The sequence below is a fragment of the Siphateles boraxobius genome, unplaced genomic scaffold (assembly GCF_051911475.1).
Source record: "Siphateles boraxobius isolate OS27281-9 unplaced genomic scaffold, OSU_SipBor_1 15, whole genome shotgun sequence".
NCBI lineage: Eukaryota > Metazoa > Chordata > Actinopteri > Cypriniformes > Leuciscidae > Siphateles > Siphateles boraxobius.
In genome coordinates, this window is record NW_027508755.1 from 512,617 (window position 1) to 654,769 (window position 142,153).

At 38.7% G+C, this 142,153-nt stretch overlaps 1 long non-coding RNA gene, 37 other non-coding genes and 2 pseudogenes across 39 annotated transcripts; 1 reads left to right on the top strand and 39 right to left on the bottom strand.

The window, feature by feature from the left end:
• Nucleotides 1-6,067: 6,067 nt before the first annotated feature.
• On the top strand, nucleotides 6,068-8,053 carry LOC143738556 (uncharacterized). The gene is made up of 2 exons (XR_013203902.1): nucleotides 6,068-7,339; nucleotides 7,411-8,053. It is a non-coding gene; the product is annotated as an uncharacterized LOC143738556 (long non-coding RNA).
• A 7,889-nt stretch (nucleotides 8,054-15,942) lies between these two features.
• On the bottom strand, nucleotides 15,943-16,061 carry LOC143738711 (5S ribosomal RNA). Its single transcript, XR_013203961.1, has one exon. It is a non-coding gene; the product is annotated as a 5S ribosomal RNA (ribosomal RNA).
• A 774-nt stretch (nucleotides 16,062-16,835) lies between these two features.
• Nucleotides 16,836-16,954, bottom strand: LOC143738722 (5S ribosomal RNA). Its single transcript, XR_013203972.1, has one exon. It is a non-coding gene; the product is annotated as a 5S ribosomal RNA (ribosomal RNA).
• A 12,451-nt stretch (nucleotides 16,955-29,405) lies between these two features.
• Nucleotides 29,406-29,524, bottom strand: LOC143738733 (5S ribosomal RNA). Its single transcript, XR_013203984.1, has one exon. It is a non-coding gene; the product is annotated as a 5S ribosomal RNA (ribosomal RNA).
• Nucleotides 29,525-29,887: 363 nt separating this feature from the next.
• LOC143738737 (5S ribosomal RNA) lies at nucleotides 29,888-30,006 on the bottom strand. The gene has a single exon (XR_013203987.1). It is a non-coding gene; the product is annotated as a 5S ribosomal RNA (ribosomal RNA).
• A 7,654-nt stretch (nucleotides 30,007-37,660) lies between these two features.
• LOC143738698 (5S ribosomal RNA) lies at nucleotides 37,661-37,779 on the bottom strand. Its single transcript, XR_013203948.1, has one exon. It is a non-coding gene; the product is annotated as a 5S ribosomal RNA (ribosomal RNA).
• A 770-nt stretch (nucleotides 37,780-38,549) lies between these two features.
• LOC143738727 (5S ribosomal RNA) lies at nucleotides 38,550-38,668 on the bottom strand. The gene has a single exon (XR_013203977.1). It is a non-coding gene; the product is annotated as a 5S ribosomal RNA (ribosomal RNA).
• A 771-nt stretch (nucleotides 38,669-39,439) lies between these two features.
• On the bottom strand, nucleotides 39,440-39,558 carry LOC143738699 (5S ribosomal RNA). The gene has a single exon (XR_013203949.1). It is a non-coding gene; the product is annotated as a 5S ribosomal RNA (ribosomal RNA).
• A 573-nt stretch (nucleotides 39,559-40,131) lies between these two features.
• Nucleotides 40,132-40,250, bottom strand: LOC143738728 (5S ribosomal RNA). Its single transcript, XR_013203978.1, has one exon. It is a non-coding gene; the product is annotated as a 5S ribosomal RNA (ribosomal RNA).
• A 770-nt stretch (nucleotides 40,251-41,020) lies between these two features.
• LOC143738729 (5S ribosomal RNA) lies at nucleotides 41,021-41,139 on the bottom strand. Its single transcript, XR_013203979.1, has one exon. It is a non-coding gene; the product is annotated as a 5S ribosomal RNA (ribosomal RNA).
• Nucleotides 41,140-41,510: 371 nt separating this feature from the next.
• LOC143738700 (5S ribosomal RNA) lies at nucleotides 41,511-41,629 on the bottom strand. Its single transcript, XR_013203950.1, has one exon. It is a non-coding gene; the product is annotated as a 5S ribosomal RNA (ribosomal RNA).
• A 371-nt stretch (nucleotides 41,630-42,000) lies between these two features.
• On the bottom strand, nucleotides 42,001-42,119 carry LOC143738701 (5S ribosomal RNA). The gene has a single exon (XR_013203951.1). It is a non-coding gene; the product is annotated as a 5S ribosomal RNA (ribosomal RNA).
• A 19,068-nt stretch (nucleotides 42,120-61,187) lies between these two features.
• On the bottom strand, nucleotides 61,188-61,306 carry LOC143738726 (5S ribosomal RNA). The gene has a single exon (XR_013203976.1). It is a non-coding gene; the product is annotated as a 5S ribosomal RNA (ribosomal RNA).
• Nucleotides 61,307-61,679: 373 nt separating this feature from the next.
• On the bottom strand, nucleotides 61,680-61,798 carry LOC143738705 (5S ribosomal RNA). The gene has a single exon (XR_013203955.1). It is a non-coding gene; the product is annotated as a 5S ribosomal RNA (ribosomal RNA).
• A 772-nt stretch (nucleotides 61,799-62,570) lies between these two features.
• On the bottom strand, nucleotides 62,571-62,689 carry LOC143738730 (5S ribosomal RNA). The gene has a single exon (XR_013203980.1). It is a non-coding gene; the product is annotated as a 5S ribosomal RNA (ribosomal RNA).
• Nucleotides 62,690-63,465: 776 nt separating this feature from the next.
• On the bottom strand, nucleotides 63,466-63,584 carry LOC143738706 (5S ribosomal RNA). Its single transcript, XR_013203956.1, has one exon. It is a non-coding gene; the product is annotated as a 5S ribosomal RNA (ribosomal RNA).
• Nucleotides 63,585-63,957: 373 nt separating this feature from the next.
• LOC143738731 (5S ribosomal RNA) lies at nucleotides 63,958-64,076 on the bottom strand. Its single transcript, XR_013203981.1, has one exon. It is a non-coding gene; the product is annotated as a 5S ribosomal RNA (ribosomal RNA).
• A 567-nt stretch (nucleotides 64,077-64,643) lies between these two features.
• On the bottom strand, nucleotides 64,644-64,762 carry LOC143738707 (5S ribosomal RNA). Its single transcript, XR_013203957.1, has one exon. It is a non-coding gene; the product is annotated as a 5S ribosomal RNA (ribosomal RNA).
• Nucleotides 64,763-66,585: 1,823 nt separating this feature from the next.
• Nucleotides 66,586-66,704, bottom strand: LOC143738708 (5S ribosomal RNA). Its single transcript, XR_013203958.1, has one exon. It is a non-coding gene; the product is annotated as a 5S ribosomal RNA (ribosomal RNA).
• Nucleotides 66,705-67,069: 365 nt separating this feature from the next.
• On the bottom strand, nucleotides 67,070-67,188 carry LOC143738709 (5S ribosomal RNA). The gene has a single exon (XR_013203959.1). It is a non-coding gene; the product is annotated as a 5S ribosomal RNA (ribosomal RNA).
• A 1,818-nt stretch (nucleotides 67,189-69,006) lies between these two features.
• Nucleotides 69,007-69,125, bottom strand: LOC143738710 (5S ribosomal RNA). The gene has a single exon (XR_013203960.1). It is a non-coding gene; the product is annotated as a 5S ribosomal RNA (ribosomal RNA).
• Nucleotides 69,126-69,490: 365 nt separating this feature from the next.
• LOC143738712 (5S ribosomal RNA) lies at nucleotides 69,491-69,609 on the bottom strand. Its single transcript, XR_013203962.1, has one exon. It is a non-coding gene; the product is annotated as a 5S ribosomal RNA (ribosomal RNA).
• A 1,822-nt stretch (nucleotides 69,610-71,431) lies between these two features.
• Nucleotides 71,432-71,550, bottom strand: LOC143738713 (5S ribosomal RNA). Its single transcript, XR_013203963.1, has one exon. It is a non-coding gene; the product is annotated as a 5S ribosomal RNA (ribosomal RNA).
• Nucleotides 71,551-71,915: 365 nt separating this feature from the next.
• Nucleotides 71,916-72,034, bottom strand: LOC143738714 (5S ribosomal RNA). The gene has a single exon (XR_013203964.1). It is a non-coding gene; the product is annotated as a 5S ribosomal RNA (ribosomal RNA).
• A 1,819-nt stretch (nucleotides 72,035-73,853) lies between these two features.
• On the bottom strand, nucleotides 73,854-73,972 carry LOC143738715 (5S ribosomal RNA). The gene has a single exon (XR_013203965.1). It is a non-coding gene; the product is annotated as a 5S ribosomal RNA (ribosomal RNA).
• Nucleotides 73,973-74,738: 766 nt separating this feature from the next.
• On the bottom strand, nucleotides 74,739-74,857 carry LOC143738716 (5S ribosomal RNA). The gene has a single exon (XR_013203966.1). It is a non-coding gene; the product is annotated as a 5S ribosomal RNA (ribosomal RNA).
• Nucleotides 74,858-76,675: 1,818 nt separating this feature from the next.
• On the bottom strand, nucleotides 76,676-76,794 carry LOC143738717 (5S ribosomal RNA). The gene has a single exon (XR_013203967.1). It is a non-coding gene; the product is annotated as a 5S ribosomal RNA (ribosomal RNA).
• Nucleotides 76,795-77,159: 365 nt separating this feature from the next.
• LOC143738718 (5S ribosomal RNA) lies at nucleotides 77,160-77,278 on the bottom strand. Its single transcript, XR_013203968.1, has one exon. It is a non-coding gene; the product is annotated as a 5S ribosomal RNA (ribosomal RNA).
• Nucleotides 77,279-79,097: 1,819 nt separating this feature from the next.
• Nucleotides 79,098-79,216, bottom strand: LOC143738719 (5S ribosomal RNA). Its single transcript, XR_013203969.1, has one exon. It is a non-coding gene; the product is annotated as a 5S ribosomal RNA (ribosomal RNA).
• A 1,174-nt stretch (nucleotides 79,217-80,390) lies between these two features.
• LOC143738720 (5S ribosomal RNA) lies at nucleotides 80,391-80,509 on the bottom strand. The gene has a single exon (XR_013203970.1). It is a non-coding gene; the product is annotated as a 5S ribosomal RNA (ribosomal RNA).
• A 371-nt stretch (nucleotides 80,510-80,880) lies between these two features.
• LOC143738721 (5S ribosomal RNA) lies at nucleotides 80,881-80,999 on the bottom strand. Its single transcript, XR_013203971.1, has one exon. It is a non-coding gene; the product is annotated as a 5S ribosomal RNA (ribosomal RNA).
• A 372-nt stretch (nucleotides 81,000-81,371) lies between these two features.
• LOC143738735 (5S ribosomal RNA) lies at nucleotides 81,372-81,490 on the bottom strand. Its single transcript, XR_013203986.1, has one exon. It is a non-coding gene; the product is annotated as a 5S ribosomal RNA (ribosomal RNA).
• A 573-nt stretch (nucleotides 81,491-82,063) lies between these two features.
• On the bottom strand, nucleotides 82,064-82,182 carry LOC143738723 (5S ribosomal RNA). Its single transcript, XR_013203973.1, has one exon. It is a non-coding gene; the product is annotated as a 5S ribosomal RNA (ribosomal RNA).
• Nucleotides 82,183-82,547: 365 nt separating this feature from the next.
• LOC143738724 (5S ribosomal RNA) lies at nucleotides 82,548-82,666 on the bottom strand. The gene has a single exon (XR_013203974.1). It is a non-coding gene; the product is annotated as a 5S ribosomal RNA (ribosomal RNA).
• A 1,812-nt stretch (nucleotides 82,667-84,478) lies between these two features.
• Nucleotides 84,479-84,597, bottom strand: LOC143738725 (5S ribosomal RNA). Its single transcript, XR_013203975.1, has one exon. It is a non-coding gene; the product is annotated as a 5S ribosomal RNA (ribosomal RNA).
• A 568-nt stretch (nucleotides 84,598-85,165) lies between these two features.
• Nucleotides 85,166-85,284, bottom strand: LOC143738734 (5S ribosomal RNA). The gene has a single exon (XR_013203985.1). It is a non-coding gene; the product is annotated as a 5S ribosomal RNA (ribosomal RNA).
• Nucleotides 85,285-85,453: 169 nt separating this feature from the next.
• LOC143738736 (5S ribosomal RNA) lies at nucleotides 85,454-85,572 on the bottom strand (annotated as a pseudogene).
• A 166-nt stretch (nucleotides 85,573-85,738) lies between these two features.
• LOC143738697 (5S ribosomal RNA) lies at nucleotides 85,739-85,857 on the bottom strand. The gene has a single exon (XR_013203947.1). It is a non-coding gene; the product is annotated as a 5S ribosomal RNA (ribosomal RNA).
• Nucleotides 85,858-86,026: 169 nt separating this feature from the next.
• On the bottom strand, nucleotides 86,027-86,145 carry LOC143738732 (5S ribosomal RNA). Its single transcript, XR_013203982.1, has one exon. It is a non-coding gene; the product is annotated as a 5S ribosomal RNA (ribosomal RNA).
• Nucleotides 86,146-113,858: 27,713 nt separating this feature from the next.
• Nucleotides 113,859-119,416, bottom strand: LOC143738557 (uncharacterized; annotated as a pseudogene). The gene is made up of 6 exons (XR_013203903.1): nucleotides 118,882-119,416; nucleotides 118,593-118,717; nucleotides 117,014-117,207; nucleotides 116,193-116,340; nucleotides 114,387-114,591; nucleotides 113,859-114,240 (listed from the first exon to the last, which is right to left on the bottom strand). The product of XR_013203903.1 is annotated as an uncharacterized LOC143738557 (transcript).
• Nucleotides 119,417-142,153: the final 22,737 nt, after the last annotated feature.

Genomic DNA, 142,153 nt, shown 5'->3' on the forward strand with positions numbered 1-142,153 from the left:
GCCGTGGAACACATTCTTTTAGTGAGCCTCCATGTCGCATCCTCCACATAGAAACTCCATGTCCATTGGCACACAATCCAGGCACCTAATTACTGCCTCTCTAGCGCCGCACCTGTGGCATTTTTGGTTGACGTCTCTTTCAGTGGACAGTTTAGCATCGAGCAGCACTGGCCTTGTTGCTTTTGCCCTTGTATCAGAGTGTAGCTGCCGCTGTGCCCATGCTGTTTTTTCTGCCGCCACATTAACCTCAAATTAACCTCGAGTCAAGAGTGTCCCTCAACTGTTGAAGACTTGTTTCTGAAAATAAATAACTGTTCATTTCATTTTTTTCCATTTACTTTATTTATAAAGCACAATTAAAACAACGTGATGTTGACCAATGTGCTGTACAAACACATAACAAACATTTGTGAAGAGTCTCTTACCAATTAACCTACTGATCCAAACGCTAATTCTAGCAAATGCAATTTTAAATTTTGCTTAAAATAACTTAAAGAGGGAGCAAGTCGAAGGTGTAAAGGTAAATTATTCCAGCGCTTTGGAGCTGCCACTGCAAAAGCCCGATCACCACTCAATTTTAATCTAGTTCTTGGAATGTCTAGGATCATCTGATTTGCCGATCTAAGAGACCTAGAAGGTTTATGTATATGAAGGAGATGCACTAGATATGGTGGGGCCAAATTATGCAACGCTTTGTATACAAAAATCAATAGTTTAAAATCAGTTCTGAACTGCACAGGCAACCAATTTAGTGAGGCTAAAATCGGTTACATGCTGCTTTTTGCGTGTCCCCGTTAAAAGTCTTGCAGACACATTCATAACTGTTAAACTAAGGCTGATGGATGGAGTGGTGGGGAGTTTGATTGATCAAGCCTGCCTCTAGTGATCCGGTTATCCGTGTGTGGACCATGGAATTAATCTGTGGTGCCATCACAGAATTTCACAATAATCAAAATGCTATACAAACTGATCAGGGGAGATACGAGGTTCACAATTTAATAAGGCTACATTGCATCACAAACACAGACAACTTGAATAGCCTACTTAAAGAGTCAAAATCAGAAATAGGCAATATCGTCCAGTGAAGGTGAAACAATCTGTGTCGCCACTGAATATTCCGTGGTTCCGTCACGGAACAGGGTGACCAGAAGTTATCCTGGCGATCAAACGACGACAGAACAATGCAATATCATGTTGAAATCACTTTAAAACTAAATATTTAAAGTGAAGTACTTTAAGGAAAGTCAGAATATTTAAAGCATTTAAAGCATTTCCAAATTATAAAACGACATCAATTGGGGGAGCGCAGGTGTATGAAAAGGGAATCCGTGTGTGGACCACGGATGCTGCCTCTCATTGACTTACATAACCAACCCTGCTTAGCTTCCAAGATCAGACGAGATTGGGCGTGCCCAAGGTGGTATGGCCGTAAGCGAAAACTGCTGCCAAAATTGGGCTATTTAAAAGGTGAAGAAAACTAAGAAGAACTTTTGAAAAAACTCAAACTCTTTCATGCTTTCTGAAGAATCTCAGAGACTGTTTAAGGCTTTTTGAAGAAGCTCAGGGACTCTTTTTTTTTAAATAAAAAAGCTTACAGCACCTGGTATTCCCATGCGGTCTCCCATCCAAGTACTAACCAGGCCTTATTTAAAAGGTTAGACCATTAGTGAAGAAAACTAAGAAGAACTTTTGAAAAAACTCAAACTCTTTCATGCTTTCTGAAGAATCTCAGAGACTTTTTAAGGCTTTTTGAAGAAGCTCAGGGACTCTTTTTTTTTCTTTTTTTTTTTTTTAAAGCTTACAGCACCTGGTATTCCCAAGCGGTCTCCCATCCAAGTACTATTTTTTTTTAATTTAACCTTTATTTAACCAGAAAAGCTCTCTGAGATTAAAAATCTCTTTCACAGGAGTGTCCTGGCCAAAATTTGCAGCAGTACAATCAGTTCCAACACAGATAAACATCACACAGACATATTAAAAACACTTAAAAGCAATTGCATGATGTTAGATCAGCTTCTATTCGCCGGATCACTGATTTAAAACGGTCTAGAGTCAGCAGATTTTCTAATTTTAATTTAGATTGGAGGAGATTCCAGTCAAACGGCGCTGCGTACATAAAAGACTTCTTACCTAACTCAGTTCGAGTAAAAGGAACAGAAGAGTATAGAAGTTTTGCGAACGAAGAGAATAATTCTTGATAATTTTCTGCTGCATAAAACAACAGAGATAAGAAGGCAACAACCCCAAGATAGCTTTGTAAATAATTAAGTACCAGTGCATTTTTCTTCTGGTAGACAGAGAAGGCCAACCTACTCTATGGTACAAGGTGCAGTGATGGGTTGAAGATTTACAATTTGATATAAACCTTAAAGCACCATGATAAACAGCATCTAAGGAAGAAAGAAGATAAGAAGGTGCAAACTGATATACAACATCACCATAATCAAGGACAGGGAGAAAAGTAGCAGAGACTAATTTCTTTTTTACATTAAAAGAGAAGCAAAACTTGTTCCTTTAACTCTTCGGGGTCGCCGATCACGCCGGCGTGATCAAGTTACATGACCAGTTTAAGACGTCGAAGCATAAAAACAAAGTCACGGTGAGCGCTGCCGTCCACTTCTGTCGAAAGTGCTGGCTTGAAATTCTATTTTACTTTTTGTTTTGTGTTGATAGACCAAGTAAAAACGGAGATATGATCATTTAAACTTTATATAAAAAAATACTGACGCGTTCGTAAAAGAACGCCAGATGGGATGCGACAGCCGTTGCATTTATTCTAATAAATTCGTCGGTTTTTGTCATAAAACAAAACGGAGAAAAATGTGTGAATCTGCTGACTCTGCTATTCAGGCTGCACATTTTAGGGAATGGAGGAGGAGCCAACTGAGCTAAGACGCAAAATTGAAAGGCAGAGGATTTACGGAGTTGATAAAGAGAGACATATATACGTTATTTATAGAGAGAGAGATTATTGCTAGTTTTTGGAAGAGTTTGAGTAGATTTTGAGAGTAGTTTAGGAGTAGTGTAGATAGTTTAGGTAGTTTAGGAGTAGTTTAGGAGTAGATTTAGATAAACTGTTTTGAGGAGAGGCACAGATAAAAAATAAAAATACACCTGATATTTGTTGTAAATAGTTGTATGTATAATTTGATTTTGTGTTCATTTTACCTTTTGTATGGTACATTTGCACTATTGAGGAACCCCTCTTACTCAAGGAATGAAATCCCTGTGATGTAGCTATCTGTGTAATTGTACATGAAGTGTTTTGAAGAGTTTCTAAGCAAAAAAGAAAAGAAAAAACGCCTATTGCCACACCTGCTTTTTGCTGCATATAGTTTAATTTTATCTCAATTATATTTTTTATGGTGTATTTGCACTATTTGGGAACTCTCTTACTCTGGGAATGCAAGGCCTTAAATATAGCTCTCTGAATAATTGTGTGCACAACATTTTTTAAAAAGTGGCTGAGCTAAAAAGAAAGAAAAAAAGCCTATGCTACACCCGCTTTTTTTTGTAAATCATATTTTTTTATATATATAGCTTGATTATATCTGAATTGTACCTGTATATGTTGACATTTACAACTTGTGTTTACATTTTAAACCTTTTGAAATGCTTCATTGAGCATGTTTGTGTTTTTTGTAGTAGAAAAGCTATAATTTTTCTATTCGGATTTTGTGTTTTTTGTGTGATTTTGGGTCCAGTATGTTGATAGAGTACATCAAAGTGAAAAACTAATTGTCTGATCATATAGGTGATGTTGTGCTGAAAAAAATTATACCAAACATTGGTATGGTTTATGTTGCAAAATTTAAAAAAAAATAAAAGTACTCAAAAACGGCCAAAATAGCCCAAGACTCCGAAGGGTTAATAAAACCCAAGCTTGATTTTCAGTTTATTCTTCAGTTGAGTGATATGAGAACTAAAAGATAAGGCATCATCAACTATGATGCTACCCCCTACCTTGTACTCCGAGGTCCGCACCCTCCTGCGGGGGATGCTGGATAAGGAAATCATCCGGGAGAGCAGTAGTCCCTGGGCCGCGCCCATTGTCTTAGTACGGAAGAAGACCGGCTCCTGGCGGTTCTGTGTGGACTATCGGAAGTTAAATCTGGTGACTAAAAGAGATGCTTTCCCGTTGCCCCGAGTGGAGGACTCCCTCACGAGCTTGACACAAGCGGCCTGGTATTCTACTCTTGATTTGGCCAGTGGGTATTGGCAGGTGGAGGTGGATGAGCGGGACAGGGAAAAGACGGCGTTCACTACCCCCTTTGGGCTCTATGAGTGGGACCGGATGCCGTTCGGCCTGTGCAACGCTCCAGCCACATTCCAACGGTTGATGCAGCGTTGCTTGGGCGGCCAGCTGATGGAGTCCACCCTAGTATACCTGGACGACGTGATTGTTTACTCCCCAGATTTCGAGTCCCACCTTCAGCATCTCGAACAAGTCTTTCACTCCTTGGAGAAATATGGGCTGAAGCTCCAGCCGGAAAAATGCCAGCTCTTCCGGAAGAGGGTGAAGTTCTTGGGTAATATCGTGAGTGCTGCAGGGATTGCGGTTGACCCAGAAAAGGTATCAGTCGTCCAGGGGTGGACAGCGCCCAGGACCGTACGCCAGGTCAGATCCTTCTACTACAGGCGGTTCATAAAAGGCTTCTCCCACATCGCCAAGCCCATAAACCAGCTGTTAGGGGGCACTGGACGGCCCCGGGGCCGGGGATCCCCTTCAATCCAGTTGGATTCAGCCTGCGAAGTTGCCTTCCAGCAGCTCAAGCAGGATTTACTGCAAGCCCCGATTCTAGCCTATGCCAACTTCACTCAACCCTTCATCTTATACACCGATGCCAGCAATCTGGGTCTGGGAGCTGTACTGGCTCAGAAGCAGCAGGGCAAAGAGAGAGTCATCGCGTATGCCAGTCGAAGCTTACATCCGGCTGAGAAAAACGATGCAAACTACAGTTCCTTTAAGCTCGAATTGCTGGCAATGAAATGGGCGATGAGTGAGAAGTTTAAGGATTATCTGTGGGGAGCAAAGGTACTCAATGTGACTGATAACAATCCCCTGGTGCATCTGCAGACCGCCAAGCTGGGGGCGGTTGAGCAGAGGTGGGTGGCACAGTTGACCAACTATGACTACCAGCTTCAGTATCGGCCGGGGAAAGAGCATACCAACGCCGATGTACTGTCCAGACTTCCTGAAGCGCGATCCATGGGGCAAACATCAGCATTGAGTGAGGGGCGTGAGGAAGGACTGATGGTGGGCATTGTGGAGGCACCGGGCCAACCACCGGTCGAACCCCCTGCAACTTGGGGATGGGACCCACAGCGTTGGAGAATGTGGCAGGAGGAGGACGAAGATTTGAAGCTGGTACAAACTTGGCTGAGTGGAGGAGCTTGGCCCGAAGGCGAGGAATGCCGGGCCCAGACACGGGTGGTGCGGGGGCTGCTGGGACAGAAAGAGAGGCTCTTCCTGAAGGAAGGGGTGATTTGTAGGTCCCTCCAGGATCCGACTCGGGGCGATGAGGTCTTCCAGGCAGTAGTCCCCGAAGGGCAATGTCATTCCCTGTTACAGGCATATCATTGCAAACTGGCACATCAAGGGCAAGAAAGGACGTTGTCTCTGCTACGGCGGTACTTCTACTGGCCTGGGATGGAGGGAACCACGAGGACTTACCTTCAAGGGTGCCCACGCTCTATGCTCTTTAAGGCAAGGAAGGAGGTACGGGCCCCATTGGTGCCGATTCGGGCTAAGGCCCCACTGCACATCGTAGCCATGGACTATTTGACGCTGGGACGACCGATGGATCGGATACAGAACATCCTTGTAGTAACTGACCTGTTCACGAAGTACGCCTGGGCCATTCCAACCCTGGATCAGACTGCCACTACCACCGCCAATGCCTTATGGAAGTATGTCGTTCAGCCATTCGGGTGTCCCGAAATACTCGAGTCTGCAGCCCCCAGTGCGGTATGGAGACTGGGTTGCCGAGCAACTAGGGACTAGAACGGTTTGGCAGGGGGGTATGTCACAAGTGACGAAGGAAGCGGAACAAATGTCCGCTGGAAGTGTGTTCCCCCCGGAACAATATCAGTGAAACACCGAGCCGGTTCCGCTTGTTGTTGATTTCCATGACAGCGGCGGCTGATGAGGCAAACGGTATCAGGTGCGGGCGATTGGTGTGAGGATCGGCGATAGGGCTACGGGGTCGAATGAAGCAGTTAAAAGGAAAAGCAAGAGGAAATTGAGGTTGGTACTCCCCCGGGAGAAATCGTTCTTTGGCAGTAGCTTGAATTCGCTGGGATCTTTGGAGAGGGCTGTGAGGATTTGGCTGGATTACGGGTGCAACGGTGATTTGTGTGAATACAAGCTGGAAGCGTGAACTGGATGGGAAGTAGGAGAATTGTGGAGACACAGTCAAGACTGGAGAGCGCCATCATTCCTGAGAGGAAGCTAAGTAATGAAACATCGGATCTGTGTGAATGCATGCCTTGCACTGAGCCGAATAAGGAATTGTGAAGTGTATTGATTACGAGTGTAACTGTCACTTAAGGGTGTGAACTGAGTCATCATTAAAATCCTGATATCTTCGTCTGAGTGTGAGAGAGTATTAAAGACGCTGTTTTCCATGCTGTGAGAAGTCATCTGCATCTCTTCATCTCCTGAGTGCTGATTCAGCGTAACAGTGGAGGGATTGATTATTGGGTGAGTGCTGGCCTTATTGCACTGAGAGTGAGAGTGGATATGCAGTGCCCGAACTGAAGTGTCACACAGTATTGGATTTGACGTGAAGTTGCAGTGTGTGGATGTATACGTATATTTAACTGCCAGTATTCTTCAGTTCATATTCTTGCCCAGTGTTTGCTGAACAAGGCCTCAGTGTTGAATGTGCATGTCCCGCTCGGGCTACAAGCCCCCGCTTCGATACTGAAGAGAAGTGTGCTTGCCCCGTATAACTTGTCCTGTCTATTTAAATAGATGATTCTTCTGCTACTGTCTTCTTGTGTGATGCCCGTCTGAAGGGGGGGATCCACCCTAGCCCCAGCACTGTCCGCTTAGAGCCACACAATCCAGCTGTAAGCTCGATTCTCCATCTTATAGAGGAGTGTGCCTGCACCTGTGTAAATTGCTCTGTCTGTTTAAATAGCTGATTCTTCTGCTACTGTCTTCTTGTGTGATGCCTGTCTGAAGGAGGGATCCACCCTAGCCTCAGCACTGTCCACTTAGAGCCACACAATCCAGCCATGATTCTTCTGCTATTGTCTTCTTGTGTGATGCCTGTCTGAAGGAGGGACACACCCTGGCCTCAGCGCTGTCTGCTTGGAGTCACAGCGTCTAGCCGTAAGCCCGATTCTCCATCTTACAGAGGCGTGTGCTTGTACCTGTATAAATTGCTCTGTCTGTTTAAATAGATGATTCCTCTGTTACTGCCTTCTCGTGTGATGCCTGTCTGAAGCAGAGGCCTGCCCTGGCCACATTGTGTCAGTATAGCCATCAGCTCCAGCCGTAAGTCCTTGCCCCATTGTAACGGGAAGTGAGTTTGTACAAAAACTGTCTCTGTCTTTGGAATAGAGGATACCTCTGCTAACGACTGAACCCCACCAAAGGAGAAAGAGACACGAGGGACCCCGCACCTGCTGCCCAGCGACGACACGGGAGTGCGCCCTGCCCTGAGGAGATATACGTACCCATCTACCCACCTGTCCTCCAGTGAGGCTCCTCCGCCCTGCTTGTCCTTTGGAGAGGTATACGTACCTGCCACTCACCTGTCCGGTGGAAGAGTCCCCTCCTAGTCTTCAGTCCTGGTCCAGGCTTGTTCGGACATCTGTCCGCCTGTATCACGCCCAAGAAGGTTTATTGCCAAGATACTTACCTGCTTGCTGGAACGGCGGTCGAATCCCTCCTCCTCGGTGGTTGCCGGTGGCACGGATCGGTGGGGCGAACCCCTCGCTTCCCAGGGTCCAAAAGCGGGCTCCCTTTCCTGGGAAGAGACACAAAATCCACATCAAGACTTTTTAATTCCCTTTTTTAGACAATAAAGATTGTTCATTTTAATTCTACTTGTCTGCCTGGTCTCTGGTACGCTCCTCGAGGTGGTCCTGGGTTTGAGGGGTGGGTGCAGTCTGGCTTGGCTTCCCTCCGACCTGTGACAGATTCATGCTTTGTGAAGAATCTCAGAGGCCGTTTACTTATGGCCCTAAGCGAAAACTGCTGCCAAAATTGGGCTATTTAAAAGGTTAGACCATTAGTGAAGAAAACTAAGAAGAACTTTTGAAAAAACTCAAACTCTTTCATGCTTTCTGAAGAATCTCAGAGACTTTTTAAGGCTTTTTGAAGAACCTCAGGGACTCTTTTTTTTCATAAAAAAAGCTTACAACACCTGGTATTCCCAGGCGGTCTCCCATCCAAGTACTAACCAGGCCTTATTTAAAAGGTTAGACCATTAGTGAAGAAAACTAAGAAGAACTTTTGAAAAAACTCAAACTCTTTCATGCTTTCTGAAGAATCTCAGAGACTTTTTAAGGCTTTTTGAAGAAGCTCAGGGACTCAGGGACTTTTTTTTAAAGCTTACAGCACCTGGTATTCCCAGGCGGTCTCCCATCCAAGTACTTACCAGGGCCGGGTTTCCCGATAACGATGTATCTTAGCTCTTAAGAGCGCTCTCTACGTGGAAGGTTACGAACCCTCGCCGCAATTCCACGTGCGTTTCCCAAAACTGCACTTAACATGAACGCGCGAGAACGCGTTCTACGTGCTACTTAACCGTCGCTGTCCATTCGCGAAGTGCTGAAATATAACCTTATATGGAATCGTATTTTGAACGTTTAACCTAATAATCGTCATTTGTTGTGGATTCGAAATCAAGACAAGTCTATATGGATATAAAATACCTATACAGGCTGACAAAATGGCTGAACAAAAACAAAAAAACAAGAGAAGAGACCTTTCAAAAAGATAAAATTAATGTCCTTTTAGAGGAGATAGAGGGAAACAAAGATTTTATTTTTAACAGATTTAAAGGACACCATACAAATAAGGAAAAACAAAACATCTGGAAGGACATTGTCACATTGCAAACTAACTGCAACCGTGTTCAAAGATCAGGGAAGGAGGTCCGCAAGAAATGCCCAATACATGGCTGGTTTTCGTGCACGTCAGCAAGTCATTGACAGATTTTTTTGAATTCATCCCTATTTTGCCCGGTCTTTAAAGCATATTTCCCAGATTACTTATTTTATGATTTTTTGTTTTTTGTTCATTCGTTTAATTTAGATGTGTATTTCTATTTTTTTCTTCCCTTTTTAATTATTTCATTTATTCATTTAAACAAAACACGAGTACAACAAAGTGTACAATAAAGTACAATCAAAACCTGTATATTATACTTACGTTGCAGTGTAATCTGTTAAATCTAGATAAAAGTGTAATCTGCCGGTTGTCCTGCAGGTGACCTCATAAATCTGTCTTCTTACGATGCACTTGGGGATGTACGATTACTCCAGAGCACTCGTAGTTCTACGAAGATTTTCAAGTGCTACTTAAGTTACGATGCTTTTGGGAAACAGACCATAATATTAAGATCAGTCGTACGATCGTTTTTACGATCAATTTAGGCTTACGATGCTTTTGGGAAACGCAGCCCAGGCCCGACCCTGCTTAGCTTCCGAGATCAGACGAGATTTTTTTTATTTATTTTTTTTATTTTTTTTTTTTTTAATTAAAAAAATACATTTATATATTTTTACGTGAATACATTCCTACTTCCTAATACACACATACAAACCAATAAACACATTAAAAACACAACATACAACACAACAAAAGACTAAAAACAACTAGGCAGCTTCAGATCAAAACCTATATATATTTTTATAATAAAAGGATTACCATCAACTATGTTCTTATTAAAAATTCTCAGTTGTCCATTCACATTAAAATACTCATACAGGATCTTTATAGTATTATTTAACTTATGCCTATACAATACACATACCGACAAATCTTTTTTCTCTTTTTTCATTATATTTCGTCTAGACCATATTACATGTCTTGCAACAGACAACCATAAATTAAGAGCATATTTATTACTTGCTTTTCCATTAAAACCAAATAAAAATAAAGTTTCCCATCCATCTTGTATTATACTTTGATCAACTATAAACTTCCCAACCATCTTTTTTAACTTCCTCATGAAACATTCTAACTTCTTACATTTAAAAAACATATGCCGCATTCCTTCATTTTCTTCAAAGCATACTTTACATATCGCATCTTTTGCTATCCCAATTTTAAACAATCTCATTTCATTTAAAATACAGTTGTGTCTTAAAAGAAAGTCAAACTTTTCTAAAACAGGGCTTCTAAAATTCATCCGTACATTTTTCCACACTTCTCTTACATCCAAAGTATTAAACAATTTTCCCCAATATTCATTTGCTCTGGGCTCAACAAATACATCACTACATAAAATCAAATAAAAAGTTTTTAAAACACATGCATCAAAGTTGACATTCTCTTCATTTACTCTTAAAACCACCTTAATTGCATCATTTTCACTTTCATTTCTCTCAATTTTCTCTATCCATTCTACTGAAATTGCTTTTTTAATTTTCTCATAATTAATTTTGATTTCTTTCCTATCCTTTATCTCTTCTTTTTCCTCAAGTGTGTCTATTATAGCTTGTAGAGGCAAAAAAACAGGTTTCACTTCATATAAAATATCTTTTACTTGCCTTAACCCAGCTTCAAACCAATTTTTATAAAATATCGTTTTACCATTACAAATAACCTTCTCATTTAAAAACAGCGGTTGATTTAACATCTGTTGTCTGTCCTTTGGCTCAAAATAAATATACCTTCTAAAATCATTCCATGCCTTTAAAACTTCTTTATAAAATTCAGTCATATTTACAATTATATTAACTTTCAATTTCATCCATAGTATATCACTACCTATTTGTCCACACTTATTCATAAAAAACACCATTATTTTTCCCCAAGCAGATCCAGAATTGTTTAAAAACCTTTTCATTATTTTTATTCTCATACGTTTCATTCTTAAAAGAGGATCAATAATTCCCAATCCTCCTTCTTCCACTTTTCCTATTATGGTATTATATGCAATTTTCGCAGGTTTACCATCCCATAAAAAACTAAGTATATTCGCTTTTAATTTCTTGTATGCCCATACCGGAAGACTTACTACAGTCAGAGTGTACCACATCTTTGATAAAAATAATGAATTCAATACTAATACTTTGCCTTTTAAAAAAAATACCTCGTTGTTTCCAAAAATTAAGTCTTTTAATCATACCACTAAGAACCTCCTCCCATATTATATCTCTTATTTTTATTTCATCCGCACCAATCCTAATTCCTAAAATCTTCATATTATTTAACTGTTCTTTAAATTGAAATATTCCTGTTAAATCTTGTACTTGCCCCATCCTCATATACTCAGTTTTTCCTTCATTAACTTTTGCTCCTGCTCCTCTACAATATTTATCAATTATACTCATTGCCTTTTTAACACTATTAAAAGCTTTTAAAAATAAAGTAGTATCATCGGAATACTGAAAGACCTTTTGCTCTACATTATAATTTTCTATAAAAAATCCCCTTATTTCTTTTTCTGCATTTATTGCTAAACCTAAAGGCTCAGCCACAATTGTGTATAATAATGCTGATAATGGACATCCCTGCCTGATTGATCTAGTTATACTAATAAAATCTGTTAAAAACCCATTCACTTTAACACAACTAAAAATCCCATTATAAATACATTTCATCCATCTAATAAAATTCTTTCCAAACCCAAATCTTTCTATTAATTCAAATAAATAACTGTGCTCCACTCTGTCAAATGCTTTTTCTAAATCCACACTAATTAAATATCTCTATGGGATTCTCTGTTTTTTCTTTTATACCAAACAATATCTCTTATATTACGTACTGTGTCCGAAATATCTCTATTTAAAACACCATAAGCTTGATTTGTAGTAATAATGTTAGGGATAACCTTTTTCATCCTATTAGCCAAAACCTTCGCTAAAATTTTATAATCCGTGTTTAACATACTCAGTGGCCTATAATTCTTTAACTCTTCTTTATTTCCTTTATTTTTATAGATAATTTTAATCATTCCTCTTTTCATACTTTCACACAACTGTTCTTTATTAAAAATAACACTGTAAATTTCATATAAAATTGGGGTTAAAATAATTCTAAAAGCCTTATAAAATTCACTTGATAATCCATCTAATCCAGGAGTTTTGCCATTACTTAACTGAGTAATAGCTTAATCTATTTCCTATTCTGTTATTTTACTATCACACATTTTTCTATCATCATCCTCCAATTTTACTTTTATTTGATTCAAAAGAAATTCTTTGTCTTCTTCTACCACTCCCTTTTCCTGAAACAAATCTGCATAAAAATCTTTGACCTCCTTTAGAATTCCATTCGTTTCTTTAACACTCTTTCCATTTTTTATCACACTTCTAATTAGTTCTGCTCTTTGCCTTGTTTTTTCTAATTCATAAAAGAACTTTGTACTTCTCTCACCCTCTACTACATTTTTAGCTCTACTTCTTATTATGGCACCCATACATTTTTCTTCTTCTATTTTTTTTTAATTTTTCTTCTAATATTACATTTTCCTCCACTTCTGCCTTTCCTTCCTCTGCCTTTTTCATCTCTTTATCCCATTCTCTTTTGACTTCTCTTTCCTTTGCTGTTTTTGCTCTTTGCACATTTCTCGCATATTTTATTGTAAACAACTTTATTTGTATTTTCAGATTATCCCACCACACACATATTTCTTCTTCATACAATAGATTATCTATACTATTTATGATTAGATTTTCCACTTCCATTTTATAACACTCATTTTTCAATATCTCTGTATTAAATAACCATATTCCATTTCCCCTCTCAACTCCACTCCAATCCATTATTACATATAAAAAGTCATGATCACTACCACTATATAATTTATAATATATTTTTGTTATATATTGTTCAAGTTCCCTCTTACTTAATAAAAAATCTAATCTACTTTGCTTTAAAACTGAGTTCACAACTTGTCTTCGTGAGTATTCCCTTTTAGACTTGTTTCTATTTCTCCATACTTCAATCAGATTATGTTGAGCCATCATTCTTTCCAACTCATTTCTCCCACTATCAGCTTTATATATCATTTTATCATCAACATCAATTCTCTCCAAAACCGTATTAAAATCACCAATCAGAAACACATTTTGCCATATACTCATTAAATCACTAAATTTCTTAAAAAATTCTACTCTTTCTCGTCCTTCATTTGGAGCATGAATGTTACAAATTATTATTTCTTTTTCTTTACTTTTAAATTTTATAACTAAAACCCTACCCTTATTGTCCTTATATATTACATTTGTGTTATTACTCACTTCTCTTTTTATTAAAACAGCTACTCCTCTTTTTTGTTGTGGGTCATTATTAAACATTATTTCCCCATCCCACATTTTTTCCAAATCATTAATTTTTTCATCATTCCAACCACGTTTCTTGTAAACATAATATGTTGCACATCTTAGTCAAATGAATCAAATTTTCAAACTTATTGACATTTGATAGTCCTCTTACATTCACTGATACAATACTAAATTCACTCATTATCTCACAAAAAAAGAAGAAATAACCAACCAACAAAAACAGAAACACCCAAAAAACTTTCCCATCAGTCCAATTCATTTTACTGTCTTTTTGCCTTTTTTCAATTCTCTTCTTATTCTTTGTTTTTCCATCACCTTCCCAATATTCACTTTTGCTGTTGTTTTCATCCTACTTCCCCCACCAAAAATGTTTCTCTCCCCACTTTCTATTTCCAAAGTTTTTTCCTCTGTGTCCTTTACCTCCTTTTGTCTTATAATGTCTTTTACTCCACCACCATCTTCTTCTTTGTTTTCCATCTCATTCTGTTCATCTTTTCCTCGCTCTTCACCGTTCTGTATGTCCTTTATTATGGCACATGCTTGTTGCAGTACCTCTCCTTCCCCAGCCACTTCCACATTCTCCTTGTCATCATGTAAGTCCATCTCCATTTCCTCATGTACTTCTTTATCACCTTCACATGTACACCATTGTGCTGCCTTTCCACAACTTTGGCACCGCGGGACTTCGCAATCCTGCGTCAAATGCCCCTGTTCAAGGCTTCCCAGTTCCTCTTTTCTTGCTCTTTCTTCAGTGCTCTTTATTATATCACACGCTTGATGTAGTACACCTCCTTCACCATCCTCTTCCTCATTGTTGTGTAGGTCCATCTCCATTTCCTCATGTCCTTCTTCATCATCTTCACATGTACACCTTTGTGACGCCTTCCCACAGCTTTGGCACCGCTGAGCTTTATACTCTCGCGCATAATGCCCCTGCTCCAGGCATTCTCGACATGTGAATTGCGGACAATCTTTTTTTTCATGTTCAGCACTTGAACAAATTTTACATGTTTTGACTTGGTGATCATGAATCACTCTAAAAAATGTATCTCCTTCCTCCGTTTCAAACTTTGTATTATATGGTAGGGAAACCACGTCCTTTGTAAATTTTACTTTGATGAATCTGGTCCCATCCGCCACCGTATTTCCTGGGTAAAATCTCCTTCTCAGAGGTAATATTGCTGTAACACCCCAGCTCGTTAATTTTTGCAACACTTCTTCATCATTTATGTAATTTGGCAGATTAAGAAATGAAACCATCCTTTCCATTGCACATAGTTTCCTCATTTCACACATTTGCCCATTAATTAACAGTCCATCCACTAGATTTTCACAGTCCGTTTCTTTCTCCATAGTCAGTTCATATTCACACTCAGATTTTTTCCTTAGTCAATATAACTTTCCAACTCCAGTTTTGTCCTCTACAGCCTTTATTATCATCATAACAGTAAGTTCTCCTGGATTTTTCACATTCATTGTCAGTGTCGTTTCTTTTTTATACTCCCTCTGGTATCTCGTTTTCCCTCTCAGCTTATTTATCATTTCATCTTTTCGACTTTCTTCTTGTCTCTTTTTACCATTTACATCATCCTTTTCTTTACCTTGTATCTTCTGTTGTTCAGTCCTTCTCTTCGCCATTTCAGCTCCATTTCTCTTCTTTCTCGCAACCACAGTTGCCCATGTTTCTTCTTCTTGATTTTCGTTTTCCAGTTCCGTTCCGTTTTCCATTATATTCTTCCTTGTTTGTAACCTCCACATCAAAATCCAAACGTAAAAATCTCAACCCCAAACAGTTATAAAACTGCTTGGGGTTAAATCGTGAAAAATAAAAAAAAAGTAAGCTATATAGTACAAAACTAAATAAAAACAAACAAACTATAAAAACAACAAAAAATAGGAGAGCCAAGTACTAACCAGGCCTTATTTAAAAGGTTAGACCATTATTGAAGAAAACTAAGTAGAACTTTTGAAAAAACTCAAACTCTTTCATGCTTTCTGAAGAATCTCAGAGACTTTTTAAGGCTTTTTGAAGAAGCTCAGGGACTCTTTTTTTTTTTCATAAAAAAGCTTACAACACCTAGTATTCCCATGCGGCCTCCCATCCAAGTACTAACCAGGCCTTATTTTAAGGGTTAGACCATTAGTGAAGAAAACTAAGAAGAACTTTTGAAAAAACTCAAACTCTTTCATGCTTTCTGAAGAATCTCAGAGACTTTTTAAGGCTTTTTGAAGAAGCTCAGGGACTCTTTTTTTTTTTTCTTAAAAAAGCTTACAACACCTAGTATTCCCATGCGGCCTCCCATCCAAGTACTAACCAGGCCTTATTTAAAAGGTTAGACCATTAGTGAAGAAAACTAAGAAGAACTTTTGAAAAAACTCATACTCTTTCATGCTTTCTGAAGAATCTCAGAGACTTTTTAAGGCTTTTTGAAGCTCAGGCACTCTTTTTTTTTATTTTATTTTTTTAAAAGCTTACAGCACCTGGTATTCCCAGGCGGTCTCCCATCCAAGTACTAACCAGGCCCGACCCTGCTTAGCTTCCGAGATCAGACGAGATCGGGCGTGCCCAAGGTGGTATGGCCGTAAGCGAAAACTGCTGCCAAAATTGGGCTATTTAAAAGGTTAGACCATTAGTGAAGAAAACTAAGAAGAACTTGTGAAAAAACTCAAACTCTTTCATGCTTTCTGAAGAATCTCAGAGACTTTTTAAGGCTTTTTGAAGAAGCTCAGGGACTCTTTTTTTTTTTCTTAAAAAAGCTTACAACACCTAGTATTCCCATGCGGCCTCCCATCCAAGTACTAGCCAGGCCTTATTTAAAAGGTTAGACCATTAGTGAAGAAAACTAAGAAGAACTTTTGAAAAAACTCAAACTCTTTCATGCTTTCTGAAGAATCTCAGAGACTTTTTAAGGCTTTTTGAAGAAGCTCAGGGACTCTTTTTTTTTTTTTTCTTAAAAAAGCTTACAACAACTAGTATTCCCATGCGGCCTCCCATCCAAGTACTAACCAGGCCTTATTTTAAGGGTTAGACCATTAGTGAAGAAAACTAAGAAGAACTTTTGAAAAAACTCAAACTCTTTCATGCTTTCTGAAGAATCTCAGAGACGTTTTAAGGCTTTTTGAAGAAGCTCAGGCACTCTTTTTTTTTTTTCTTAAAAAAGCTTACAACACCTAGTATTCCCATGCGGCCTCCCATCCAAGTACTAACCAGGCCTTATTTAAAAGGTTAGACCATTAGTGAAGAAGACTAAGAAGAACTTTTGAAAAAACTCAAACTCTTTCATGCTTTCTGAAGAATCTCAGAGACTTTTTAAGGCTTTTTGAAGCTCAGGCACTCTTTTTTTATATTTAATTTTTTTTACAGCTTACAGCACCTGGTATTCCCAGGCGGTCTCCCATCCAAGTACTAACCAGGCCCGACCCTGCTTAGCTTCCGAGATCAGACGAGATCGGGCGTGCCCAAGGTGGTATGGCCGTAAGCGAAAACTGCTGCCAAAATTGGGCTATTTAAAAGGTTAGACCATTAGTGAAGAAAACTAAGAAGAACTTTTGAAAAAACTCAAACTCTTTCATGCTTTCTGAAGAATCTCAGAGACTTTTTAAGGCTTTTTGAAGAAGCTCAGGGACTCTTTTTTTTTTCTTAAAAAAGCTTACAACACCTAGTATTCCCATGCGGCCTCCCATCCAAGTACTAACCAGGCCTTATTTAAAAGGTTAGACCATTAGTGAAGAAGACTAAGAAGAACTTTTGAAAAAACTCAAACTCTTTCATGCTTTCTGAAGAATCTCAGAGACGTTTTAAGGCTTTTTGAAGAAGCTCAGGCACTCTTTTTTTTTATTTTATTTTTTTAAATGCTTACAGCACCTGGTATTCCCAGGCGGTCTCCCATCCAAGTACTAAACAGGCCCGACCCTGCTTAGCTTCCGAGATCAGACGAGATCGGGCGTGCCTTTTTTTATTTTTTTTTTTTTATTATCAAAAATATCAAAATAATTTTACATTTTACAATCAAAATACATTATTACAACAATTAGCACGTTACATTAAATACATTGGTAATTGCTCAGAAGTTGATATTCATTTTATTTCCATCATCCACATTTATCAGGTCACAATCCGTTAAAAAATATTCTTCAAAAACATCCTTCTCCAAATAATTCCACATGAGGTAAGCATTTTTCCTCAGCACCTGTTTGAACAATGTACATATTTCCACACTTTTCCCTTCATAAAAAGCTAAGTTCCTCCTTGCCCATACTGCGTATCTTGCATGACTCAATATATAGTTACAAAGATTCACTTTCTTATCTTTATTACCCACAGAATACCCAAATAAAAACAGTGTTTTCCACTCATCTTGCCCAACATTTTTCCCCCAGTTCTCCTTTAATATTTCTTTTAACTTTCCATGGAAGTCCTCAAGTTCCCTGCACTCTAAAAAGATATGCATCAGTGTCTCTGGAGCAGATTTACACACATCACAATCCCTATTTATGTTCCTATTTATCTGGTGAAGTACCACTTTCGTGTAAATTCTGTTGTGTCTTAACTTAAAGTCCAAGTTTTCACACTCAAGTCCATTGTATTTCACACACAGATTTTTCCAAATTTCTATGACATTTAAACCAGGGAACACTTTCTGCCACACAATTTCTGATGCTGGTACTTTTATCTCTTTTTTCAACATGAACTTATATATCATATCAGTGGACACCCCTCCCAGTAATTTTTCCCCATCACCTCCTTCAAAAAACAAAACTGGCAATCCCCACTCCCCAGGTTTAACAGTTTCGTTTTCAATTCTCTTTGTCCAGGCTCCGGGCAAGCTCATTTTGATGTTTTCACACATCGAGTCCACTTTTGACATTTCAATATCATCATTCCATCCCACAACACAATCATATATAGCTCTATTAGGTAAAAACCCTCTTACGTACTCGTATGCTAGATCTTTTACTTGTCTCACTCCTGCTTTTATATACAACTTATCATAAAACATTTTCTCTTTCATTTTAATTCTTGGATTTAAAAAAATTGGCTGATTTAAAACTTGATTTATATTCTCACATTCAAATTTTATATTTCCCAAAACGTCTGCCCATGCACTAAGCACTTCCTGGTAAAACAGCGGCACTTTGTCATACATTGGCTTTTTTAGTTCCATAAAAAGGCCTTCTTCCCCACACCCACTACATTTGTCCAACACCTCCTTCATATAACCCTTCCATCCATACTCCTCTTTCCCACATAAATACTTTTTCACCACTTTCACCCTTATTGCCTTCTTTTTAACTTCTAAATCAATCAATTCTAATCCTCCTTCTTTTTTGCTCGCGATTAATGTTTTCCTTGCTATTTTCACTCCCTTCCCTCCCCACATAAAATTATTTGTTATTTCAGTCACCTCGTTCATTACCCATTTTGGCAAATCAACAGCACCTAAAATATAGTTACATTTGGAAAGCAACAAAGAGTTCACCAGCATGACTTTCCCTCTTAACATAACTTCCCTTAATTTCCAAAATTGGAGTACTTGTTTAATTTTATTTAAAACCCCTGTCCATGTGGCATCCCTTGCATTCTTAGCATTTTCACCAATCTGCACACCTAAAATATTAACATAACCCAATGTAGTTTTAAAAGGTATATCACACCCTCTCAAGTCTACCCCTCCTATGCTCATTATTTCAGACTTTTCTACATTTATTTTTGCTCCTGACGCTTTCCCATTCATTTCTATGTTCCCCATTATCTTTTTTATACTCTCTACATCCCTAATCGTAAATGTCGTGTCATCCGGATACTGGTGTATCACACTCTCACAACTGTTTGGAATTTTAATGCCCCTTATCTTTTTATCAGCTCGTACCATTATCGCTAATGGTTCAACCGAGATTGAGTATAGCAATGCAGACATCGGACATCCTTGTCTCACTGATCTCTCGAGCGGAATAGGGTCTGTTAAAACTCCATTTACTTTCACACAACTTTGCGCTTTACTGTATAACAGACTTATCCATCCCAGCATTTTATTCCCGAACCCAAATCTCCTCATTGTTTGTTCTAAAAAGTCGTGTTCCACTCTATCGAATGCCTTGTTTAGATCTACAGATAAAATTATTCCGCCTTCCCCATCCTCCCCCATCCTGCACACAACATCCCTTACTGTGCAAACGGTGTCGGTTATATCTCTCCCTGGGATACTATAGGCCTGATTTGGAGCTATTATGGTCCCTATTACTTTCCCTTTCAGTCGATAACGTCGGACGTAGTCGACGCCGACTGAAATGGGATCTCGCTAGAGAGGCTGTCTTCTTCGAGTACTATTGAACGAGCCAATGTAATTGGCGTGTGTGATTCGCATCACACACTCCGCCCCCGCGGCGCGGGTATAAATACGGAAGTGGATGCACGCACTAGTTGCCTTTCGCTTCGGAGCCGATCGTTTGATGTCTCTGAGAGTGCTGTTGTCTACAACGAGCGAGTGTGTCGGTGTTCTTCAGGAAGACTCTCCCAGTGCTGGTGTTCTACAGCGCGAGTGCAGCGGTGATCGCGAGCTTTGAGCTCTCAACTGCTGTTTTAACAGCAACAAATTTCTAAATGTTTGTGTGTGTTGATGGCTGGTTAGAGGGCGGAAAAGTGAGTGCTTCACTGTTTCAGTTCTCTGTTCAGTGTTGCCGCGGTCATTCCCCTGTGTGCTCCGGCACTGGTGACGGTCCTATTTTCTGAAAGAGCAACACGGGTGGGTTTGCGTCTTTTTCAAGATGTCATTCCGCCCGTGCGTTTCTGGGTGCGGTCGTTCCCTGTCTCTCTCTGATGGTCACAACTGTTGTGTCACGTGTTTGGCTTACAGCACGCTGAGACAGCTTTTGTGGACAGCTCATGTTTTCACTGTGGGAACATGACTGTCGCAGTGTTGAGGGCGAGACTCGCCTTCGTTCGCGGAGAGCGAGTCCCCATTACCATGCCCCACCCTCGGGTGCTGTGTGGGATGGGTGACCGGAGGATAGTGTTGGATGTCCCGCCCGGTAACCATTCCCTGTGGGCTCCTCACTCCTCCCTTCCACTGCAACCACTGGAGCCTCCTGTGTTGTCTGCTGGTCCATCTGTAATGGGTGGGCCAGCGGTTTCACTCGGGGCTCCCCTGGAGGACAGGACGCCGATTGCAGCATCGGAGGGTGAGCTGACTTCTAGAGATGATGACTCGGCTGCATTGTCTCCCTCCGGGAGTTCAATGTTGCCCGAGCCGGATCCAGAATTATCAGCTATGCTGAAACGGGCCGCCGAGGCTGCCGGGCTCGAGTGGAACCTCCACCGTGTCCCGTTCAGTCTCGGTTGGAATCTGGAGTTTGGTATCTTGGGGCGGGCCGCGCTGGTTCTCAGCTTGCCGCCCCAGTGCCTTTCTTTCAAGAAATGCATGGAGAGCTTATCAGGTGGTGAACAGCATCTTTCTCTGCCAGAAACTGCCTGAATAGCTTTTCCCCCTCATTACCCTTGATGGAGGAACGGTGAAGGGTTGCGAGGTGTCCCTCCATTGGAGCGGTCTGTCGACACAGGTGCACCTGTGTCCGGCGGCCGCTGCCTTTTCGGGGGATCCTCGTCTCCCCCCTAAGGCCTGTGAGTTTCGTCTGTTCCGACGGGCAGGGCTTACAAAGCCTGTGGGCAAGCCCCTTCCTCTTGCGTGCCATGGCGTTGCTGCAGGCTAGGGCACCCATGGCATGCACGAGGGTAATCCGGACCGTGCGCTCATAGGTGAGCACCGCACTGCATCCGACCTCACCCTCCGGGGTACGGGTGTCGTAGCGTGCGTGATCGGTCTGGCGATGTCCACCTTGGTGGTCCAGTAGCGCCTTCGTTGGCTCAGCCTGGTTGGTATGGCGGATGCGGACAAGGTTCGGTTCCTGGTCTCCCCAATTTCCCAGGTTGGGCTGGTCGGCGACGCGGTGGAGAACTGCATCAAACAGTTCTCTGCCGCTCAAGCGCAGACGGAGGTCATCCGGCACATCCTGCCCCGGTGGCCAGCTGCTGCCTCCACCCGCCGCCGGTGGCAGCTCCTCCGCCTGCTCGTCGCCGTGGGCGTTCTCCGGCCGCCGCTCCTGCTGGCCCTCCACAGCAGCCTCCACCCAGGCCTCAGCATGGAGCCGGCCGCAGTAGAGACGCCCAGCCCGCTCCAGGCGCTGCCAAGCCAGGTGGCAAGCGACAGCGAAAGCATTCCGGAGCGGGCCGCCCAGGAATGGATGAGATGCTCTTGGAGTGGCACGATCACTCCCTCCCCCCGGGTGAGGGCCGGGTGGAGCCTTTGTTTGTGTGTGTGTCTGTTCCGCCGCTGGCTCCCTAAAAAAAAAAAAAAAAATCTTATCTTATCCTGCTTATCTTATCCTGCTGGCGAAGGATTTGATACAGCCGCTCCTCCAGCCGGTACGAAGGCCAGTTGTAAACTCGTTCTTCGTGCTACTAGGTGGTGGGTCGTGACCATCTGGGCCCAAGATTGGTCTGCAGCTTTGACCTGAAAGACACGTAGTGTCCTTCCCCTCGAGTGCTCCAGAGCTCATTGGGTCTTCAGGTCAACTGGAAGAGAGTAATCTCGCCCACGGGCTGAGTATCTCTTTTTTCAGTTTTGGAGAGGTACTCGGTCCAACACGTCTCTCCAGTGAGAATGTGTCCAGCTGGTGTTGAAGTGAGAAAGGGTCCCACTGAAAAGATTCAGAGCCTGGGGTATACGATAGCCACAGCCTTTGGCTTCCTCCGTATGTGACCGCTTCAGCGCTAGCTTTACGATCGAGTCCTGAGGTGACCGTGGCAGAGCAGCTCACCCTGTGTGACTATAGTTCATCCCGGTCTGCTGCCAAACCCTCCTCAGCAGAGGGGCCATGTACAAAGGGCGTGTTTTAACGGGGGCCTGGGTGACCCCCGACTACACGGGCATTCGTGCCTCGAGTTGTTAGACATTGCGGGTGTCACAAACTCTCCCGTCACCTCCTCCTTGGAGTCAGACGCTTCTGAGGGCGCCTTGTTCCACTCCTCCCGCTTACTCAATCGTGCCGCCATCGAGCCTCACGACAGTTATAGCCAGGGCAAGTGGAGACTCCATCCCCTGGGTCCGCTGGGTCTTGACCATTCCGGGGCCGCTCAATTGCCCCCCGGTTTTATTTTTCCGCCAGTGTTTGGGTAAACCGAGCGGACTACCCTTGGACAAACACTGGGTCTCAGCTGCCCCGGGGGCCCGCAGAATACGTTTAACCCCAGTGAGCCTTCTAAGAAGTGACTGCGACTCAGGGTCGCCTTGCGCCTGCTCAAGTCAGTGAGATCATCACACTTCATGTTGAGCAGAGTTGCTCCTGAAACTCAGTGAAGTTCATCGCACTCAGGTGTTGAGCAGCAATGCTCCTGTAGCTCAGTGAGTCCATCACAGGTAGCTCAGTGAATTCATCACACGCAGTGCTGAGCAGAAATGCTCCTGGTGCTCAGTGAAGTTCCTCGCACTCAAGTGTTGAGCAGAAATGCTCCTGAAGCTCAGTGAGTTTATCACACTCAGGTGTTGAGCAGTAATGCTCCTGAAGCTCAGTGAACTTGTCACACTCAAGTGCTGAGCAGAAATGCTCCTGTCGTTCAGTGAAATTCTTCGCACTCAAGTGTTGAGCAGAAATGCTCCTGAAGCTCAGTGAGTTTATCACACTCAGGTGTTGAGCAGGAATGCTCCTGAAGTTCAGTGAACTTGTCACACTCAAGTGCTGAGCAGAAATGCTCCTGTCGCTCAGTGAGGTTCTTCGTACTCAAGTGTTGAGCAGAAATGCTCCTGAAGCTCGGTGAGTTTATCACACTCAGGTGTTGAGCAGGAATGCTCCTGAAGCTCAGTGAACTTGTCACACCCAAGTGCTGAGCAGAAAATGCTCCTGAAGCCCAGTGATCTTCACATGTTGTGTTGAGCAATGCTCCTGTCTTTTGCGCCCGTCACTTGCACCTACGTGCCAAGTCAGGAGAGGAACAGGTCTTCATAGTTGCCCCTTATTGGCCCAACTAGACCTGGCTCCCATCAACAGCCTTCCTGACTTCCCCGGAAAACTCTTCGGGGGCGGGGCACGATGGCACACGCGTTCTTCCCCCGGGGATTCCGGGCGGTCTTACATCTGAACGCGGAGGTTCAGGTGGCTATCACAAGAATGTGTGATAGTTACCATCACTTCTGCGAGCACCCCCTAGAATGGGGTAGCGTGCTTACGCCTTTAGAAGTGGAACCTAGTCGTTGAGTGCGTCTTCTCTCCAGAGGAGATCCTGAAAGCTTTCGATCACTTCAGTGCTCTCTTTCCTGCAAAATGGGTTGCAGTAGGCTGTTTTCCTAAATCACCCTCAAAATGATGTTGCCTCGGTGTTTAAACGACGCTCATCATGTTGCAGAAGTATGCAGAAGCACGTTCTGATCGTCAGGTTCCTGAGGAGCAAGGTCTTGTAAATCCTTGTGTCCCTCTTTATCCTCTTGGGCCTTGTCCCTGGTGCGACTGCACTGCAGAGACCGCCCCTGAGCCACTGCAGGCAGTGAGTTAAAAATTCTGTTATATCAGTTCTCCTGCTCGCGTGGTCTCTACTAGAGGGTAGGGACTTGCTCGCTTTCGGTCAACGTATTGTGCCTGGAGTCTGGGCCGGCTAACTCTCACAAGCTGAGACCCCGGCTCGGATTGTGCCCAAGGTTCCTACCTCTCCCGTAATAGGAGCAGGTGGTGAGCCTGCAAGCGCTGCCCTGGAGGAGGCAGATCCAGCCCTGGCTTCTCTGTCCGTTCGCTTGGACGTGTACAGAATGCAAGTCATAGACCTCAGACCAGCTCTTCAAATATCTGTTGGAATTCAGCAGAGAGGGAAGGCTGTTTCCATGCAAAGTTGCACTTAGTGCTTGCCTTCATTTCGGCAAAGATCCGAGATGCAACATGTCCACTTAGGTGTTGAGCTCCTCTATGATGAGTGTAAAGTGCTCCGCCTGGGCGTTGACGATATGCTTTGCTAAACAGATTCTAGAGTTGGGGGCTGGACGACACCTAGTTGAACCGCTGCTTCCCGTGGGCTCCCTTCTCATGAAGCCAGTTTCACCGTGAGCCCGGTTCAAGTGTCGGCTTGCTGCGCCATTCCCCTCCTATGGACTTGATACGTGCGCCTTTCTACTCCAGTTGAGTTCCCTTAAAATTGAACCCTGTTGAGTTCCTCCACACCCCTCCGACGTCGGACGTGCGGAACGTCTGGTGTTAGGCCTACCACTCGTAAGCAGTGTGGAACCTGTGTTAGGCTGGGTCCATATGTTGCGGTCCCTTCGGTGACCCCATATGTGTATTCTTCCACGATACGGCTCCCTGCGGTGAGCCCGTGTCTTCCCTCGGCAGAGTCTCTCTGCCGTCACTGTCCGGTGTGTCTCCCCCCGTCTTAGGCTGGAGGCACCCCAGTGACATTCCATATGTTAGACTGCCCGGTTTCCGCCCAGTTCATATGTGTATTCTCCACATTACCTCCCTCTGGGTTGGATGTGGCTTCCGCAGCGTCCCTTCCTTCCAACGTACGGGGAACGCTTTCCCAGTGGTCCTGTAGGAACAGCAGTGACTTCCCTGGCCTAAGCCCTGTCCTTCCCCGCCTTAAGTTTGCGGGGGCATCAGGAGGCTTTGGTTTAGGCACTGGAAGGTGGCAGCGTTAGTCGCGTGTTCAATGGTTGATCCCATTTCAGTCGGCGTCGACTACGTCCGACGTTATCAACTGAAAGGGAACGTCCTGGTTGCGTATGCAACCCACCGTTCCCTGAAGGAGGGAACGGAGGACGTAGTCCCCTTGCCACTACCGCTGGACCACCGCTGACCCCGGGTTACTCTCGGCTCCTCAGCGAAAAGCAACTAGTGCGTGCATCCACTTCCGTATTTATACCCGCGCCGCGGGGGCGGAGTGTGTGATGCAAATCACGCACGCCAATTACATTGGCTCGTTCAATAGTACTCGAAGAAGACAGGCTCTCTAGCGAGATCCCATTTCAGTGGGCGTCGACTACGTCCTCCGTTCCCTCCTTCAGGGAACGGTGGGTTGCATACGCAACCAGGACGTTCTTTAGTCTATTTGCTAAAATCTTTGTTAAAATTTTATACTCTGTGTTTAAAAGACTTAGAGGCCTATAATTTTCTAATTTGAGTGGACTCCCTTTATTTTTATACAGAATCGTTATCATCCCTGTACACATAGATTTTGGCACTTTCTTTTTTGTCCTCCATCTCCGTATACATTCTCACCAATATCGGTGCCAAAATTTTCATAAAAGTTTGATAAAATTCATGTGTTAAACCATCCGCTCCCGGGCTTTTATTTGGCTTTGTCTGTCTGATTGCCTCTTCTACCTCTTCTAGAGTTATGTCTCCCTCACACAACTCCCTATCCCCATCCTTGAGACTTACATTTACATGATCTAATACCTTATCTATATCTTCTTGTTTTACATTCCCTTTCTTAAATAAATTACTATAAAACTCTTCTACCCTTTCTATTATTTCTACATAATCCGTAACTTTTCCCCCCTCTCCATTTTCCAACTCCGTAATGAACTTCCTCCCCTGTTTTCTCTTCTCTAAATTCATAAAATATTTTGTACATCTCTCTCCTTCTAAAACATATTGTGCCCTACTTCTTATTTTTGCACCTTCACATTTTTCTTTTTCACACACCTCAATTTCTGCTTTTATCTGACAATAATGTTCCTTTGTATATTCAGGATTATTTTCAATTTTCCCGGCTTCTTCCTCCAATAACCTATACATATTGTCTAGTTTACATTTTCTCCTGTGATTCCTCTTTTTAGAGTATCTAATACTTACTCTTTTTATTTCCTTTTTTAATATACCCCACCATTTACATATATTTTCTTCGTATAAGCAGTTTTCCATTTCATCTTTAATACATTTCTCTATTCTTCTTCTGTACGCATCTTCCCTTAATAAGGCAGAATTTAGACACCACGTACCCCCACCTTTTATTTTTGAGTTTACCCCTAATTTCACTGTCATTACTGCATGGTCACTTATACCTGTAAAATTATAACATACACTCTTTATATTTTGTAAAATGTCCCTTTTAACCAGACATAGATCTATTCTACTTTGCTTTAGCTCACCCATCACCATTTGCCTCCTTGAAAATTCTCTCTTAAAAGGGTTTTCCTCCCTCCAGGCATCTACCATATCTTTACTCTGCATTAAACCTTTTAAACATTTCCTAGAAGTATCTTCTTTAAACACCATATTTTTAGCCATGTCTAATCTAGTACATTTCACATTAAAATCACCCACCATTATACAATTCCCAATACATAAAGGCTTCAACATCATAAAAAGCTCTTTTCTTTCCATTTCCACATTTGGAGCATACACGTTAACTAGTCTATATTTATCATTTTGAAGTGTTAAATCAATCCCTAATACCCTCCCCTCACCATCATTTTGTATTTGTTTTATATTGCACATCCACCCTTCTCTAATCAACACCGCTACTCCACGGGCGTTTTGCGTGCCATGATTAACATATATTTCTTTGTCCCAAACCCTCTTTATATCGCCCATTATATCATCTGTCCAGTGCGTCTCTTGCAGACATACTACTTGTGCATTCAATACACTCATCACTTGTTTAAACTTGTCCATATCCCTCAAACCATTACAGTTCAAGCATGCAATGCTTGATACTTCATTCATTATGAAAATAATAGAAAATAATAACATAAACATAAATATGTCTCTTGATTAGATTAACGTCGTACTTTTTGGCGTTGCCTTCTCCACCTTCCCCTTTTTTCCTCTTAAGCACATTTGAGACCGTTTCTTTTGTCCCTGTTGTGTCCATTATGTCCACCAAGATAGCCTCCTGTACAATCATCTCTTCTTCCCCTTCTCCTTCTCCTGTTCCTCCTTGTACTCCCACCGACACTCCTTCTTTTCTCAGTCCTCTTTCACGTTGGCTTTTGCTCTCATCCTTCTTGTCTCTCCCACCACCGCTGGTTGACATTTCGTTATCCATCCCAGCTCTTGCGTTATTCTGCTCTCCGCTGCTTTTCCCAGATCCACCTGCTTCCAGAATGCCTTCCAGCTCGCTCCACTCCTCACCTCCATCCTCACCACTTGATATTTGGGTCTCTCCCACTTCACCATACAGGTCAATAGAGTCTCCAGCCTCCTCTCCGTTGTCATCTTCTTCACTGTTACACACACACAGGTTGTTCTTCTTCCAGCACACAGTGCAGTTCCCTTCGTTACACTCCCGTGCATAGTGCCCTTGTCCACCGCACTTGTAGCACTTGAAATTCGGACACTCTTTGACAATGTGTCCTGGCTGTATGCACAGGCGACACACCTTTACTTGCCGGTCGTGCAATACTCGAAAGTGCTCTGTTCCACCCACTGTTTCAAATTTTGTCGAGTACGGAAGCGATTTTACCTTCTCCGTAAACTTGACTTTCAAGAACCTCGTCCCATCAGCAATTCCAGTCCCTGGCCACATCCTCCTTTTAACTGTAGACGCCGGTGTAACTCCCCAGTCTATTAACTTCTTTATTATCTCCTCGTCCGTGATGTACGTGGGTAGGTTCAAAAAAGAAACCACAGTCTCACAGTTATTTATCTCCTTTGCCAGTATGCTCCCACTTCGGATTTTTATTCCATCAAGCAACTTCTTCTTTCCTTTCTCCTCCTTCATGGTCAATTCGTACTCCTTGGGATTTTTGTATCTGCAACCAATGACTTCACCACACTCTTCTTTTACTTTCCGCAATAATTCCATCATCGTAATTCTTTCATTTCCAACAATCTCTACCATCACTGTTAGTTTCTTCTCGTAACTTCGACCTGTTTCTTTGTTTCCATCTTCCATTCTCCTCACAGGCCCCATGTCTTTCTCTTTGTTTGCCTCCATCTTGCGCGTGTAACTTCACCACCAGAATCACCCCAAACAGCAGCGTGCTGTTTGGGGAGAAACCCCACACCAACTTATAAATTTCTTAAATTATATTCCAGTCCCAAATCAGAAAAAATAAATAAATAAATAAATAAATAAAAGTAAGGATTTCTCCAAACAAACTTTCTGGACTTTCCCGCAATGAATCTACTGACTTCCTGTTCAGCTCGCTAGCGCTACCAAGGTGGTATGGCCGTAAGCGAAAACTGCTGCCAAAATTGGGCTATTTAAAAGGTTAGACCATTAGTGAAGAAAACTAAGAAGAACTTGTGAAAAAACTCAAACTCTTTCATGCTTTCTGAAGAATCTCAGAGACTTTTTAAGGCTTTTTGAAGAAGCTCAGGGACTCTTTTTTTTCTTTCTTAAAAAAGCTTACAAAACCTAGTATTCCCATGCGGCCTCCCATCCAAGTACTAACCAGGCCTTATTTAAAAGGTTAGACCATTAGTGAAGAAAACTAAGAAGAACTTTTGAAAAAACTCAAACTCTTTCATGCTTTCTGAAGAATCTCAGAGACTTTTTAAGGCTTTTTGAAGAAGCTCAGGGACTCTTTTTTTCTTTTTCTTAAAAAAGCTTACAACACCTAGTATTCCCATGCGGCCTCCCATCCAAGTACTAACCAGGCCTTATTTTAAAGGTTAGACCATTAGTGAAGAAAACTAAGAAGAACTTTTGAAAAAACTCAAACTCTTTCATGCTTTCTGAAGAATCTCAGAGACTTTTTAAGGCTTTTTGAAGAAGCTCAGGGACTCTTTTTTTTTTCTTAAAAAAGCTTACAACACCTAGTATTCCCATGCGGCCTCCCATCCAAGTACTAACCAGGCCTTATTTAAAAGGTTAGACCATTAGTGAAGAAGACTAAGAAGAACTTTTGAAAAAATTCAAACTCTTTCATGCTTTCTGAAGAATCTCAGAGACTTTTTAAGGCTTTTTGAAGCTCAGGCACTCTTTTTTTTTTCTTTTTTTTTTTTAAAGCTTACAGCACCTGGTATTCCCAGGCGGTCTCCCATCCAAGTACTAACCAGGCCCGACCCTGCTTAGCTTCCGAGATCAGACGAGATCGGGCGTGCCCAAGGTGGTATGGCCGTAAGCGAAAACTGCTGCCAAAATTGGGCTATTTAAAAGGTTAGACCATTAGTGAAGAAAACTAAGAACAACTTTTGAAAAAACTCAAACTCTTTCATGCTTTCTGAAGAATCTCAGAGACGTTTTAAGGCTTTTTGAAGAAGCTCAGGCACTCTTTTTTTTTCTTAAAAAAGCTTACAACACCTAGTATTCCCATGCGGCCTCCCATCCAAGTACTAACCAGGCCTTATTTAAAAGGTTAGACCATTAGTGAAGAAAACTAAGAAGAACTTTTGAAAAAACTCAAACTCTTTCATGCTTTCTGAAGAATCTCAGAGACTTTTTAAGGCTTTTTGAAGAAGCTCAGGGACTTTTTTTTTTTTTTTTTAAAGCTTACAGCACCTGGTATTCCCAGGCGGTCTCCCATCCAAGTACTAACCAGGCCCGACCCTGCTTAGCTTCCGAGATCAGACGAGATCGGGCGTGCCCAAGGTGGTATGGCCGTAAGCGAAAACTGCTGCCAAAATTGGGCTATTTAATAGGGGTGGGAATCTCTAGGCACCTCACGATTCGATTCGATTACGATTCAGAGGCCTGCGATTCGATTCAAAAGCGATTATCGATTATCTGAATCTTTTGTGTGTGTGTGTGTGTGTGTGTGTGTGTGTGTGTGTGTGTGTGTGTGTGTGTGTGTGTGTGAATATAAATACTTTGCTTTAAAAGTACAAAGTAATAACCCATAAAGAATTAACGTACAATATATTTTATTAACATTGCAAAGAACCAACAGGAAAATAAATGTGTGCCTGAACTAGCAGCATACTTGTAGTAAATTAATAATATAACAACAACAGGTGTTCTGACGATTCATGCTACCCATCGAGATGTGCTACTTACTGGTGCATGTGCAGACTCATTTTTCTTCTGCTTACCACGCCCATAAATCTATGCATCCTTGCTGTGGAGACTTGTAGGAAACTTTGACAGGTCAAAGATGAATATTTGATGATAATTTTTACTTTTCACACCGTTTTAAAAATAAAAACAGTACATTATACTGTACTCTTAACTTCGAATTTTATTATAATTTTATTTCATATAATAATATCATTTTTACTTGTTATATCAAATGTGATAATTGCTAGTTCATTTAAAATAGCCAAATATGCTCCCCATACACTTACCCTGATTAAAATGAAATAACGATGTTATAATATTGTGAGATTTACACCATTATGGAAACAATAGAGAATGAATCAACATTATCTATGATCGATTCGCGTTTGGGTAGCATTTTTCGACAACGCAGCAGAAATCGTCTGAACACCGGTACAGCCCAGAGCCATAGAGAGAAACGGCTCTGGTACAGCCGAGTGTTTTTCCTCCTCTGGGTGGAAACGTGTCATATGGCTTCTCATATTTGTCGTGTTGCCGAAATATTTTAGTTTTATTCTACAAAGCTTACAACTAGTGTGGCTCTTGTCCAGCTCCTTTCCCCCTTCAACTTCATAGAAGCCAAAATATTTCCACACGTCAGCTTTTAACGAGGAGGGTGTTTGGATTTCGCGCTCAGCCATCGCGTCTCTGTTATGTGCGCACGCCACAGACAGACGGTCCGGACACTGCACTCCCGCGCTTCAGAGTTCCGTCTTTTGCGTTCCGTCAATATTACGTCATTGTAAATAGGCTACATATCTAAAAAAAAAAAATTTTTTTTTTGTTGAAAATCGATTTTTGACATTTGTGAATCGATTCAGAATCGTCCACGTCCGCATCGCGATGCATCTAAGAATCGATTTTTTCCCCCACCCCTACTATTTAAAAGGTTAGACCATTAGTGAAGAAAACTAAGAAGAACTTTTGAAAAAACTCAAACTCTTTCATGCTTTCTGAAGAATCTCAGAGACGTTTTAAGGCTTTTTGAAGAAGCTCAGGCACTCTTTTTTTTTTTCTTAAAAAAGCTTACAACACCTAGTATTCCCATGCGGCCTCCCATCCAAGTACTAACCAGGCCTTATTTAAAAGGTTAGACCATTAGTGAAGAAAACTAAGAAGAACTTTTGAAAAAACTCAAACTCTTTCATGCTTTCTGAAGAATCTCAGAGACTTTTTAAGGCTTTTTGAAGCTCAGGCACTCTTTTTATTTTTTTTATTTTTTTTAAAAGCTTACAGCACCTGTTATTCCCAGGCGGTCTCCCATCCAAGTACTAACCAGGCCCGACCCTGCTTAGCTTCCGAGATCAGACGAGATCGGGCGTGCCTTTTTTTTTTTTTTTTTTTATTATCAAAAAGTACAAAAATAATATTTACAAAACAACAATTCCTCAAAATCAAACCTTCATACCTATAACATTTTCAATCAGGCATCAAACACATACGTCTTTAGAAACAAACTACAAGCCTTTCAAAAAAAAAAAAAAAAAAAAAAAAAACTAAAACAAAGTATAACATCAACATTTTACCCAACCCATCAAAATTCATTTTAATCAAACTTCATACATAACCCTTTTCTCTCTTCTATACTAATCAGCTCATTCCCTTCCACAAACGCCATTTCAAATTCCTCTTTTGGTAAATATTTCCACATCAAATACACATTTTCCCTTAAAATTGATTTGAACATTGTCATTACATCCACTTTTTTCTTTTCATAATATGCCATATTCCTCCTCACCCATATCGCATATCTTGCATTACTTAATACTATGTTCCATAAATTCACCTTCCTATCCTTTTTATTCACATTTATCCCAAACAAGAACAACTTTCTCCATTCATCCCCTGTCTCATCTTTTCCCAATCCTTTTTTCACCAACGCTTTAATTTTTGTATGAAATGCTTCCAGTTCTTTACAGTCAAAAAAAATGTGCATCAATGTTTCTGGCTCTATCCCACATACATCACATTCTCTTTTTACATTTCTGTTCATTTGGTGAATCACCACCTTTGTATAGACTCTGTTATGTCTTAATTTAAAGTCCAGGTTTTCACAGTTCAGTCCATTATATTTCACATTTAAATTAGCCCAGATCACCTTTACATTCATTCCAGGGAATACCCTTGGCCACACTACCTCCGATGCAGGCGTCTTGATTTCCTTTTTCACCAACATCTTATAGACTGTTTTCACATTTAACTGACACAGAAACCTTTTTTCTTTTTTATCCATAACATACATTTCAGGGAACCCCCAATCTCCTACTTTCACAGTCTCTCTCTCAATCTTTTGCACCCACCTTTCCGGAATGCTTGTTTTAATGTTTTCACATTCACAGTCCACTTTAGATTTCTCAATTTCATCATCCCATCCCACCACACAATCATATACAGCCCTATTTGGCAAAAAACCTGTAACATACTCATATGCCATGTCTTTCACCTTTCTCACTCCCGCTCTCATAAACAATTTATTATACAGCGTTTTCCCTCCCCTCTTAATTTTTGTGTTCAGAAACAACGGCTGGTTAAGCACCTGATTTATGTTATCACATTCATAATCCACTTTATCCAAAAATTCAGCCCAGGCACTAAAAACCTCTTGATAAAACAATGGCATTTTTGCAGTCATAGGTTTTTTAAAGGCCATAAACAATCCTTCTTCACCACATCCTCCACCCTCATTTAAAAAACTCCTCATATACCCCTTCCACCCATACTCTACTTTGTCACACACATACTTTTTTATTGTTTTAACTCTTATTGCCTTCCTCTTTACCTCTAAGTCTACCATCCTCAGACCTCCCTCCTTATAATCAGCAATCAATGTTTTTGTTGATATCTTAATACCTTTACCTCCCCAGACAAAAGCAATCACAGCCTCCTTTATCTCATTCAAGACCCAGTCCGGCAAATCAATTGCTCCCATCACATAATTACTCTTCGTAAATATTAATGAATTTGCCACAACCACTTTTCCTCTTAATCTCAGATCTCTTAACCTCCAAAAATTTAGCACTTGTTTAATTTTGTTTAAAACTCCTGTCCATGTAGCATCTCTAGCCTCTTTCGCATTCCCCCCTACACACACTCTTAAAATCTTTAAATAATCTTTTGTTATTTTAAAAGGAACATCTAACCCTTCTAAATCTACCCCTCCTCCTAAACTCATTATTTCTGACTTGTCAACATTTATCTTAGCACCTGAGGCTTTTCCATACATTTCCATCTGCATTTTTATTCTCCTCACACTCTCCATATCCCTGACTGTAAAGGTTGTATCATCCGCATACTGGTGAATTACACTTACTCCCCCGTATGGTATTTGAATACCTCTTATGCCTTTATCCCTTTTAATCAGAGAAGCCAGTGGCTCCGCTATTATTGAATATAACAAAGCTGATAATGGGCACCCTTGTCTAACTGACCTTTCTAAAGGAAAGGAATCAGTTAAAACCCCATTAATTTTAACACAGCTTCTAGCATTTTCATATATTAACTTTATCCACTTTCTTATTTTATCTCCGAAACCATATTTTGCCAATGTCTGTTCAATAAAACTATGCTCTACCCTATCAAATGCTTTGTTTAAATCCACTGATAAAACCAACCCCCCCTTCCCATCTTTCCCCATGCTATCTACTACATCTCTTATTGTACATATAGTATCCACAATATCTCTCCCCTTTATACTATATGCCTGACTTGGTGCCACAATACTCCCTACCACCTGCTTCATTCTATTCGCTATAACTTTTGTTAAAATTTTATAATCCGAATTCAATAAACTCAAAGGCCTATAATTTTCCAGCTTCATCGGGCTCCCTTTATTCTTATATAAGATTGTTATCATTCCTAAACACATAGATTTCGGCATTTCCGACCTCTCTTCCATATCTTTATACACCTTTAGCAGCAATGGTGCTAAGGTGTCTATAAAAGTTTTGTAAAACTCATGAGTTAAACCATCCGAACCCGGGCTTTTATTCTTTTTTGTCTGATTTATAGCACATTTTATTTCTTCAATCCCTATATCCCCCTCACACATACTCTTCTCATCTTCACCTAACTTCACATTCACAGCACTCAAAACTTCATCCACACACTCTTGCTTTACACCCTCTTTCTTAAATAATTCCCTATAAAAACCCTCCACTTCTTCTAATATCCCCACAAAATCATTAACTTTATCACCATTCTTATTTTCCAACTCTACTATCTGCTTTCTACTCTGCTTTTTATTTTCTAAATTGAGGAAGAATTTTGTACTCCTTTCTCCCTCCAAAGCATATTGAGCTCTACTCCTTATTATTACTCCTTTACTTTTCTCTTTCTCATACTCTTCTAATTCTGTTTTTAACTTCAAATAGCTTTCCTCACCATACCCTGGACTGTTTTCTATTTTTTCCGCTTCCAAATTTAATCTATTTTCTAATGCTTCTGCTTTACTTCTCCTCATAAAATTCCTTTGTTTTGAATACCTAATACTTCTTTTTTTTATTTTCTCTTTCATTCCCTCCCACCACTCACATACATTTTCCTCAAACAACGGGTTCTGCATCTCATAATTTATACATTTAAGAATATTTTCTTTATACGCTTCTTCCTTTAACAAATTAGCATTTAAACACCACACTCCACCTCCCTTCTCCTCCCCAATTACACCCACCTTAACTGTCATCACAGCATGATCACTTAAGCTAACAAACTTATACTTCACATTTTTAACATATTTTAACATTTCTCTTTTTGTCAAACACAAATCTATACGACTCTGTTTTAAGCTCCCCAGCACCATTTGTCTTCTCGAAAATTCTCTCCTATATGGATTATCTTCCCTCCACACATCCACTATATCCTCATTCCGCATCCACTCCATTAAAATTTTTCTTGACCCATCAGATTTAAAATTGGCAGTGCTACAAGCATCCAGCCTCGTGCACCACACATTGAAATCACCAACCACTATACACCTCCCTTTATATATTTTCTTCATTTCATTAAAGACTTCTTTTCTGTCCACCTCTATATTTGGTGCATACATGTTTATAATCCTAAACAGTTCATTGCAAAACAAAAACTCAAGTCCTAACAATCTCCCACTTCCATCCTTATATATCTGTTTCACATTTTGTACACTGTCTTTTTTTATCAGCATAGCCACTCCACAGGCTTTTATATTTCCATTACTCACATAAATTTCTCCCTCCCATCTCTTTTTTATATTATCCATTAAGTCCCCTGTCCAGTGTGTCTCTTGTAAGCATATCACATCTGCTTTTAATAGTCTCTTTACCTTCTCGAACTTGTTGAGGTCTCTTAACCCATTACAGTTCAGACACACTATGTGCATAATACCCCACATAGTAATAATCAAAAGTTTTAAAAGATTTATACCCATTTAAATTAAACCGTGCTCTTACTTTCTGCATCATGCGTTTCTGCTATTTTCTTCTTTCTTTTCTTTGTCATACTCTTCTCCTCACTCAGGTCCATATCCTCCTCCACGCTTGACACAGGATTCTCTGGCATTTCTTTCTCCTTTCTTCCCCCCTCGTTCTTCTTCACTCTTTTTTCCTCACAATGCTTTCCTCCTTGACTTTTGACATCGTCTCCTTCTTCACTACCACTTTCTTCCATCTTTCCTTCTCCATCTTCACACACCAGACCTCGAGGAACCATCTCTTTACTTATTGCGTCCCCTCTCTTCACTCCATCTCTCATCCTCCGTCCCGAGCGCCTCTCCTCTTGGCTGCTCCTACTCTCCATGTCCTCCGTTCTTTCCGCTCCCTCTTCCTCTGCCCCAGAGCTTTGACCGACGTCTCCTTCTGCGCTTCCATCCTCACCTCCTTCTCTTTCCTCCACCTCATACCGATCTGATATATTCTCCTCATTGCACTCCTCTTCCATCACTGTCGGCGTTTCACACATGCATCGTCCTGGCCGCAATCCACACTCGCCACAATTCTCTTCTTTGCACTCTCTTGCATAATGTCCTTGTGTGCCACATCTGAAACACCTAAAATTCGGGCAGTCTCTAACAACATGCCCCGGTTGTATGCAGAGACGGCAAACCTTCACTTGTCTATCATGTATAACTCTAAAATGTTCTGTGCCGCCAAGAGTCTCAAATTTTGTCGAATAAGGCAACGATTTGACTTCATTATTGAACTTCACTTTCAAAAACCTTGTCCCATCCGCAATGTCCGTTCCCGGCCACACTCTCCTCTTGATTTTAGATGCCGCTGTTACTCCCCATTCATTTAGCTTGTTCAGAATTTCTTCATCTAAAATGTACATGGGCAGTCCTAAAAAAGAAACAACCACCTCCATGCAATCCACCTCTTTTACCATCACCCGGCTGTTTCTGATCTTCAAGCCATCTAGAATTTTTTCCTTTGCCTTCGCATCCTCCATCGTCAACTCGTACTCCTTTGGAGTTTTATATCTGCATCCAATAACTCCTCCGCATTCTTCCTTCACTCTCTTCAAAAGTTCCATCATTGTGATTCTTTCTTCACCCTCTATCTCCACCAGCACCGTCAGCTCCTTGCCATAGTTGCGCTCTTCACTTCTCATGCTCCACATGCTTCGACCTCTTCCCGTCTCCTTTTGTCCATCCATTTCTCCTTTTCTGCTTCTGAAAGTATCTATCCCCAAACAGCAAAAGCTGTTTGAGGATTAAATTACTCCAAAATGCACGCTCTCCTTTCAAACACTTGGTCTTAATAGTTTGAAAAAAAAGAAATCCTTCGTCCAACCCAAACAAACACACTCACTTCTCACTACTTCACTCGCAATACCACTTCCTGTCTCCACCAGAGGGCGTGACCAAGGTCGTATGGCCGTAAGCGAAAACTGCTGCCAAAATTGGGCTATTTAAAAGGTTAGACCATTAGTGAAGAAAACTAAGAAGAACTTGTGAAAAAACTCAAACTCTTTCATGCTTTCTGAAGAATCTCAGAGACTTTTTAAGGCTTTTTGAAGAAGCTCAGGGACTCTTTTTTTTTTTTTCTTAAAAAAGCTTACAACACCTAGTATTCCCATGCGGCCTCCCATCCAAGTACTAACCAGGCCTTATTTAAAAGGTTAGACCATTAGTGAAGAAGACTAAGAAGAACTTTTGAAAAAACTCAAACTCTTTCATGCTTTCTGAAGAATCTCAGAGACTTTTTAAGGCTTTTTGAAGCTCAGGCACTCTTTTTTTTTTAATTTTTTTTTTTAAAAAGCTTACAGCACCTGGTATTCCCAGGCGGTCTCCCATCCAAGTACTAACCAGGCCCGACCCTGCTTAGCTTCCGAGATCAGACGAGATCGGGCGTGCCCAAGGTGGTATGGCCGTAAGCGAAAACTGCTGCCAAAATTGGGCTATTTAAAAGGTTAGACCATTAGTGAAGAAAACTAAGAAGAACTTTTGAAAAAACTCAAACTCTTTCATGCTTTTTGAAGAATCTCAGAGACGTTTTAAGGCTTTTTGAAGAAGCTCAGGCACTCTTTTTTTTTTCTTAAAAAAGCTTACAACACCTAGTATTCCCATGCGGCCTCCCATCCAAGTACTAACCAGGCCTTATTTAAAAGGTTAGACCATTATTGAAGAAAACTAAGAAGAACTTTTGAAAAAACTCAAACTCTTTCATGCTTTCTGAAGAATCTCAGAGACTTTATAAGGCTTTTTGAAGAAGCTCAGGGACTCTTTTTTTTTTTCTTAAAAAAGCTTACAACAACTAGTATTCCCATGCGGCCTCCCATCCAAGTACTAACCAGGCCTTATTTTAAGGGTTAGACCATTAGTGAAGAAAACTAAGAAGAACTTTTGAAAAAACTCAAACTCTTTCATGCTTTCTGAAGAATCTCAGAGACTTTTTAAGGCTTTTTGAAGAAGCTCAGGGACTCTTTTTTTTTTTTCTTAAAAAAGCTTACAACACTTAGTATTCCCATGCAGCCTCCCATCCAAGTACTAACCAGGCCTTATTTAAAATGTTAGACCATTAGTGAAGAAAACTAAGAAGAACTTTTGAAAAAACTCAAACTCTTTCATGCTTCCTGAAGAATCTCAGAGTCTTTTTAAGGCTTTTTGAAGCTCAGGCACTCTTTTTTTTTAATTTTTTTTTTTAAAAGCTAACAGCACCTGGTATTCCCAGGCGGTCTCCCATCCAAGTACTAACCAGGCCCGACCCTGCTTAGCTTCCGAGATCAGACGAGATCGGGCGTGCCCAAGGTGGTATGGCCGTAAGCGAAAACTGCTGCCAAAATTGGGCTATTTAAAAGGTTAGACCATTAGTGAAGAAAACTAAGAAGAACTTTTGAAAAAACTCAAACTCTTTCATGCTTTTTGAAGAATCTCAGAGACGTTTTAAGGCTTTTTGAAGAAGCTCAGGCACTCTTTTTTTTTTCTTAAAAAAGCTTACAACACCTAGTATTCCCATGCGGCCTCCCATCCAAGTACTAACCAGGCCTTATTTAAAAGGTTAGACCATTAGTGAAGAAAACTAAGAAGAACTTTTGAAAAAACTCAAACTCTTTCATGCTTTCTGAAGAATCTCAGAGACTTTTTAAGGCTTTTTGAAGAAGCTCAGGGACTCTTTTTTTTTTTTCTTAAAAAAGCTTACAACACTTAGTATTCCCATGCGGCCTCCCATCCAAGTACTAGCCAGGCCTTATTTAAAAGGTTAGACCATTAGTGAAGAAAACTAAGAAGAACTTTTGAAAAAACTCAAACTCTTTCATGCTTTCTGAAGAATCTCAGAGACTTTATAAGGCTTTTTGAAGAAGCTCAGGGACTCTTTTTTTTTTTTCTTAAAAAAGCTTACAACAACTAGTATTCCCATGCGGCCTCCCATCCAAGTACTAACCAGGCCTTATTTTAAGGGTTAGACCATTAGTGAAGAAAACTAAGAAGAACTTTTGAAAAAACTCAAACTCTTTCATGCTTTCTGAAGAATCTCAGAGACTTTTTAAGGCTTTTTGAAGCTCAGGCACTCTTTTTTTTTAATTTTTTTTTTTAAAAGCTTACAGCACCTGGTATTCCCAGGCGGTCTCCCATCCAAGTACTAACCAGGCCCGACCCTGCTTAGCTTCCGAGATCAGACGAGATCGGGCGTGCCCAAGGTGGTATGGCCGTAAGCGAAAACTGCTGCCAAAATTGGGCTATTTAAAAGGTTAGACCATTATTGAAGAAAACTAAGAAGAACTTTTGAAAAAACTCAAACTCTTTCATGCTTTCTGAAGAATCTCAGAGACTTTATAAGGCTTTTTGAAGAAGCTCAGGGACTCTTTTTTTTTTTTTCTTAAAAAAGCTTACAACAACTAGTATTCCCATGCGGCCTCCCATCCAAGTACTAACCAGGCCTTATTTTAAGGGTTAGACCATTAGTGAAGAAAACTAAGAAGAACTTTTGAAAAAACTCAAACTCTTTCATGCTTTCTGAAGAATCTCAGAGACTTTTTAAGGCTTTTTGAAGAAGCTCAGGGACTCTTTTTTTTTTTTCTTAAAAAAGCTTACAACACTTAGTATTCCCATGCAGCCTCCCATCCAAGTACTAACCAGGCCTTATTTAAAATGTTAGACCATTAGTGAAGAAAACTAAGAAGAACTTTTGAAAAAACTCAAACTCTTTCATGCTTCCTGAAGAATCTCAGAGACTTTTTAAGGCTTTTTGAAGCTCAGGCACTCTTTTTTTTTAATTTTTTTTTTTAAAAGCTAACAGCACCTGGTATTCCCAGGCGGTCTCCCATCCAAGTACTAACCAGGCCCGACCCTGCTTAGCTTCCGAGATCAGACGAGATCGGGCGTGCCCAAGGTGGTATGGCCGTAAGCGAAAACTGCTGCCAAAATTGGGCTATTTAAAAGGTTAGACCATTAGTGAAGAAAACTAAGAAGAACTTTTGAAAAAACTCAAACTCTTTCATGCTTTCTGAAGAATCTCAGAGACGTTTTAAGGCTTTTTGAAGAAGCTCAGGCACTCTTTTTTTTTTCTTAAAAAAGCTTACAACACCTAGTATTCCCATGCGGCCTCCCATCCAAGTACTAACCAGGCCTTATTTAAAATGTTAGACCATTGGTGAAGAAAACTAAGAAGAACTTTTGAAAAAACTCAAACTCTTTCATGCTTTCTGAAGAATCTCAGAGACTTTTTAAGGCTTTTTGAAGAAGCTCAGGGACTCTTTTTTTTTTTCTTAAAAAAGCTTACAACACTTAGTATTCCCATGCGGCCTCCCATCCAAGTACTAGCCAGGCCTTATTTAAAAGGTTAGACCATTAGTGAAGAAAACTAAGAAGAACTTTTGAAAAAACTCAAACTCTTTCATGCTTTCTGAAGAATCTCAGAGACTTTATAAGGCTTTTTGAAGAAGCTCAGGGACTCTTTTTTTTTTTTCTTAAAAAAGCTTACAACAACTAGTATTCCCATGCGGCCTCCCATCCAAGTACTAACCAGGCCTTATTTAAAATGTTAGACCATTAGTGAAGAAAACTAAGAAGAACTTTTGAAAAAACTCAAACTCTTTCATGCTTCCTGAAGAATCTCAGAGACTTTTTAAGGCTTTTTGAAGCTCAGGCACTCTTTTTTTTTTATTTTTTTTTTTAAAAGCTAACAGCACCTGGTATTCCCAGGCGGTCTCCCATCCAAGTACTAACCAGGCCCGACCCTGCTTAGCTTCCGAGATCAGACGAGATCGGGCGTGCCCAAGGTGGTATGGCCGTAAGCGAAAACTGCTGCCAAAATTGGGCTATTTAAAAGGTTAGACCATTAGTGAAGAAAACTAAGAAGAACTTTTGAAAAAACTCAAACTCTTTCATGCTTTCTGAAGAATCTCAGAGACGTTTTAAGGCTTTTTGAAGAAGCTCAGGCACTCTTTTTTTTTTTCTTAAAAAAGCTTACAACACCTAGTATTCCCATGCGGCCTCCCATCCAAGTACTAACCAGGCCTTATTTAAAATGTTAGACCATTAGTGAAGAAAACTAAGAAGAACTTTTGAAAAAACTCAAACTCTTTCATGCGTTCTGAAGAATCTCAGAGACTTTTTAAGGCTTTTTGAAGCTCAGGCACTCTTTTTTTTTTATTTTATTTTTTTAAAAGCTTACAGCACCTGGTATTCCCAGGCGGTCTCCCATCCAAGTACTAACCAGGCCCGACCCTGCTTAGCTTCCGAGATCAGACGAGATCGGGCGTGCCCAAGGTGGTATGGCCGTAAGCGAAAACTGCTGCCAAAATTGGGCTATTTAAAAGGTTAGACCATTAGTGAAGAAAACTAAGAAGAACTTGTGAAAAAACTCAAACTCTTTCATGCTTTCTGAAGAATCTCAGAGACTTTTTAAGGCTTTTTGAAGAAGCTCAGGGACTCTTTTTTTTTTTTCTTAAAAAAGCTTACAACACCTAGTATTCCCATGCGGCCTCCCATCCAAGTACTAACCAGGCCTTATTTAAAAGGTTAGACCATTAGTGAAGAAGACTAAGAAGAACTTTTGAAAAAACTCAAACTCTTTCATGCTTTCTGAAGAATCTCAGAGACTTTTTAAGGCTTTTTGAAGCTCAGGCACTCTTTTTTTTAAATTTTTTTTTTTAAAAGCTTACAGCACCTGGTATTCCCAGGCGGTCTCCCATCCAAGTACTAACCAGGCCCGACCCTGCTTAGCTTCCGAGATCAGACGAGATCGGGCGTGCCCAAGGTGGTATGGCCGTAAGCGAAAACTGCTGCCAAAATTGGGCTATTTAAAAGGTTAGACCATTAGTGAAGAAAACTAAGAAGAACTTTTGAAAAAACTCAAACTCTTTCATGCTTTCTGAAGAATCTCAGAGACTTTTTAAGGCTTTTTGAAGAAGCTCAGGGACTCTTTTTTTTTTTTCTTAAAAAAGCTTACAACAACTAGTATTCTCATGCGGCCTCCCATCCAAGTACTAACCAGGCCTTATTTTAAGGGTTAGACCATTAGTGAAGAAAACTAAGAAGAACTTTTGAAAAAACTCAAACTCTTTCACGCTTTCTGAAGAATCTCAGAGACTTTTTAAGGCTTTTTGAAGAAGCTCAGGGACTCTTTTTTTTTTTCTTAAAAAAGCTTACAACACTTAGTATTCCCATGCAGCCTCCCATCCAAGTACTAACCAGGCCTTATTTAAAATGTTAGACCATTAGTGAAGAAAACTAAGAAGAACTTTTGAAAAAACTCAAACTCTTTCATGCTTTCTGAAGAATCTCAGAGACTTTTTAAGGCTTTTTGAAGCTCAGGCACTCTTTTTTTTTTTTTTTTTTTTTTTTAAAGCTTACAGCACCTGGTATTCCCAGGCGGTCTCCCATCCAAGTACTAACCAGGCCCGACCCTGCTTAGCTTCCGAGATCAGACGAGATCGGGCGTGCCTTTTTTTTTTTTTTTTTTTTTTTATTAAATTTTTTATCATTGCTTTACATAAAACACATCATTATATATTTATACATTTCCATCTTGTTCAATACTTTGGCAAGTAAAAGTGTTTTTGTTTAAAAACACACATGACATCCTTGTTAAAAATTCCATAAAATTCCCCCATTTTGCTCTCCATTTTAAAATAATTGTACAATATTTCCACATAATCATCTACCATCGGTTTAAAAAGCCCCCATAGATCTAAAACAACATCTCTGTTTTTTGCTATGTTCCTTCTTTTCCATATTGCTTTCTTCGCCAGTAGTAAGCACAAATTCACAAGCTTCTTATTTACATTTTTTTCTGCCATTCCCAACATAAAACATGTATCCCATTCAGCAACCACTTCTTTTCCTCTTAATTCTTTTATAAAATCTTTCAGTTCATTAAAAAAAAAATTAAGCTTTTCACAATATAAAAACAAGTGTAAAATCCCTTCATCTTCCTTCTTACATACTTTACATTGTGCATTACTTTCTTTTTTCATTATACACAATCTCATTTCAGTATATATCACATTTTGTCTAATAAAATAATCCAAACATTCCAAACCTACATCTAACCAACTCCATGCTCTGTTTTTCCAGACATCTTTTTCTTCAATTCCATTCAAATTCCTTAACCAAACCTCATTAGCCCCTGGTTTTTTAAAAACTCTGTTTCTAAAAAACTCATAAAACATTTTCACAGTTCCCATATTAAAATCCACCTTCTTGTCTTTACATTTTAAATACACCGTCATTTTGTTTTCTTTTCCATCATTATTGTTGACCTCCTCTAACCATTGACCTGGGATTGCTTTTTTAACATCTTCATATTGTTTTTTTAAACTGATCACATTATAGTCTTCCTTTTCCTCCTCCATCGCATCCTTTATCACTTGTAGTGGTAAAAATCCCTCCTTCCACTCCCATAAAATATCCCTCACTTTTACAATGCCTGCTTGCATCCATTTCTTAAAATAGATATCACGCTCATTTATCTTTATTTTGTCATTTAAAAACAAAGGTTGATTTAAAATCATTTCCCTCCCTTCTGGATTAAAATCCACCTCTGTCAAAAAAAGCCTCCAAGCATTTAAAACCTCTTTATAAAATTGTGGAATTCCCTCCATCATCCCAGCTTTTATCTTCATCCATAAAGTGTTTTCCCCCAGGTTAAAATTCCCACATTTATTTAAATAAAATACCATCAATTCCTTCCAATCAGCTCTATTATTATCATCCAAGTACTTCTTTACCACTTTTACCCTCATGCTTTTCATTTTCAGTTCCACATCCACCAGTCCCATCCCTCCCTCCTCCGGTTTTCCTATTAGCGTATAATACGCTACCCTTGAAGGCTTTTTATCCCATAAATATTCTAAAACAATCGTTTTTATTCTCTTAAAAGCCCAGTTTGGTAATGACATTACTTGCAATTTATACCACATCTTTGATAACATTAAACTGTTTACAGTTAAAATTTTCCCTTTCAAACTTAAAAATCTATTTCTCCAAAAAATCAATCTTCTTTCCATTTCTCCCAATGTCTCTTCCCACATATTATCAATAGCTTCCTTCTCATTTTTTGCTACAATTGCCCCTAAAATCTTCATCTCTTGTACTTCCTTAAATTTAAAAACATCTGTTAAACTCTCTGTCCTTCCAAACTTCATATATATTGTTTTTTCCTCATTTATTTTTGCCCCTGAGCCTTCGCAATAACATTTTATTTTTCTCATCACTTCTTTTATGCTTTCCCTATTTTCCACCACAACTGTCGTATCATCTGCATATTGAAAAATTGGAGTTAATTCTTTTCTTCCTTCAAATTGTATCCCTTTTATCTCTTTGTCTCTATTTATTAAAAGCCCTAAAGGTTCTGCCACCAAAGAATATAACTGTGCGGACAGTGGACATCCTTGTCTGATTGATCTTAAAACTTTAAAAGGTTGCGTTAAAAAACCATTACATTTTACTTTTGTTAAAATATCACTGTATAAAACTGAAATCCATTTGATAAAATTCTCTCCAAACCCAAATTGTTTTAAAATTCCCATTAAAAACCCTCGTTCCACTCTGTCAAAAGCCTTCTCAAAGTCCATACTTATTACATATGCTCTCTTTCCTTTTTCTTTTATATATCCCACTATATCTCTTATACTGCTTGTGATATCCGCAATGTCCCTCCCCTTAACTCCGTAAGCCTGGTTAGTTTCAATTATATCCGGCATTATCTCTTTTAATCTGTTTGCTAAAACTTTGGCTAAAATTTTTAAATCTGTGTTTAACATTGTGATAGGCCTATAATTCTTCAATTCCGTTTTGTCTCCTTTTCTCTTATAAATGATTTTCATTAATCCCAGTCCCATTCTTGGGTGTACTCTTTCTTTTTTAAAAATTTCTCCATAGATTTCTTTTAAAATTATGCTCATTTTTTCCTTAAAAATCTTATAAAACTCATTTCCAATTCCATCTATTCCTGGGCTTTTCTTTACTCCTAACTGATTTATGGCCTGTATAATTTCTTCTGTTGTTATTTCTCTTTCACAAACCCCCTTATCTGTCTCACTGACTTTTTTTGTTATCTGTTTAATTAAAAAATTCCTTTTTTCTTCATCTCCTCCTTCTGATTTAAAAAGTTCTTCATAAAACTGGCTTATTTCTTTTAAAATCCCTTCTGTGTTTAAAACCGCTTGTCCTTCTTTATTCTTAATTTCCTTAATTATTTCTGCCCTCCCCTTGCTTTTCTCAAGATTAAAAAAGAATTTGTTACATTTCTCCCCTTGCACCGTACATTTTGCTTTACTTCTTAACATCGCCCCCTTGTATTTCTTCTCTTCTATTTTCTTCAATTTGTCCTCCACTTCAAGTACTCTTTGCACGTTTACTTCATTTTTGTTTAACTCTTTTCTTAGCGTTTCTCTTATTTCTTCCTCCTCTGTTCTTTTCACCTTTTGTAACAACTTACAGTAGTTTATTGTGTATTTCTTAATTTCATATTTCATGTTTTCCCACCATTGTCTTTTATCTTCTATGTACATCAAGTCTTTTTTTCCTTCATCTAAAATGTTTTCTATCCCTTTTTTAAAATGCTCTTCCTTTAAGACATCAGTGTTTAAAATCCAAACCCCTGGTCCCTTCCTTTCTCTTTTAAAATCTAGTCTCATTAATACCATTTTGTGATCACTTAAAGTGGTTTCTTTATAAAAAATCCCATCAATAAAATGTTCTAAATTCCTGGTGTTTAAAAAGTAATCTATTCTGGTTTGACACATAAAATTCCCCACCAGCTGCCTTCTTGTAAATTCCTTCTTTTTTTCATTCCTCTCCCTCCACACGTCCATCATATTTTTTCCTCCCATCAATAACTTTAACTCTTTTCTACCCACATCCGACTTAAAAATCATTCCATTCACCATGTCCATTTTACTAAAAACAGTGTTAAAATCTCCCCCAATTATTACCTTCTTCCATTCTTTCATTACTCTAGATATATCATTAAAATACATTTTCTTTTCCATTTGGTCATTTGGAGCATGTACGTTTATCAAAATAAAATCTTCTTCTTCTATCTTAATTTCTACAGCCATGCATTTCCCTTTTATGTCCTTATATATCAATTTTGCCTTAATACCTCTGTCTTTTCTTATTAACACTGCCACTCCACCTCCTTTCCCTTCTTTATTATTAAAAAATAATTCCCCTTCCCATTTTCTTTTAAAATCCTCCATTGCATTATCTTTCCAGCTTGTCTCTTGCAATAAAATTATATCCTCTTCTTTGCACATTTCCTTCACTTTTTCAAATTTCACACAGTTCATTAACCCTCTTGCATTAAAAGTCACAATACTCAGCACAATAAAATAAAAGATAAAAAATTTAAAAATCCCCATTCTTTCAGTTCATTTCCTCTCCTTCCTTTACATTTTCTCCACAGTCCTGTTTTCATCACTTTTTTCAAAATAAACTTTTTTCCTTGCTTTATCTAAATTTGGAATTACCTTACTTGTCCTTCTTCTTTTACTTGTTATTCCCTTTGTACCACCGTCGTCCATGTTTTCACTTCCTTTGTCCCTTTTTTCTTTCTCCGTGACTTGATCTTGCTCCTCTATCTTTTCCAGTTCAGTTTGCAAAGTCCCAGTTACTTCCATTCGTTCCTCCGTTTCCTCATTGTCTATCGTTAGTCCACTCCGTTCCGTTATGCCCTCAACATCCGCGCTTACAATCTCCTCTCTTGGCGTTCCTTCCATGCCCTCGCGTTGCTTCTCTTCTCTGTCTGCCTCATGCATCTGCCCGCTCATCAGTTCTTCCTCCTGTTGTTGGTCTCCGTCGTCGCACTCACACCTGCTCAACACAAGCTTGCAGCCCAGGCACCTCTCCGCTTTGCAGTCCCTCGCGAAGTGGCCCTTTTCCTCGCATTTAAAGCATTTGAATTCCGGACAGTCCTTCATCATATGTTCAGTGCTCATACACAACCTGCAGGTTCTCATCTGCTGGCTATGTATCACTCTGAAATACTGAGGACCCTCTTCCGTTTCCACTTTCATGCTGTAGGGCAAAGAATGCACTTCTTTCGGGAAGCGTACTCTCATGTACCTGGTTCCATCCTCTATGCTGGTGCCTGTGTACAATCTTCTTTTAATCTGTGAAATGGGAGTTACCCCCCATCCTTCCAGCTTTTGCAGGATTACGTCATCCTCCAGATAAGCAGGCAGATGCATGAAAGAGACAACCAAGTCCTTATTATTCAATTTTTTAATTTCACACATCTTTCCTTTTATTATCAGTCCATCATCCAGCTTCTCAATATCTTCCTCTTTCTCAAATGTAATTTCATATTCCTTCATCATTTTTGGTCTTATCGCTAGTATATTCGTCACATCCACCTTCTCCGTCAATGCTTTTATAATATCCTCCGCCTTCCCGTCCTGTACCTCCATCAAATCAATCACAATCGTTGCGTCCTTCGTGTAGTTTTCTTCTGTTTCTCTTTTCAGGGAAATCCTTTTCTCGTTGTCCTTTGTCCAGTCCATTTTCCTTTCTCCGACGTGTTTCTCGTGCCAAGTCCTTATCCATAGCCGTTTGTCCGTCCATTTCTCCAAAAAAAAAAAAAAAAAACTCAATCCCTCCCAATCAGCTAAGCTGTTGGGAGGACAAATACAAAAACTAATACGAAAAACTTAAACAAAAACACTTATTTAAAATACACAAAACCGCAAAACAAAACACAAAACTTTTGGGTGAACCTCTTCCACCCCACTGAGACCAAACACTTCCTGGAACGTACCAATCGGGCGTGACCAAGGTGGTATGGCCGTAAGCGAAAACTGCTGCCAAAATTGGGCTATTTAAAAGGTTAGACCATTAGTGAAGAAAACTAAGAACAACTTTTGAAAAAACTCAAACTCTTTCATGCTTTCTGAAGAATCTCAGAGACTTTTTAAGGCTTTTTGAAGCTCAGGCACTTTTTTTTTTTTTAAAGCTTACAGCACCTGGTATTCCCAGGCGGTCTCCCATCCAAGTACTAACCAGGCCCGACCCTGCTTAGCTTCCGAGATCAGACGAGATCGGGCGTGCCTTTTTTTTTATTTATTTTTTTATTTCTCATACATTTACAACCAATCATCTATAAGCAATAAGTAGGAAAATCAGCAGAGAAGAAATTTGCACACCTCTAGTAATGTCACAATGAAAGAGCAAAAGGTGTGGACCAATAAAAACAGACAGAATGCAGAGACCACAACCACAGCCTACAGAATCTGCCTGACCCGATCCTCGAAATCCAGAGAGAGAATGTCACGTGAACCTTGTCCTTGTGAAAAATATCATGATGCCATTTAAAATATACAAAATAAAAGTAAAAATTAAAATTAAAAATCCAAATCACTTTCAGGTACATTCCATGCTAGATCTTTTAAAACTTTAGAAACCCTTGGAGTAAAAACAACATAAAAGCTTTGCAACATTTTTTCATACTTAAAATACCAATACAATCCTTCAATATATCTTTCTGTTCTCCTTTTAAGAACATTCCAAACATCAAGCACCACTTTTCCTTTTTTTGCCACATTTCTTCTTTCCCATACTGCATTTTTTATCAACATTACTAACAGGTTCACAAACTGTTTACTTTGACAATTTTCCTCCCATCCAAACATCACTATCCTCTTCCATTCTATTACATCTTCGTCCCAGTCCTCAATTAATTCTTTTATCACCCTTTTGCATTTTCTGTAAAAACCCTCCAACTCTTTGCAGTATAAAAACAAGTGTAAAATCCCTTCGTCTTCTTCTTGGCATACTTTACATGTTGCATTCTGTTCCATTCCAATCTTAGTTAAAATACATTCGGTAAAAATTACTTTGTGCCTTATAAAATACTCTAAACATTCAAGTTTTACTTCCACAAACTTTCCCCTCATATTTCTCCATATACTTTCTTTTTTCAGGTCCTTAATTTTCTGTACCCAAAAAATGTTAGCAACTGGTTCTTTAAAAACACCATCTCTAAAATAACAATAAAATCTTTCACATTACACTACTTAAAATTACATAGTTTTCCTTTAAGTCTGACATAAATGTCTTTCTCTTTCTTCCATTCCTCCATGTTTTCTATTCTTTTAATCCATTCCTCCGGTATTGCGTATTTGATAATTTCGTATTTATTCTCTATTTCTCGTTTGCTGCATTCCTCTTTTGCTTCCTCCATTGCATCCATTATAAATTGTGATGGTAAAAACCCTTCTTTAAATTCATACAAAACATCTCTTACCCTTGTTATACCCACATCCATCCATTTTTTAAAAAAGATCTCTTTCCCATCTCTTAAAATACTTTTGTTTAAGAACAGAGGTTGGTTTAAAATGTTTTCTCTTCCTTTCAGATTATAATCTATTACATTTAAGAAATCCCCCCAAGCACTTAAAATTTCCTTATAAAAAACCGATAATCCTTCCGCCATCCAGTTTTTTGTTTTCATCCATAAAATATCCTCCCCCAAATTAAAATTCCCACATTTGTTTAAAAAATATTTCATAACTTTCTTCCATTCTGTTTCATTTTCGTCTTGCAACAATTTTTTGACTATTTTAACCCTTAAGCAATTTTTCCTTTGTTTAATATCCATTAACCCCAACCCACCTTCTTCTAATGGCCCTATTAAAGTGTTATACGCTATTCTTGGGGGTTTACCCTCCCACAAAAAACAAAGAAAACATTTCTTCAACCTCCCTTCTACCCACAAAGGCATTTCTGTCACATATAAAACATTCCACAACTTTGAAGCCATTAAAACATTCAATACTAAAACCTTCCCTTTCAAATTTAAAGCCCTCAATCTCCAAAAATTCAACCTCCGCTCTATTCCTGTTATCAATTCCTCCCACATTTTTTCTCTTACTTGCCTCCCATCCTTTCCCATTAAAATCCCTAAAATTCTAATTTCTTCAACTTCCTTAAAATTAAAGTATTCCGTTAAAACTGACGTTGCCCCGAACCTCATATATACCGTCTTGTCCTCATTAATTTTACTTCCGGATCCTTTGCAATATTCTTGTACATTCTTCATTACTTCTTTTACACACTCTTCCCTTTTAACTATTATTGTTGTGTCATCTGCGTATTGGAAAATTTTTCCTTCTGCTTTGCTTTCCTGTATTTGTATTCCTTTTATTTTCTCTTCTTTTCTTATTGCTAGGCCTAAAGGTTCCGCTACAAGAGAGTATAATAAAGCTGAGAGTGGACATCCTTGTCTAATTGATCTAGTTATTTTAAAACATTCTGTTAAAAATCCGTTACATTTTATTTTTGTTAGAGCCCCCTTATATAAAATCTTTATCCATTTCATAAAATTCTCACCAAAACCAAACCTATTTAAAACCCCAAACAAATATTCATGCTCCACTCTATCAAAAGCCTTTTCAAAGTCTAAGCTGATAAAATACCCGTCTCCATTCTTTTCTTTTATGTATTGTATTGTGTCCCTTATACTCATCGTTATGTCTGCTATGTCTCTTCCTTTAACTGCATATGCTTGATTTGTTTTTATTATTCGTGGCATCACTTCTTTTAACCTATTTGCAAGGATCTTTGCTAATATCTTTAAATCAGTATTTAACATTGTTATCGGCCTGTAGTTTTTTAAATCTGTTAGTTCACCTTTCTTTTTATATATTAGCTTCATCAGCCCCATTCCCATCCTTTCATTCATCTCTTCCTCTTTAAAAATTTCCCTAAAAACCTCCTTTAAAATCTCTATTAAAAATTCCTTAAAACATATATAAAATTCACTTCCCAAACCATCTATCCCTGGGCTTTTCCTTTTATTTAGTTGATCTATCGCTCTTTCAATCTCATCCTTCTTGATTTCCCCATCACATTCTTTTTTATCCTCTTCACTTAAATTTGGTTCAATATAATTTAACAGTTTATTTTTTACCTCTTCTTCTACCCCTCTTGTTTTAAAAAGATCCTCATAAAAAGCCTTTATCTCCTCTAGCACTTTTTCATTCCCCTCCACAATCTCTCCACTTTTCCCTTTTATTTCTTTTATTATTCCAACTTGTGCCCTTTTTTTCTCCAAGTCAAAAAAGAACTTTGTGCATTTCTCCCCCTCCACCATATATTTGTTCTTACTTCTTAATCTTGCCCCCTCATATTCTTTTTCTTCTATTTCTTTCAAATTCTCCTCTATTTCTTTTATCTTTTGTATGTCTTTATTCTCATTGTTTAATTCTCTTTCTAACGTCTCCTTTGTTTCTTTTTCTTTGTGTCTTTTACTTGTTTGTAAGATGCTGCAATACTTTATTGAAAACCATTTAATTAGATATTTAACATTCTCCCACCACATTCTTTTATCTTCCTCATACATTGCATTATCCTTCTCTTTCTCTATAATTCCTTTTATCTCTGCAACATAATCTTCATTCTTTAAAATCTCTGTATTTAAAATCCACGTACCCGGTCCCCTTTGCACATTACTCCAATCTATTTTAAAACGTACAAACTTATGATCACTAAAACTAGTTTCTTCATAGCTGATTTTTTTGATAAAGTTCTCCACATTTCTTGTACATAACACATAATCAATTCTTGTTTTACATATAAAATGCCCCACTATTTGCTTCCTTGAATAAACTTTTCTCCTCCCATTTCTCTCTCTCCATACATCTATTAAATTATTTTCCCTCATCAATTCATTTAATTCTTTCCTCCCTGTGTCTGATTTAAAAACCATCCCCTCTGCCATGTCTTGTTTGCTAAAAACAGTGTTAAAATCCCCCATCATTATTATTTCCTTATATTTCTTTATTACACTCCTTAAACAATTAAAAAATTCTTTCTTTTCTTTCTCTTCTGTTGGTGCATGTACATTCACTAAAATCAATTCACATCCTTCGTAATTTACTTCCACAGCCATGCATTTTCCTATCGTATCTTTGTACACCACTTTGGTTGTATTAAAAGCATCTTTTCTCATTAAAAACGCCACCCCTCTTCCAAGCCTACCATCCCCATTATTATATAAAATATCCCCTTCCCATTTCTTTTTATATTCCATCATCACACTCTCTTTCCAATTTGTTTCTTGTAAAACAATAACATCTTCTCCTCTACACTTTTCTTTCACTCTTTCAAATTTTCCCATGTCCATCAGTCCCCTTGCATTAAAAGTAACACAACTTAAAACCATTAAAAGAAAGAAAAATAAATACCTAAAAAACATTATTCTCCATTTTCTCCCTCCAGGTCCTTTAACACTTCATATCTGTTTGCACTTTGATCTCGGCCCCTTGTCGTAGTCTTTTTTCTTGCATTTTCCAGATTTGGCTCAAACTTCAATGACCTTCTTCTTATTTGTCCTCTCCCTCCTCTGTTGTTCTCCATGTTGTCCATCGTTATTTCATCCTTCTCCATGTCATCCCGATAACTTTTACTACTGTCCGATATTCCCATTGCTGACCATTGCATGTCCTGTTCCATTGTTTGTTCTTTATCTTTATTGTTCTCTTGCTCTCCTTCCTCCTCTCTGTTGCTCGTTCCTTCTTCTGTTTCTTTTTGTTGTATAACTTGTTTCTCTTGTCCTGCATCAGTTTGTCTTTCCTCCTCGTTGTTTCCTTCATGCACCTGTCCGTCCACCTGGTGTTCCCTACCTCCTTCCTCTTCCTCCATCAAACACTCACATTTATTTAAAATTTTCCGACACTCCGGGCACCTGGCTGCGTTACAGTCTCTTGCAAAGTGTCCTCTTTCTTCACATTTGTGGCATTTAAAATCTGGGCACTCTTTTAGCAGATGATCTGGGCTCATGCACAGCCGACAGGTCTTCACCTGGTGACTGTGCATCACCCTAAAATACTGCTGCCCCTCTGCCGTTTCCAGCCTTGTGCTGTAAGGCAACGATGCCACCTCTTTCGGGAACCTTACTTTAAGGAACCTCGTTCCATCCTCAATATCCGTGCCCGGGTAGTGTCTTCTTTTAATCTTTGAAATGGGATTAACTCCCCATCCCTCCAATTTTTCAATTATTTCTCTATCCTCCAGGTAGACGGGCAGGTGCATGAAGGAAACAACATAGTCTCTATTTTGCAGCTTTTTAATGTCACAATTCACTCCTTTTATATTCAGTCCGTCCATCAAATCCTCACATGTTTCTTCATTTTCCATTGTTAGTTCATATTCTTTTCCTTGTCTTGGCCTTAACGCCAGAATTTTCCCATGTCCACATTTTTCCACCACCGCCTTTATAATATCCACCGCTCTCACCTCATTGACATTTTCCACATTCAAAATCATTGTCGCCTCCTTTAGGTATTTCCGTCCTGCACTCTTGTCTCTCACATCATGTCCAGCTCGTTGTCGATAATCCATTCCAGTGTCGATTGCCAAGCGTTTCTCTCCAGCCAGTCCAGTGTCGTTTGCCATACGTTTCTCTCCAGCCAGTTCCAAGTCGTTACCATTTAATCCGTCCATTTGGAGAAAAAAAAAGATCAACCACCCTCCAGACAGCGATATGCTGCTGTTAGGTGGTTTAACAAACAAAAACAAAAACTAAAAAACTAACTTACAGTAAAAAAACTCACAAAACAAACACAAATAGAAGAAAACAAAATGGGGGAGAGCCTTCCTCTCCCAACTACTGCCACACAACTTCCTGCTACCACTAGGGCGTGCCCAAGGTGGTATGGCCGTAAGCGAAAACTGCTGCCAAAATTGGGCTATTTAAAAGGTTAGACCATTAGTGAAGAAAACTAAGAAGAACTTTTGAAAAAAACTCAAACTCTTTCATGCTTTCTGAAGAATCTCAGAGACGTTTTAAGGTTTTTTGAAGAAGCTCAGGCACTCTTTTTTTTTTCTTAAAAAAGCTTACAACACCTAGTATTCCCATGCGGCCTCCCATCCAAGTACTAACCAGGCCTTATTTAAAAGGTTAGATCATTAGTGAAGAAAACTAAGAAGAACTTTTGAAAAAACTCAAACTCTTTCATGCTTTCTGAAGAATCTCAGAGACTTTTTAAGGCTTTTTGAAGAAGCTCAGGGACTCTTTTTTTTTTTTTCTTAAAAAAGCTTACAACACTTAGTATTCCCATGCAGCCTCCCATCCAAGTACTAACCAGGCCTTATTTAAAAGGTTAGACCATTAGTGAAGAAAACTAAGAAGAACTTTTGAAAAAACTCAAACTCTTTCATGCTTTCTGAAGAATCTCAGAGACTTTTTAAGGCTTTTTGAAGAAGCCCAGGGACTCTTTTTTTTTTTTTCTTAAAAAAGCTTACAACACTTAGTATTCCCATGCGGCCTCCCATCCAAGTACTAGCCAGGCCTTATTTAAAAGGTTAGACCATTAGTGAAGAAAACTAAGAAGAACTTTTGAAAAAACTCAAACTCTTTCATGCTTTCTGAAGAATCTCAGAGACTTTATAAGGCTTTTTGAAGAAGCTCAGGGACTCTTTTTTTTTTTTCTTAAAAAAGCTTACAACAACTAGTATTCCCATGCGGCCTCCCATCCAAGTACTAACCAGGCCTTATTTTAAGGGTTAGACCATTAGTGAAGAAAACTAAGAAGAACTTTTGAAAAAACTCAAACTCTTTCATGCTTTCTGAAGAATCTCAGAGACTTTTTAAGGCTTTTTGAAGAAGCTCAGGGACTCTTTTTTTTTTTTTTCTTAAAAAAGCTTACAACACCTAGTATTCCCATGCGGCCTCCCATCCAAGTACTAACCAGGCCTTATTTAAAAGGTTAGACCATTAGTGAAGAAGACTAAGAAGAACTTTTGAAAAAACTCAAACTCTTTCATGCTTTCTGAAGAATCTCAGAGACTTTTTAAGGCTTTTTGAAGCTCAGGCACTCTTTTTTTTTTAATTTTTTTTTTTAAAAGCTTACAGCACCTGGTATTCCCAGGCGGTCTCCCATCCAAGTACTAACCAGGCCCGACCCTGCTTAGCTTCCGAGATCAGACGAGATCGGGCGTGCCTTTTTTTTTTTTTTTTTTTTTTTTTTATTATCAAAAAGTACAAAAATAATATTTACATAGCTCATATTTCATACCTAACATTCTCAAACTCATTGCATATTCGGTCCATTTTGTATATACATCATAAACTTTGAATTTACGTCATATTACATCATTCAAACAAAACCAAAAAAAACTTTTTACCCAACTAAAATAATCATTTTTTCAAAATTTTAAACTTAAGCCTTCTTTTATACTTATAAATCCACTTTCTTCTACAAATGCTCTTTCAAATTCATCTTTGCTTAGGTATTTCCACATTGTAAACACATTCTTTCTAACAATACTCTTGAAAACATCACTCACATCCACTTTCTTTCTATCAAAGTATGCCATATTCCTCCTCAGCCATATTGCATACCTTGCATTACTCAAAATTAAATTCCATAAATTCACCATCTTATCCTTATAATTTGTACTTTCACCAAATAAAAACAGTTTTTTCCACTCATCCCCTGCTACATCTTTTCCCGTTCCATCTTTTATCAGTCTTTTAATTTTTACATGGAACTCCTCAAGCTCCTTGCACTCAAAGAAAATATGCATCAGAGTTTCTGGCTCTGTCTCACACATGTCACATTCTCTACTCACATTTTTGTTTATTTGATGAATAACCACTTTCGTGTATATTCTGTTGTGTCTCAGTTTGAAGTCAAAATTCTCACAGTCTAATCCGTTATATTTTACATTTAAGTTTCTCCATATTGTCTTTTCTTTCAGGCCAGGAAAAACTCTAGGCCATACCGCCTCTGATGCAGGCATTTTTATTTCCTTTTTCACCATTATTTTGTATATCGTTTTCACATTTACCTCCCACAAAAACTTTTTTCTCTCGTTTTCCACAATATACATTTCAGGCATTCCCCAATCTCCCACTTTGGTAATTTCTCTTTCAATCCCTTCTACCCACTTTTCCGGCAAGCTTTTTTTAATGTTTTCACATTCACCATCCACTTTTGCTTTCTCAATTTCATCATCCCACCCCACCACACAATCAAATATCGCCCTATTCGGCAAAAAACCTTTCACATATTCATATGCTAAGTCTTTTACTTTCCTTACCCCCGCTCTCATGAATAGTCTGTTGTAGAGCATTTTCCCTCCTCTCCTTATTCTTGGGTTCAGGAATATCGGCTGATTGTGTACTTGGTTTATGTTTTCACATTCATATTGTACATTCACCACAAACTCAGCCCATGCAGTAAGCACTTCTTGATAAAATAAAGGCAACTTTTCAATCATTGGCTTTTTTAACACCATGAACACACCTTCTTCACCACAACCTCCACCTTCATTTAGATATTTTCTCATATACCCCTTCCATCCATATTCTATTTTGCCACATAAATACTTTTTTATTGTTTTAACTCTTACTGCGTTCCTTTTAACATTTAAATCTATCAACTTCAAACCCCCCTCACTGTAATCTGCTATTAATGTTTTTGCTGATATTTTCACTCCTTTCCCACCCCACACAAAAATATTCACCGCCTCTTTTATTCCATTTAACACCCAGTCCGGTAAGTCAATTGCTTCCATCACATAATTACATTTAGTTAACAATAAAGAATTAACCACCACCACCTTGCCTCTTAGCCATAATTCTCTTAGTCTCCAAAACTGTAACACTTGCTTGATTTTGTTTAGCACTCCCGTCCATGTTGCATCTCTTGCCTCTTTTGCATTCTCTCCTATATTTACCCCTAGAATTTTTATAAAGTCTTTCGTTATTTTAAATGGAACATCTGCCCCTTCAACCATCACTCCTCCTATACTCATTATTTCAGATTTTTCCACATTTATTTTTGCACCTGACGCTTTCCCATATTTTTCTATCTGTTTCCTAATTTTATTTATGCTCTCTATGTCCCTAACCGTAAACGTAGTGTCATCTGCATATTGGTGTATTACACTCAATCCCCCATTTGGTATTTGGATACCTTTTATCTCTTCATCTTTTTTGATGAGTGTCGCCAGCGGCTCGGCTGTTATTGAGTACAATAATGCTGACAGCGGACAACCTTGCCTAACTGACCTCTCTAACGGGAAGGGGTCAGTTAATATCCCATTAACTTTAACATAACTTTTAGCATTCTCATATATTAATTTTATCCACTTTTGCATCCTATCCCCAAACCCAAATTTCCCCATTGTCTGTTCTATAAAGCTATGTTCCACCCTGTCAAACGCTTTATTTAAATCTATAGATAAAATGAATCCCCCTTTTCCATCTTTCCCCATCCCTTCTACTACGTCCCTTATTGTGCAAATTGTATCCGTGATGTCTCTTCCCTTTATACTATAAGCTTGGCTTGGCGAAACTATTGTCCCAACAACCTCTTTTATCCTATTTGCCAATACTTTTGTCAGTATTTTATAATCAGTATTTAAAAGAGTTAATGGTCTATAGTTTTCTAGCTTCATTGGACTTCCTTTATTTTTATATAGTATTGTGATTACTCCTAGCCCCATAGACTCCGGCATTTGCCTTCCCTCTTCCATACTTCTATAAACCTTCCACAGTATTGGTGCTACAGTCTCTATTAAGGCCTTATAAAATTCGTGTGTTAATCCGTCTGAGCCTGGGCTTTTATTTTTCTTTGTCTGTTTTATTGCTTCTTTTATTTCTTCGATACCTATGTCTCTATCACATTCGTTTTTCTCCACTTCACTTAGCCTTGCACTCACAGTATTTAAAACTCCCTCTACACATTCCTGTTTTACCCCTTCTTTCTTAAATAGTCCCTTATAAAACGTTTCTACTTCACTTATTATCTCCACATAATCAGTAATCTTATCACCTTTTTCGTTTTCCAATTCTGTTATATGCTTTTTCCTCTGTTTTTTCTTTTCTAAGTTTAAAAAGAACTTTGTGCTTCTTTCTCCCTCTAACGCATACTGCGCTCTACTCCGTATCATTGCACCCTTACTTTTCTCATTCTCATACTCTTCTATTTCTGCTTTTAACTGCATAAAACGCTCTGTATCTTGCTCTGGATTTCTTTCTATTTTTTCTGCTTCCCTCTTCAAATCATTTTCCATTGCCTCAACTTTACTCCTTCTCATAAAATTCCTTTGCTTTGCATATCTAATACTCCTTTTTTTGATTTTCTCTTTCATTTTCTCCCACCACTCACATACATCCTCATCAAATAATGAGTTTTGCATTTCATAATTTATGCATTTTCTGATATTTTCTTTGTATGCCTCTTCTTTTAGCAAGTCAGCATTCAAACACCAGATTCCTCCTCCCCTCTCTTCCCTGATTACACCCATCTTTACCATCATTATAGCATGATCACTTACACCTACAAACTTATATTTTACATTTTTAACATATTTTAACATTTCCCTTTTGGTTAAACATAAATCTATACGGCTTTGTTTCAAAACTCCCATCACCATTTGTCTTCTAGAGAATTCTTTTTTGTAGGGATTCTCTTCCCTCCATACATCAACCACGTCCTCATTTTGCATCCACTCAATTAAATATTTTCTAGAAACATCAGACTTAAAGTTTGCGCTGCATGAAGCGTCCAGTCTCGTGCACCATACATTAAAGTCCCCCACCACTATATAGTTGCCTTTGCACAGCGGCTTCATTTCTTTGAATAGTTCTTTTCTTTCATTTTCTATATTTGGTGCATAAACATTTATCAGCCTGAAAAGTTCATTATGAAACACAAATTCAGTCACTAACACTCTCCCATTACCATCCTTGTATACTTCATTCGCACTATTAACTCTACCTTCTTTTATCAGGGTTGCCACGCCACGGGATTTTGCATTCCCGTGATTGACAAAAATATCACCTTGCCATCTCTTTTTTATATTGACCATTGTGTCATCAGACCAGTGCGTCTCTTGTAGACAGAGTATATCGCCTTTCAGTAATCTCTTCACACTCTCAAACTTATTTTCGTCTCTTAGTCCATTGCTGTTCAAACAGGCAATGTTCATAATCCCCCACATAGCAAATAATATAGTTTTGAAAACATTAACAATCATTTTGATACTTCCAAGCACTTACTTTCTGCATTGTGCTCTTCCCTTTCTTTCTTCTTTCTCTTCTTCTGCACTCTTTTCCCATCACTTGTGTCCATTTCCTCATCATCAACTTTGTCATGACTCTCTGGCACCTCTTTCTTTCCTCCACCTCCTTCCATCTGCGGCTTTTCACCTCGCCTTTTCGCGTTGTCACCCTCCTGACTCTCGCCTCCGCCTTTCGTTGTCTCCCCTTCTCCGTCTTCACACTCCACGTCCTTCGATGCCATCTCCTTACCAGGTTCCGCTTCCCTCTCTTTCTTTTTTTTCTGTCTCTCTCTCCGCAACCGTCCTGGAGCCTCCTCCTCTTGACTGCTCACGCTCTCAGTCACTCTCCAATCCCCAATTCTTTCTTCTCCACTCCATGTGCCCCTTCTCTCTTCTTCTCCAGTCGCCGCACCTTCCTCTACTTCGCTCTCCACCTCCTCGCCCACCTCGTACAGATCCGACTCCTTCCCATCGCTGTTTTCCTCATCCATCTCCGCTGGTGTTTCACACACACACAGTCCAGGTCGCATATTGCACACACTGCAGTTCGCCTCCTTGCATTCTCTTGCGTAATGCCCCTGCTTGTCACATTTATAGCATCTGAAGCTCGGGCAGTCTCTAACAATGTGCCCTGGCTGAATGCACAAACGACAGACTTTCACTTGCCTGTCGTGAATGACCCTGAAGTGCTCCGTCCCTCCTAATGTCTCAAATTTTGTAGAATACGGTAGCGATTTTACCTCTTTGTTGAATTTTACTTTTAAAAACCTTGTCCCGTCGGCGATATCTGTCCCCGGCCACATTCTCCTTTTCACCCTTGAGACTGCTTTAACTCCCCAATCCGAGAGCTTTCTCAATATCTCCTCATCCTGTATGTATGTTGGCAGGCCGAGGAACGAGACCACCATCTCCATACAGTCCACCTCTTTTGCCATCACTCGACTTTTCTTTATCCTTAGTCCGTCCAGTAACTTATCCTTTGCTTTTTCTTCTTCCAATGTCAATTCATATTCTTTTGGTGTTTTGTACCTGCACCCGATCACCACTCCGCATTCTTCTCTCACTTTCTTCAACAACTCCATCATTGTTACTCTCTCTTCTCCTTCTATTTCCACCAGCACAGTGAGCTTCTTTTCATAATTCCTTTCTCTTTGATCCAGTTCTCCATTCTTTTCTCTCATGCTCCTTTTCTCCAGGCCACTTCCCACCTCCATTTTGTCACCCAGCGCTGTAGCCATCCCAGCACGTAAAGTATTTATCCCCAAACAGCATACGCTGTTTGGGGAGTAAATAACTCCACTGCACACAAGTTCCCCCTTTTTTAAAAGGTTATTTTGAGATAAAGGCTTCTGTTTACAGTTCTCAAACTCACAAAACACTTTGTTTGCTCTCTCTCTGATATCTGAGCTACTTCCTGCTTCCACAAGGGCGTGCCCAAGGTGGTATGGCCGTAAGCGAAAACTGCTGCCAAAATTGGGCTATTTAAAAGGTTAGACCATTAGTGAAGAAAACTAAGAAGAACTTTTGAAAAAACTCAAACTCTTTCATGCTTTCTGAAGAATCTCAGAGACGTTTTAAGGCTTTTTGAAGAAGCTCAGGCACTCTTTTTTTTTTTCTTAAAAAAGCTTACAACACCTAGTATTCCCATGCGGCCTCCCATCCAAGTACTAACCAGGCCTTATTTAAAAGGTTAGACCATTAGTGAAGAAAACTAAGAAGAACTTTTGAAAAAACTCAAACTCTTTCATGCTTTCTGAAGAATCTCAGAGACTTTTTAAGGCTTTTTGAAGCTCAGGCACTCTTTTTATTTTTTTTATTTTTTTTAAAAGCTTACAGCACCTGTTATTCCCAGGCGGTCTCCCATCCAAGTACTAACCAGGCCCGACCCTGCTTAGCTTCCGAGATCAGACGAGATCGGGCGTGCCCAAGGTGGTATGGCCGTAAGCGAAAACTGCTGCCAAAATTGGGCTATTTAAAAGGTTAGACCATTAGTGAAGAAAACTAAGAAGAACTTGTGAAAAAACTCAAACTCTTTCATGCTTTCTGAAGAATCTCAGAGACTTTTTAAGGCTTTTTGAAGAAGCTCAGGGACTCTTTTTTTTTTTTTCTTAAAAAAGCTTACAACACCTAGTATTCCCATGCGGCCTCCCATCCAAGTACTAACCAGGCCTTATTTAAAAGGTTAGACCATTAGTGAAGAAGACTAAGAAGAACTTTTGAAAAAACTCAAACTCTTTCATGCTTTCTGAAGAATCTCAGAGACTTTTTAAGGCTTTTTGAAGCTCAGGCACTCTTTTTTTTTAATTTTTTTTTTTTAAAAGCTTACAGCACCTGGTATTCCCAGGCGGTCTCCCATCCAAGTACTAACCAGGCCCGACCCTGCTTAGCTTCCGAGATCAGACGAGATCGGGCGTGCCCAAGGTGGTATGGCCGTAAGCAAAAACTGCTGCCAAAATTGGGCTATTTAAAAGGTTAGACCATTAGTGAAGAAAACTAAGAAGAACTTTTGAAAAAACTCAAACTCTTTCATGCTTTCTGAAGAATCTCAGAGACTTTATAAGGCTTTTTGAAGAAGCTCAGGGACTCTTTTTTTTTTTTTCTTAAAAAGCTTACAACAACTAGTATTCCCATGCGGCCTCCCATCCAAGTACTAACCAGGCCTTATTTTAAGGGTTAGACCATTAGTGAAGAAAACTAAGAAGAACTTTTGAAAAAACTCAAACTCTTTCATGCTTTCTGAAGAATCTCAGAGACTTTTTAAGGCTTTTTGAAGAAGCTCAGGGACTCTTTTTTTTTTTTCTTAAAAAAGCTTACAACACTTAGTATTCCCATGCGGCCTCCCATCCAAGTACTAACCAGGCCTTATTTAAAAGGTTAGACCATTAGTGAAGAAAACTAAGAAGAACTTTTGAAAAAACTCAAACTCTTTCATGCTTTTTGAAGAATCTCAGAGACGTTTTAAGGCTTTTTGAAGAAGCTCAGGCACTCTTTTTTTTTTCTTAAAAAAGCTTACAACACCTAGTATTCCCATGCGGCCTCCTATCCAAGTACTAACCAGGCCTTATTTAAAAGGTTAGACCATTAGTGAAGAAAACTAAGAAGAACTTTTGAAAAAACTCAAACTCTTTCATGCTTTCTGAAGAATCTCAGAGACTTTTTAAGGCTTTTTGAAGCTCAGGCACTCTTTTTATTTTTTTTATTTTTTTTAAAAGCTTACAGCACCTGGTATCCCCAGGCGGTCTCCCATCCAAGTACTAACCAGGCCCGACCCTGCTTAGCTTCCGAGATCAGACGAGATCGGGCGTGCCCAAGGTGGTATGGCCGTAAGCGAAAACTGCTGCCAAAATTGGGCTATTTAAAAGGTTAGACCATTAGTGAAGAAAACTAAGAAGAACTTTTGAAAAAACTCAAACTCTTTCATGCTTTCTGAAGAATCTCAGAGACTTTTTAAGGTTTTTTGAAGAAGCTCAGGGACTCTTTTTTTTTTTTTCTTAAAAAAGCTTACAACACTTAGTATTCCCATGCAGCCTCCCATCCAAGTACTAACCAGGCCTTATTTAAAAGGTTAGACCATTAGTGAAGAAAACTAAGAAGAACTTTTGAAAAAACTCAAACTCTTTCATGCTTTCTGAAGAATCTCAGAGACTTTTTAAGGCTTTTTGAAGAAGCCCAGGGACTCTTTTTTTTTTTTTCTTAAAAAAACTTACAACACTTAGTATTCCCATGCGGCCTCCCATCCAAGTACTAGCCAGGCCTTATTTAAAAGGTTAGACCATTAGTGAAGAAAACTAAGAAGAACTTTTGAAAAAACTCAAACTCTTTCATGCTTTCTGAAGAATCTCAGAGACGTTTTAAGGCTTTTTGAAGAAGCTCAGGCACTCTTTTTTTTTTTTCTTAAAAAAGCTTACAACACCTAGTATTCCCATGCGGCCTCCCATCCAAGTACTAACCAGGCCTTATTTAAAAGGTTAGACCATTAGTGAAGAAAACTAAGAAGAACTTTTGAAAAAACTCAAACTCTTTCATGCTTTCTGAAGAATCTCAGAGACTTTTTAAGGCTTTTTGAAGCTCAGGCACTCTTTTTATTTTTTTTATTTTTTTTAAAAGCTTACAGCACCTGGTATTCCCAGGCGGTCTCCCATCCAAGTACTAACCAGGCCCGACCCTGCTTAGCTTCCGAGATCAGACGAGATCGGGCGTGCCCAAGGTGGTATGGCCGTAAGCGAAAACTGCTGCCAAAATTGGGCTATTTAAAAAGTTAGACCATTAGTGAAGAAAACTAAGAAGAACTTGTGAAAAAACTCAAACTCTTTCATGCTTTCTGAAGAATCTCAGAGACTTTTTAAGGCTTTTTGAAGAAGCTCAGGGACTCTTTTTTTTTTTTTTCTTAAAAAAGCTTACAACACCTAGTATTCCCATGCGGCCTCCCATCCAAGTACTAACCAGGCCTTATTTAAAAGGTTAGACCATTAGTGAAGAAGACTAAGAAGAACTTTTGAAAAAACTCAAACTCTTTCATGCTTTCTGAAGAATCTCAGAGACTTTTTAAGGCTTTTTGAAGCTCAGGCACTCTTTTTTTTTTATTTTTTTTTTTAAAAGCTTACAGCACCTGGTATTCCCAGGCGGTCTCCCATCCAAGTACTAACCAGGCCCGACCCTGCTTAGCTTGCGAGATCAGACGAGATCGGGCGTGCCCAAGGTGGTATGGCCGTAAGCGAAAACTGCTGCCAAAATTGGGCTATTTAAAAGGTTAGACCATTAGTGAAGAAAACTAAGAAGAACTTTTGAAAAAACTCAAACTCTTTCATGCTTTCTGAAGAATCTCAGAGACTTTATAAGGCTTTTTGAAGAAGCTCAGGGACTCTTTTTTTTTTTTTCTTAAAAAAGCTTACAACAACTAGTATTCCCATGCGGCCTCCCATCCAAGTACTAACCAGGCCTTATTTTAAGGGTTAGACCATTAGTGAAGAAAACTAAGAAGAACTTTTGAAAAAACTCAAACTCTTTCATGCTTTCTGAAGAATCTCAGAGACTTTTTAAGGCTTTTTGAAGAAGCTCAGGGACTCTTTTTTTTTTCTTAAAAAAGCTTACAATACTTAGTATTCCCATGCAGCCTCCCATCCAAGTACTAACCAGGCCTTATTTAAAAGGTTAGACCATTAGTGAAGAAAACTAAGAAGAACTTTTGAAAAAACTCAAACTCTTTCATGCTTTCTGAAGAATCTCAGAGACTTTTTAAGGCTTTTTGAAGAAGCTCAGGGACTTTTTTTTTTTTTTTTTTAAAGCTTACAGCACCTGGTATTCCCAGGCGGTCTCCCATCCAAGTACTAACCAGGCCCGACCCTGCTTAGCTTCCGAGATCAGACGAGATCGGGCGTGCCCAAGGTGGTATGGCCGTAAGCGAAAACTGCTGCCAAAATTGGGCTATTTAATAGGGGTGGGAATCTCTAGGCACCTCACGATTCGATTCGATTACGATTCAGAGGCCTGCGATTCGATTCAAAAGCGATTATCGATTATCTGAATCTTTTGTGTGTGTGTGTGTGTGTGTGTGTGTGTGTGTGAATATAAATACTTTGCTTTAAAAGTACAAAGTAATGACCCATAAAGAATTAACGTACAATATATTTTATTAACATTGCAAAGAACCAACAGGAAAATAAATGTGTGCCTGAACTAGCAGCATACTTGTAGTAAATTAATAATATAACAACAACAGGTGTTCTGACGATTCATGCTACCCATCGAGATGTGCTACTTACTGGTGCATGTGCAGACTCATTTTTCTTCTGCTTACCACGCCCATAAATCTATGCATCCTTGCTGTGGAGACTTGTAGGAAACTTTGACAGGTCAAAGATGAATATTTGATGATAATTTTTACTTTTCACACCGTTTTAAAAATAAAAACAGTACATTATACTGTACTCTTAACTTCGAATTTTATTATAATTTTATTTCATATAATAATATCATTTTTACTTGTTATATCAAATGTGATAATTGCTAGTTCATTTAAAATAGCCAAATATGCTCCCCATACACTTACCCTGATTAAAATGAAATAACGATGTTATAATATTGTGAGATTTACACCATTATGGAAACAATAGAGAATGAATCAACATTATCTATGATCGATTCGCGTTTGGGTAGCATTTTTCGACAACGCAGCACAAATGGTCTGAACACCGGTACAGCCCAGAGCCATAGAGAGAAACGGCTCTGGTACAGCCGAGTGTTTTTCCTCCTCTGGGTGGAAACGTGTCATATGGCTTCTCATATTTGTCGTGTTGCCGAAATATTTTAGTTTTATTCTACAAAGCTTACAACTAGTGTGGCTCTTGTCCAGCTCCTTTCCCCCTTCAACTTCATAGAAGACAAAATATTTCCACACGTCAGCTTTTAACGAGGAGGGTGTTTGGATTTCGCGCTCAGCCATCGCGTCTCTGTTATGTGCGCACGCCACAGACAGACGGTCCGGGCACTGCACTCCCGCGCTTCAGAGTTCCGTCTTTTGCGTTCCGTCAATATTACGTCATTGTAAATAGGCTACATATCTAAAAAAAAAAAAATTTTTTTTTGTTGAAAATCGATTTTTGACATTTGTGAATCGATTCAGAATCGTCCACGTCCGCATCGCGATGCATCTAAGAATCGATTTTTTCCCCCACCCCTACTATTTAAAAGGTTAGACCATTAGTGAAGAAAACTAAGAAGAACTTTTGAAAAAACTCAAACTCTTTCATGCTTTCTGAAGAATCTCAGAGACGTTTTAAGGCTTTTTGAAGAAGCTCAGGCACTCTTTTTTTTTTTCTTAAAAAAGCTTACAACACCTAGTATTCCCATGCGGCCTCCCATCCAAGTACTAACCAGGCCTTATTTAAAAGGTTAGACCATTAGTGAAGAAAACTAAGAAGAACTTTTGAAAAAACTCAAACTCTTTCATGCTTTCTGAAGAATCTCAGAGACTTTTTAAGGCTTTTTGAAGAAGCCCAGGGACTCTTTTTTTTTTTCTTAAAAAAGCTTACAACACTTAGTATTCCCATGCGGCCTCCCATCCAAGTACTAACCAGGCCTTATTTAAAAGGTTAGACCATTAGTGAAGAAAACTAAGAAGAACTTTTGAAAAAACTCAAACTCTTTCATGCTTTCTGAAGAATCTCAGAGACTTTTTAAGGCTTTTTGAAGCTCAGGCACTCTTTTTTTTTATTTTTTTTTTTAAAGCTTACAGCACCTGGTATTCCCAGGCGGTCTCCCATCCAAGTACTAACCAGGCCCGACCCTGCTTAGCTTCCGAGATCAGACGAGATCGGGCGTGCCCAAGGTGGTATGGCCGTAAGCGAAAACTGCTGCCAAAATTGGGCTATTTAAAAGGTTAGACCATTAGTGAAGAAAACTAAGAAGAACTTTTGAAAAAACTCAAACTCTTTCATGCTTTTTGAAGAATCTCAGAGACGTTTTAAGGCTTTTTGAAGAAGCTCAGGCACTCTTTTTTTTTTCTTAAAAAAGCTTACAACACCTAGTATTCCCATGCGGCCTCCCATCCAAGTACTAACCAGGCCTTATTTAAAAGGTTAGATCATTAGTGAAGAAAACTAAGAAGAACTTTTGAAAAAACTCAAACTCTTTCATGCTTTCTGAAGAATCTCAGAGACTTTTTAAGGCTTTTTGAAGAAGCTCAGGGACTTTTTTTTTTTTTTTTTTAAAGCTTACAGCACCTGGTATTCCCAGGCGGTCTCCCATCCAAGTACTAACCAGGCCCGACCCTGCTTAGCTTCCGAGATCAGACGAGATCGGGCGTGCCCAAGGTGGTATGGCCGTAAGCGAAAACTGCTGCCAAAATTGGGCTATTTAATAGGGGTGGGAATCTCTAGGCACCTCACGATTCGATTCGATTACGATTCAGAGGCCTGCGATTCGATTCAAAAGCGATTATCGATTATCTGAATCTTTTGTGTGTGTGTGTGTGTGTGTGTGTGTGTGAATATAAATACTTTGCTTTAAAAGTACAAAGTAATGACCCATAAAGAATTAACGTACAATATATTTTATTAACATTGCAAAGAACCAACAGGAAAATAAATGTGTGCCTGAACTAGCAGCATACTTGTAGTAAATTAATAATATAACAACAACAGGTGTTCTGACGATTCATGCTACCCATCGAGATGTGCTACTTACTGGTGCATGTGCAGACTCATTTTTCTTCTGCTTACCACGCCCATAAATCTATGCATCCTTGCTGTGGAGACTTGTAGGAAACTTTGACAGGTCAAAGATGAATATTTGATGATAATTTTTACTTTTCACACCGTTTTAAAAATAAAAACAGTACATTATACTGTACTCTTAACTTCGAATTTTATTATAATTTTATTTCATATAATAATATCATTTTTACTTGTTATATCAAATGTGATAATTGCTAGTTCATTTAAAATAGCCAAATATGCTCCCCATACACTTACCCTGATTAAAATGAAATAACGATGTTATAATATTGTGAGATTTACACCATTATGGAAACAATAGAGAATGAATCAACATTATCTATGATCGATTCGCGTTTGGGTAGCATTTTTCGACAACGCAGCACAAATGGTCTGAACACCGGTACAGCCCAGAGCCATAGAGAGAAACGGCTCTGGTACAGCCGAGTGTTTTTCCTCCTCTGGGTGGAAACGTGTCATATGGCTTCTCATATTTGTCGTGTTGCCGAAATATTTTAGTTTTATTCTACAAAGCTTACAACTAGTGTGGCTCTTGTCCAGCTCCTTTCCCCCTTCAACTTCATAGAAGACAAAATATTTCCACACGTCAGCTTTTAACGAGGAGGGTGTTTGGATTTCGCGCTCAGCCATCGCGTCTCTGTTATGTGCGCACGCCACAGACAGACGGTCCGGGCACTGCACTCCCGCGCTTCAGAGTTCCGTCTTTTGCGTTCCGTCAATATTACGTCATTGTAAATAGGCTACATATCTAAAAAAAAAAAAATTTTTTTTTGTTGAAAATCGATTTTTGACATTTGTGAATCGATTCAGAATCGTCCACGTCCGCATCGCGATGCATCTAAGAATCGATTTTTTCCCCCACCCCTACTATTTAAAAGGTTAGACCATTAGTGAAGAAAACTAAGAAGAACTTTTGAAAAAACTCAAACTCTTTCATGCTTTCTGAAGAATCTCAGAGACGTTTTAAGGCTTTTTGAAGAAGCTCAGGCACTCTTTTTTTTTTTCTTAAAAAAGCTTACAACACCTAGTATTCCCATGCGGCCTCCCATCCAAGTACTAACCAGGCCTTATTTAAAAGGTTAGACCATTAGTGAAGAAAACTAAGAAGAACTTTTGAAAAAACTCAAACTCTTTCATGCTTTCTGAAGAATCTCAGAGACTTTTTAAGGCTTTTTGAAGAAGCCCAGGGACTCTTTTTTTTTTTCTTAAAAAAGCTTACAACACTTAGTATTCCCATGCGGCCTCCCATCCAAGTACTAACCAGGCCTTATTTAAAAGGTTAGACCATTAGTGAAGAAAACTAAGAAGAACTTTTGAAAAAACTCAAACTCTTTCATGCTTTCTGAAGAATCTCAGAGACTTTTTAAGGCTTTTTGAAGCTCAGGCACTCTTTTTTTTTATTTTTTTTTTAAAGCTTACAGCACCTGGTATTCCCAGGCGGTCTCCCATCCAAGTACTAACCAGGCCCGACCCTGCTTAGCTTCCGAGATCAGACGAGATCGGGCGTGCCCAAGGTGGTATGGCCGTAAGCGAAAACTGCTGCCAAAATTGGGCTATTTAAAAGGTTAGACCATTAGTGAAGAAAACTAAGAAGAACTTTTGAAAAAACTCAAACTCTTTCATGCTTTTTGAAGAATCTCAGAGACGTTTTAAGGCTTTTTGAAGAAGCTCAGGCACTCTTTTTTTTTTCTTAAAAAAGCTTACAACACCTAGTATTCCCATGCGGCCTCCCATCCAAGTACTAACCAGGCCTTATTTAAAAGGTTAGATCATTAGTGAAGAAAACTAAGAAGAACTTTTGAAAAAACTCAAACTCTTTCATGCTTTCTGAAGAATCTCAGAGACTTTTTAAGGCTTTTTGAAGAAGCTCAGGGACTTTTTTTTTTTTTTTTTTAAAGCTTACAGCACCTGGTATTCCCAGGCGGTCTCCCATCCAAGTACTAACCAGGCCCGACCCTGCTTAGCTTCCGAGATCAGACGAGATCGGGCGTGCCCAAGGTGGTATGGCCGTAAGCGAAAACTGCTGCCAAAATTGGGCTATTTAATAGGGGTGGGAATCTCTAGGCACCTCACGATTCGATTCGATTACGATTCAGAGGCCTGCGATTCGATTCAAAAGCGATTATCGATTATCTGAATCTTTTGTGTGTGTGTGTGTGTGTGTGTGTGTGTGTGTGAATATAAATACTTTGCTTTAAAAGTACAAAGTAATGACCCATAAAGAATTAACGTACAATATATTTTATTAACATTGCAAAGAACCAACAGGAAAATAAATGTGTGCCTGAACTAGCAGCATACTTGTAGTAAATTAATAATATAACAACAACAGGTGTTCTGACGATTCATGCTACCCATCGAGATGTGCTACTTACTGGTGCATGTGCAGACTCATTTTTCTTCTGCTTACCACGCCCATAAATCTATGCATCCTTGCTGTGGAGACTTGTAGGAAACTTTGACAGGTCAAAGATGAATATTTGATGATAATTTTTACTTTTCACACCGTTTTAAAAATAAAAACAGTACATTATACTGTACTCTTAACTTCGAATTTTATTATAATTTTATTTCATATAATAATATCATTTTTACTTGTTATATCAAATGTGATAATTGCTAGTTCATTTAAAATAGCCAAATATGCTCCCCATACACTTACCCTGATTAAAATGAAATAACGATGTTATAATATTGTGAGATTTACACCATTATGGAAACAATAGAGAATGAATCAACATTATCTATGATCGATTCGCGTTTGGGTAGCATTTTTCGACAACGCAGCACAAATGGTCTGAACACCGGTACAGCCCAGAGCCATAGAGAGAAACGGCTCTGGTACAGCCGAGTGTTTTTCCTCCTCTGGGTGGAAACGTGTCATATGGCTTCTCATATTTGTCGTGTTGCCGAAATATTTTAGTTTTATTCTACAAAGCTTACAACTAGTGTGGCTCTTGTCCAGCTCCTTTCCCCCTTCAACTTCATAGAAGACAAAATATTTCCACACGTCAGCTTTTAACGAGGAGGGTGTTTGGATTTCGCGCTCAGCCATCGCGTCTCTGTTATGTGCGCACGCCACAGACAGACGGTCCGGGCACTGCACTCCCGCGCTTCAGAGTTCCGTCTTTTGCGTTCCGTCAATATTACGTCATTGTAAATAGGCTACATATCTAAAAAAAAAAAAATTTTTTTTTGTTGAAAATCGATTTTTGACATTTGTGAATCGATTCAGAATCGTCCACGTCCGCATCGCGATGCATCTAAGAATCGATTTTTTCCCCCACCCCTACTATTTAAAAGGTTAGACCATTAGTGAAGAAAACTAAGAAGAACTTTTGAAAAAACTCAAACTCTTTCATGCTTTCTGAAGAATCTCAGAGACGTTTTAAGGCTTTTTGAAGAAGCTCAGGCACTCTTTTTTTTTTTCTTAAAAAAGCTTACAACACCTAGTATTCCCATGCGGCCTCCCATCCAAGTACTAACCAGGCCTTATTTAAAAGGTTAGACCATTAGTGAAGAAAACTAAGAAGAACTTTTGAAAAAACTCAAACTCTTTCATGCTTTCTGAAGAATCTCAGAGACTTTTTAAGGCTTTTTGAAGAAGCCCAGGGACTCTTTTTTTTTTTCTTAAAAAAGCTTACAACACTTAGTATTCCCATGCGGCCTCCCATCCAAGTACTAACCAGGCCTTATTTAAAAGGTTAGACCATTAGTGAAGAAAACTAAGAAGAACTTTTGAAAAAACTCAAACTCTTTCATGCTTTCTGAAGAATCTCAGAGACTTTTTAAGGCTTTTTGAAGCTCAGGCACTCTTTTTTTTTATTTTTTTTTTAAAGCTTACAGCACCTGGTATTCCCAGGCGGTCTCCCATCCAAGTACTAACCAGGCCCGACCCTGCTTAGCTTCCGAGATCAGACGAGATCGGGCGTGCCCAAGGTGGTATGGCCGTAAGCGAAAACTGCTGCCAAAATTGGGCTATTTAAAAGGTTAGACCATTAGTGAAGAAAACTAAGAAGAACTTTTGAAAAAACTCAAACTCTTTCATGCTTTTTGAAGAATCTCAGAGACGTTTTAAGGCTTTTTGAAGAAGCTCAGGCACTCTTTTTTTTTTCTTAAAAAAGCTTACAACACCTAGTATTCCCATGCGGCCTCCCATCCAAGTACTAACCAGGCCTTATTTAAAAGGTTAGATCATTAGTGAAGAAAACTAAGAAGAACTTTTGAAAAAACTCAAACTCTTTCATGCTTTCTGAAGAATCTCAGAGACTTTTTAAGGCTTTTTGAAGAAGCTCAGGGACTTTTTTTTTTTTTTTTTTAAAGCTTACAGCACCTGGTATTCCCAGGCGGTCTCCCATCCAAGTACTAACCAGGCCCGACCCTGCTTAGCTTCCGAGATCAGACGAGATCGGGCGTGCCCAAGGTGGTATGGCCGTAAGCGAAAACTGCTGCCAAAATTGGGCTATTTAATAGGGGTGGGAATCTCTAGGCACCTCACGATTCGATTCGATTACGATTCAGAGGCCTGCGATTCGATTCAAAAGCGATTATCGATTATCTGAATCTTTTGTGTGTGTGTGTGTGTGTGTGTGTGTGTGAATATAAATACTTTGCTTTAAAAGTACAAAGTAATGACCCATAAAGAATTAACGTACAATATATTTTATTAACATTGCAAAGAACCAACAGGAAAATAAATGTGTGCCTGAACTAGCAGCATACTTGTAGTAAATTAATAATATAACAACAACAGGTGTTCTGACGATTCATGCTACCCATCGAGATGTGCTACTTACTGGTGCATGTGCAGACTCATTTTTCTTCTGCTTACCACGCCCATAAATCTATGCATCCTTGCTGTGGAGACTTGTAGGAAACTTTGACAGGTCAAAGATGAATATTTGATGATAATTTTTACTTTTCACACCGTTTTAAAAATAAAAACAGTACATTATACTGTACTCTTAACTTCGAATTTTATTATAATTTTATTTCATATAATAATATCATTTTTACTTGTTATATCAAATGTGATAATTGCTAGTTCATTTAAAATAGCCAAATATGCTCCCCATACACTTACCCTGATTAAAATGAAATAACGATGTTATAATATTGTGAGATTTACACCATTATGGAAACAATAGAGAATGAATCAACATTATCTATGATCGATTCGCGTTTGGGTAGCATTTTTCGACAACGCAGCAGAAATCGTCTGAACACCGGTACAGCCCAGAGCCATAGAGAGAAACGGCTCTGGTACAGTCGAGTGTTTTTCCTCCTCTGGGTGGAAACGTGTCATATGGCTTCTCATATTTGTCGTGTTGCCGAAATATTTTAGTTTTATTCTACAAAGCTTACAACTAGTGTGGCTCTTGTCCAGCTCCTTTCCCCCTTCAACTTCATAGAAGACAAAATATTTCCACACGTCAGCTTTTAACGAGGAGGGTGTTTGGATTTCGCGCTCAGCCATCGCGTCTCTGTTATGTGCGCACGCCACAGACAGACGGTCCGGGCACTGCACTCCCGCGCTTCAGAGTTCCGTCTTTTGCGTTCCGTCAATATTACGTCATTGTAAATAGGCTACATATCTAAAAAAAAAAAAATTTTTTTTTGTTGAAAATCGATTTTTGACATTTGTGAATCGATTCAGAATCGTCCACGTCCGCATCGCGATGCATCTAAGAATCGATTTTTTCCCCCACCCCTACTATTTAAAAGGTTAGACCATTAGTGAAGAAAACTAAGAAGAACTTTTGAAAAAACTCAAACTCTTTCATGCTTTCTGAAGAATCTCAGAGACGTTTTAAGGCTTTTTGAAGAAGCTCAGGCACTCTTTTTTTTTTTCTTAAAAAAGCTTACAACACCTAGTATTCCCATGCGGCCTCCCATCCAAGTACTAACCAGGCCTTATTTAAAAGGTTAGACCATTAGTGAAGAAAACTAAGAAGAACTTTTGAAAAAACTCAAACTCTTTCATGCTTTCTGAAGAATCTCAGAGACTTTTTAAGGCTTTTTGAAGAAGCCCAGGGACTCTTTTTTTTTTTCTTAAAAAAGCTTACAACACTTAGTATTCCCATGCGGCCTCCCATCCAAGTACTAACCAGGCCTTATTTAAAAGGTTAGACCATTAGTGAAGAAAACTAAGAAGAACTTTTGAAAAAACTCAAACTCTTTCATGCTTTCTGAAGAATCTCAGAGACTTTTTAAGGCTTTTTGAAGCTCAGGCACTCTTTTTTTTTATTTTTTTTTTTAAAGCTTACAGCACCTGGTATTCCCAGGCGGTCTCCCATCCAAGTACTAACCAGGCCCGACCCTGCTTAGCTTCCGAGATCAGACGAGATCGGGCGTGCCCAAGGTGGTATGGCCGTAAGCGAAAACTGCTGCCAAAATTGGGCTATTTAAAAGGTTAGACCATTAGTGAAGAAAACTAAGAAGAACTTTTGAAAAAACTCAAACTCTTTCATGCTTTTTGAAGAATCTCAGAGACGTTTTAAGGCTTTTTGAAGAAGCTCAGGCACTCTTTTTTTTTTCTTAAAAAAGCTTACAACACCTAGTATTCCCATGCGGCCTCCCATCCAAGTACTAACCAGGCCTTATTTAAAAGGTTAGATCATTAGTGAAGAAAACTAAGAAGAACTTTTGAAAAAACTCAAACTCTTTAATGCTTTCTGAAGAATCTCAGAGACTTTTTAAGGCTTTTTGAAGAAGCTCAGGGACTCTTTTTTTTTTTTTCTTAAAAAAGCTTACAACACTTAGTATTCCCATGCAGCCTCCCATCCAAGTACTAACCAGGCCTTATTTAAAAGGTTAGACCATTAGTGAAGAAAACTAAGAAGAACTTTTGAAAAAACTCAAACTCTTTCATGCTTTTTGAAGAATCTCAGAGACGTTTTAAGGCTTTTTGAAGAAGCTCAGGCACTCTTTTTTTTTTCTTAAAAAAGCTTACAACACCTAGTATTCCCATGCGGCCTCCCATCCAAGTACTAACCAGGCCTTATTTAAAAGGTTAGATCATTAGTGAAGAAAACTAAGAAGAACTTTTGAAAAAACTCAAACTCTTTCATGCTTTCTGAAGAATCTCAGAGACTTTTTAAGGCTTTTTGAAGAAGCTCAGGGACTTTTTTTTTTTTTTTTTTAAAGCTTACAGCACCTGGTATTCCCAGGCGGTCTCCCATCCAAGTACTAACCAGGCCCGACCCTGCTTAGCTTCCGAGATCAGACGAGATCGGGCGTGCCCAAGGTGGTATGGCCGTAAGCGAAAACTGCTGCCAAAATTGGGCTATTTAATAGGGGTGGGAATCTCTAGGCACCTCACGATTCGATTCGATTACGATTCAGAGGCCTGCGATTCGATTCAAAAGCGATTATCGATTATCTGAATCTTTTGTGTGTGTGTGTGTGTGTGTGTGTGTGTGAATATAAATACTTTGCTTTAAAAGTACAAAGTAATGACCCATAAAGAATTAACGTACAATATATTTTATTAACATTGCAAAGAACCAACAGGAAAATAAATGTGTGCCTGAACTAGCAGCATACTTGTAGTAAATTAATAATATAACAACAACAGGTGTTCTGACGATTCATGCTACCCATCGAGATGTGCTACTTACTGGTGCATGTGCAGACTCATTTTTCTTCTGCTTACCACGCCCATAAATCTATGCATCCTTGCTGTGGAGACTTGTAGGAAACTTTGACAGGTCAAAGATGAATATTTGATGATAATTTTTACTTTTCACACCGTTTTAAAAATAAAAACAGTACATTATACTGTACTCTTAACTTCGAATTTTATTATAATTTTATTTCATATAATAATATCATTTTTACTTGTTATATCAAATGTGATAATTGCTAGTTCATTTAAAATAGCCAAATATGCTCCCCATACACTTACCCTGATTAAAATGAAATAACGATGTTATAATATTGTGAGATTTACACCATTATGGAAACAATAGAGAATGAATCAACATTATCTATGATCGATTCGCGTTTGGGTAGCATTTTTCGACAACGCAGCACAAATGGTCTGAACACCGGTACAGCCCAGAGCCATAGAGAGAAACGGCTCTGGTACAGCCGAGTGTTTTTCCTCCTCTGGGTGGAAACGTGTCATATGGCTTCTCATATTTGTCGTGTTGCCGAAATATTTTAGTTTTATTCTACAAAGCTTACAACTAGTGTGGCTCTTGTCCAGCTCCTTTCCCCCTTCAACTTCATAGAAGACAAAATATTTCCACACGTCAGCTTTTAACGAGGAGGGTGTTTGGATTTCGCGCTCAGCCATCGCGTCTCTGTTATGTGCGCACGCCACAGACAGACGGTCCGGGCACTGCACTCCCGCGCTTCAGAGTTCCGTCTTTTGCGTTCCGTCAATATTACGTCATTGTAAATAGGCTACATATCTAAAAAAAAAAAAATTTTTTTTTGTTGAAAATCGATTTTTGACATTTGTGAATCGATTCAGAATCGTCCACGTCCGCATCGCGATGCATCTAAGAATCGATTTTTTCCCCCACCCCTACTATTTAAAAGGTTAGACCATTAGTGAAGAAAACTAAGAAGAACTTTTGAAAAAACTCAAACTCTTTCATGCTTTCTGAAGAATCTCAGAGACGTTTTAAGGCTTTTTGAAGAAGCTCAGGCACTCTTTTTTTTTTTCTTAAAAAAGCTTACAACACCTAGTATTCCCATGCGGCCTCCCATCCAAGTACTAACCAGGCCTTATTTAAAAGGTTAGACCATTAGTGAAGAAAACTAAGAAGAACTTTTGAAAAAACTCAAACTCTTTCATGCTTTCTGAAGAATCTCAGAGACTTTTTAAGGCTTTTTGAAGAAGCCCAGGGACTCTTTTTTTTTTTCTTAAAAAAGCTTACAACACTTAGTATTCCCATGCGGCCTCCCATCCAAGTACTAACCAGGCCTTATTTAAAAGGTTAGACCATTAGTGAAGAAAACTAAGAAGAACTTTTGAAAAAACTCAAACTCTTTCATGCTTTCTGAAGAATCTCAGAGACTTTTTAAGGCTTTTTGAAGCTCAGGCACTCTTTTTTTTTATTTTTTTTTTAAAGCTTACAGCACCTGGTATTCCCAGGCGGTCTCCCATCCAAGTACTAACCAGGCCCGACCCTGCTTAGCTTCCGAGATCAGACGAGATCGGGCGTGCCCAAGGTGGTATGGCCGTAAGCGAAAACTGCTGCCAAAATTGGGCTATTTAAAAGGTTAGACCATTAGTGAAGAAAACTAAGAAGAACTTTTGAAAAAACTCAAACTCTTTCATGCTTTTTGAAGAATCTCAGAGACGTTTTAAGGCTTTTTGAAGAAGCTCAGGCACTCTTTTTTTTTTCTTAAAAAAGCTTACAACACCTAGTATTCCCATGCGGCCTCCCATCCAAGTACTAACCAGGCCTTATTTAAAAGGTTAGATCATTAGTGAAGAAAACTAAGAAGAACTTTTGAAAAAACTCAAACTCTTTCATGCTTTCTGAAGAATCTCAGAGACTTTTTAAGGCTTTTTGAAGAAGCTCAGGGACTTTTTTTTTTTTTTTTTTAAAGCTTACAGCACCTGGTATTCCCAGGCGGTCTCCCATCCAAGTACTAACCAGGCCCGACCCTGCTTAGCTTCCGAGATCAGACGAGATCGGGCGTGCCCAAGGTGGTATGGCCGTAAGCGAAAACTGCTGCCAAAATTGGGCTATTTAATAGGGGTGGGAATCTCTAGGCACCTCACGATTCGATTCGATTACGATTCAGAGGCCTGCGATTCGATTCAAAAGCGATTATCGATTATCTGAATCTTTTGTGTGTGTGTGTGTGTGTGTGTGTGTGTGAATATAAATACTTTGCTTTAAAAGTACAAAGTAATGACCCATAAAGAATTAACGTACAATATATTTTATTAACATTGCAAAGAACCAACAGGAAAATAAATGTGTGCCTGAACTAGCAGCATACTTGTAGTAAATTAATAATATAACAACAACAGGTGTTCTGACGATTCATGCTACCCATCGAGATGTGCTACTTACTGGTGCATGTGCAGACTCATTTTTCTTCTGCTTACCACGCCCATAAATCTATGCATCCTTGCTGTGGAGACTTGTAGGAAACTTTGACAGGTCAAAGATGAATATTTGATGATAATTTTTACTTTTCACACCGTTTTAAAAATAAAAACAGTACATTATACTGTACTCTTAACTTCGAATTTTATTATAATTTTATTTCATATAATAATATCATTTTTACTTGTTATATCAAATGTGATAATTGCTAGTTCATTTAAAATAGCCAAATATGCTCCCCATACACTTACCCTGATTAAAATGAAATAACGATGTTATAATATTGTGAGATTTACACCATTATGGAAACAATAGAGAATGAATCAACATTATCTATGATCGATTCGCGTTTGGGTAGCATTTTTCGACAACGCAGCAGAAATCGTCTGAACACCGGTACAGCCCAGAGCCATAGAGAGAAACGGCTCTGGTACAGTCGAGTGTTTTTCCTCCTCTGGGTGGAAACGTGTCATATGGCTTCTCATATTTGTCGTGTTGCCGAAATATTTTAGTTTTATTCTACAAAGCTTACAACTAGTGTGGCTCTTGTCCAGCTCCTTTCCCCCTTCAACTTCATAGAAGACAAAATATTTCCACACGTCAGCTTTTAACGAGGAGGGTGTTTGGATTTCGCGCTCAGCCATCGCGTCTCTGTTATGTGCGCACGCCACAGACAGACGGTCCGGGCACTGCACTCCCGCGCTTCAGAGTTCCGTCTTTTGCGTTCCGTCAATATTACGTCATTGTAAATAGGCTACATATCTAAAAAAAAAAAAATTTTTTTTTGTTGAAAATCGATTTTTGACATTTGTGAATCGATTCAGAATCGTCCACGTCCGCATCGCGATGCATCTAAGAATCGATTTTTTCCCCCACCCCTACTATTTAAAAGGTTAGACCATTAGTGAAGAAAACTAAGAAGAACTTTTGAAAAAACTCAAACTCTTTCATGCTTTCTGAAGAATCTCAGAGACGTTTTAAGGCTTTTTGAAGAAGCTCAGGCACTCTTTTTTTTTTTCTTAAAAAAGCTTACAACACCTAGTATTCCCATGCGGCCTCCCATCCAAGTACTAACCAGGCCTTATTTAAAAGGTTAGACCATTAGTGAAGAAAACTAAGAAGAACTTTTGAAAAAACTCAAACTCTTTCATGCTTTCTGAAGAATCTCAGAGACTTTTTAAGGCTTTTTGAAGAAGCCCAGGGACTCTTTTTTTTTTTCTTAAAAAAGCTTACAACACTTAGTATTCCCATGCGGCCTCCCATCCAAGTACTAACCAGGCCTTATTTAAAAGGTTAGACCATTAGTGAAGAAAACTAAGAAGAACTTTTGAAAAAACTCAAACTCTTTCATGCTTTCTGAAGAATCTCAGAGACTTTTTAAGGCTTTTTGAAGCTCAGGCACTCTTTTTTTTTATTTTTTTTTTTAAAGCTTACAGCACCTGGTATTCCCAGGCGGTCTCCCATCCAAGTACTAACCAGGCCCGACCCTGCTTAGCTTCCGAGATCAGACGAGATCGGGCGTGCCCAAGGTGGTATGGCCGTAAGCGAAAACTGCTGCCAAAATTGGGCTATTTAAAAGGTTAGACCATTAGTGAAGAAAACTAAGAAGAACTTTTGAAAAAACTCAAACTCTTTCATGCTTTTTGAAGAATCTCAGAGACGTTTTAAGGCTTTTTGAAGAAGCTCAGGCACTCTTTTTTTTTTCTTAAAAAAGCTTACAACACCTAGTATTCCCATGCGGCCTCCCATCCAAGTACTAACCAGGCCTTATTTAAAAGGTTAGATCATTAGTGAAGAAAACTAAGAAGAACTTTTGAAAAAACTCAAACTCTTTAATGCTTTCTGAAGAATCTCAGAGACTTTTTAAGGCTTTTTGAAGAAGCTCAGGGACTCTTTTTTTTTTTTTCTTAAAAAAGCTTACAACACTTAGTATTCCCATGCAGCCTCCCATCCAAGTACTAACCAGGCCTTATTTAAAAGGTTAGACCATTAGTGAAGAAAACTAAGAAGAACTTTTGAAAAAACTCAAACTCTTTCATGCTTTCTGAAGAATCTCAGAGACTTTTTAAGGCTTTTTGAAGAAGCCCAGGGACTCTTTTTTTTTTTTTCTTAAAAAAGCTTACAACACTTAGTATTCCCATGCGGCCTCCCATCCAAGTACTAGCCAGGCCTTATTTAAAAGGTTAGACCATTAGTGAAGAAAACTAAGAAGAACTTTTGAAAAAACTCAAACTCTTTCATGCTTTCTGAAGAATCTCAGAGACTTTATAAGGCTTTTTGAAGAAGCTCAGGGACTCTTTTTTTTTTTTCTTAAAAAAGCTTACAACAACTAGTATTCCCATGCGGCCTCCCATCCAAGTACTAACCAGGCCTTATTTTAAGGGTTAGACCATTAGTGAAGAAAACTAAGAAGAACTTTTGAAAAAACTCAAACTCTTTCATGCTTTCTGAAGAATCTCAGAGACTTTTTAAGGCTTTTTGAAGAGGCTCAGGGACTCTTTTTTTTTTTTCTTAAAAAAGCTTACAACACCTAGTATTCCCATGCGGCCTCCCATCCAAGTACTAACCAGGCCTTATTTAAAAGGTTAGACCATTAGTGAAGAAGACTAAGAAGAACTTTTGAAAAAACTCAAACTCTTTCATGCTTTCTGAAGAATCTCAGAGACTTTTTAAGGCTTTTTGAAGCTCAGGCACTCTTTTTTTTAAATTTTTTTTTTAAAAGCTTACAGCACCTGGTATTCCCAGGCGGTCTCCCATCCAAGTACTAACCAGGCCCGACCCTGCTTAGCTTCCGAGATCAGACGAGATCGGGCGTGCCCAAGGTGGTATGGCCGTAAGCAAAAACTGCTGCCAAAATTGGGCTATTTAAAAGGTTAGACCATTAGTGAAGAAAACTAAGAAGAACTTTTGAAAAAACTCAAACTCTTTCATGCTTTCTGAAGAATCTCAGAGACGTTTTAAGGCTTTTTGAAGAAGCTCAGGCACTCTTTTTTTTTTTCTTAAAAAAGCTTACAACACCTAGTATTCCCATGCGGCCTCCCATCCAAGTACTAACCAGGCCTTATTTAAAAGGTTAGACCATTAGTGAAGAAAACTAAGAAGAACTTTTGAAAAAACTCAAACTCTTTCATGCTTTCTAAAGAATCTCAGAGACTTTTTAAGGCTTTTTGAAGCTCAGGCACTCTTTTTATTTTTTTTATTTTTTTTAAAAGCTTACAGCACCTGGTATTCCCAGGCGGTCTCCCATCCAAGTACTAACCAGGCCCGACCCTGCTTAGCTTCCGAGATCAGACGAGATCGGGCGTGCCCAAGGTGGTATGGCCGTAAGCGAAAACTGCTGCCAAAATTGGGCTATTTAAAAGGTTAGACCATTAGTGAAGAAAACTAAGAAGAACTTGTGAAAAAACTCAAACTCTTTCATGCTTTCTGAAGAATCTCAGAGACTTTTTAAGGCTTTTTGAAGAAGCTCAGGGACTCTTTTTTTTTTTTTCTTAAAAAAGCTTACAACACCTAGTATTCCCATGCGGCCTCCCATCCAAGTACTAACCAGGCCTTATTTAAAAGGTTAGACCATTAGTGAAGAAGACTAAGAAGAACTTTTGAAAAAACTCAAACTCTTTCATGCTTTCTGAAGAATCTCAGAGACTTTTTAAGGCTTTTTGAAGCTCAGGCACTCTTTTTTTTTTTAAATTTTTTTTAAAAGCTTACAGCACCTGGTATTCCCAGGCGGTCTCCCATCCAGGTACTAAACAGGCCCGACCCTGCTTAGCTTCTGAGATCAGACGAGATCGGGCGTGCCCAAGGTGGTATGGCCGTAAGCGAAAACTGCTGCCAAAATTGGGCTATTTAAAAGGTTAGACCATTAGTGAAGAAAACTAAGAAGAACTTTTGAAAAAACTCAAACTCTTTCATGCTTTCTGAAGAATCTCAGAGACTTTATAAGGCTTTTTGAAGAAGCTCAGGGACTCTTTTTTTTTTTTTCTTAAAAAAGCTTACAACAACTAGTATTCCCATGCGGCCTCCCATCCAAGTACTAACCAGGCCTTATTTTAAGGGTTAGACCATTAGTGAAGAAAACTAAGAAGAACTTTTGAAAAAACTCAAACTCTTTCATGCTTTCTGAAGAATCTCAGATACTTTTTAAGGCTTTTTGAAGAAGCTCAGGGACTCTTTTTTTTTTTCCTTAAAAAAGCTTACAACACTTAGTATTCCCATGCAGCCTCCCATCCAAGTACTAACCAGGCCTTATTTAAAATGTTAGACCATTAGTGAAGAAAACTAAGAAGAACTTTTGAAAAAACTCAAACTCTTTCATGCTTTCTGAAGAATCTCAGAGACTTTTTAAGGCTTTTTGAAGCTCAGGCACTCTTTTTTTTTTTTTTTTTTTTTTTAAAGCTTACAGCACCTGGTATTCCCAGGCGGTCTCCCATCCAAGTACTAACCAGGCCCGACCCTGCTTAGCTTCCGAGATCAGACGAGATCGGGCGTGCCCAAGGTGGTATGGCCGTAAGCGAAAACTGCTGCCAAAATTGGGCTATTTAAAAGGTTAGACCATTAGTGAAGAAAACTAAGAAGAACTTTTGAAAAAACTCAAACTCTTTCATGCTTTTTGAAGAATCTCAGAGACGTTTTAAGGCTTTTTGAAGAAGCTCAGGCACTCTTTTTTTTTTCTTAAAAAAGCTTACAACACCTAGTATTCCCATGCGGCCTCCCATCCAAGTACTAACCAGGCCTTATTTAAAAGGTTAGATCATTAGTGAAGAAAACTAAGAAGAACTTTTGAAAAAACTCAAACTCTTTCATGCTTTCTGAAGAATCTCAGAGACTTTTTAAGGCTTTTTGAAGAAGCTCAGGGACTTTTTTTTTTTTTTTTTTAAAGCTTACAGCACCTGGTATTCCCAGGCGGTCTCCCATCCAAGTACTAACCAGGCCCGACCCTGCTTAGCTTCCGAGATCAGACGAGATCGGGCGTGCCCAAGGTGGTATGGCCGTAAGCGAAAACTGCTGCCAAAATTGGGCTATTTAATAGGGGTGGGAATCTCTAGGCACCTCACGATTCGATTCGATTACGATTCAGAGGCCTGCGATTCGATTCAAAAGCGATTATCGATTATCTGAATCTTTTGTGTGTGTGTGTGTGTGTGTGTGAATATAAATACTTTGCTTTAAAAGTACAAAGTAATGACCCATAAAGAATTAACGTACAATATATTTTATTAACATTGCAAAGAACCAACAGGAAAATAAATGTGTGCCTGAACTAGCAGCATACTTGTAGTAAATTAATAATATAACAACAACAGGTGTTCTGACGATTCATGCTACCCATCGAGATGTGCTACTTACTGGTGCATGTGCAGACTCATTTTTCTTCTGCTTACCACGCCCATAAATCTATGCATCCTTGCTGTGGAGACTTGTAGGAAACTTTGACAGGTCAAAGATGAATATTTGATGATAATTTTTACTTTTCACACCGTTTTAAAAATAAAAACAGTACATTATACTGTACTCTTAACTTCGAATTTTATTATAATTTTATTTCATATAATAATATCATTTTTACTTGTTATATCAAATGTGATAATTGCTAGTTCATTTAAAATAGCCAAATATGCTCCCCATACACTTACCCTGATTAAAATGAAATAACGATGTTATAATATTGTGAGATTTACACCATTATGGAAACAATAGAGAATGAATCAACATTATCTATGATCGATTCGCGTTTGGGTAGCATTTTTCGACAACGCAGCAGAAATCGTCTGAACACCGGTACAGCCCAGAGCCATAGAGAGAAACGGCTCTGGTACAGCCGAGTGTTTTTCCTCCTCTGGGTGGAAACGTGTCATATGGCTTCTCATATTTGTCGTGTTGCCAAAATATTTTAGTTTTATTCTACAAAGCTTACAACTAGTGTGGCTCTTGTCCAGCTCCTTTCCCCCTTCAACTTCATAGAAGCCAAAATATTTCCACACGTCAGCTTTTAACGAGGAGGGTGTTTGGATTTCGCGCTCAGCCATCGCGTCTCTGTTATGTGCGCACGCCACAGACAGACGGTCCGGGCACTGCACTCCCGCGCTTCAGAGTTCCGTCTTTTGCGTTCCGTCAATATTACGTCATTGTAAATAGGCTACATATCTAAAAAAAAAAAAATTTTTTTTTGTTGAAAATCGATTTTTGACATTTGTGAATCGATTCAGAATCGTCCACGTCCGCATCGCGATGCATCTAAGAATCGATTTTTTCCCCAACCCCTACTATTTAAAAGGTTAGACCATTAGTGAAGAAAACTAAGAAGAACTTTTGAAAAAACTCAAACTCTTTCATGCTTTCTGAAGAATCTCAGAGACGTTTTAAGGCTTTTTGAAGAAGCTCAGGCACTCTTTTTTTTTTTCTTAAAAAAGCTTACAACACCTAGTATTCCCATGCGGCCTCCCATCCAAGTACTAACCAGGCCTTATTTAAAAGGTTAGACCATTAGTGAAGAAAACTAAGAAGAACTTTTGAAAAAACTCAAACTCTTTCATGCTTTCTGAAGAATCTCAGAGACTTTTTAAGGCTTTTTGAAGAAGCCCAGGGACTCTTTTTTTTTTCTTAAAAAAGCTTACAACACTTAGTATTCCCATGCAGCCTCCCATCCAAGTACTAACCAGGCCTTATTTAAAAGGTTAGACCATTAGTGAAGAAAACTAAGAAGAACTTTTGAAAAAACTCAAACTCTTTCATGCTTTCTGAAGAATCTCAGAGACTTTTTAAGGCTTTTTGAAGCTCAGGCACTCTTTTTTTTATTTTATTTTTTTAAAGCTTACAGCACCTGGTATTCCCAGGCGGTCTCCCATCCAAGTACTAACCAGGCCCGACCCTGCTTAGCTTCCGAGATCAGACGAGATCGGGCGTGCCCAAGGTGGTATGGCCGTAAGCGAAAACTGCTGCCAAAATTGGGCTATTTAAAAGGTTAGACCATTAGTGAAGAAAACTAAGAAGAACTTTTGAAAAAACTCAAACTCTTTCATGCTTTCTGAAGAATCTCAGAGACGTTTTAAGGCTTTTTGAAGAAGCTCAGGGACTCTTTTTTTTTCATAAAAAAGCTTACAAGCTTATGGGGGGTATTCCCATGCGGTCTCCATTCCAAGTACTAACCAGGCCTTATTTAAAAGGTTAGACCATTAGTGAAGAAAACTAAGAAGAACTTTTGAAAAAAACTCAAACTCTTTCATGCTTTCTGAAGAATCTCAGAGACTTTTTAAGGCTTTTTGAAGAAGCTCAGGGACTCTTTTTTTTTTTCTTAAAAAAGCTTACAACACCTAGTATTCCCATGCGGCCTCCAATCCAAGTACTAACCAGGCCTTATTTAAAAGGTTAGACCATTAGTGAAGAAAACTAAGAAGAACTTTTAAAAAAACTCAAACTCTTTCATGCTTTCTGAAGAATCTCAGAGACTTTTTAAGGCTTTTTGAAGCTCAGGGACTCTTTTTTTTTTTTTTTTTAAAGCTTACAGCAGCTGGTATTCCCAGGCGGTCTCCCATCCAAGTACTAACCAGGCCCGACCCTGCTTAGCTTCCGAGATCAGACGAGATCGGGCGTGCCCAAGGTGGTATGGCCGTAAGCGAAAACTGCTGCCAAAATTGGGCTATTTAAAAGGTTATACCATTAGTGAAGAAAACTCAGAAGAACTTTTGAAAAAACTCAAACTCTTTCATGCTTTCTGAAGAATCTCAGAGACTTTTTAAGGCTTTTTGAAGAAGCTCAGGGACTCTTTTTATTTATTTTTTTAAAAAGCTTACAGCACCTGGTATTCCCAGGCGGTCTCCCATCCAAGTTCTAACCAGGTCCGACCCTGCTTAGGTTTCGAAATCAGACAAGATCGGGCGTGCCCAAGGTGGTATGGCCGTAAGCGAAAACTGCTGCCAAAATTGGGCTATTTAAAAGGTTAGACCATTAGTGAAGAAAACTAAGAAGAACTTTTGAAAAAACTCAAACTCTTTCATGCTTTCTGAAGAATCTCAGAGACTTTTTAAGGCTTTTTGAAGCTCAGGGACTCTTTTTTTTTTTTTTTTTTTAAAGCTTACAGCACCTGGTATTCCCAGGCGGTCTCCCATCCAAGTACTAACCAGGCCCTACCCTGCTTAGCTTCCGAGATCAGACGAGATCGGGCGTAACCAAGGTGGTATGGCCGTAAGCGAAAACTGCTGCCAAAATTGGGCTATTTAAAAGGTTATACCATTAGTGAAGAAAACTCAGAAGAACTTTTGAAAAAACTCAAACTCTTTCATGCTTTCTGAAGAATCTCAGAGACTTTTTAAGGCTTTTTGAAGAAGCTCAGGGACTCTTTTTATTTATTTTTTTAAAAAGCTTACAGCACCTGGTATTCCCAGGCGGTCTCCCATCCAAGTACTAACCAGGTCCGACCCTGCTTAGCTTCCGAAATCAGACGAGATCGGGCGTGCCCAAGGTGGTATGGCCGTAAGCGAAAACTGCTGCCAAAATTGGGCTATTTAAAAGGTTAGACCATTAGTGAAGAAAACTAAGAAGAACTTTTGAAAAAACTCAAACTCTTTCATGCTTTCTGAAGAATCTCAGAGACTTTTTAAGGCTTTTTGAAGAAGCTCAGGGACTCTTTTTTTTTTTATAAAAAGCTTACAGCACCTGGTATTCCCAGGCGGTCTTCCATCCAAGTACTAACCAGGCCCGACCCTGCTTAGCTTCCGAGATCAGACGAGATCGGGCATGCCTTTTTTTTTTTTTTTTTTTTTAAAAAGCTTACAGCACCTGGTATTCCCAGGCGGTCTCCCATCCAAGTACTAACCAGGCCCGACCCTGCTTAGCTTCCGAGATCAGACGAGATCGGCCGTGCCTTTTTTTTTTTTTTTTTTTTTTTATTGCAAAAATTTCAATCAATAAAATATAATAAAATCAATAGAAATTAAAAAATACATATTTTCTTCCACAACCATTCTACATCACATATCATTTCCATCATTTTTTTAAAAACTTATTCACTTCCAGGCAACCTCCACATTAGATCCTTTAAAACACCACAAACTTTTGGGGTAAAAACATCATAAAAAACATCCAACTTATTTTCACATTTAAAATACTCATACAATCCTTCAATATACAATTCAGTTTTCCTTTTAAAAACCATCCAAACATCCAACACAATTTTTTCCTTTTTTGCTACAATTCTTCTCTCCCATATTGCACTTTTCATTAGCATCACACACAGATTAATAAAACTTTTGGTTTTACCCTTTTCTTCCATCCCAAACATCACCACTCTGTTCCATTCTACAGTCTTCTCCTTTAATTCCCCTCTCAACATTTCAATCAATCTTTTTCCCTTTTCATTAAAATCTTCCAATTCTCTACAATTTAAAAACAAGTGTAAAAAACTTTCATCTTCCACATTACACACTTTACACGTTTCACTTAGTTCCATGTGGATTTTTTTAAAAATAATGTCAGTAAAAATTGCTCTGTGTCTGATTAAATATTCAAAACTCTCCAATTTCGCGTCTGTCATTGTACCTTTCATGTTATTCCATATATCCTCATCTTTTAAATCTTTGTATTTCTGTACCCAGTACTCATTGGCTTTTGGTTTCCTGAAAATCCCCTCTCTAAAAAAACAGTAAAGCATTTTCACAGTACGTTCATTAAAAGCATATAGTTTTTCTCCCATCTTTATATGCACTTCTTTCCCTTGTTTCTCTTCTTACATATCTTCTATTCTTTTTATCCACTTTTTGGGAATTGCTTCTTTCATTATTTCATACTTATTTTGTAGTTCTTGTTCATTAAAATCCTCTTTTGCCACTTCCATTGTATCTATTATATACTGTAATGGTAAAAATCCCTCTTTAAATTCATATAAAATATCTCTAACTCTTGTGATCCCAACATCCCACCATTTCTTTAAAAAAATCACATTCCCCTGATTTGAAATGCCGCTGTTTAGGAATAAAGGCTGGTTTAAAATGCTCTCTCTACCTTGAGGATTAAAATTAACAATAGTTAAAAATTTCCCCCAAGCACTCATCAATTCTCTGTAAAAATCTGGCATTCCTTTCACCATCCAATTCTTAGTTTTCATCCATAAAATATTATCTCCCAAATTAAAATTCCCAGCTTTATTTAAAAAATATTCCATCGTCTTTTTCCACGTTGTTTTACTTTTCTCATCCAGATACTTTTTTATTACTTTAACTCTTAAGCTATTTTTTCTTTGTTCAACATCTATCAATCCCATCCCTCCCTTTCCAACTTCTCCTATTATAGTATTATATACAATTCTTGGAGGTTTTCCATCCCATATAAAATCCAGAAAACATTTTTTCAGCCTTTTTTCCACCCACATCGGCATAGAAGTCACATATAAAACATACCACAACTTTGCTACCATTAAAACATTTACAATCAAAACTTTCCCCTTTAAACTTAAAGTCCTCAATTTCCAAAAAATGAACCTTCTTTCAATTCCTCCTAGTATTTCTTCCCACATTACTTCTTCAACATATTTTTCATCTTTCCCTATTAAAACACCTAAGATCTTTATTTCCTTTGATTCTTTAAACTTAAAATCATTTGCTAAAACACTTGCCCCTCCAAATCTCATATATACTGTTTTCTCTTCATTTATCTTGCTCCCTGATCCCCTACAAAACGTCTGTACCACTTCCATTGCTTTTTTAACACTCTTTATATCCTTAACCATTATTGTTGTATCGTCTGCGTATTGAAACATGTTTTCATTTTCCCCACTCTCTTCAATGTCTATCCCTCTAACTTCTTTATCTCTTTTAACAGCTAATCCCAAAGGTTCTGCAACTAGTGAATATAAAAGTGCTGATAGTGGACATCCTTGTCTTATTGACCTAGTTAATTTAAAACATTCTGTTAAAAAACCATTACATTTTACTCTTGTTATTGCTCCTTTATATATAATTTTAATCCATTTGATGAACCTTTCCCCAAAACCATACTCACTTAAAATCTCAAATAAATAGTCATGCTCTACTCTGTCAAAGGCCTTTTCAAAATCCAAACTAAGAACATATCCATCCTTATTTTTTTCTTTCATATACCTTATTCTATCTATTATACTTATTGTTGTGTCCGCTATGTCCTTCCCTTTCACTCCAAATACTTGATTTGTTTTGATTATGGTTGGCATTACCTCTTTCAATCTGTTGGCTAAAACTTTTGTTAAAATTTTCAAATCTGTATTCAACATTGTGATGGGTCTATAATTTTTTTAATCTGCTTTTTCTCCTTTTCTTTTATATATCAACTTAATTAATCCCATCCCCATTCTCTGATTCATTTCATCTTTCTTAAAAGTCTCTTCATATACTTCTTTTAAAATACCGGTTAAAAAATCCTTAAAAGTTATATAAAATTCATTCCCTAAACCGTCAATATCTGGGCTTTTCCTTTTATTCAGTTCACTTATTGCTCTTTTTATCTCTTCTTCTCTTATCTCTAGGTCACACTCTTTTTTGTCATCCTCTCCTACTTTGGTCTTTATTTGTTTCAATAATTCTAGTTTTTCTTCCTCCTTTATTCCTTCTGCTTTGAATAGCTTTCCATAGTATGCTTTTATTGCTTTTAGTATCTCTTCATTTGTTTCCACTATCTCTCCATCTTCCCTATGTATTCTTTTAATTGTTTGTGAAATTCCCCTTCTTCTTTCCAAATCAAAAAAAAAACTTAGTACATTTCTCTCCTTCCACTGTATACTTTGCTTTATTTCTTAATCGTGCCCCATCATATTTCTTCTCTTCTATTTCTTTCAGTTTTTCCTCTATTTCTTTTATTTTTTGTATATCTTTTTCATTCATGTTCAATTCCTTTTCTAGTTGTTCTCGTATTTCTCTTTCCTTACCCTTTTTACATCTCTGAATTATCCCACAATATTTTATGCTAAAATTTTTGATTAGATACTTCACATTTTCCCACCAAATCCTTTTGTCTTCTCTATACATTCCGTTTTCTTCCTCTTTTGTTATAATGTCTTGTACACTTAAGACATAGTCTTCATTCTTTAAAATCCCTGTGTTTAAAACCCATACTCCCGGCCCTCTTTTCACTGTATCCCAATCAATTTGCATAAAAATAGGTTTGTGATCACTTAAACTTGTTTCTTCATATCTTATTTTTTCTAAAAAGCTTTCCATATTCTGTGTACATAAAATAAAATCAATTCTCGTTTTACAAATAAAATTCCCCACAATTTGTCTTCTTGAAAATTCTTTTCTCTTTTCATTTCTTTCCCTCCATACATCAATCAATTCATTTTCTTCCATCAGCCCTTTTAACTCTTTTCTTCCTGCATCCCCGTTGTTGTATAAAATCTCTCCATTCCAATTTTTTCTTATTTCACTTATATGCAAGTCTTTCCAGTTAGTCTCTTGTAACATTATCACATCTTCTCTTTTACACATTTCCTTTACTTTTTCAAATTTCCTCATATCCATTAAACCTCTAGCATTGAAAGTAACCATTCTTAAAATCATGACACAAAAAAAAAGTTCTTAAAAAGACATTGCTAAAATCCATCTTTTCATTCATTCTCCTCCGAGTCCTTTACCAGCTCCTCTCCATCCATACTTTGTTGCTCACCTTTTAAAGTCACTCTTTTTCTCGCTCCTTCAGTGTTCGGTTTTATCTTTATTGATCTTCTCCTTTTATTTGATGGAACTACATTGTCATCTTCTTCATTTTCCGCTTCCTTTTCCATTTCCACATTCTGCTCCATGTCCTTTTGTTCTGCTCTGTCTACTTCACTTTCCAAGCTTACATTCATGTCCATTTGTGTCCAGTTTTCATCCTCTTGTTGTGTTTGTTCCCCCTGTTTATACTCATCGTCCATCAGTTCCTCACTTCCTTTATTTTCTGTAATCTCACTCGTCTCCTTTCCTCCGTTTTCTTCTTCTTGCTCCTTTTCTGTGTCTCTTTCTAGCACCTGCCCGCTCACCTGCACCTCTTCTTCCTCCTCTCGTCCCGTCCAGCATTCACATTTAGTGAGAACCTCTCGGCAATCCGGGCACTTAACGGCATTGCAGTTCCTTGCAAAGTGGCCTTTCTCGTCACATTTAAAACACTTAAAATCTGGACAGTCTTTCACCACATGGTCCGGGCTCATGCACTGTCTACAGGTTTTCACCTGATGACTGTGCATCACTCTGAAGTATTGTGGTCCTTCAGCTGTTTCCAGTCTTGTACTGTACGGTAGTGACGCCACCTCCCTTGGGAACCTTACTTTTAAAAAGCATGTGCCGTCCTCTATATTTGTACCCGGATAAAACCTCCTTTTCACCACAGAAACGGGGATTACTCCCCATTGTTCCAGTTTATTAAAAATGTCCGCATCCTCAGTGTAGGCCGGCAGGTGCATAAAAGAGACAACATAGTCCCTGTTGTGAAGACTCTTTACCTCAAATGTCATTCCTTTAATATCCAGTCCGTCCATTAAACATCCCGTATCCTCTTCCCGTTCAAGTGTAACTTCATATTAATTTGTTTGTTTAGGTCTCACTGCCAAAATCTTTCCTTCTCCGATCTTCTCCGTCACTGCTTTTATGATATCCATCGCTCTCACCTCTTTTTCATCTCTTAAATCCACCGTTATTGTCGCTTCCTTTTTGTACATCCTTTTCACTTTCTCCTTTCTCGCTTCTTTCCCCCGAACTTGTCCATCTCTTTGTTGTTCGTCCGGTCCGTGGTCGTTTCGCCCTCGTGGTTCTCCAGCCATTGCAATGTCCGTTAACCTTTGTCCATCCATCAAAAAAAAACACGCAGACAAAATTCCTCCCAAACAGCGTACGCTGTTGGGAGGATTTAGCTTAAACAAAATAAACAAAAAAAACTAACAAAAAAAACACTGATTCTAACAAAAAAAAAACAAAAAAAACACAGAAACACGTTTGGTGAGCCTTCGTGTCTACTTGAACGAACTTACTTAACAGTATACTTGATAAACATATTACAATTTCTAACAAAAAACAATATCTGTGTGTGTGTGTGTGTGTGTGTGTGTGTGTGTGTGTGTGTGTGTGTGTGTGTGTGTGTGTGTGTGTGTGTGTGTGTGTGTGTGTGTGTGTGTGTGTGTGTGTGTGTGTGTGTGTGTGTGTGTGTCTTAATCAGAGTCACAGTGCTTACAAATGAATACCGGTAACTCTGGAGTGCAAGCTTTGTGGGCCCAGAGACTGCAAAGGGTCCCATGTACCTTTGCAGCTGATCTAACTGACTTGCCCTTCTGTAAGGGCATTCTGTACAAATATTAAAATCAATCAGTTGTATGATAGGGGATGGTTGTAACACTTTTTCAAGAAGTGTTACAACCCACCCCACCTCTGTCAGTCACTGTTTAGCTAGCTGTATTAGCATACTGGTTTGAAATTAGCAGGGGAACACTGAATCACATTTTGCCTAAGAAACTACATTTTAATATAATATAAGTCAAACTATTGTATCTGCAATAGTTTAGATACTAGACAAAAAATAGTCATTACAATGCCAGTATATCACTGGGAAATGCGTAGTGTGAAACTTTGCGCGTTAAGTTCATATTCTGAGTCCATCTGCTTGCCTATAGCCATATAGTAGCCTACAGCCTTCTCAACAAGGTGCGAGTTTGGTCTTTTATATCACTGTATTAGTTAAGCTATGTTACGCGTTTTATATGTCCAGCAATCCTGAAGTATTGAGGGAAACCCTAGTACTGCAGCACATCGCCGCGATATAAAGGCAACTAAACAACCAAGAGTCTACCTCAAATGTAGGCCTATACCATTTGATCTGTACATCAGCATTGGGGGATTAACATTATAATCTCGTTCACGGTAGAGAAAGATGCATGTAGGCTACACAGGGACCATGAAGACACTGAGTTAAACATAAAAACAGCCCTCATAATAATCACAAATACACTTACATTTCTATAAATATGTTTTTATGAATGAATGGCTTGCTCTAACTGTTGTTCGGTCTTCGCCAACAACACACACTTGAACTCCCTGCTGGTGAGACAATTAACAGCAGATGGAGATTATGATCGGTAATCTACTGCTTTTCCTGCAGTTCCTGGATGACAATGTTGAATTTACTGTCGAATTTGAACCACTGAATTTGTGGAAGCGAATTTGTAAAGCGAAATAAAATGGACCATAAATTGCGTCCATTCCCAGACACCATCAAAATGGCCCAGATCCAGCCCATATCTGGTATACGCGTTAAAGCCACATGTTCCAGATGTGGCCCAGATCCGTCACTATTATGTTGCTGTCTGGGTTGGCTTCTAAAATACTCTGTATGACATTGGATCAGCCAGAGAGAAGTTCATAAGTTAGAACAAACCATGATTTTTTAACTATGCAATAAATCTGTCCCATCATGGCAACAAAAAGGAATTACTCACCTCCATTATTTATTTCAAAATAACCAATTTGCATCATTTAAAGTGATAATAATGATGACAGAATTTTTGGATGCAAACTCATACTCAACATACATGTTGATTGGAACAACACAAGGGAAACGTGTTTTCCTAACAAAAAAGAAGAGATTCTGAAGAAAGTTGACTTCCGTCTAGTTTCCCTATTTCTTCAGACACTCCTCATTTCTCTAGCTATTATTACAAACTAAACTAGAAAATCCAAAAAGTGTATACATATCGAATCGATCAACATTGGTACTGTATTATCGATTAATTGATACACTGTATCAATCTTCTTACAAAATACATCACATTACAAAAAATATCATTCACCAACAAGAACATATCTACATTTATTGAATTTATATACCTAGAGCCAGACTCCTTTCCATAAACTTTTAAAAGAATGTAGGTGATTCAAATCATCCGTAGATAAGTCCGTATTTGACCTCCTGAACATATTTCTGGCAAAAGAGTCCTCGATCTTGAAATTTCTATTCATACTCATTCTGATGTTACATCAGCCATACAGAAGTCCAAATTTGTCCTACTGAACATATTTTTGGCCTAAGAGTCACCGATCATGAACTATCTGTGCATACTCATAGACTGATGTTACTTCAGCCATATAGTTATATAGTCCATATATAGTCCACATATGTGATCTACTGAAAATTTTTGACCAAGACGTCCTCGATTTAAAACTTTCTATACATACTCTATGACTACTTCTGATGTTGCATCAGCCTGTGCAGAAGTGCCTATATGACCAAATTAAAATATTTCTGCCCTAAGAGTCCTCAATCATGAATTTTCTATTTATAAAATTACTCTTTATAAAATTAAGCCAGACAGCAATCAATTATTGACCCACTGAACATATTTCTGGGAAAAGAGTCCTCGATCTTGAACTTTCTATTCATACTCATAGACTCATTCTGATGTTACATACGCCATGCAGAAGTCCACATTTGTCCTACTGAACATATTTATGGCCAAAGAGTCATTGATCATGAACTTTCTGTACGTACTTATAAACTCCTTCTAATGTTACATCAGCTGGTGGTCAACAGTGGTCGATATCTGACCAACTGAAAATTTTTCCAGCCAATAGTCCCTAAACAATAACTTACTGAAAACGAATTGACTCCTCATGTTACATCCGCTAGACAGTAGTCCATATTTGATCAAACATATTCCTGGCCACAGGGTTCTAGAACATTACCTTTCTATCATAGACTCCTTCTGACATTATTTCAGCCATACAGGAGTCCAAGTCCATATGTTACCTATTGAATTTTTTTGGACAAAGACTCTATGACTTATTCTGATGTTATATCAGTCAGAGACTAGTCCATATATACCTACTGAACATATTTCTGGCCCATTGTCTCCGAACAATAATTTTCTATACAAACGCATTGACTCCTTCTGAAGTTGTATCAGCCATACAGAAGTGCATATTTGACCTAATGAACATATTTCTGTCCTCTACCATAAATTATTAATACATACTTCTTATGAGCCAGACAGTGAGCCAGACAGAAATCCATTATTGACCCACTGAATATATTTTTGACCAAAGAGAGCTCAATCTTTAACTTTTTATTCATACTCGTTGACTCCTGATGTTAAATCTGCCCTGCATTTTTTAACTTTCAATACATGTAGTCTCCTTCTGATTTTACATCAAGAAGACATTCAATGACTCCTTCATATATACACTGTAAAAAAATCGTAAAAAAACGGTCAATGACTGGCAGCTGCGGCTGCCAAACAAAAACCGTAAAAAAAAAGTCAAATATCGTAATTTAAATGAAATGCAAAAAACTTTTACAGAAATTTTCCTTACATTTTTTACAGAAAAACACTGTTATTTTACAACTATTTCCTGAATTATTACGATCAAACACCTTCATTGTAAAAAAATCCCATAAAAAAACAGTCAAATGACTGTCAGCAACGGCTGCCATACAAAATTACCATAAAATTAATGAAAAATATCTTAATATAAATAAGTGCAAAATACTTTTACAGAAATCTTCATCAATCTTTTTTAACAGAAACACACAGTTAAAACACAGTTACTTCACGTTTATTTTCTGATTTATTTACTGAAAAACATGCAGTTAATTACATGCATGATTTGCTTTGACTACATACGTCACTACATCAGCAACTACACAGTTACTGTCAGTTAAATAAAGAAACATGCAGCATTTCATCAGTTTTGTTTTCTCATCCTGGACTGAAGCTCAGGCTCTACTCTTCAACACAATGGTGACACACGAAACACACCATACAGAAACACTTTAAACCCCAACAGAACATTAAACACTACCAGATCTCTCAGGATCTAAGCATCTTCGCTTATTACAATCCAGACTTTATTTATTTCATACTAACATTATTATTGAGAATTAACAGAGGTTTAGAAGTTGAAGCTTTATTGAAAAGAATAAAGTTTGATGTCACCATGATGGAGATCAGTGTTTGCTTTAGTTGGGCTCTTGAACTTTTAATGTTGAACTTTAATGTTTCTCTAGCTGCATTAACTGTGTGTCTCTGATGCATATTTGTTATGGTAAGAGTCTAAGAGAAACTCAGATCAGATAATGTTGGTCACTTTGTAGTGAGAATAGTCATCATGAGAGTCCAACTCCATAGATACCATCTGAAGTATAATATCTGATTATGTCATTAAATATTAGTTATTCATTTTCCATGACAAAGCTTCTATAAAACATTCTCCAGAGCTGTGATACTCCGATTTTATGAAGTCATTATACAGAAAATATTTGTCAGGATCATATAGACTCACTCAGACATCAAGAATCAGCGTATGAATCACAACAATGGTGACAATGAAAAAAAAACTTTTTTGGTTGTCACCATTGTTGAGATTCATATGTTGATACTTGATGTCTCTATACAACTAAAAAAAAATGACAAAACTTTTTTGTGTAGTATATATATATATATATATATATATATATATATATATATATATATATATATATATATTAAATGCATATTGCTATAATACTGATACCACAATATTCTAAGGGTCATGTTAAAAAATATGACATTAATTAAATACTTTGTATAAAGCTAAATTCCACGTACATACTCTGTAATCTAAGCTATCATATACAGAGATTTGACTGTCATATCAGTGAATCAGATCATCATATGATGACTATAACATCATCAATTAATGATCAAGATAATCTGATATTTTTTCCAACATTTATGACAAACGTGTATCAAATACACAGTTAAAGCAGCCAGAGAAAAGCATAAGTTAAAATTCAAGGGTCATGAGCCCAACTAAAGCAGACACTGATCCCAATCATGGTGACATACAATTTATTTGAAAGTTTTTTACACTTTATTTAAATTAGCATATTTTACTTTAATTTTATGGTTTTTGTTTGGCAGCCGCAGCTGCCAGTCATTTGACCCTTTTTTTACGATTTTTTTACAATGAAGGTATTTGATCATAATAATGCAGGAAATACCTGTGAAACAACAGTGTTTTTTCGGTTTATTTAAATTAGCATATTTTACTTTAATTTTATGGTTTTTGTTTGGCAGCCGCAGCTGCCAGTCATTTGACCATTTTTTTTTACGATTTTTTTTACAATGAAGGTATATTATTGTGATTATTCAGGAAATACCTGTAAAATAACAGTGTTTTTCAGTTTATTTAATTTAGGATGTTTTACAGTTTTTTGGGGAGCTGACAGTCATTTGACCATTTTATCATTTAACTGTTTTGTTACTGTTAAATTACAGATTATATTTGTAATTTTACATACATATTTATGTAATTTAAGAAAACAGAAAAAATACTGTATGAAAAATACAATCAATTTTCTGTATAAAAAAATGTGAATTACTGTAATTTGTCATTAATGTCACAATACCTAAAATAACAGCTGGATTTTTATTTTACAGATATTATTTGTAATTTTACAGTGTTTTGAGTACAATTTAAAATTAAAGAAAATGATCGTCAAAAAATCACAGTTATTTTCTGTAAAATTAGGATTTTTTTTACAGTGTATCAACAGCCAGATAATTGTCCATATTGCCATACTGTCCATATAACTCAACATGTTTTGGCTGCAGGGTCTTGAACTTTATATTCATATTCATAATACTATGCTATTATTAGCTATTTCATCAGTCTCCATATTTGCCTGCACTGTAAAAAAAAATCCTAATTTTACAGAAAATAACTGTGATTTTTTGACGATCATTTTCTTTAATTTTAAATTATACTCAAAACACTGTAAAATTACAAATAATATCTGTAAAATAAAAATGCAGCTGTTATTTTAGGTATTGTGACATTAATGACAAATTACAGTAATTCACATTTTTTATACAGAAAATTGATTGGATTTTTCATACAGTATTCTTTCTGTTTTCTTAAATTACATAAAAATGTATGTAAAATTACAAATATAATCTGTAATTTAACAGAAACAAAACAGTTAAATGATAAAATGGTCAAATGACTGTCAGCTCCCCAAAAAACTGTAAAACATCCTAAATCAAAAAAACTGAAAAACACTGTTATTTTACAGGTATTTCCTGAATAATCACGATCAAATGCCTTCATTGTAAAAAAAATAGTAAAAAAAAGGGTCAAATGACTGGCAGCTGCGGCTGCCAAACAAAAACCATAAAATTAAAGTAAAATATGCTAATTTAAATAAACCGAAAAAACACTGTTGTTTTACAGGTATTTCCTGCATTATTATGATCAAATACCTTCATTGTAAAAAAAAAATCGTAAAAAAAGGGTCAAATGACTGGCAGCTGTGGCTGCCAAACAAAAACCATAAAAATAAAGTAAAATATGCTAATTTAAATAAAGTGTAAAAAACTTTAAAATAAATTTGATGTCACCATGATTGGGATCAGTGTCTGCTTTAGTTGGGCTCATGACCCTTGAGTTTTTAGCTGTTGTTTTTCTCTGGCTGCTTTAACTGTGTATTTGATACACATTTGTCATAACAATAAATGCTGGAGAAAATATCAGATGATCTTGATCATTATTTGAAGATGTTATAGTCATCATATGATGATCTGATTCACTGATGTGTCATTCAAATCTCTGAATGTAATAGCTTAGATTAAAGAGTATGTAGGTGGAATTAAGCTTTATTCAAAGTCTTTAATTATTAACTGAATTGTGGTATCAGCATTATAAAAATCTGCATTTAAAAAATCTATATATATATATTACACAAAAAAAGTTTTGAACTGGTCAATTTTTGTAGTTGTATAGAGACATCACAAATCAACATATGAATCTCAACAATGGTGACAACCAAAAAATGTTTTTTTCATTGTCACCATTGTTGTGATGCATGCGCTGATTCTTGATGTCTGAGTGAGTCTATATGATCCTGTCAAAACATTTTCTGTATAATGACTTCATAAAATCTGAGTATCACAGCACTGCAGGATCTTAAATAACAGTTTTGTCATGTAAAATTAATATTTAATGCCATAATCAGATAATATACTTCAGATGGTATCAATGAAGCAGGTCACGATGATGACTATTACCACTACAAAGTGACTAACATCATCTGATCAGAGTTTCTCTTGGACCCTTACCATAACAAATCTGCATCAGAGACAAACAGTTAAAGCAGCCAGAGAAACATTAAAGTTAAACACTGAAAGTTCAAGAGCCCAACTAAAGCAAACACTGATCTCCATCATGGTGACATCAAACTTTATTCTTTTCAATAAAACTTCAACTTCTAAACCTCTGTTAATTCTCAATAAAAATGTTAGTATGAAAGAAATAAAGTCTGGATTGTAATAAGTGAAGATGCTGCAATCCTGAGAGATCTGGTAGTGTTTAATGTTCTGTTGGGGTTTAAAGTGTTTCTGTATGGTGTGTTTCGTGTGTCACCATTGTGTTGAAGAGTAGAGCCTGAGCTTCAGTTCAGGATGAGCAGAGAAAGACAGATGAAATGCAGCATGTTTCTTTACTTAACTGACAGTAACTGTGTAGTTGCTGATGCAGTGACGTATATATTCAAAGCAAATCATGCATGTAATTAACTGCATGTTTTTCAGTAAATAAATCAGAAAATAAATGTGAAATAACTGTTTTAACTGTGTGTTTCAACTGTGTGTTTTTGTTAAAAAAGATTAATGAAGATTTCTGTAAAAGTATTTTGCACTTATTTAAATTAGGATATTTTACATTAATTTTATGGTTTTTGTATGGCAGACGTTGCTGACAGTCATTTGACTGTTTTTTTATAGGATTTTTTTACAATGAAGTTGTTTGATCATAATAATTCAGGAAATAGCTGTAAAATAACAGCGTTTTTCTGTAAAAAATTTAAGGAAATTTTCTGTAAACGTTTTTTGCATTTCATTTAAATTACGATCTTTTACTTTATTTTTACGGTTTTTGTTTGGCAGCCGTAGCTGCCAGTCATTGACCGTTTGTTTACGTTTTTTTTTTACAGTGTGGAGAACATACTTCTGGCCAAAGAGCCATCAATGGGTAACTTATTATTTGTTCTCATAGACTTCTTTTGATGTTTCATAAACCATATGAAAAACCATATGAAACCATAGAAATCCCAGATGGCGCCGCGGATGGCTGCCTCGGTGTGGAGCTCTCCAGCTATTGTGTTGTTTTTGTTCGTTTGTTCTGCGTTTAGTCATTCTGTTTCATGTTGTATTTGTATTGTATTTGTATATGTCCACTGGAAGCCTCAGTACCAAAACAAATTCCTTGTGTGTGCAAGCACACTTGGCAATAAAGCTCTTTCTGATATTTTGTTTTTAAAATAAAAGGTTAAAAAATTCTGAAATATGACCAATTGAACAAATATCTGACGAAAGAGTCCTTGTTCTTGAACTTAGGATAGATTCTCGTAGACTCCTGATGTTTCATCAGCCACAAAATTTTCCAAAGTTGACCTTTTGAACATACTTCTGGCCAGGGTCCTCGATCATTAACTTTCTGCACATTCTCACAGACTCCTTCTTATGATTAATCAACCGTACAGTAGGCCATATTTGACCAAGAGAACCTATTTCTGGCCAAAGAGCCATCAATGGGTAACTCACCATTTGTTCTCGTGGACTTCTTTTGATTTTTCATCAACCATATAATATCTGATGAAAGAGTCCTCGATCTTGAACTTTCTGTACATTCTCAAAGACTTCTCAAGGACTCTTTGGCCAGAAGTATGTTCAAAAGGTAAAATGTGGAATAACATATGCTTGATGTAACATCAGCAGGAGACTATGAGGATGTGTAGAAAGTTAAAGTTCCAGGACTCTTTGGCAACAAATATGTTCAATGGGTCAAATATGGACTAATATATGGTTGATGTAACATTAAAACTATGAGAATATTACCCTTTGGCCAGAAATATGTTCTCTACATCAAATATGGACTACTCTGTGGATGATGAATCATCAGAAGAGAACAAATTGTAAGTTACCCATTGATGGCTCTTTGGTCAGAAATATGTTCAATTGGTCAAACATGGATTAATGTATTGTTGAGGAGAATAAACGTACAAGGAGAATAAACGTATGTATAGATTATTAAAGTTCAATGAATCTACCCAGAAATATGTTCCATTGGTCTGTATGGCTGATGAATCATCAGAAGAAGTCTTTGAGAATGTACAACAAGGAGAACATAAGAAAGAGATTATTAAAAAGGATCAATAAAAAGTTAAAGTTGCAGGATAATTTGCTAAAAACATGTTCAAAGGGCAAAAAAATGCACTATTGTGCACTATTGCCTATTTATGAATGAAAGTCATGCATTTATTTGTCATTTAAACTGATGCAAACAGGGAAAGAGAGTAGAAAAGACATCCTGTTGCCCCCTTTAGTGGACAGCGTTAAGTATTACGGGCTTCATTGCTCAGATTTCGCAAATCAATGGGATTTTTTGGGAAAGTAAATCTGAAAAGATGAGCAGTCTGAAGGTCTGAGACGAGTTTGGTGAAGCATTAAAGTTCTAGGCGGAGACAATTTCTCATAATAATAATAAATAAATACTAATAATGTTTTATATGATGGCTTTCTCAAGCCAACATAATAGGCTAAAGAAGACTCAGAGAAACATCGACCAATTCAGTATATAATAAAATTGTATTCGTTTTATAATAAAACTAATAACATTTTGTCGTGCTCTTAAACCGACATGATTTTAATTAATCCCAAACCCTGCTAATTTCATCAATATTAATGTACGTTCACTGATTCTAGCTTCTCTCTTTTCTGTCTCTTTCTTTTCATGGTAACTGAGTAGGCTACACATGTTTACATTCATAAATATAAACTTTATTTCTATTCAATTTTCAAAATCATGTATGTGTCACACGTCTACCTGCCTTTTGATAAATAAAAGACGAGAAATGTTACGGACATATTATTATCATGGTACAGTTCAGCCAATTATTGATTTTTATTTCAACTTCCCTTTTATCCAAAGAGACGGAACTATTTGCACTGTATTTCTTAATGGGAAATACATCATGCTAAAATAATCTGTCCTATAGCCTACTGGTTCACATTAAAGGGGTCGCTTGCAAGTCGCAGCAGCACGAATTGCGTGACCAGCAACATATTTTTGCTTCAAATATTGTGCGTAGTTAACAGTGAGTGGTGGTTTCGGACATTATTTTAGTGCATTTGTCAGTACCACACTCGTACTGACTCTTATTCTGCCTGAAGGAGGAGCGGTTTGACCAATCAGATGAAAGGGCCGTGTCAGCGCCGCCCACGTGTGAGAAATGAAATATCGAACCCATAAACTGATCAGTAAACCACAAACGAAAAATGAAAAATGGAGCCGACGGACCTACACGGACCATTGACAGGGGATCTCTGGATAATCCGTAATTCGTTTGTAATTATAAAACGAAAATACCGTTTTTCTGTTTTTTATTTCAAAAATAAAAACCAAATAACCGTTTTTGGGGTCAGGGGATCTCTGGATAATCCGTAATTCGTTTGCAATTACAAAACGAAAATACCGTTTTTCTGTTTTTTGTTTCAAAACGAAAAACCAAATAACCGTTTTTGGTGTAGGAATCAAAAAACGAAAAACCAATTAAAAACGGCCCGTTTTTCGTTTTTGGCGATCATTTTATCGTTATTCCTTTTTGAACAAAGAATGAAGAGTGTCTTTGAACTTCAGTCAATTTGTTTTTCGTTTATAAACCAAAAACGGAAGTCACGTGGTATATTCCTTTTTTGGAAGCGAAAGTAACTGGTAACACTTTCAAAATAAAAGTAGGCTAACTATAGTTAGCGAGGTGATTGTAGACTAAAACTGAACTAATATAACGTTTTTTAGTAAAACTAAAGTAGCACTGGGTGTGAAAAAAACACTTTAGTTAACTGAAATAAAAATTTAAAATAATAAAATAATAACTCTGGCTGTTAGGGAGAATTAAACATTTGTAAGACCATTGGTGACCTGCAACTTCAGATTAAGACAAGTGAACTCATTTTATATGTAGCTTAGGATAGCAGGTAGCCTATTTATTTATAAGTTTCTATTATTTAATTCACATTTTAGTTTTGTAACATATTTATAGCCCTTCTTGCTATGTGGAAGCTCAACCAGCAGAGGTCACTCTACCCCCTTCTGTGCACCGACTCTTTCTGTGGGACAACAGGCAACAAGCGTTTGACCTTTTGACTTGTGTTTATATCAAGAGAAGAGAAGGCAAGCACTGCTACCAACAGAAGCTAATCACTGAGTTTGAAGGGTGTGCAGAACTTCACCTGCCTTCCAGCTCCTCTTTCTATGGCACTATGGCTGCTAAAAACTCTCAGCTTCCACCATCTACTGTTACCCCTTCTGTGTCAAAACAAAACTCTTCCAAAACAAATCTATAAAGTTGTATACTTTTTCTTTTTCTTTTGCATTTTTCTCCAGTGTAATATAGCCTACTTATTATGTTAGTTAAGTAGATGAAATATTTGTTATGCAGCTTGTAGTTCTGGTTAGTTATGTAGACCTATTGTGTGTAGGTCTACATACCTACACACAATAGGTATGTAGTGTTGTTTCCCCCTGTGGTTCAGTGGCGAAACCTACAGCCATTGCACGGGAGACCTGTGTTTGATCCCAGCTCTCGCAGCAGATAAAATTTAGTCTCGCCGCGGCCAGACTTGCACTGATACTTTTCGCTCGTTCAGTTCCAAGAAAATGTGACTGTTCCAGTGTATTTCGCAGTAAACAAGCCGTACCATGGCCCGCTTGCCTGCACACAAATGCCGTTTCCACGGCGACCTAGAAAAATCATATAAGCAATGTATTGTCTGGTATTCCGGCCACAGCCGATGGTGTTATGAGTGTAATAAAAATGCCCACAGCCCAGTGTTCATTTCTACACACAAACACAGCCCGCCACAGTGCAGGGCTCGCACATATGAAATCGACTCATGTCAATTGTGCATTAAATGTAGTGAATGTGCCCACAACCCAGTGCCCACAAACACTACACACTGCATGTGCCACGTTTTCTGTAAAACAAAACCAACACACATACAGTCAGCTAAGACCCACGGTGTTTAAGTCTCGCCGCGGCCAGACTCCACCGAAACCTCTCGCTCGTTCAGTTCCAAACAATGTGACTGTTCCAGTGTATTTCGCAGTAAACAAGCCGGTACCACAGCCCGCTTGCCTGCACATTAACGCCATTTTTACGGCGACCCAGATAAATCCAATAAAGAGTGTATTTTCTGGTGTCCCGGCCGTACCCGTGCCTTGGTTTGAGTATGACTTTTGAGTCATTAGGCCCAAACTCCATACAGGACGCGCTTACTGAAAGCGCTTGTAAGTCCCCCACGCGCTTCATTGAAGCAAGAGCCACAAGAAATACCGTTTTGAAAGACAGGTGCTTCATGTCTGACAAATGGATTGGCTCGAATGGGGCACCTTTCAGGGCTTCCAGAACCGTAGAAAGGTCCCACATAGGGACTGAGGGAGGTCTGGAAGGATTCAGCCTCCGAGCTCCCCTGAGGAATCGCACGACGAGGTCGTTTTCCCCCAGTGACTGGCCAGACGTCGGTTTTGCAAACGCCGTTATGGCCGCCACGTATACTTTGAGCGTGGACGGGGTTCTACCCTTATCCAGCAGCTCCTGAAGGAAGGAGAGCACTTCCGTAACCCCGCAGTCTACGGGTGAAAAGCCCTGAGCTTGACACCAGGAGGAGAACACTGACCATTTCGAGGAGTAGAGCCGTCTAGTAGACGGGGCCCTAGACTGCGTGATCGTGTTTAACACTCCCTCCGGGAGGTTAGCGGGTACCCGTTGATGGCCCACACATGTAGGGACCATAACTCCGGGCGAGGATTCCAAATCGAGCCCTTTGCCTGAGAGAGGAGGTCTCTCCTCACCGGTATCGGCCACGGGGCACCGAACGTAACCTCGGTTCTCTCTAGAGAGGGAACGAGTACTGCGTATCTTGCCGTGCATACAACAGCGCTGGTTCGCTTCAGCGATGAAAACCAGTTTGTATCAGCCTGTCGAGCGTATTTATAGGCCAAGGCCACGCCTATTCTGGCGGGACGCGACGAAATGGGCGCGAAGCATCCCCATTGGATGTCACGTCACGCAGGGCCTCTCTCGATAGGCTTGCTGCTGTTGCCGTAGGGCAGCCAATAGGCGTGCGAGCCGTCTTGCCTATGTCTGCACGCTGCCGCACAGCGTTTTACATTAATCAAAATTAAAGGATAATTTTTGGCTTCAATATCTCGTGGAAAAGAGGTTTTCCCCATAGCGTAAGATATTACGCAGTACTCGTTCCCTCTCTAGAGAGAACCGAGGTTACGTTAGTAACCGAGTACGTTTTGTGTTTTCTGTATGAGGACAGCACAGTGATCACATTGTTCTTCTATTATTATGAATCTTGCAGATGCCATGAGGAACCCCACGACGACCTCATGCTGCCGCAGTGTTATTGGATGCCAACGCTGCATTCAACAATGGCTAGTTAATGAGTCCAGCTGCCCGATATTGTAGGGACGGCAGTAAGGGACACAATTCGGGATTAAGTTTTGAAATTACAATTACACTGGAGAAAAATGCAAAGGAAAATAAAAAGTATACAACTTTATAGATTTGTTTTGGAAGAGTTTTGTTTTGACACAGAAGGGGTAACAGTAGATGGTGGAAGCTGAGAGTTTTTAGCAGCCATAGTGCCATAGAAAGAGGAGCTGGAAGGCAGGTGAAGTTCTGCACACCCTTCAAACTCAGTGATTAGCTTCTGTTGGTAGCAGTGCTTGCCTTCTCTTTGATATAAACACAAGTCAAAAGGTCAAACCCTTGTTGCCTGTTGTCGCCACAGAAAGAGTTGGTGCACAGAAGGGTGACCTCTGCTGGTTGAGCTTCCACATAGCAAGAAGGGCTATAAATATGTTACAAAACTAAAATGTGAATTAAATAATAGTAACTTATAAATAAAAAGGCTACCTGCTATCCTAAGATACATATAAAATGAGTTCACTTGTCTTAATCTGAAGTTACAGGTCACCAATGGTCTTACAAATGTTTAATTCTCCCTAACAGCCAGAGTTATTATTTTATTAGTTATAATTTTTATTTCAGTTAACTAAAGTGTTGTTGTTTTTTCACACCCAGTGCTACTTTAGTTGTACTAAAAAACGTTATATTAGTTCAGTTTTAGTCTACAATCACCTCGCTAACTCTAGTTACTTATTTTGAAAGTGTTACCGGTTACTTTCGCTTCCAAAAAAGGAATAGACCACGTGACTTCCGTTTTTGGTTTATAAACGAAGAAACGAATTGACTGAAGTTCCAAGACTCTCTTCATTCTTTGTTCAAAAAGGAATAACGATAAAATGATCGCCAAAAACGTAAAACGGGCCGTTTTTAATTGTTTTTTCGTTTTTTGATTATGACACCAAAAACGGTTATTTGGTTTTTCGTTTTGAAACAAAAAACAGAAAAAAGGTATTTTCGTTTTATAATTACAAACGAATTACGGATTATCCAGAGATCCCCTGACCTTGAATATTCGATTTCCACGTGTGGGCGGGCATGAAACGCCCCTTTCCGCTGATTGGTCAACCAAAATTGCCGCATTCAGTTCTTCCACATTTCCGTGCAGAATAACAGTCCTCTGCTGCTGGACGGATTCTTGGACACAAATCGCGCTGGCCAGGGACTAGAAAGGGGTTTCTTCTCTACGTGCCAGAGAAATAAATATTAATGTACCCATCAGCCTACTTCTTTGGCACACCACTGGTTTTATTTAGTACATTGTAGCCCAGATAGCACAAGTCTATTTGATGTGATGTTTACATCTGGAAGACGTATTTTTAAGAGTGTTTGCTCATCTGCAATACGTCTGTCAGATGTCAAATAGAGGTTTAGAAGATGTCAGTTTAACATGCATTCTAAATCATTACATCTTAAAGACATCTTCTAAAAGTCTATTTGACATCTGACAGGAAACGTCCTATAGACGTATTGCAGATGAGCAAACACTCTTAAAAATACGTCTTCCAGATGTAAATATCACATCAAATAGACTTGTGCTGCGGAGCGCATCAGTATCGAGTGTAGCCTAATTGTAAATATGCAGCAGTCATAAGTTTTATTTTAGACAGCACGCTGAGTTTTGAAAAAGGGATGAAGCCGAAATCAAATTAATTAATGCTATTGCAAAATAAAAATTGAATTTGTCGATTAAATTTACGAATTTTTCATAAAAGATGACAAATATATTTTAAAAGCATTAGAATACCTAATTGCCCTTATAAAGGTAAAAAAAAAATATTATAGGCTTTTAGCTATGAAAGCTATACAATCAAACAACAACAAAAAAACTAATAGAATAACAACCAAAATGTAATTTATATCTTTTCATATATATCATATTTCAGCTTCATCCCCTGTCCAAAACTCAGTGCGCAGTCTAAAATAATAGTTATGACTGCTGCATATTTACACTTGCATATTGGTCTGCGCTTCGCTACAATGTAACTGCATCTGCGCGCTGTCCAGTGGGTCACCCAGCTTTGAAGTAGGCTAATGATGGGTCATGTGGGTGCAGATGCGAGATAATCTACATAATTAGCTGAAATAATCAACTAATACTTCTCTAGTGTAGGTTGTCGAATCCATGCCTATAGAGAAGAAAACCCTTTCTGGGCCCTGCCCAGCGCGATTTGTGTCAAAGAATTAGTCCGGTTGTTGGATGAGAGAGAGTTTATTTGTAATCAACACTTTAAGAATCCGTCCAGCAGCGGCGGTCTGTTATTCTGCACGGAAATGTGGAAGAACTGAAAGCGGCACGGGTTGATCTTTGGTTGACAAATCAGCGGAAAGGGGCGTTTCATGCCCGCCCACACGTGGAAATCGAATATTCAAGCCATTTATCCATTTACTATCCATGAACATACAAATATAAAATCAAACCGAATTCTCGTTTTTTTATTTTTTTAAAAAAAAAGAAAAATGAATAAATGAGCCGTTTTCTCATTTTTCTACTTTCAATATTAAATCGAAAAACGAATGAACGTTTTCGGGCGAATAAACGTACACGGACATTGTGCATTTAGGAATAACATAAAAGTCATGTGAACATTGTTATATAGCAATTCGGTCCGTGTATATTTTGGTTATTTCATTTCCTGTTTGGAATGGAATAACGAGAAATGAAATCCAGCTCGTTTATTCGTTTTTTTTGTTTAGTTTAAAAAACGAAAAATTAGATTTTGGCTCGATTTTTCATTTTTCATTTGTGGTTTACAAATCGGTTTATGGGTTCGATATTTCATTCACACACGTGGGCGGCGCTGAAACGCCCCTTTCATCTGATTGGTCAAAACGCTCCGCCTTCATTGCGAGCTTCTCTTTCTGTCAGGCAGAATAAGAGTCAGCACAAGTGCGGCACTGACAAATGCACTTTAATAAAATAATGTCTGAAACCACCACTCACTGTTAACTACGCACAATATTTGAAGCAGAAATATGTTGCTGGTCACGTAATGCGACTTGCAAGCGACCCCATTAATATGAGCCACAGACAGCTGAGATTATTTTAGCATGTATTTTCCATTGGTAAATACCGTGCAAATAGTTCCGTCTCTTTGGATCAAAGGGAAGAGGCAATAAAAATCAATAATAGGCTGAACTGTACCATAATATATCAGTAACATTTACCACTCTCGTAGCCTATTTTATTTACATCAAAAGGCAAAAATTGAATAGAAATAAAGATTATATTTATGAATGTAAGCATGTGTAGCCTACTCACATGAAAAGAAAGAGACAGAAAGAGAGAAGCAAGAATCAGTGAAGGTACATTAATACTGAAATTAGCAGGGTTTGGGATTGATTAAAATCATGTCGATTGACGGCATACATTTAAAATGTTATTAGTTTTTATTATAAAACGAAGTAAAAAAAAATTACATACAGAATTGGTCGATGTTTCTCTGAGTTTTCTTTATTATGTTGGCTTGAGAAAGCCATATATTTAAACATTACTATTATCATGAGAAATTGACTACGCCTAGGACTGTAATGCTTCCCCAAACTCAGCTCAGACCTTCAGACTGGTCTGACTCGCTTATATCTTTTCAAACTGGTCAGACTTACTTTCCGAGAAAAAAAAATCCCACTGACTTGCGTTATCTGAGCAAAGGCCGTAATACTTAACGCTGTCCACTAGAGGGGGCGACATGATAATACGTTTTTTCTACTCTCTTTCCCTGTTTGCATCAGTTTAAATGACAAATAAAAGTATGAATTCCATTCATAAATAGGCCATATCTGTGTATGAGAACAATCTTTACACTTCAAGCTACAACTAATTAAAACTTGTACCCTACTTCAAAGTTTGCCACTCTCTAGTTTCTTTTAAGATATTGTTAATAACACTGTTTTTTGCATTTATTGTTTGTCCATCCGGAACTATTATTTGTCATGTGCTCTATATTTTAAAATGTACTAGCTGTTGATAAATCACACTCAATTAATGTAACAAGCTAATGTCACAGCAAATGTCCTGCAAAGTTTTGCTAGGCTAGTTAAACACACCTGAACCAGCTAAGCAAGGTCTTCAGAATATCTAGAAATGTTCAGGAAAGTGTGTTGGAACTGGTTGGAGCTGAACTCTGCAGAACATGATGCTCCAGTGTCAGGATTGGGTGTTAAATCTATAAATGAATGTGCTGGGTGTTTGCATGCAGATTTGTAGGGAAGTCAGTACAATGGAAAATGGAATCTGCAAAAACTTTATTCTGTTCTCACAACAACACATGCAAACAAAACTGCAATGTTTTTAAACTTTTGATTATGTCTTTATCACACACCCTGCTTGAACCTTACTAACTGAACAAATATTAGCCTACTGCAGGAAGTGGAGAAAAAAATGAAAACTAGACAAACTAGACAAGTTTTTTAGACAAAACTTTTAGTGACTTCAAGCACATTGGATAGGCCTGCAACCTCTGTGATGACAATATCTTCAGATCTGCATTTAGGGCACTGCCTTGAGTTCTCCATCCATTGGTTAATGCAGACCTTGCACCCCACCACACTCCTGCAGCACGAGGTGAACACAGGTTCTTCAATGATAGCTTGAAAAATAAAAAAAAGTCAACATTAACTGCAGCTGGTGCCAAATAATAACCATGATTATGTTTTGGAAAACAGTAAGTCAAATCACATTAATTATAGCTAAATCATGGCTAAAAATTATACAACCTTTGGCAGTTAGTTCAAAAACCCGGTCTATAGGGGCCACACACTTGCAACTGATATCAGTGAATAGATTGAACGTGATTTCAGCCGAGCAATAGCCATACTACTGTTTTAGCACCAGATTTGTTCAGATTTGTCCAGATTGGTTAGGACATTTCAAGATGCAGTTTTGTGTGTGTGTGTGTGTGTGTACCTCTGCAGATTAAACACATGAATGTTTCCTTTAAAATTGTTGCTAGGTTTGCCCTTTGTGCTGCTCCCTGTGTAATGGAAACAATCTCCTGAATCTGTCTGGATACATTTTCCAAACCATGCGAGGCCTCCAACAACTCCTCGATTTGCGATTTGAGGTTCTGAAGGACAGATTTTTCAGCATCTCTGCGACTATTAAAAAAAGGTTAACATATAAATAATTTTCACTTATCCCTCCTTACTTGTTTTTTATTTTTTTGTTAAAAAAAGGCTAATTTGTCATTTGCAGGAAATGTATTATATTGCACTGCAATACCTCAGACTCCTACTGTGCTGCCACTGTCTAAACGCAGCACTTTCCACCGCATGGACTTTTCTGGAGTTTGGCCTCCAATAAGATGATCCTAAAACAACAACAAAGACAGATATCCAGTAAACAGTACAGAAAAATAAAACTTTAAAAAAAAAACTATAAAAAAAGAAAAAGTCTGAAACTGAATCTGAAAAAAAATATCAAAGGCTAAAAACTTGGTCTTTATAAACATGGCATTTGCTACTGAAAATATCTGTCTGCATGAGTTTCTCAGAATTACAAATGAGATGCTAAAGTTTTAAATCATGCTTTTTCATTTTCCCCTCAGTGTTTTTGTTACATGTTAGAAAGGATAACAAAGATGGGTTCTCATTGTCTAGTACATTTTTGAGATACAGTTTATCAGTAAATTAAGTGTAAATTTTGCCCCTTTATTATTTCTTCAAGTTTCAGATTTTATCTTCAATTCATTTATTTGTTTTTTGAAAATAAGGAAAAATATTCTTTGTGCAAAACTCCATATTAACAAACACAGGATTTTATTTACCAGTTGTGCCCTCTGAGTCCAAGATTTCATTTCCTTGGGTGTTGGTAAGGACGTAAGATTCATCATTGCCCAGAGCCAACTTTTGCTTCAGATTCTGTAAACCGCACCACCACTACTGGACTAGAGACCATGCGTCCATCTTGTATTTCAGAGATGTGTATGGATCTATAAAATAAACATTTCTGTATTATACAAAAAATGCAACTTAAATCGAATTTGAGTAGGAATAATAACGTTAAAATGTTTATATTTTTATGACTTCACATATTGACATTATAAAGCAGTAAGATTTTAAGGGGTTACCTTTGAAATGATCTTGGAGTACTAGCTCTAGGTGGCTGTGTGAAGCTGCCACAGGTGAACTTGAAGGCCTTTGAGAAAATGAGAAACTACGCTGACTCAAAGCTGTTACTTGTCCTTGAAGTTCACCGCCATGAACCTCATAATGCCCTCTGTCGGTTAGGTCCAAGCTGCAAAAATCTCCATTTCCATAGGAAAAAGAGCGACATTTGCAGAGTCTGTTAAATACAGACTGTCTGTACCAACCTGAAACACAAAAAAGTGATAACTGAAATACACCTTTTATGTCTAGTCTTTATTTCCTAGACTGTTTTTCAAAATTGTTTATGTTGAATAACCACAATTCTAATAACTTAATAAATGGTAGCTTAACACGGTGATTTGTCACACATCACACCCTGATTTTCAATAAAATGCAAAAAATGACCACTGAAGTACAGACAATGTATCTATTAAACTATCTTTAATAAAATAAAATAAAATAACTAAAATAAATACAGAGACCCACACGTCATGCACAAAAAAAAAAACTCAGCACTTTTCTTTACAACCACTTATGATTATGCATGTGGAAATTTGGCCTTTGATTTAATATTTAATGTTTTTACATTTTTCTTCATGATTCATGGTCTTTAATGTTTTTCACTTTTGTTCAAGGTAATGAAGCAAAAAAAATTCGATAAAGGAAGAATATATTAAAAATATGGTGTTTGGGGTAAAAGGCACCCCATCAGGGCGAAAGGCACAATAATGAACATGATAATAAACAGCCATTCGTCTTTTCCTTTTGTTGACATGTTAGATTAAAATAGATCCATTTGGAATTTGGGTTTTTAATTTTGAATTCACCATATTTAGAATGAAACCATCATATTTAAAAATGTGATATGAATATTAACCATATATAATAAAATATATTTATTTGTTTCTACTGTGAATCTATATTAAATTACTATGGGATCTTTTTCAATGCTTTCAGAATCTTTACTTTTAAAATTATAATATTTTAATGACAGTTTATTTGTTTATTACAGGTTATTACAACAAAAATGAATTATTTTATTTATCAAACTAAACCGAAAATAGTACAAACTTAGCTCAAGTGATTGTTTTGAACAAGTAGAAACTTAGACATTATTAAAAACATTATTCTATCTGAAGTATTTGTCAATACGTGTCTTTTGCCCCATGCCGTGTGTCTGTGGAAAATGTGTATATTGTACACCGTAAATACGTAGACTTTAGAGTCGAAATGTTTCGAGTTTAATCTCGAAATGTTTCGACTTTAATCTCTAGCTTTTCGCAACGTAAATGAATAAAGTCGAAACATTTATTTATTTAAATAAATAAAACGACTTTGTTCTCGTAATTTTAGATTTATTTATTTATGTTTACGTTGCGGTTCAGGGCCAATTAGATAAATTATGCAACAATAATTGTGTGGGTTTGTTAGTAAGTATGGATGTCTGAGTTGGTATGTGTGTTATAAAAAAAAATGTGGATGTGTGATTGTAATAGTTGAGAGAGAAAAAGTCAACTGCAAATAACCAGTGGAGTTTTGCTGGCATCTAATGGGGAAAATGTGTTACTGCGCCCAAACAAAATCTTATGGAAAGCTAATTTTTTGAGATATCAACCTCTAATTTGGTACACAACTTGTTTAGTTGTATGGGTTGATTTTCTAGCCGTTTTAGCACACGAGTTCATCATGTTTCATAAAATATGCATTTTATATAAAATAATGTTCATAAATCATTTTCATTAACTTAAACCTATATAACTTTTTTTTTTGTTGGGGGGGGGGGGGGTTACTTTTTTACAATTATTTATTTATTTTTATTATTATTTATTTACTTCAGCAACAATCTTCCAAGGGTCTTCTTTAAAATGAGACCAAACTTATTTATTTTTTTGTTTTCATAATTTTTCGATGTCGACGATAAGTGAAACACTGGCCGCCAGTCGAAGTTGGGGGTGGATGGGGGATGGGTTCCTTAAAGGAACATGATTCCTTGGTAGTTGCAACTAATAGGGGTAGATTGTTAAATGTTAACACTTTTTGCCAAAATATTGAACAATTCAAACCAGTTAATCTGTACAGCAGTACAAATAATAATAATAACATTCACTTAGTAAGTGTGTAACACACACATTTACTCTTCTTCAGTTATTAATTGTGGTGTCATATGCAGTTATAACCTCCATCAGTGCATTGACACATGTGATTTGACAGCATCTGATACATTAATCTACTGTGGGTTCAGTTGATGCGTTTCAACTGTCCCTCTGATCACTCCACACATTTAAACAAAATTAATTTTGAGCAAATATTAAATAACAATTAAAGTTCAGTTTTAGTGATAAAATGTCTGCAAGCAATTCAATAATGAATGGAGGTGGTGACATGAAATTTTTACCTTTATTTGATATCATCAGATTAGAGAACCACGTCCTTTAAAATGTCTACAATCAAAGAGCATGTTACTGTTTCAAATGTCCCTCTGTTCTACCCAAAAGAAATATCACTCTCTATATATAAAATGTGAATGTATATACCATCTTCACACTTTTTAGCCCCCCCCCCCCCCCCCCCCCCCAACAAAATGTCAACAAAATGCTTAGGTTTCCTTTAACATATCAAATTAATCACTGGAGGTGCAACAATACACTTAGCAGATGGGCCAAATAGGTTATAGTTACAATTAGGAACTTAGACTTCTTACAATGTCAATTAGCTTTCTAATGGCATGTTTGAAATGGTCAGGCTGAAAATTAACAGCACTTTCAAATAACAAACAAATGTTTGGATAGTGCAAGGAAAATTCCCTCTGAGCTGCTTCCTGGTCTTCGAGATGTAAAAAAGGATTCCTGCCAAAGGATGACTCCCGTGTCAATGAAGAACCAACTTCTCTGTCATAACAGTTTGCGGCATCCACTGCATCAGGCAAAACATCAGGAGAGACTTTCTTCGGGCATCCACCATGGGCCAGATGATCAGGAACTCCATTCCCTACAAGGAAATTGAGATTTTAGGGCTTCAGGTCGAGCCTACATTTCCTATTATGAAGTAGCACAGCAGACAAAAATCCTGTCAACAAATGATCAATTAAGGTGAAGAGGCTGGGTTTAACGAAAAAGCAACTGCTTCAGAATTACCTGGAATACTGTGTGCATTCCAGGAATGCACAACTCGTTCAAGTCCAATTTGAGCCACTTGACACGTCAGAGTAGACACACAGTATTGTGTGAGGTTATCCTGCATATCAATCTCCTCCTGGTCTACTAACTGGATGAGTGCCCCTTTCAGCGGATAGTTTACTCTGTTGTTGACTTCTGGCCATATTCTTTCAATAATGTGATTCTGTTTTATAAATGAAAAGAAAAACAAGACAGCTAAGTTTGTTGATACAAACTATGAAAGTTTTATAGCAAAGACAGACAGTCATTAAGAGAGATAGACATCAAAAGTTTCTAGGGGGTTCAGTATGGTATGGAGCATGTCAGTTTCTACAGAGATGTAATCTGGTTAGTTAGTGCATAAGTTTGCAGAATTGTATAGTTTCAAAGACTTCAAAGATGCATAAAAATATTCATACACCTCTTGGGGTGTTCAATACTGTTCCTGGCAGGTCGCTTTCCTGTAAATTTCCCACTCACCCTCTAACAAACCTTCCTGGAAACTTTTGTGAAGGAGAACCAATCATTCATGTTTCTCATAATTTATGCATTATAATGATTTCCTGATTTCAAATTGTAAAAATGTAAGCGCCTTAATGGAGAACTCCGGCCAATTTTAACATTGAGCTCATTTTTTTGTACATTTGGAGTGCTGTCAGTACAGACAAAAACGACAAAAATCGATGTTGCCTACACCATGTTATCCTCTTTTTAAAATTTGCACCCTGTTGACTTAAATGGGGCAAGTTCTAAACCTGCTTTTAGCCTCTTAACATCCTTGATGTGTCATTACAAGTGCACAGCCATGTGAGTGGTGTTATTAAGAGTGAACACGGTCAATCTGACTGCAGTAGATGTGAAAGATATGAATAAAAGTTCCAATGTTACCAATGATCGCGCGTGCAATCGACTACTGTGGACTTAATCATTAAGTCCACTTAATCATCGACTACTTCCTTAAAACAGGAAGTAAATACAGGTATGCGAGCTGGCTGAATTAACATCAATTTTATTCATATTTTCACATCTACTACAGTCAGATTCACCGTGTTCTGAATAAAATCACTGTCATGGCTGTGCACTTGTAATGACACATCAAGGATGTTAAGAGGCTAAAAGCAGGTTTAATACTTGCCCCATTTTAGTCAACAGGGTGCACATTTTAAAAAGAGGATAACACAGTGTAGGCAACACCGATTTTTGTCGTTGTTCTCTGTACTGACAGCACTCCAAATGTACACTCCAATGACATATAGCATTCTCATTCTGCTAAAATAACTTGAATAAAGTTTAGTTCATTTTGCCTAACCTACAGGGTCAGTAAAGTATCCTAATCTTCATATCAGCTTCCAGTGATCCTGAAGTATCACTGTATTTGATGGTACCATGATGGTAGTTAAACAAACTCAGGGTTACGGGATTAGTTTTGAGTTGACAAAACCAAACAATCCAACCAGGCTTTGTTGGTGCCATTACGCTGTTCATCAACTTTCTCTTTCAAGACATGCTTTGATCCTGAGTTTAGGAGTGACATCAGTGCAAACTACTATGGCAATGAACACTGCTAAAAGCCAAACCACTTTCATGATGCCTAAAACCCAGGGTTGGCAAACTAAAGTGAAACATATATGGCTAGCCAACTAAACCGGCTTCATGGTATAGGCTCCTGTATTGTAGTACACAACAATACTAAGTGCAGTTAACAAAATAAAACATTTTAATAGATTATGTTAAAAGGACACTGTAGTTTATGTTGCCCTACAATGTTTATGAATTAAGACTCACGTTTGTTGACGGTGTTTGGCAATATGGCTGCTTCTCTCTGTTGTTTCTAAGGTGTGCAAGTTTCTCTTGCATAAAAAGTGTTAAATAAAACTCCTTCCCATGATCCACCCTGACCTGGTCCCACATTCCATATTCGATCACTGCACTTCTGCAAGAAACAAGAAGTACATCTTATGGCTAAAAGCACTGAAGGTAAAAAATGCTGTTTAGCCAGTCAAGTTATTGTCTCTCAGCTCGACAGTATAATGTTTTTTTGCTTAACACAAATGTATTCATAGCAGTGTTCTAAAATGAGGGAAAGTCCTCACTATTAAAAAAAAAGGTAAATTCATGTTCCAGTTATACCCAATGTTGACATTTTCCAGGTTACATAAACATTACATAAACTATTAAGAACACCTCCAATACAATTTTATTTTTACATTAAAATATATGCTATTACTGTTATATTAATCAAAACCATATATAAATCTCAAGAATTGATGCTCGAAAATTAAAGGTGGAATTTATCGAATGGATTATTTTCACATACACATTTTTTTCTTTGCCTCCTCTGAGAAAACACACACATGGTGAATTAGTTAATGCTTGTTGAAACAACCAATTCATTTTTGGAATCTTTCTCCTCAAGTTGAAGCCAAGTTCACTATTGCACCCAAAAACATGTAGCCACATGTAGTGGTTCATACTCATGGCGGTTAGTGTTATGATTAGGATTATTCACACATTTCTCATAGCTGTATGGAATTAATTTGGAACTACACAACTAAAGTAACCCCCCCCAAACACAAAAAAAAACAAGATCAAAAATGTGAAGTTACCTGTAAATATTTTGATATATTGTCAGGTTGTTTTTCACTGGCATAGTGCAATGTGCGACAATCTTTCTGGAGTATCCATCCACAGGTGCCACGTGGGTCACCCCAAACATTACCATCTTCTCATTTTTGTCCATATGTAATTTGTGACCCATGTATTCTGCAGTGTATGGTATTGGATTAAAGTTCCTAGATCCCTGTATAAAAAAAAGGGGGAGTAATAAATGTTTAGATTATTTAGATTGTTTTAACATAATAGCAAAACACTGGGAAAAACAACACTACCTACTAAATAGTTTTTATAGTTAAATATTTTTTTTTACTAATTATTAATTAATTTCTATTACAGAAATCTACATGACATCGCATTGTTACTGTAGCCTGGAGACCTCCAAGTGTGCAGAGTTTATAACTCCAGTGGGTAAAGACTTTCAAGTTAGGAATGTACTTTCTATTTAAGGAGCAGTAGTCCCACACATTTAAAGCTGACCCTCTATATCTAGCTGGCTTGGCCAGGGGAGCGTTTCCCATACAATGATGCAACTCGCTTCTTAACTACCATAGTATAATTCATCATTGAAGAAATCAACTACTAGATAGTCATGATTGTTTCCCGAAATCATATTGACGCAAATTGGTGTGAGATCAAATTAGTCCCCAGATGCCATGTTTGTAATTTATTGCAATAATTCTCATTTTCTCAGTTATTTTGATTCATTTCCAGATTCAATAGCTTGTTCTTACAAAGTAGAGTACGTGCTAGTCCAAGACTAAAATGCATGTTTGAGCTGAAATTGCATTGATATATCTTCAAATGTCAGTGCCATTTTGTCTCAAGAGGCACACAGTAATGTTTTTTTGGGCAGGTTTATAAAAGCTACTTAAATGTCCTAATTGAACTACGGCCTAATCCTGGCTTAAACAAAGCCATGTCTGTGAATCCAGTCCTTAAAAGAAATAACATTTGTATATTTTTGATCAAATAAAAGACATAGATTGTACTGAATGTTATCTTATTTGGCTCAAGATAAGGATTTGAGCCAATGTCATGCAAACAAGAAACTCTTAACCTAATTTGTTTCAGTATGAGCAACTATATTCTGGTTTTAAATTCAATTTCCTTGAAAAGAGACTATTTTCTGTATCTGTGCAAGACTTAAAGTACCACATGCGTACTCTGATGTGTGATACACTTAAAGTGTAAACTAGTGTGTTTATCATAATGTCAATAAATCAAACAAATGCCAGTTTACAACTTCCAGAAGCACAATTAACTGTTTTTGCAGCTAAATAATAACTGGAGACTGCTGACTCCAGTGAAAGATATTAAAAAGTGAATAATTTCCATGGGTCTCATATTGGCATCCAGTTTGAATCAAGTCTCTTCTGAATTGGCTATGACGTCACGTGATCACAAAAAACTAGGGTCCTAGAAATGTGGTCCTGAAACTGCAGCCTGGTATTGCAGTAATACAGTAATTGAAGTGAACAACTTTTAACCTTTATAACACGAACATAGTTTAATTAAAGACAAACACTTCCAAAATTTAACAACATAATCCATAATTTCTTTAATTTCTACATGATATCGAGCCATGTGATAGGGCTGATTGTTCGCAGCATACATCCCACGCGGACTTCGGATGCTTTGATACCTTTTGAAGCCAGGTATCCCTTCATCATTTTTCTGCCATATGTTGGCCCAGTCTGTTGTGGGGGGGAAAAAAACTTCCAAACTGAGTAGCCTACACGAGATCATTTTAACCATAAAACAGAGTTTTGACACTTTTTATTTAAATATTATGTTTTATAATATACAAATACGCATAACACTTTACATTTAATTGCTATGTAAGTGTGAACTGACCTACCTCGATAACTGCTTTTGCAACTTCCACCTCAAGCTGGGAATCTTGCAGACGCTCTCTCTGTATGCCATGTTCAGCACAAAATCGACGTATGCTCACCTTTGAAGCACCCTTTGACACTCCACATTCAAATTTTAAAAAATTTGATATGTACTCATCCGAGCATTCCCTTATTATCATGCTTTCTATCGTGTTTTTATAGGGAAATAATGTAGACTCCATACAGACTAGACAGTAAAAGTTAGATACAGACAGGCTGCAGAAGACCGCCAAACTGAAGAGCAGACTAATGAATATTCATATTCTTCTAATGCTTTTTCTAACTGTACGGTGCGTGTAGCGCGCCTCCCCCCGACAACGCCAAAAATTGCGTTTAGGACAAAAATATGATTCAACAACACAAACTCTGTTTTTAGGCTACTCTGTAAATTTATTTTCCTTTCAAGTGCTATAGCCTACAAATTAGCCTGCTTTTTGCCATGGCTTGTCATACTGCCCAGAATGAACAATATTTCGGTAGTTTTTGTGAAGACGAGCAGTTCCAGTTTAGGCTTAAAGGTTTCAGTTCTGTTTTAGGCTATTGTAGTTTGTTGCATTGTTGCATGTACCTAAATTTATATAGACCATCTATCTATCTATCTATCTATCTATCTATCTATCTATCTATCTATCTATCTATCTATCTATCTATCTATCTATCTATCTATCTATCTATCTATCTATCTCATGATCTATCTATCTTCACGTTAATGCGTCTCTATAGCATGCATTGTGTATTATCGTGTAATTTATACGCGAAAATTAGTTTTTACGTGCATTTGATACGCAGTTCATTTGCGTGTAATGCACGCACCCCACACTAATACCCAAACGGTGCGGGATGCATTTCATTATGTTTAAACTTGATTTTTTAAATAGATAATTTCTTGAATTTTCTAAAAAACGACATTTAGGCTACTTGTATCTTTAAAGTTTTTAGGAGGAAAAAGCTCAGTATAATAAAATAAGCAAAAAAGACTTCACATATTAAAAGAAATATAACACAAAACACAAGGTTAGATGCCAAATACACCCTCCGACTTTTTGCCCCTTTATTAAACATTTAAAATATTCACAAATTAATATAGGAAATAAAAATAGATTTTTACTGGTTTTCTAAGGCCAATGTAGAACCTGGGAATAATATTTTTCCCGCAGTGCTGAATGAGAAGAGCCGTTTCTGGAACAGAGATATGATTTCTAGGCTAATGATAATAAAAGTGTCTGAAAAAATAACGAGCCATTTTAATTGTTCGTTAAAAGTAAACATTTCAAGCTTTATATGTAGGCTATATTTAGTTTCAGTTAATTTATGAGATGCGCTCCAGTTCACGGAGATCATGAAAGCACGCCTAGCTGATTGTTTTATTGTATATTTCAAAAGCACAACGTTTTCTTGTGAGTTTGGACAAATAAAAGTAGTTGCGAATGCTGTATTATTCTTTTCTGTATGACCAGAAAGAGTATTTTAAGTTGTTTCCACTGTTGATAGTAAAATGCAAGTGTTCGCGCCCGCGCCTCCGTGCCATGCGCGCTCCACACACACTTGGATATGCGCCAAAATCTTGTGTTTATTTGTGATAATCTTAGCCCTGTATTATTATTGTCTAACCTGTATTATATGACTGACATTTGACGAATTGCTTTGTTCCTTTTTTGGATAAAAGCGCCTTCTAAATATGTAAAACCTAAATGTAGGCTACTAATAATTATATTATATTATTTGCGTTTATAACTATATGAGTTCAATGAAGACAGTAATATGTTAATCATAAAATAATTTATGAATGTTTTATTTTTATATAACCTAACCTTGTGTTTGTGTTATATTTCTTTTTTATATGTGAAGTTTTTTTTTTTGTTGCTTATTATATGAGCTTTTTCTTCCTAAAAAAATGGACTTTAAAGATACAAGTAGCCTAAATGTCATTTTTTAGAAAATTCAAGAAATTATCCATTAAAAAAAATTAAGTTTAAACATAATAAAATGCATCCCGCATAAACAGGAGGCCTGGTTGGCACAGACTGGGGGTTTACAAACCCGTGGGAACGGATTGCAAAAGCGTGGGCACGGTTTATGAATTTGTGGGTATGATTGCAAAAACTGAAGGCACGGTTTACAAATCTGAGAGCGCGGATTAGGAACTCATGGGTAGGCTACGGTTTATTAATCCGTGAGCACGATTTGTTGAACCGAGGGAACAGTTTGAGAATTCGTGAGTAGCCTACAGTTTATAAACTGAGCGAACGGATTGCAAAACCGTCGCCACGGATTGTTTTTTTTCCAACAGGTGACTTCCCGGGCTCCGTACTCACGCACCCCACCACACCACTAAACCTGCCCTAACCAACCCATGCGTATCCTATGCACGTAAAAACTAATTTTCGCGTATAAATTGCACTATAAAAACACGGCGTGTCTGTCTGTCTGTCTGTCTGTCTGACTGACTGCTCTCGCTATATGAAAAACCTGAATGCAAACATTTATGCACAAATATCTTAAATAACAGTTTTTTAAAAAGGTGGTCTGTTATATTTCACAAAGGAAGCGCGCCGTTTGTGCGGTCGTTCGCGTTATATGAGAAGGACATTCTGAATATTAGCCTACTGTAAAATTAGCTGTCTTAAAAATGCGGATTGATCATTGCAGTTATTCCAGACGCCTCCCGGTGCTCGTATTAGAATTGTGTAATCACAGATTATGAACAGATGTTTTACACAACAAGGATTGGGTTGTTGGGTTTTCATGTTTTATGGGAACTTAATGATTTTTATACTGTACAGTACGATCCCCTAACTCCAATGCAACAGTTATGGGTAGGTCATCTACGGACATCTAATGTTACTGATGTATTATGGTACACTTCAGCCTATTATTGATTTTTATTGCCTCTTCCCTTTGATCCAAAGAGACGGAACTATTTGCACGGTATTTACCAATGGAAAATACATGCTAAAATAATCTCAGCTGTCTGTGGCTCATATTAATGGGGTCGCTTGCAAGTCGCATTACGTGACCAGCAACATATTTCTGCTTCAAATATTGTGCGTAGTTAACAGTGAGTGGTGGTTTCAGACATTATTTTATTAAAGTGCATTTGTCAGTGCCGCACTTGTGCTGACTCTTATTCTGCCTGACAGAAAGAAAAGCTCGTAATGAAGGCGGAGCGTTTTGACCAATCAGATGAAAGGGGCGTTTCAGCGCCGCCCACGTGTGCGAATGAAATATCGAACCCATAAACCGATTTGTAAACCACAAATGAAAAATGAAAAATCGAGCCAAAATCTAATTTTTCGTTTTTTAAACTAAACAAAAAAAAACGAATAAACGAGCTGGATTTCATTTCTCGTTATTCCATTCCAAACAGGAAATGAAATGACCAAAAGATACACGAAAAATCGAGCCAAAATCTAATTTTTCGTTTTTTAAACTAAACAAAAAAACGAATAAACGAGCTGGATTTCATTTCTCGTTATTCCATTCCAAACAGGAAATGAAATGACCAAAAGATACACGGACCCAATTCATTCAAGAACTAACTCATTCCGTTGTGCGTTGAAGAGATACTCAACAAACTGCTGTTGCATCGCATTGCACTTACGATCAAGCGTTGTGCATTGAGGAATAACATAAAAGTCATATGCACTTTGTTTCATTGCAATGCATTCAAGAAGTAAATAATTCCTTGAGTTGAAGAGATGTACAATACAAACTGCTGTTGCAATGCATTTAAATAAATAGATTATTTACATTTGTATAATGACAACTGTCAATGCGTGAACATGTTTACATGCACATACGATCACACTTACGATCGAGCGTTAAGCATTGAAAAATAACATAAAAGTAATATGCACTTTGTTGCATTGCAATGCATTTAAGAACCAACTCATTTCGGAGTGCATTGAAGATATGTGCAATGCAATCAGCTAATGCAATGCATTGCACATATGATCAAGCATTGTGCATTGAAGAATAACATAAAAGTCCAAATGACTTAAAAGTAATGTTATTCTTAAAAGTAATATGCACTTTGTTGCATTGCAATGCATTCAATAACTAACTCATTCCGTAGTGCATTGAAAATATTTGCAATGCAATCCCTAATCCAATGCATTGCACATACGAACAAGTGTTGTGCATTGAAGAATAACATATAAGAAATATGCACTTTGTTGCATTGCAATGGATTCAACAACTAACTAATTCCGAACTGCATTGTGGAGATTTGCAATGCAATCTGCTAATGCAATGCAGTGCACCTACGATCAAGCGCTGTGCATTGAAGAATACCCTATAAGCAATATGCACTTTATTGCATTGCAATGCATTAAAGAACTGAATCATTCCGTAGTGCATTGAAGATATGTACAATGTAATCTGCTAATGCAATGCATTGCACATACATTGCACAAGCATTGCGCATTGAAGAATAACATATAAGCAATATGCACTTTGTTCCATTGCATTCAAGAACTAACCATTATCAATTGTGTATGAAGGATAATCATTGCATTAGCTGTTGAAAAGACAACTCACAACATATTGTTTTTCGCATTGCATACAGCTCATTAATTTGTGTTCTCACAAGAAAACATCCCAGAGCTGTTGCTTTCCAATGCATGCAATAACTAAATCTTTCCTTTGCACAAGCGTTTTGCATAGAAGAATAACATTAAGTAATATGAACTTTGTTGCATTGCAATGCATTCAATAACTAAATCATTCCGAAGTGCATTAAATAGATTGCAATGCAATCTGTTGTTGCATTGCATTGCTCATATGATCAAGCGTTGTGAAGTGAAGAATAACATATAATTAAAATGCACTTTGTTGCAATGCATTCAAGAACTAACTCATTCCGTAGTGCATTGAAAATATGTGCAATGCAATCTGCTAATGCAATGCATTGCACATACGATCAAGCGTCGTGCATTGAAGAATAACATATAAGCAAAGCAATATGCACTTTGTTGCATTGCAATGCATTCATGAACTGACTCATTTCGTAGTGCAATTGAAGTGATGTGCAATGCAATCTGCTGTTGCATCGCATTGCACATCGATCAAGTGTTGTGCATTGAAGAATAACATGTAAAAGCAGTAGGCACTTTGTTGCATTGCAATGCATTCAAGAAACAAAACTCATTCCGAACTGGATTGAAGAGATGCATTGCAATGCATTGAAGAACTAACTTATTCTGAAATGGATTGAAGAGATGTGCAATGCTGTTGTGATGCTGTTGCATCGCATTGCACATACGATCAAGAGTTGTGCATTGAAGAATAACATGTAAAAGCATAGGCACTTTGTTTTTATATTGCAATGGATTCAATAATTAACATCAGAAAGAGAGTATCAGGATATATAGTTCCCTTTCAAGGGAACTTCGAGCTGCGTCAAACGCTGCGGGAACGCCCCTGCGTTGTGCGTCATGAAGCACGTATGGAATCAGCCCAATGGAGAGATGAAACGTCATAGGCGGGTGACGTCATCGACCAGGAAACTATAAAGCACCCCAAAAACACAAGCGCATTAGCTTCTGTGCTTTCAGTCGCGCTACATGTGAATCTGTCCCTGTGTGATATTGTCTGTCTTACATACCCTGCACCACACAAACAATTTATCCCTATATATATATATATTGAGAGATTATGGCGGACGAACAGCAGTTTAGAAAGTGTGTTCCTCCCTGCTCGCGTTATTTAACGAGCGGGGATACACATGATCTTTGTGTTGTTTGTTTGGGAGTTCAGCATGCCCAGTTTGCTCTCGAGGGAGCAGACTGTGAGCATTGCGAGCGTTTGCCGTTAAGGACGCTCCGCTCCCGCCGGTCGCTCTTTGAGGAGAGCGGTTCGGTGCGCGCTCCCCGCGGTTCGGGTCCCGCTTCTGCCGAGGCAGAGCGGCGGCGCTTATCGTGGGGATCGCAGATGGATCTCACAGCGGGGTTTGAGACGGGCTCTGCCTTATCTCTCCCTTCACCTGTGAGATCCAGTGCCTCAGTCCCGGGTTCGGAAGCACGCGCTGCGGTTTCTTCCGCTCGGGCTGAGGCACCAATGCTATCCAGTTCTGAGGAACTTGATGTTGTTAGTGTTGAGGGAGATGTGGAGGATTCGCCACCCCACACTCCTGAGAGTGATGAGCTTATGGAGGTGTTAACAAGAGCTGTTGAAAAACTTAATATTGAATGGCCAGTGACTAGACAGGAGTCTGTTTCTAAATCAAAGTTGGATGAGAGATTTTTGCCGTCACGTGTGCAGCCTCCACGCCGGTGCCTGCCGTTTTTCCATGATCTCCACACCGAGGTGTCGAAATCATGGAGAAAACCGGTGTCATATAGAGTGTTTAGTCCCCAGACTTCAACATACGCTAATATTATGGGAGCCAAGGCTCATGGTTATGGTGCGTTGCCTCGTGTGGAAGAGACGCTTGCGAGCCATCTCTCCCCCGAAGCAGCATCATCTTTTAAGGCACCGGCATTACCCACCAAGCCTTTAAGAAACACTTCGGCTTTGGTGGGTAAAGCATATTCGGCAGCAGGTCAGGCTGCGTCATGTCTGCATACTATGTCAATCTTGCAGGCATACCAGGCTGATCTGCTAAGGGACATGAGTGAGAGTGAGGAGGTCAGTACTGACGTAGTTCGCGAACTGCGTCAGGCTGCTGATTTATCCCTGCGTGCCACCAGAGAATCGGCCAAATTAATGGGTCGTTCTATGGCAGCTCTGGTGGCCGCAGAAAGACATTTGTGGTTAAATCAGACTAATATTAAAGAGAGAGAAAAAGCTTTTCTTTTAGATGCTCCTCTTTCTCCCATGGGGTTGTTTGGTGATGCTGTGAATTCAGTTATCGATAAATTCCAAGAAGAAAAGAAACAAACTGCAGCTTTTAAAAAGTTTCTTCCCCTTAAAGTTCATGTCCCTGGGGCTGCTGGGCGGGAGCAGCCCCGGCCGTCTTCGAGCTCATCACATAGAGCGCAGCAGAGGCAGAGTGTCGCGTCTCGTGCTCCCCCTGCTGGACAGTGGGCTCAGCCGCGACACTCTCAGCCGAAGCCTTCTCCCAGTAGAACTGATCTGAGGACAGTTATATTGGCTAAGAAGGCTTCGGCTAAGAAGAAGTCCTGACGCCAAGCCGTTCAGGATGCTGAGGGTGGTCCCCACCGAGGCGGAAAGGTGTTCACCTCTTTTTACGGTGCCCATTCCTCCTCGGTGCCCTCAGGGGCTCGTTCTGCCAACCCCGCCTTTATGCCGGGGCACAGACGATCCCAGCGAGCGCTTTCCCGAGGGACGCTCGCTCCCTCTGAGGAGGGTCTCAGAGCGGTCAGACCAGTTGTTCCCTGCCGGTGCGCCGTTACAGGGCGCTGCGTCTGCTGCTCAAGTTACACCAGAGGCCAGTCTCGAGAGGCTGGTACCCTTAGTAGAATTTCTGGCAGAGTGGAAAAGCCTTCCAAAAATATCTCATTGGGTCCTGCAGACAGTAGAAAAGGGTTATGCTATCCAGTTCAGGTGTCGTCCACCAAAATTCAGAGGGGTTCTGCACACAGTGGTGGGCCCCGAGCAGGCTCTGGTATTGGAACAAGAGGTGAAAACGCTCCTTCAAAAAGAGGCTATAGAACGGGTTCCTCCTCCCAGTTTGGAGTCAGGTTATTACAGCCGATATTTCATCGTTCCAAAGAAGGATGGGGGGTTGCGTCCAATTTTAGACCTGCGCATATTGAATCGCTCGGTAGGGAAGCTAAAATTCAAGATGCTCACTATCAAGCAGATCGTGTCTCAAATCAGGTCCGAGGACTGGTTTGTCACGATAGATCTGAAGGACGCATACTTCCATGTGTCCATCCTTCCACAACACAGGAAGTTCCTGAGGTTCGCCTTCGGGGGCGAGGCGTACCAGTACAGGGTTCTTCCGTTTGGCCTAGCTTTATCTCCCCGCACTTTCACGAAATGCATGGATGCAGCACTAGTGCCTCTGAGGCTTCAGGGCATTCGTATTCTCAATTACATCGACGATTGGTTGATTTTAGCTCAGACCGAGCAGATGGCGGTTCGGCATCGAGATGTCGTCCTCGCTCATATCAGAAAGTTGGGGTTGAGGCTGAACGCAAAGAAAAGTGTATTATCTCCTTCCCAGAAGACCACTTTTCTGGGTGTCGTTTGGGATTCGGTATCGATGCGGGCGCGACTCTCTCCGACCCGCATCGCTTCGATTCTCTCAGCTGTGAAACAAGTGAAGCTAGGCCAGCTACTCACTGTCAAGCAGTTTCAGAGACTGTTGGGTCTGATGGCAGCAGCGTCCAACGTTATACCTTGCGGCCTGTTGTACATGAGACCGCTACAGTGGTGGCTCAGGACCAAGGGATTCTCCCCGAGGGGAAATCCGCTCCGCACGTTCAAAGTCACGCGGCGCTGCCTTCGTGCTCTGGTCATGTGGAGAGAAACTTGGTTCCTATCCAAAGGTCCTGTGCTGGGGGCTCTTTGTCGTCGCATAACGCTAACGACGGATGCTTCCCTCACAGGGTGGGGGGCGGTCATGAGTGGTCGCCCAGCCCAAGGTCTGTGGCAGGATCATCATCTTTCGTGGCACATAAATTGTCTAGAGATGTTGGCTGTGTTTCAGGCTCTGAAACACTTCCTAACAGACCTGAGAGGCCATCATGTGTTAGTTCAATCAGACAACACGTCGGTGGTCTCTTATATAAATCATCAGGGGGGCCTGCGGTCTCGCCGGCTTTACAAGTTGGCCCGTCAGATCCTCCTGTGGTCCCAAGGGAAGCTACTATCTCTGAGAGCAATGTATCTCCCTGGGTATTTGAATGTGGTAGCAGACTCCCTGTCGAGGCAGGGGCCGAGGCCAGGGGAATGGAGACTCCACCCCGAGGTGGTGGAGCTCCTTTGGTTGAGTTTCGGTCGCGCCGAGGTGGACCTATTCGCTTCCAAGGAGACCACTCATTGTCATCGGTGGTTCTCCATCACTCTTCCAGCCCCCCTGGGGTTGGATGCTATGGTGCAGCCGTGGCCGAGGTCACGTCTGTACGCCTTTCCCCCGATTGCTCTGTTACCAGGAGTTCTGGAGAGGGTCCGCCGGGACGGGGTCAGTCTACTACTAGTAGCCCCGTTCTGGCCGGCCCGAGTATGGTTTGCGGACCTGATTTCTCTCCTGGACGGTTCTCCTTTGGAGCTCCCGGTCAGGAGGGATCTACTCTCCCAGGCGGGGGGCACGATACTTCACCCCCGCCCAGAATTGTGGAAACTGTGGGCTTGGCCTCTGAGGGGGCCCAGCTCATAGACTCCGGTCTCTCAACCGAGGTTGTTGAGACCATTCTTAACTCCAGAGCTCCATCCACGAGGAAGCTTTATGCCTTGAAGTGGAAACTTTTCACTTCTTGGTGTGGAGAACACCTGCAGGACCCAGTTAACTGCCCAGTGGGTGCAGTGCTGGAATTCCTGCAGGAGCGCTTCTCCACAGGGTTATCCCCCTCCACACTAAAGGTGTATGTGGCGGCACTAGCTGCTTACCACGTCCCTTTCAGTGGAGTTTCTCTTGGGAGACACCCGCTTATAACTCGTTTCCTCCGTGGCACTTTGAGGCTGAGGCCAGCAGTTCGTACGAGGGTGCCGACTTGGGATCTGGCCATTGTATTAGAAGGTCTTTCCCTAGCTCCTTTTGAACCTATCGAAGAAGTTCCCGAGAAGTTTCTCACTTTTAAGACTATCTTTTTGCTTGCTATCTCTTCACTAAAAAGAATCGGAGATTTGCAGGCTCTGTCGGTTTCACCCTCGTGCCTGGAATTTGCACCTGGCATGGTTAAAGCTTTTCTGCATCCTAGACCAGGTTACGTTCCTAAGGTTCCTACTAATATTGTTAGACCTACGGTTCTGCAGGCTTTCTGTCCTCCTCCATTTATGTCATCGGACCAGGAGAAACTTAATTCACTCTGCCCTGTTAGGGCATTAGACGCTTATGTCCACAGAGCTGCCCTGTGGAGGAAATCAGAACAACTTTTTGTATGTTTCGGGCCACCCAGGAAAGGGTGTCCGGCGTCTAAACAGAGAATGAGCAAGTGGGTGGTTGAGGCTATCTCACTTGCTTATGAGTCGGCTGGCCAGCCTTCACCTTTGGTTGTCCGAGCTCACTCTACCAGGAGTATGGCTGCTTCTAAAGCTCTTTTGTCGGGGGTTTCCCTGAGTGATGTTTGTGATGCGGCTGGATGGTCTTCACCGCATACTTTTATTAAGTTCTATGACCTAGACTTAAGCTCTACCCCTGGGGCACAGGTGCTCTCGTCCTCTGTGCGCTAGTCTCACATGACGGTCATTTGGTCCTATGGCGACGTGGGTATTCGCGTTCCCGCAGCGTTTGACGCAGCTCGAAGTTCCCTTGAAAGGGAACGTCTCGGTTACGTATGTAACCCTAGTTCCCTGATAGGGAACGAGACGCTGCGTCGCTCCGCCATACTCCCGGCACTCCCGTTAGCGCTTCCTTCAAGCCTATCAGAAGCTAATGCGCTTGTGTTTTTGGGGTGCTTTATAGTTTCCTGGTCGATGACGTCACCCGCCTATGACGTTTCATCTCTCCATTGGGCTGATTCCATACGTGCTTCATGACGCACAACGCAGGGGCGTTCCCGCAGCGTTTGACGCAGCGTCTCGTTCCCTATCAGGGAACTAGGGTTACATACGTAACCGAGACGTTTTTAAACCTTTTGAGGACCCTTTGACCAAAAAAAAGTTCTAAAGGTCCGATATGGACTACCGTCTGACGGACTTAACATTAGAAAGAGTCTATAAGGATATAAAGCTATACTGTCAGGACCCTTTTAACAGAAAAAAGATCAATATGTCAGATATGGACTTCTATATGGCCTCTGAAGCATCAGAAGGATTATATGAAGTCAATCTGTATGGAAAGTTAGTATTGTTCAAGAACTCTTTGTCCAGAAATATGTTCAGTAGGTCAAAAAGGGACCTCTGTATGGCTGATTTAACATCAGAAGGAGTCTGGAAATTATAAGGAAATTGACCAGAAAAAAGTTCTAAAGGTCCAATATCGACTACTGTCAGTATATAACTTGACTTGACTTGACTTATTAACATCAGAAAGAGTCTGTAAGGACTTCATGTAGCTTTTAGACCTTCTTGGGGACCCTCTGACCAGAAAAAAAGTTCAAAAGCTCCCATATGGACTACTGTATGGCGGTCTTAACATCATCATGTGACACATGTATAAATAATTTTGAAAATTTAATAGAAATAAAGTTTATATTTATGAATGTAAGCATGTGTAGCCTACTCATTTCACATGAAAAGAAAGACAGAAAAGAGAGAAGCTAGAATCAGAGAACCTACATCAATACTGACTAAATTAGCAGGGCAATAGCAATAATTAAAATCATGTCGGTGTAAAAGTACGACATAGGTTACCTTAAAAAATGTTTTTAGTTTTATATAAATTAGTTTTAGTTCTTGAATTTTTAATGCATTGCAATGCAACAAAGTGCATATTACTTTTAAATGTTATTCTTCCATGCAAAAAGCTTGTGCAATGCAACAGCACGCTGTTGCAATGTAATGAAATGCATTAGTTCTTGAATGCATTGCAAAGCAACAGAGTGCATATTACTTTTAAATGTTATTCTTCCATGCAAAACGCTTGTGCAATGCAATGTAATGAAATGCATAAGTTCTTAAATGCATTGCAATGGAACAGAGTGCATATTACTTTTAAATGTTATTCTTCCATGCAAAAGCTTGTGCAATGGAATGAAATGCATAAGTTCTTAAATGCATTGCAATGCAACAGAGTGCATATTACTTTTAAATGTTATTCTTTCATGCAAAACGCTTGTGTAATGCAACAGCACGCTGCATTGCACATCTCTTCGTTGAACAATGGAAATAGTTAGTTATTGCATGCATTGGAAAGCGACAGCTTTGTGATGTTTTCTCGTGAGTACACAAATTAATGAGCTGTATGCAATGCGAAAAACAATATGCTGTGAGTTGTCTTCTCAACAGCTGATGCAATGATTTTCCTTCATACACAAATGATTATGCATAATAAGTTAGACCTTTTATGCAATGGAATGAAACAACAAAAATTTATTAAAACAGCAGATTGCTTTGCCCATCTCTTTAATGCACTACGGAATGAGCTAGTTCTTGAATGCATTGCAAGTGCATATTGCTTCTAAACCTATAAACCTTCTTCGATGCTTTTCGTTGGTATTATTCGTTACGCTCGATCGTATGTGCAATGCAGTGCAACAGCAGATTGCATTGCAGATCTCTTAATGCACTACGGAATGAGTTAGTTCTTGAACGCATTGCAAGGCAAAAAAAAGTGCATATCGCTTATATGTAATTCTAACGCTTTATCATATGTGCAATGACAGCAGTTATTTTAAGCGTTAGTTTTTTTTCATTGCACAAGGGAATAAGTTAGTCCTTTTATGCAATGGAATAAAACAACAAAACGTTTTTAAAACAGCAGATTGCGTTGCCCATCTCTTTAATGCACTACAAAAAGAGTTAGTTCTTGAGTGCATTGCAAAAAAGTGCATATTGCTTATGCACAACGCTTTAACGTGCAATGCAATTCAATCTCTTCAATGCACTACTGAATGAGTTAGTTCTTGAATGCTTCGCAATGCAAAAAGTGCATATCGCTTATTTATTCTACTCCTTTAGAATGGAGATGAATGGAATGGAATGGAATGAAGACATGTGCAATGCAAAAGCAGTTTTTAAGCGTTAGTTTTTTTCATTGCACAATGGAATAAGTTAGTCCTTTTTTCCAATGGAATGAAAAAACAAAAATGTTATCAAAACAAGAGATTGCATTGCCCATCTCTTTAATGCACTACAAAATGAGTTAGTTCTTGAATGCATTGCAATTCAACAATGCCATTTGACTTTTTAACATCAGAAAGAGTCTATGAGGACATCATGTAGCTTTTAGATCATCTGGGGACTCTCTGACCAGAAAAAAGTTCAAAAGGCCCCATATGGACTACTGTCTGGCGGACTTCACTTGACTTGATTTGCTTATTAACATCAGAAAGAGTCTATGAGGACATCATGTAGCTTTTAGACCTTCTGTGGACCCTCTGAACAGAAAAAAAGTTCAAAAGGTCCCATATGGACTACTGTATTGCGGACTTGACTTGTCTTTTTAACATCAGAAAGAGTCAATAAGGTAATCATGTAGCTTTTAGACTATCTGGGGACCCTCAGAGCAGAAAAAAATTACACAAACTCCCATATGGACAACTGTATGGCAGACTTGACTACTTTTTAACATCAGAAAGTCTTTGAGGACATCATGTAGCTTGTAGACCTTCTTGGGACCCTCTGAGCAGAAAAAAAGTTCAAAAGGTCCCAGTCTGGCGGACTTGACGACTTTTTAACATCAGAAAGTTTCTTTAAGGACATCATGAAGCTTTTAGACCTTCTCTGGAGCCTCTGAGCTGAAAAAAAGTTCAATGGGTTCAAATTATATGGACTACTGTATGGCGGACTTGACTTGACTTTTTAACATCAGAAAGAGTCAATAAGGACATCATGTAGCTTTTAGACCATCTGGGGACCCTCTGAGCAGAAAAAAGATCAAAAGCTCCCATATGAACTACTGTCTGGCGAACTTGACGACTTTTTAACATCAGAAAGAGTCTATGAGGACATCATGTAGCTTTTAGACCTTCTGGGGACCCTCTGAGGAGAAAAAAAGTTCAAAAGGTTCATATGGACTACTGTCTGGCGGTCTTAACATCATCATGTGACATGTATAAATAGTTTTTAAAATTTAATAGAAATAAAGTTTATATTTGTGAATGTAAGCATGTGTAGCCTACTCATTTCACATGAAAAGAAAGAGACAGAAAGGAGAGAAGCTAGAATCAGTGAACATACATCAATACTGATTAAATTAGCAGGGCAATAGCAATGATTAAAATCATGTCGGTTTAAGAGTACGACATAGGCTACCTTAAAAATATTTTTAGTTTTATTATGAAATAACGGAATGAGTTTTATTTCTTGAATCTTGAATGCATTGCAATGCAACAAAGTGCATATTACTTTTAAATGTTATTCTTCCATGCAAACCGCTTGTGCAATGCAACAGCACGCTGTTGCAATGTCATGAAACGCATTAGTTCTTAAATGCATTGCAATGCAACAGAGTGCATATTACTTTCAAATGTTATTCTTCCATGCAAAACGCTTGACAAATGTAATGAAACGCATTAGTGCTTGAATGCATTTTAATGCAACAGAGTGCATCTTACTTTAAATGTTATTTTTCCATGCAAAACGCTTGTGCAATGTAATGAAACGCATTAGTGCTTGAATGCATTTTAATGCAACAGAGTGCATATTACTTTCAAATGTTATTCTTCCATGCAAAACGCTTGTGCAATGTAATGAAACGCATTAGTTTTGGAATGCATTGCAATGCAACAGAGTGCATCTTACTTTTAAATGTTGTTCTTCCATGCAAAACGCTTGTGCAATGCAACAGCACGCTGTTGCAATTTCATGAAACGCATTAGTTCTTAAATGCATTGCAATGCAACAGAGTGCATATTGCTTTCAAATGTTATTCTTCCATGCAAAATGCTTGTGCAATGTAATGAAACGCATTCGTTTTGGAATGCATTGCAATGCAACAGAGTGCATATTACTTTCAAATGTTATTCTTCCATGCAAAACGCTTGACAAATGTAATGAAACGCATTAGTGCTTGAATGCATTTTAATGCAACAGAGTGCATCTTACTTTAAATGTTATTTTTCCATGCAAAACGCTTGTGCAATGTAATGAAACGCATTAGTGCTTGAATGCATTTTAATGCAACAGAGTGCATATTACTTTCAAATGTTATTCTTCCATGCAAAACGCTTGTGCAATGTAATGAAACGCATTAGTTTTGGAATGCATTGCAATGCAACAGAGTGCATCTTACTTTTAAATGTTGTTCTTCCATGCAAAACACTTGTGCAATGCAACAGCACGCTGTCGCAATTTCATGAAACGCATTAGTTCTTAAATGCATTGCAATGCAACAGAGTGCATATTGCTTTCAAATGTTATTCTTCCATGCAAAACGCTTGTGCAATGTAATGAAACTCATTCGTTTTGGAATGCATTGCAATTCAACAGAGAGCATCTTACTTTTAAATGTTATTCTTCCATGCAAAACGCTTGTGCAATGCAACAGCACGCTGTTGCAATGTCATGAAACGCATTAGTTCTTAAATGCATTGCAATGCAACAGAGTGCATATTACTTTCAAATGTTATTCTTCCATGCAAAACGCTTGTGCAATGTAATGAAACGCATTAGTGCTTGAATGCATTTTAATGCAACAGAGTGCATATTACTTTTAAATGTTATTCTTCCATGCAAAACGCTTGTGCAATGCAACATCACGCTGTTGCAATGGAATGAAATGTATTAGTTTTGGAATGCATTGCAATGCAACAAAGTGCAAATTACTTTTAAATTTACTCACAAAACGCTTGTGCAATGGAACAGCATGCTGTTGCAATAGAATGAAACCCATTAGTTCTTAAATGCATTGGAATGCAACAGAGAGCATATTACTTTTAAATGTTATTCTTCCATGCAAATGCTTGTGCAATGTAAAGAAACGTATTAGTTCTTGAATGCATTGCAATGTAACAGAGTGCATATTACTTTTAAATGTTATTCTTCCATGCAAAACGCTTGTGAAATGCAACATTACGCTGTTGCATTGGAATGAAATGTATTAGTTTTGGAATGCATTGCAATGCAACAAAGTGCAAATTACTTTTAAATGTTATTCTTCCATGCAAAACGCTTGTGCAATGGAACAGCATGCTGTTGCAATAGAATGAACCCCATTAGTTCTTGAATGCATTACAATGCAACAAAGTGCAAATTACTTTTAAATGTTATTCTTCCATGCAAAACGCTTGTGCAATGGAACAGCACGCTGTTGCAATGGAATGAAACGCATTAGTTCTTGAATGCATTTGCACTGCAGCAGAGTGCATATTACTTTTAAATTTTATTATTTTATGCAAAATGCTTGTGTAATTCAACAGTACGCTGCATTGCACATCTCTTTGTTGAACGATGGAAATAGTTAGCTATTGCATGCATTGGAAATCGACAGCTTTGTGATGTTTTCTCGTGAGTACACAAATTAATGAGCTGTATGCAATGCGAAAAACAACATGCTGTGATTTGTCTTTTCAATAGCTGATGCAATGATTTTCCTTCATGCACAAATGATTATGGTTAGTTTGTTCATTGCACAAATGATTATGGTTAGTTTGTTCATTGCACAAAGGAATAAGTTAGACCTGTTATGCAATGTAATGAAACAACAAAAATGTCATTAAAACAGCAGATTGCTTTGCCCATCTCTTTAATGCACTACGGAATGAGTTAGTTCTTGAACGCATTGCAATGCAAAAAAGTGCATATCGCTTAAATGTTATTCTAACGCTTTATCATATGTACAGTGCAACAGCAGTTTTTTTAAACGTTATTTTTTTTCATTGCACAAAGGAATAACTTAGTCCTTTTAATGCAATAAAATGAAACAACAAAAATGTTATTAAAACAACAGATTGCATAGCCCATCTTTTAATGCACTACAAAATGAGTTAGCGAAATGAGTTAGCGAAATGAGCACTACTTGAATGCATTGCAATTCAACAATGCCTTTTGACTTTTTAACATCAGAAAGAGTCTTTGAGGACATCATGTAGCTTTTAGACCTTCTGGGGACCCTCTGACCAGAAATAAAGTTCAAAAGGTCCCATATGGACAACTGTCTGGCGGACTTGACTTGACTTGACTTGCTTTTTAACATCAGAAAGAGTCTGTAAGGACATCATGTAGCTTTTAGACCTTCTTGGGGACCCTCTGACCAGAATAAAGTTCAAAAGGTCCCATATGGGACTACTGTCTGGGGGACTTGACTTGACTTGATTTGCTTATTAACATCAGAAAGAGTCTGTAAGGACATCATGTAGCTTTTAGACCTTCTGGGGACCCTCTGAGCAGAAAAAAAGTTCAATGGGTCCCATAAGGACTACCGTCTGGAGGACCTGACTTTACTTTTTAACATCAGAAAGAGTCTATGAGGACATCGTGTAGCTTTAAGACCTTCTGGGGACCCTCTGAGCAGAAAAAAAGTTCAAAAGGTCCCATATGGACTACCGTCTGGAGGACCTGACTTGACTTTTTAACATCAGAAAGAGTCTATGAGGACATCGTGTAGCTTTTAGATCTTCTGGGGACCCTCTGAGCAGAAAAAAAGTTCAAAAGGTCCCATATGGACCACTACCTGGAGGACCTGACGACTTGTTAACATCAGAAAGAGTCTGTGAGGACATCGTGTAGCTTTTAGACCTTCTGAGCAGAAAAAAAGTTCAAAAGGTCCCATATGGACCACTGCCTGGAGGACCTGACTTGAATTTTTAACATCAGAAAGAGTCTGTGAGGACCGTGTAGCTTTTAGACCTTCTGGGGACCCTCTGAGCAGAAAAAAGTTCAAAAGTTCCCCTATGGACCACTGCCTGGAGGACCTCACTTGACTTTTTAACATCAGAAAGAGTCTATGAGGACATCGTGTAGCTTTTAGACCTTCTGGGGACCCTCTGAGCAGAAAAAAAGTTCAAAAGGTCCCATATGGACCACTATCTGGAGGACCTGACGGCTTTTTAACATCAGAAAGAGTCTGTGAGGACATTGTGTAGCTTTTAGACCTTCTGGGGAACCTCTGAGCAGAAAAAAAGTTCAAAACGTCCCATATGGACCACTATCTGGAGGACCTGACGGCTTTTTAACATCAGAAAGAGTCTGTGAGGACATTGTGTAGCTTTTAGACCTTCTGGGGAACCTCTGAGCAGAAAAAAAGTTCAAAAGGTCCCATATGGACCACTATCTGGAGGACCTGACGGCTTTTTAACATCAGAAAGAGTCTGTGAGGACATTGTGTAGCTTTTAGACCTTCTGGGGAACCTCTGAGCAGAAAAAAAGTTCAAAACGTCCCATATGGACCACTGCCTGGAGGACCTGACTTGACTTTTTAACATCAGAAAGAGTCTATGAGGACATTGTGTAGCTTTTAGACCTTCTGGGGACCCTCTGAGCAGAAAAAAAGTTTAAAAGGTCCCATATGGACCACTGCCTGGAGGACCTGACGACTTTTTAAAATCAGAAAGAGTCTGTGAGGACATCGTGTAGCTTTTAGACCTTCTGGGGACCCTCTGAGCAGAAAAAAAGTTCAAAAGGTCCCATATGGACCACTGCCTGGAGGATCTGACTTGAATTTTTAACATCAGAAGGAGTCTGTGAGGACATCGTATAGCTTTTAGACCTTCTGAGCAGAAAAAAAGTTCAAAAGGTCCCATATGGACCACTGCCTGGAGGACCTGACTTGAATTTTTAACATCAGAAAGAGTCTGTGAGGATATCGTGTAGCTTTTAGACCTTCTGGGGACCCTCTGAGCAGAAAAAAGTTCAAAAGGTCCCCTATGGACCACTGCCTGGAGGATCTGACTTGAATTTTTAACATCAGAAGGAGCCTGTGAGGACATCGCATAGCTTTTAGACCTTCTGAGCAGAAAAAAAGTTCAAAAGGTCCCATAAGGACCACTGCCTGGAGGACCTGACTTGAATTTTTAACATCAGAAAGAGTCTGTAGGGATATCGTGTAGCTTTTAGACCTTCTGGGGACCCTCTGAGCAGAAAAAAAGTTCAAAAGGTCCCCTATGGACCACTGCCTGGAGGACGTCACTTGACTTTTTAACATCAGAAAGAGTCTATGAGGACATCGTGTAGCTTTTATACCTTCTGGGGACCCTCTGAGCAGAAAAAAAGTTCAAAAGGTCCCATATGGACCACTATCTGGAGGACCTGACTTGACTTTTTAACATCAGAAAGAGTCTGTGAGGACATTGTGTGGCTTTTAGACCTTCTGGGGACCCTCTGAGCAGAAAAAAAGTTCAAAAGGTCCCATATAGACCACTGCCTGGAGGACCTGAATTGACTTTTTAACAGCAGAAAGAGTCTGTGAGGACATTGTGTAGCTTTTAGACCCTCTGTGCAGAAAAAAAGTTCAAAAATTCCCATATGGACCACTGCCTGCACCTGACTTGACTTTTTAACATCAGAAAGAGTCTGTGAGGACATCGTATAGCTTTTAGACCTTCTGGGGACCCTCTGAGCAGAAAAAAAGTTCAAAAGGTCTCATATGGACCACTGCCTGGAGGACCTCACTTGACTTTTTAACATCAGAAAGAGTCTGTGAGGACATCGTGTAGCTTTTAGACCTTCTGGGGACCCTCTGAGCAGAAAAAAAGTTCAAAAGGTCCCATATGGACCACTATTTGGAGGACCTGACAACTTTTTAACATCACAAAGAGTCTGTGAGGACATTGTGTAGCTTTTAGACCTTCTGGGGACCCTCTGAGCAGAAAAAAAGTTCAAAAGGTCCCATATAGACCACTGCCTGGAGGACATGACGACTTTTTAACATCAGAAAGAGTCTGTGAGGACATTTTGTAGCTTTTAGACCTTCTGGGGACCCTCTGAGCAGAAAAAAAGTTAAAAAGGTCCCACATGGACCACTGCCTGGAGGACCTGACTTGACTTTTTAACATCAAAAAGAGTCTGTGAGGACATCGTGTAGCTTTTAGACCTTCTGGGGACCCTCTGAGCAGAAAAAAAGTTCAAAAGGTCCCATATGGACCACTGCCTGGAGGACCTGACTTGACTTTTTAACATCAGAAAGAGTCTATGAGGACATCGTGTAACTTTTAGACCTTCTGGGGACATTCTGAGCAGAAAAAAATTTCAATGGGTCCCATATGGACTACCATCTGGAGGACCTGACTTGACTTTTTAACATCAGAAAGAGTCTGTGAGGACATCGTGTAGCTTTTAGACCTTCTGGGGACCCTCTGAGCAGAAAAAAAGTTCAAAGGGTCCCATATGGACCACTGCCTGGAGGACCTCACTTGACTTTTTAACATCAGAAAGAGTCTGTGAGGACATCGTGTAGCTTTTAGACCTTCTGTGGACCCTCTGAGCAGAAAAAAAGTTCAAAAGGTCCCATATGGACCACTACCTGGAGGACCTGACGACTTTTTAACATCAGAAAGAGTCTGTGAGGACATCGTGTAGCTTTTAGACCTTCTGAGCAGAAAAAAAGTTCAAAAGGTCCCATATGGACCACTGCCTGGAGGACCTGACTTGACTTTTTAACATCAGAAAGAGTCTGTGAGGACATCGTTTAGCTTTTAGACCTTCTGGGGACCCTCTGAGCAGAAAAAAGTTCAAAAGGTCCCCTATGGACCACTGCCTGGAGGACCTCACTTGACTTTTTAACATCAGAAAGAGTCTATGAGGACATCGTGTAGCTTTTAGACTTTCTGGGGACCCTCTGAGCAGAAAAAAAGTTCAAAAGGTCCCATATGGACCACTATCTGGAGGACCTGACGACTTTTTAACATCAGAAAGAGTCTGTGAGGACATTGTGTAGCTTTTAGACCTTCTGGGGACCCTCTGAGCAGAAAAAAAGTTCAAAAGGTCCCATATAGACCACTGCCTGGAGGACCTGACTTGACTTTTTAACATCAGAAAGAGTCTGTGAGGACATCGTGTAGCTTTTAGACCTTCTGGGGAACCTCTGAGCAGAAAAAAAGTTCAAAACGTCCCATATGGACCACTGCCTGGAGGACCTGACTTGACTTTTTAACATCAGAAAGAGTCTATGAGGACATCGTGTAGCTTTTAGACCTTCTGGGGACCCTCTGAGCAGAATTTTTTTTTAAAAGGTCCCATATGGACCACTGCCTGGAGGACCTGACGACTTTTTAACATCAGAAAGAGTCTGTGAGGACATCGTGTAGCTTTTAGACCTCCTGGGGACCCTCTGAGCAGAAAAAAAGTTCAAATGGTCCCATATGGACCACTGCCTGGAGGATCTGACTTGAATTTTTAACATCAGAAGGAGTCTGTGAGGACATCGTATAGCTTTTAGACCTTCTGAGCAGAAAAAAAGTTCAAAAGGTCCCATATGGACCACTGCCTGGAGGACCTGACTTGAATTTTTAACATCAGAAAGAGTCTGTGAGGATATTGTGTAGCTTTTAGACCTTCTGGGGACCCTCTGAGCAGAAAAAAGTTCAAAAGGTCCCCTATGGACCACTGCCTGGAGGACCTCACTTGACTTTTTACCATCAGAAAGAGTCTATGAGGACATTGTCTAGCTTTTATAACTTCTGGGGACCCTCTGAGCAGAAAAAAAGTTCAAAAGGTCCCATATGGACCACTATCTGGAGGACCTGACGACTTTTTAACATCAGAAAGAGTCTATGAGGACATCGTGTAGCTTTTAGACCTTCTGGGGACATTCTGAGCAGAAAAAAATTTCAATGGGTCCCATATGGACTACCATCTGGAGGACCTGACTTGACTTTTTAACATCAGAAAGAGTCTGTGAGGACATCGTGTAGCTTTTAGACCTTCTGGGGACCCTCTGAGCAGAAAAAAAGTTCAATGGGTCCCATATGGACAACTGTCTGGCGGACTTGACTTGACTTTTTAACATCAGAAAGAGTCTGTGAGGACCGTGTAGCTGTTAGACCTTCTGGGGACCCTCTGAGAAGAAAAAAAGTTCAAAGGGTCCCATATGGACCACTGCCTGGAGGACCTCACTTGACTTTTTAACATCAGAAAGAGTCTGTGAGGACATCGTGTAGCTTTTAGACCTTCTGTGGACCCTCTGAGCAGAAAAAAAAGTTCAAAAGGTCCCATATGGACCACTGCCTGGAGGACCTGACTTGACTTTTTAACATCAGAAAGAGTCAGTGTGGACATCGTGTAGCTTTTAGACCTTCTGGGGACACTCTGAGCAGAAAAAAAGTTCAAAAGGTCCCATATGGACCACTACCTGGAGGACCTGACGACTTTTTAACATCAGAAAGAGTCTGTGAGGACATCGTGTAGCTTTTAGACCTTCTGGGGACCCTCTGAGCAGAAAAAAGTTCAAAAGGTCCCCTATGGACCACTGCCTGGAGGACCTCACTTGACTTTTCACCATCAGAAAGAGTCTATGAGGACATTGTCTAGCTTTTATAACTTCTGGGGACCCTCTGAGCAGAAAAAAAGTTCAAAAGGTCCCATATGGACCACTATCTGGAGGACCTGACGACTTTTTAACATCAGAAAGAGTCTATGAGGACATCGTGTAGCTTTTAGACCTTCTGGGGACATTCTGAGCAGAAAAAAATTTCAATGGGTCCCATATGGACTACCATCTGGAGGACCTGACTTGACTTTTTAACATCAGAAAGAGTCTGTGAGGACATCGTGTAGCTTTTAGACCTTCTGGGGACCCTCTGAGCAGAAAAAAAGTTCAATGGGTCCCATATGGACAACTGTCTGGCAGACTTGACTTGACTTTTTAACATCAGAAAGAGTCTGTGAGGACCGTGTAGCTGTTAGACCTTCTGGGGACCCTCTGAGAAGAAAAAAAGTTCAAAGGGTCCCATATGGACCACTGCCTGGAGGACCTCACTTGACTTTTTAACATCAGAAAGAGTCTGTGAGGACATCGTGTAGCTTTTAGACCTTCTGTGGACCCTCTGAGCAGAAAAAAAAGTTCAAAAGGTCCCATATGGACCACTGCCTGGAGGACCTGACTTGACTTTTTAACATCAGAAAGAGTCAGTGTGGACATCGTGTAGCTTTTAGACCTTCTGGGGACACTCTGAGCAGAAAAAAAGTTCAAAAGGTCCCATATGGACCACTACCTGGAGGACCTGACGACTTTTTAACATCAGAAAGAGTCTGTGAGGACATCGTGTAGCTTTTAGACCATCTGAGCAGAAAAAAAGTTCAAAAGGTCCCATATGGACCACTGCCTGGAGGACCTGACTTGAATTTTTAACATCAGAAAGAGTCTGTGAGGACATCGTGTAGCTTTTAGACCTTCTGGGGACCCTTCTGAGCAGAAAAAAAGTTCAAAAGGTCCCATATGGACCACTATCTGGAGGACCTGACGACTTTTTAACATCAGAAAGAGTCTATGAGGACATCGTGTAGCTTTTAGACCTTCTGGGGACCCTTCTGAGCAGAAAAAAAGTTCAAAAGGTCCCATATGGACCACTATCTGGAGGACCTGACGACTTTTTAACATCAGAAAGAGTCTGTGAGGACATTGTGTAGCTT